Raw genomic sequence first — 110989 nt, forward strand, 5'->3', positions numbered from 1 at the left:
TGCAAAATTTGTGCTTTACAGGTGAAAAAAACAGCACAAAAGGTACTCATACTTAACCCACTCTGTTAAAGATAGATTGGCTTTCATTACAACATATCAAACAATTTTCCCATTATCTCTTTCATTTGGGAGGGAAGACTGATCATTCTACTAGGAAAGCAAAGCAACCAGATGCATGTAAATAAATTAACACCAAAAGATTACCAAGCGTAGCATGTGCATATGTTCCACACTATGCAGCTTGCTTGAGTACCAGTCCAAGGAGAACATTGTAAATTTAAAATAAAAAGCTTTGATTCTGCTAACTAATTTGTTGTTATATATAGACTGAGAGAGAATAAAATATACACAGACAAAATGGTGGACAGATAAATAATTACTGCCAGAAGTGATCTGCAGCTTTCAGGCAATCCTTTTAACATTTTTCTGTCTCATTATTTCTGTATATAAATGAGAAGTGTCTTTGTAAGGAGCAGCATGAAAGCCCTGGTATATGTCTTTCCAATGCAAACAGAAACATGACTGTAATTCCTAGTAACTCAGAATTAGCAATTTATGAAGCACTCATGGGACACTGTCACAAAGCAAGTAGGAGCATGCGAAACTGCAATAGCAGTAATTTCCACCCCTGTTCTGAGGTTCATGCTGGTAATTCTCAATGCATTTTTCACAAATGGGTGCATTATTCCCATTTTGCAGATGTGGAAAGGGATGGCCCTGGGGCAAGTGCCTTGCCTGAACAAAACAGCCGGTGAAGACCTGCAGCTGTGTGCAGAGAAGAAAAGGGCAAGAGTGGGGGTGGCATTTCCAGCAGCAGGCACCCCACAGAGCCACTCCTATACCCACTTTCTCACATGGAAAGAGAATCTTGGCCGACCAGCCCCCATCATCTATCCACTGACATTAGATTAAAGGTAGAGGACAGAAGGATACAACGTAAAATAGCATCAAGGAGCTCTTACTTATGAATGATCAACTCAAGTATTGGGATCGCCTGGATTTTTTTCAGGTACCACTCTTCTCAACAGTGTGTTAACTGTGTTAGCACTGTGTTGCATTGCAACCTGCCAGTCTCCTCTTGTTATCCCCTCTACTAGTGCTGGACTGAAGAGGAGGCTGATTGAACACCTTTCATGTTCTAATATTTCCAGGGGTTCAGCTGTGGTCTCTTGAATCAGGTCTGTAGGACACACCTTTCCAGCACAGACCAGCTCAGGCTTCTGTTCAGTCTGGAATGACTGGTGTAAAAATGGTTAAAGCTTCCTTCTCTCTTAGCCATGTGACTGTGTCCAGTGAGATGGTATTTCCAGAGAAAAACATTGTGAACCAGTTCTGTATTAAGCAATATTCTTTTTACATGGAACTCTTGAGCTGGCAATGTAGTTAGAGTGGCTTTGGGCACCATCTGCCAAGTGTTTACACAGGATGTCAAGCTGGCTTGTTCCATTCATGCCATGAGAGCTACACTGCTACTGGTCCCTCAGTCATCATGATACACAGCCTGGGTTTATTAACATGACATAAGAAGATGCTAGATTTACCTATGTTGCCAAAACATTTGACAAGGAAACCCCAAAAATTCTACAACAATCATTAGAAATCACACACTGAGAAAACGTTTTATTTCCAAAATTAGGTTTTTGTATTTTCACATGCTAAAAGGAAAAGCAGCAACAATATTTCCTATAATGTTTTAATTTAGAAAAGAAAATAATCAAGTAACTTTTTCAGTAGCCTCTATAAATTAGAAATAGCACTGGTTTGGCTAACTTGTCCTTAAAACGAGCTCATTAAATCTAATTGTACACACTGTATAGCAAAGAATCATATGAAAAAAATCCCTGAGTTTTATTCCAATTAAAAGAATACTCTGTGGTGTTCAGCACTGATTTCAGTGGTGGATGTCTGCCAAGATACATTTAGCTAAAATTAATACACTTTGAGATAGAATCAGCCCTGACAACAGGGAAGTAATCTATTAGAGGCAATAACTCAAAGATCACAGCAAAATTGCATGTTAAAAGAAATCATAAACTTGGGAAAAAGTCGATTTTTATTAAAATTTATTATCTCTGATTTAAACAGATGGCTTAGTAGAAGAGATTAAGATATTTTTAAGATTTTGTAACTTGACCGTAGTGAATCAAAATGAATAAACACACGCCTTGCAAGTAGAAAATGGGGCTAATATCCTCCCCTACAGTCAAAAGCAAAGGGAAAATGCACAACTAAATAATATGAGGATGAGATCCAGAGTGCCTATTTATGTATCATGAAGTCTGGGCTCAGCAGGGGAACCCAAATAACTAAATGATGCATGTCAGCTCCATATTCGTGGAGAAAATAATTAGACACTGTGCAGGGTAGCCCATAATGCTGCCCACAAGGGCTTAGTGGCTGGCAGTATGATATCCTTGGGATTACTGTGTCTGAGCATTCCCCTATTCCTGCACCTCAGAGCTTCTTCCTGCTCAGGACACACTGCACAGAGCCTTCTCCCCACTGCAATGGCCTAGCTGAGCATGGCTCATTCTTTCCAGGTGAATGGAATGGCTGAAGGACAAACCTAAGCTGGAGTCTCGACTCATTTGTTCACTTTGAAAGTTCATCTCATGACTGCCTAATGTAAAATGCAATGATCATTCAGAGCACAGCAGAGAATTCAATCTTCACCTGATTTCCAGGGCCTCTCACCTTTCTCTCTCTGGCCTGGATGGGCAGCAGCCCCTTTGGCACAGGATGTGCCCCTAAGAGACTTCTCTAGCCTGAGACAGGGCATATTCAGGCTAAGGATTAACCCCAAATCTCCACTACCCTGGGTAACTTCTTTGACCACTAAGCAACAGGAATGAAGAAGCAAAAGCAGCATCACTTCTGTAAAGGGTAACTTGGCTGTCATGCTTTACACTGAGAAAAATGCAGTCCTTATGTGATATATATTTAAGTTTATAGCTCACAAAGTCATTTCTGGTTGCATCATGGTGGACTTCTGTTTCCACCATCAGACACCTACTTTCACAGAAAAGTGCAATACACAGAAGTCTCATTTCAAGTGTTGAGAGAGCTTCCAAGTCAAGTAGGGGCATGGCATCTCCAAGAGTAGGTTTTCTGAGGAACATGGGATTTTAAAGATTAATTTCTTGTATTCTTCCCAACTTCTTGTCTCTAGGCATTGAAGGGATGTCCCTAGAATTGCTCCTGCTGCAAAATATGATAGCAGCTATGGGGCAGTTGCAACCAAAGGACAAACTTGAGTTTTGTACTTACCTGCACAACTCTCATCACATTTTGTTAGCTCAGTTCCCAGTCTATATAGTCTGAGATGGACAGTATGCTTCAATATACTTGTCAAATGCCTTCCCTCTGTGGATCGGGATTTCTCAGAACAAAACCTCATATTGAATCTTTAGCATTTTATAGTAGAGATTAAAATACCACATGCAGTGGTAGCTAGCAAGCAAACAAGAAACTTATGTTTTCAGTAAATCTGCATATTTGTGTGTCTCCCTTCATTGCAGCACCTGAAGGATTCATTGCCTTTATACAGCATTAGTATTAACCTAATTTTATACTGGTCACTGGAGCTCAGCTTTTTTGAGTCCCAGTCCAGTGTCTTCCAGTACCTCAGGCAACCTGGTCGTAACTTGATTATTGTTTTTTCTGCTAGTGTTGCTTTCCTAGAAATAAAATCAAGAACATAAACATTGTCTAATCCTTCATTCTTAAACCAGTGTTCATTTCCATGGAATAAGATTTAACTTTTGGCAGAGGATTGAGCAGCAGACCTAAGCACATTGACAAGCATTGATTGGCCATGTGTGCAAAGAATTCAACCTTGGTCAGTCTTTTTCATCCAAACAAACTCAGTGTCTTTCACTGATTCATGCCTGGCTGTTCCCTGCCACCTGCACTGGAATGAGATGCCTGACCAGGCAACCCAGCCTATCTGAGAGGAAGTTAACAGATAATAGGCAATAAAGCTTTATTGTTTCCCCAGTATGTGTTTACTCTGCATCACAGAGAATCCATTTGTCAAATATTAATTGAATTCTCCAACATTTGGCATATTTGCATAAGTATTATGAAATAGAACATTATCTCCCTTGGTATTATACCCATTTCCCTTAGATGGTCTCTCTTTGATCCATTAATTATGTTTCCTGTATCCTCCCACAGAAATTTAATTGCTCACATCCCGTAGAACCCACTCACAAAAAAAAAGAAATTAGCTCTATGTAAATCTAAGGTTATTACCTTGCCTCTATAAATGTAAAACAATTAAATTATCCTCTAAAAAGGACAGTGATAAAATTCCAGATGAGCACTGATCACCCAAAGAAGCAGATTGAGGTGATTTTATTGGACCAGTGGGGAAAAAAGTGGTTTTGCTCTACCAAGGACATTACTGGGGCAAATGATACTGCTGCCTATGTCTCTGCTACTGCTGCTGTCCCCTCTACTGACTTCAGTATTACTTTAATATCTGAAACAAAGGGTTAGGTTGAATTTTAGTGCAGCCTTGAATATTAGGGCTGATGTAGCCTCTTACTGGTGGGTACATCAACTGTGCTTTGCTGGAACCTTGAGGTATGGTCTAAAGATGGGAGCACACCATTAGGGAACCATGTAAAGTCAAAGGTACAGGTGTCCAGCTGCCTTATAGGAAATACTGAGAAAAGGAATATATCTTGAGTTCCACCTCTCAGATCTATAGGGATATGATTTTCAGAATACGTATCTTTAGCCTCAGATATCTACTAAATATTGGAATCCACATGAAAAAGCAAAAATGCCTTCTTGAGTACACTAGATGGTGGTGTATATCTATCTATCTATCTATCTATCTATCTATCTATCTATCTATCAAGACATAATACCTGAATCTTGTTCAAGTTTAGATTCTGAGCCTTTCTGTCCTGCCAACATCAGAAGAGTTTGGGCATATAAAGATCAGCAAATCTAGAAGCTCACGGATCTTTAGCACTGAAAATGCTAACAGCTTCTAGACTTTAGTAATTTAGCAAGGCTTTTCAGGATCAAGATTCTGGGACTTAGTTCAATTTATAAGATCTATCCCAAAATGCCTAAGCCAGCATTACAGGCACAAAAATCTCTTGTCTTGTAGAAAACAGAAGTAAAGACTCCAGTTTACCAAACTATCATCTAAATCATCGATAGCTTCCTTACACATTTGTTTTCCTCAGACTTGACTCTAGATTTAATTCCTTGCAATCACTAAAGACCCTTTGTTTTTTCACCCTTCCTTGGTTTCCATAATATTTAGCCAAATTATGACAGAAAATGTCTCCATGTCTTTAGAGAGATTAGTTTCTGTTAAAGAGTAAAATGGGAGCAGTAAGAACCACTATATCACTACTCCCTGTTCACTGCTCTCTTCTGAACTCATTTGTTCCCTTTTCAGCTTTTCCAAATTTCTTCTCTTGGTGCAAATTCATTCTCACTTCTTGTAAATTTTTCTTCACCACCCATTCCTTTTGTAAGGTTTTCTTTGAAACATATTTCAACCCCTAAGTCTTTTAATGACTTCATCTATATAATCAGTTTCTACTAAAGAAAACATCAAAGTTAATCTGCAGTAGAAGTATAATCTGCTATATCACAAGTCTGTCTGATCATATAGTCTCTTTGATTTACAGCATGAAGGTCTTGATCAAACCAGGATCGACTCTTTTACCCTGTGAACACTTTTGCTGGTATTTCATAAAGAATATTAAGATGTTATAACATCTCTCCCAGAATAATGACATGTACTTTCCCAAGAGGAGACCTGCATCCTTGTGTCATATCCTGCAAGTCACCTACTGTACAGGTTAGTTGTCAGAGAGATAGCAGCAGCCAGCATTAAGGAAATGGAGTATCTAACACATATTTTAAATTTCTTTATGTATAAATGACTACTAAGACACCAAAAAGGATTCTGGGCTTCTGTGCTTGAATTGGTCAATATATAGACAGGTCCTGACAATTTCATTTTTTATGATTTTTTATGATTCAGAACCTTAATTAAACCTCTTGTTGGAGACTTGTAGACTTAAAGCCTTAAGCTATTCTTCAGTATGTCTTTGCATTATTTTTTTTTTGTTTATGGCACATCATTTGGATGCCCATCTGAGAGAAACTGAAGCTTGTGAAAACTCCCATGTCTCCTGTAGAAAATGTAATAAATGTAATCCATCAAATGGAGGGGGCAAACAATACAGAATAAGTCAAATTAGGTTGGAGAAAACGTAATCATTTTGAAATTAGGAAAAAAACCCTAGTTTTCTCCTTTCACCTTTACTACCTGCTGAAAATACAATGCTTACTAATAATGTAGGACTAAACTAAAAAAGCATTTTTCATCACATAAGGAGGGCTTTCCCTACAATGCAAAATTTTAAGCCATTCAAGAGATCTTGCTGGAGTAGAAACTGTTATTTAAAGATAATGTCAGAAAATCCAGGTTTCTGCTTGAAACTACCTGCAATAAAGAAAGGAATGTTCAATATAGTTTCTGAAATGGAATAGAAGTAGACATTAGAAGAAGCAGCTCAGGAAGGTTAGCCAAACAAGATATGGCACAGTAGTTGAGAAAAGCTGGCAAAGACCAGCTGTAAACTCACTGGACTGAGCATAACTGGCCTATTAGTGCACATAGTTACTATGCCTATTTTAAGAATTGGAGAAAATTCTGTTTGTGGTTCTCATATATTTTAGAAAGCTGAATGCAAGTTACAAGAATTTTAGCAAATGAATATGCACACACCAAGTTTTCATTGTAGAGGTCTACCCATGCTGGCATCACTGAGTAATTAGGCAGACTAATCACAGAGTAATTAGGTTTTGAGGCTATACAACAGGTACACAAGGCTCATTTTTACCTGTAAAAACCTGAATCCAGTTCAGTTCTGTTGACTTCAAGGTTTGGGAGGCTTCATTTGTTTGAGAGCCTATTTTAAAATGACCTCAGGCAGCACAGTGGTTCATGCATGAATGATAAGTTCTTAGTCACTTTTTGCTGGTCTTACCACCCCAAAGCTGGTGGTTTTACACTGACCCAAATCATTAAGCTGGGCCAAGGATGCTGGGTGAAATCCCAGGAGCCTTTGTGACAGAGAATAAGCCTGGTTTCTTAATAAGAACTTTTAGCTCAATGTCATAGGACAGCCTGCCTTTTTTTTTGTCTGTAAGACAACACTATATATGTCCAAAGTCACATCTGAATTTACAGACATTTTCTTCCAAAACAATAATTTTACGATGTATACTATATTTAATTACATATAATTATCCTTTTGCCAGCTACATAGCCTTTTATTCTTCATGTTTTACTTATATTTTTTTTTTTTTTTTTTTTTTTTTTTTTTTTTTGAAAGAATCTGCACCTTGAGAATTTATACAGGCACAGCTCTGGATACAGTTGCTTTGGCACTGAAAATGTAGCTTTGCAGCATTCTATTACATGACATAGAGTATAATAACAAAAGCTATTCTTCCACATCTGTCAAGAAAATGTATCTCCAAATCAGTCTCAGGCAGAAACTATTATAGGCTGTGCTTGCACAAGCTGACCATGGTAGATTAGTCAGCCTCAAAAATAAAGATTAGCCCTTCTTCCTTCTGAGGAGACTCCTTGTCTTTTTGCAAAGCTTACACAGGAACGTACTTATTGCAAACTATTTAACAAAAGCACTTTGCAGTTTTGAAAATGTGTGAACTGAAGCATTACAAACATTTGTAAAACCACGTCCTGTCAGCTCCTGGCGGTCACGATAATTAGACATCAGGTGCCAGGTGCTAAAAAGAACGGCATGGGGAAGTAATCACACATCAAACCAAAATGAACCATAGGGGAACTTTTAAGATTATATGACAGTGTGGGATGTGACTTTGAGGAATACTGAATGCAGAGAAAGGCGAATTCAGACTGAGATAAATTCTCATTTCATTCTGATAATTCAGTTATCACAAGAAGGAGACTAGAAGCAGAAACTGCAGTAATGTATAATGATATGTTAGAGGACTCAGGGCAGGTGAATTTCGTGTCTGAATGTGACACAGTTTCTAAAGCTCTTCCTTCAGGGTTTTTCAAGGAGAATACTTATTTCATGCAGGGTGCCAAGTCCTTATTAAGAGAGTACTTATTTCGTGCAAGGGTGAGCTGTCAGGTTTTTGTACTGTTCCCTTACTAGCTTGCAGAAAACCTTTAAAACCAGGGCTTCCCTGCTAAAGATGCAGGGAAGCCTGCAAAGTCACCTTTCCCCTGTGCAACTGAGAGCCATGAGCGGACAGGGAAGAATTTCTGATGAAGAAAGGAGCAAGTGTAGTAAAAGATATAGGTTGCTTATGCTGGTCTGCTCGACCTGCCCGTGAGACAGGGAATATTTTCTTGTGAGACAGGGAATATTTTCTCTCAGGCCACACAAGGTCACCTCCAGCCTCATGGATCTCACACTGGGGCCAAACGGCCCCACAGAGCACACCGAGGCAAGGAGCCTGGGCCAAAATCTCTTGCAATGGTTCATCTACTGATGGAATAAACCTCCTCTGTGATAGGGAAGTACAAGCAGTCTGCTCTCAAAAGACATTTTCTGGAATAGCACAAGGCCTATACTGTGATTTGAGCTCCTGACTGTGCACTGCAGGCCAACTCATCAGTGGCTTTTAGAGTCATACAAACCCTCTTCAACCTCAAATGCATAAATTTAATATGATTTCTTTTAAATCTGTGTTTTCACGTAAATTCACTCTGAGACATTTTATACATATGAAAAGCATTATATTTCTGAAAAGAAATTCAAATTTCCAGTGGATATCTTGGGACTTTGTAGATAATTCCTGCAAGTGTAATTTCTTTTCCTCAAGAGGAATGTGACCAATAATTGAAGCTCAGTACCTCCGGTTTTATGTACCCCTGACTAAATGCACCAGTACTGCTGCATCACTATTCACCTTTTATAAAAGGAACACCATCTACTTCACAGGGGGAGGGAATTAATGCAGGTCTGTAATACTGTAATTTAAGCGTGAGTAGTCAAATGTAGAAAACATTACAGTATTAAAATTCCCGGTTTTCAGTATATGTATGTAAATTAAACAATAGCAGAAATAATTCTGCAAGACCATGACAGAAAGCACCCTTGAAACAAAATTCTTACCCAGCACATGTTGGTTTCATAATATCCCTTTTATTCAACAGTATAATTGAGGAGCATATATTTGACCTCTTTCACATTTTATAAGTAGAGGATTAAAATCCATAATCACAATGACTCTCTTAATAGACTATCTTGACTTTTTTTTCACCTGTTGACCTGCAGGATAAAGCTATTTACAAGTGATGTTATTGAGGAGATCACTACCATAATGAAAATGCTGAAGGACAAAAAAATCCGATAAGGAGACTAGAAAACACATTTGGAAGTGCACTTCTCAACTCTAATTTATTCAATATGCATACTGTGAAGCAACTGTGTGTCTAAAGTACAATCAGATATTAACTAGCTATTCCAGTCAGTAGTTTGCAGCAAGTTGCAGGCACTTGTCAGAAAGCAAAAATCTGTGAAAGAGAAGGTAGCTTAGCAGTGAAATGCAGAAGGCAGGGAAGAAAGCACATTAAACTGCTATGTTACCTCTTCTCCTTATGCTGATGTCTTTTCTCTTGCAATTTTTTTTTTTAGTCTATTTTCTTTGCAGCCATGCATCTGCATGCACCAAACCATAAATTTTACAGAGTAATCTCAGCCCTCCTGGTTTCAGTCCTGTAGGGCACAATGTGGCGGGTTACTATGACAGCTAGTTCCTAGCATAAAATGTGTTTTTTCTTTTTCTATAAGAAACTGCCAAAAAAGTAGCTATATTTTGCACTCAAGTTTCATCCCAAGACAATTGATTATCTGCTTTGTTCCTGGCCTGTTTTAAGTCACAAACATTTCTTTCGTTTTTGTAGCAGCAGGTCAGACCCTTAGGATGTGCTCCATGCAAAGAAACAGACTAACAGCCTCTCTTGCCTCATTTGTATGTGTGGCAGAATTGTTTCCTTCAATACAAATAACATTTACATTCCTCATAAATCAAGGATATATGACATTTCTACTTTCAAATCCCAGCTGCTGCAAATCTTGCACATATGATAAATGGCTCCTTTTAGAAAGAAAGGTGAAGTGTGAAGAAGAATCATAGAACGGTTTGGATTGGATGGGACCTTAAATGTTGTCCGCTTCCAACCCCTCTGCAATGGGCAGGGATACCTTCCACTAGACCAGGTTCCTCAAAACCCCACCCAACCTGTTCTTGGGGGATCCAGAGATGGGGCAGCCACAGCTTCTCTGGGCAACCTGTGCCAGTGCCTCACCATCCTCATAGCAAAGAACTTCCTCCTAATGTTCAATCTGAACCTATTCTCTTTAAATAGGATTTTCTTTTAATGTGTTTAAACCCATTACCCCCTTGTCCTGTCACTACATGCTGCCAGCAAAGAAGCAAGCATTCCATCAAATTTACAAGGGGCAGACGTTAGTTAAAAATTAGGTTTATAAAGGAAAGGTTTAGCTACAAGGTTGAAGCAGCAGCACAGATGTGCCTACTGTAGAAGCCATGTGAAGCCTAGAAGAGAGGCAGAGCAGCACGACACGTACAGGGCACTGCCATAGCCTGGACGGGATGGAACTAAATGATCCTCGAGGTCCCCCTCCAAGCCAAAACATTTTGTAATTCTATGATACTCCTTCTACTGAAACAGTGCAACCGAAACCAGCTCTGAGCAGGGAAGCTGCATAGGAGTAACACTAGTGAGGCAGAACTAACAGGATTCGCTTTTATTCCGCTCTCAGCATTTCAAGCTCGGCTAGTGAGTGCCCCTCCCACGCGAGCGCTTGGAAGCTCCGACCGCGGGCTCGGGGGGCGGTGTTGTGAGGGAGCCGGGGTGACGAACCCCTCCCCTGCATCTATTTCGTTAAGCGAGCAAGGCACCGCCCGCACTTAGATCGGCCACGGGGAAGAGACTGACAGGCACAGAAGAACCCCCGAGGACATCCTGCGGGACAAACGCCTTCAGAGCGGCCAGCGCCGCGTTTATATTGGGCGCGCGCGCCCCTCGCCGCCGTCCCAAGTCCCGATTGGCTACAGGGGGACGGGGGCGGGGCTCGGGCAGCGGGGCGGGCGGCGGCGCATGCGCTATTGGCGGCTCGTTGGGGGCGCGGGGTCACGTGGTGGGGGCGGCGGCCGTTGGCGCCTCGGTGAGCGGGAGGGCCCGGGCGGCGGCGGGTGCGTGAGAGACGGGTCTGTCCTTCCCTTCCCTTCCCTTCCCTTCCCTTCCCTTCCCTTCCCTTCCCTTCCCTTCCCTTCCCTTCCCGCCCCCCGCTCCCCCGCGCTGTCCCTGCTCAGCTCGGGCGGATGTCCCGGTGACTGCCGGGGCCCTCTCGTCGCTCTCCGCCCCGCACCACCCGCCCCGTGCTGCGGCTGAGCCCGGGCAAGCGCGGCGTTCGCAGTCTCACCTCTGCTCTTAGCCTTTGGATCCAGGCTCTGCATTGGTCATCCTGTACATTTTTCCTCTCTTTAGGAGTGTGTGTGCGTGTGAGAGAGAGACTGTAGTAATTTGCTGCTTAATTTTGTGCCGTGATAAACTTCTGTAGCTCATCGGGTGACTAAGGGAGGGCTAGCAGGATCCAGGATGCTACTGACCCTTTTTATGCTGTAAAGAGCTTGGGATTCATTGCTTTAATAACTCTTTACCGAAAGTGATCTTCGGCTTTACACCTCGCCTAATTTCTTTACAGTGTTGCTATTTTATCCGTGATACTGTGTCTCTAGATATACCAAAATCATTATGTATGATGCTGAAAATAATAGTTTTCAGGTGTGATATGTTGGTTAAACTCTCATAGATTTTTTTTTAGAATCAAACAGTGGCTTTTGAAAGTCTTTGTTTGCTAGTTTCATGCGAATATTTTCAGGGTTATAACTATTTAAAGATTCAGTAGAAATCTTGCTTTGTTTGGGGGGAGGGGAATTTTAGAATTTAGCGGTAAAATTTTGAAGGAAACATAATTTGAAATTTGTCTTCTTAGGTAAATTTGAATAAAAAATCGTTAGTGAGCACTTTCAGTTTTCCAGTGAAATGCTTGTTACGCAGGCTGTTGCTAGAGTTTCAGAGCCTGTACACCAGGAAACCTTGGAGTGCACCCAAAAACATCAACAAAATTGCTGTGGTGTCTTACCTCTTCTCTGCAACAGTTATGAGAGTATTTCAGTAGAAATCATCTGAGTGGCCAGCCTGTTTTACTGTGCCGTGTGCTTTTCAGTAGTTTGTGGGTTTGTTTTTAAATCTTCCCAGGAGCAGAATGGTGTTCACTCTTTTCTTTGCAAATGTTGGTGGCTGGCCTGCAGAGCGGACTGTGAATGTCATGCTGTTGCAGTGTTTGGTACATAGCTCAAAGAAGTTCAAAAGCATTATCTTTTGTGACTGTGACAAAGACAGAGCCAATGCTGTTGATTACAGTTAAGAGTCATTAAGGTTGGAAATGGCTTCTGAGATGTCACCTCCAGCCTCTAGTTGGAACAGACGTGAACAGTTGTAGCTCTCACATGCAGATACCATGATAAAGTTGACAACATTATGGCAGTATCTTGTTTTTATAGCTGTTTTGCCAGTGTCATTTATGCATAATTTCTTTTTTTCTTTGCATTGTTCTTGTAGAAGTTGATTATTCAGCATATCCAAAGATGAAGAGGAAACTTGCAACAGCTGGGACATTGAGGCTTAGTCCTAATGAAGAAGCCATGTTTCTGAAAGAAGAATACGAAAGAAGAAGAAAACTAAGGTTACAACAGGTATGCCTGTGGTATTTTTCCATGTGCTGTATTTAATTTGATGTTGTAACAAATAATTTAAGAGAAGTGAAAAGATTATTTCCTGTAAGTTAAATTTCAAGGTAATAGTATTGTAGAATGGTGGAATTTTTCATGTTGGAAAAGACCCTTGAGATCATTATCTCCAGCTATTAATCTGGCACTGCCAAGTCCACCACTAAACCATGTCCCTAAGTGCCACATCTACATGTCTTTTGAACTTTTCAAGGGATGGTGTCTCAACTGCTTCCCTGGGCAGTTTGTTCCAGTGCTTGACAACCCATTATGTAAAAAAAAAAAAAGCCTAAAATACAAAGTGGAAAATAAACTATGTATACTAAGTTTTCGGTATAGTTGATTTGTTAAATCTTGAATTGTAATAGGAGCCTTTCATAGATTTTTGTGTTATATTTTTGGAGAGGAGGATATCCAAGCAGTGTTTGCGGTTTGTCACCTGTATGTAATTTTTTGGACTTTAACCAAAGTGTTTAATTGAGATTAAATTTATTATTTTATATATTAATTTTGGAAAAGGGTAGGAGCAACTTGAAAGTATTTTCTGGATAGACTGTGAATGGACTAGTAGATGAGATAGAAAGATGGAAGTAGAGTAAACTGTGTTGTGGAAAGTCTTGCTGCAAAAAGTATTATGCTTGTCTTGAATTGCTGATGAACATAAATGCTATTTCTACAGGTCAGAGAGCAGCAGAAGTATATCTCCTACCAGATAAGGCAGAAGGTAAAGCAGAAGAGAGAAGAACAACTGCATCAGTTAGAGGAGGCACTGAGAGCTGAATGGCAGAAGGCACAGGATGAGAAGATGAAAGCCTTGGAAGAACTGTATCTATCAAGCTTAAGAGCAATTGGGGAGGGTCATCGACGGGCCAAGGAAAATGTAAGTGAGCTTAATATTATTGTGTCATGGTTTCACCCCAGCCAGCAGCCAAGCAGCAGGCAGCTGCTTGCTCACTCCCTTATCAGTGGGATCAGGGAGAGAATCAGAAGGGTAAAAGCCAGAAAACTCATGGATTGAGATATAGACAGTTCAGTAGGGAAAGCAAAAGCCATACACAGAGCAAAGCAAAATGAGGAATTCATTCTCATCTTCCCTTGGGCAGGCAGGTGTTCAGCCATCTCCAGAACAGCAGGGACCCATCGTGTGTAATGGTTACTTGGGGAAGACGGCCACCATCACTCCAAACATCTCCCCCTTCCTCCTTTGTTCCCCCACTTTATGTACTGAGCATGCTGTCAGATAGTGTGGAATATCTCTTTGGTCAGCTGGGATCACCTGTCCTTGCTGTGCCTCCTCCCAGCCTCCCATGTACCCCCCACTCTCTCGACAGTGTGGCAGCACAAAGAGCAGAAAAGGCCTTGGCTCTGTGTGAGCCCTGCTCAGCAATAACAAAAACCTTTCTATATTATCAACCCTGTGTTCAGCACAAATCCAAAGCATGGCCTCATACCAGCCACTATAAAGAAAATTCCATCCCAGCCAATACCAGCATATATTGTCAGAGACAATTTTAATGTTTTAGAAATCCCAAGATTGCTGTTTGTTTGGCTTTTCCTTTGACATTCTAGATTTTGAAGTCCTGATGCCTAAATAGACAACTTTTTAAGAATGGAAACTTTTTAAAAGTGGTTGTGTATTTTTTTGCAGGTAGCTTCCCGCAAGATAGTCTATGGGCCTATATGTGAAGGCTTTTGCTGGGCAGATTTTAAAGTTATTTTGTATTAGCTTGTACAATCATGTACGATTTTATCTGACTAAATTGTACATAATGACTTAGTTTCTCAATTATGCCAGTAATACAGTAATTTTTTCTCCACCATGGATCATTTCTATGGGCAAGAAGATACACTTAACATTTTTTTCCCTTCAGTGCTCCAGTGACATGGAAAACCTTGATAAGGGCTTCAGAAACCTTTGCCTGGACTGCAAATGGGTGTCACTTTAATTCTGCACCTATAAACTGATTTAGCTTTCTTTAAAATCCTATAACTTGTGTAGGCTCTGCTTGAGAGATCATTAAGATTTCTGGGTAGAGTTTTTCTGTAGGTTTGACACTGAATCAGGTTTACAGAAATCAGCCATAGATTCTTACATGGATTTTGCAAAGTAGCTTACTACCTGAATTAGTAAGAATCTTTAAACCCAAGTAAATTAGCATTATGCTTTTCCATGTATCAGTGTCTTTAAATCAACTTCTTTTTAAAGTCCCTTCTAATGCTAGGATGGGTGAGTTAGCAAAAAACTGTGGAACCAGTGTTATAGGAACACAAAACTAATAATAATGTTTCTGTTGATGACTGAAGGGTATTAACATGCTTCTTCTACACAGTTTAGTTTGCATTTGCTACAGGGTGCTTAAATAACTATGTTTAATTATCCTTTTCATCAAACTGATGTAGAAGAAGCTAGGATTTCTACATCAATATTTGGTTAAATTGGCCGAGGGATGTTGCAGGTTTGCTGCTGTTGTTGGTGGAGAAAAAGAAGAAAATAAAAGGTGGAAGAGAAGGAAAAGTTATTAAAGTATTTTTACTTTAATAGCATAGAAGGTAGTTTAGAGCTTCTGCTTCTTACCAGCAGTATGTAGTTTGAAATATCATACTGATAGTATGAGATTTAAGTGGAATTCTGTATTAAGTGATTACAATATTTCAATGTTAAGGAACCTGACTTAGAAGCTCTGGCAAAGCAAGCAGAGGAAAGGAAACAAAGAGCAGAGACAAGACATAGAAAAGCTCTGATAGAGCAGAAGCACCAAAAGGAAAAATTACTTTGTGAGCAATCCAGGTATGCAATAGTTATTTTGTTTTATTAAGAATGAATTTTAGAGTGTCACAAGGTGAAAGGCAAAAATGTTGATACTTCTTGCTTGGAGCTTTTTCAGTCTTGAAATTTTATGGGCTAGAGAATTAATGCTCTTGGACAAAGCTTGTGCCTTTTGATAAAAACTGTAGCTTTAAGACCAAGACAAGAATGTCAGGAATTCAAGCTGGCCCTATAGACTCTCCAGGAGTTCAGTGGCATATGAAATGAAATGTTGTCAGGGCAGTTCCTCATGGAGAGTTAACCACCTGAAAAAATGACCTAATGTATTTGTCATGGTCTTCCTTCTTACGTTGTTTTTTATTAAGCAGATTGGAACAAACTTGTGCTGGCATGGAAAATGCCATGTCTCCTCTTGGGTGTAGTTGTGCTTGGGTTGAGCTAAAACCCAATTAAATAGTTAACTATATCTACATTCAGGCAGTTAAAGTAGGTTGAAATGCACAATGCTTTCTGGAAACTTAGGTCAAAAGCAGAGATTTTGCCTTGCTTTTGGGATGCTTGTATATATTAATGTTTTTGCATAACTTGAAGAAGGTAATTTTTAATGCTGCCTTCCAGCCCAAGTTCTGTTATCTTTTTAATATGCTTCCCCATCCCTGTGGCCCGACCAGTCAGTGCAGGTACTTAGGAATCTCATTTTAGGTTTATCTTTTATTTTGCACTGTTCTGTCACTGTTGCTTGAATAATTTTCTGTCTCTCTTCTCTTTTGTGGTTTGTTTTGTCTTTTCCCCCAAGACGAGCAAATGCACGTAAACGTGCTCTGGAAGTGGAAAGACAAAGAGCAGCCAAGGTTGCAAGCCTGCCACCTCCTCCGCCACGTCCTTTTGAAGTATGTATCCATGATACAACAGGAATTACGATTTCAGGGGTACCATATATATTTATTGGTCTGACTCCTTGCAACAGGACATCCCGAGTCGGTATTTGCATATACAAGGAGAGTTATTCAGCAAAAGCTGAGGGAGTGAATTCATTAGATGTTAGCGGATTTCTTGCTACTAAGCTTGGGTACTTTATTGGTCTCTTGTTATATGTGAATATTATTTCTTGTAATCAGACTCTAATTTTTGTATGTGTCTTTTTAATGTGTCTTTTTAAACTTTCATCATATCTCATTTTCATTGAGTAGCCTCAGTGATATTAGGCTTTACAATGATCTCTCAGCAAGTACATTACATGCCTCCTCAGCCTGCTGTCATACTGATATAGTTCACAGCATTTTGTTTAGTTCTGAAATAAAGGCAATTCTGTGTTTTTAGCTGTGGGGCAGTTTTGTTGGGTTTTTTTTCCTCCCTGCAATTTTGTTTTCTTGTAGAAAATCCTAAATGAAGGGGAAGCTCTTTAATTTTGATAGGAAACCATCACCCAAGTCTATTGGGGAGGCTGCAGCCTTTTGAGGTGTGGCTTTGTACCCCATTCATGCTGTTTTGATTTCATAAAACTGGTGCATACATGTAGAATTTGCTGTAGGATTGCAGATCTGAACTGCAGAAAGAATATTATTACATGCATTTTTACTTTGGAGTTAACTAAGAGGATTTTATGAATGCAGAGCTTAAGTTGCCTCATGTGGTGTCAGGGATATTCAAACTACTGACAGTAAAATAAAGAGTTGAGGTATACTAGCCCCTCTCAGGGCCAGTGAAGCTTTCAAAACTTTTCCCAGCTACATCCCGGCACAGTATGTACAGGTTAGAGTGCAGGATGATAGGGGTTTGGTGTTGTATCTGGAAAAACTGAGTAAGGTTTGACCCTCCCAGTTTTAAGAATGATTAGAAGGAGTACCCATGACCTTTCATTCGTACAAGTTTCTCTCTAGATCTTTTTGTTGGCTGCCCAAGGGTTTTCATGTTGTGTAAGCTGGATATGAGTGAAGATTAAAACAAATGTAAGGGAGTGGTAAAGTTTGGGGTTATTTCTGGTGAAATATATGCTGTATTGAAATTTAATACATCTGGAATAAGGTCCTGTCTGGTACAGTTCAGGTAAATTCATACACCCTTTCACGCTACTGCTACCCCCTATGTTGTGCCACAGGGTACGTTCCCAGTGTGTCTGGTGCAGAGCAGGTGAAGTCTGTATCAGTCCAAACTTTGACTATTTCATGGATTTCAGGTGCTTCTGTTGCTCAGTTTGGCATTGTTGAGAAAACATGAGATACTGTGGCTTTGCTTTGTAGTAACTTTTGCAGTTTAGAATGGGTCTTATGTCACATTTTATTTAACCCTTCCCCATAGATAGTCTCTGCAGTTGATCTGCATAACAACTAAAATGACATAATACTTAATATGGAATACTTTTATCTAGTATATATCAATAATGCGTCTTCCTTTCCATTTTATAAATGCAAAATTTTCTCCTCATTCTTTAGCATTTTGTCACCAGGGGAAGTAAGAAGGCTTTATTTCCAGGTTTCTTCAGGTTCTGGTGAAACCAGAATTGCATATACAATTGTGTTGGGTGATATGTCTGGGTCAGTGCTCTATTTAAGTATTGTTCCTTTCCACTCATTTTAGGGGAGTTTGCAAACATCTGGATTTTCTAGAATATGTGGGTTTTGTTTCTGTTTGTTTTGTTTCATGTTTTGATAATGGCAGATTGAATCAGTAATTTTGCAGACATGTTGAATTTTTGTTGAGGAAAAAAGATTACTCTGTTTCTGTATAGCACAGCGTGTCAATTTGTTCCATTTAAAGACTAGCTGACTTTAAGCCTTTTTTCTAGTTTTCATATCTGTATAGATTTTAATCCTTTTGTTGTAGACCTGTGGCTGGGAGGGCACAGGGCTAAGAATAAAGTTATTTTCTTCAGAGAGTTATTGGGTGGCATGTACTACATGGCCATGTACTTCATGGGGAAAATGTTAAGGAATTGAAAGAGTGAGAGATTTTTATTCCTGTTTCTGCTTCAAGAGAGAGAAAACAAAAGATATTGACTGTCAGTTGGGGGAAGGTAAATCTAGGGGTTTTTCTTGCAAATGTGTTACTCAAAAGGCACTGAATTTAATTGTTTAACTTTAAATCCTATGAATTACAGCAAATTACATGGTCATCTGAGTAAGTCTGCTTGTTTTTTTGAATGTTTGCATAAGGAGTTTAATAAATGCAACTATAATCATAATCTCATGCTCTTTTGCAATAACAATTGACTATAATTTCATAAAAAGGAGCTAGGGTATTGTTGTTCATGGCATGATTACTTAGAATATAAGAAACATTCTCTAAAGATGCTCCTATTATTGTGATTTTACCCAGTTAGAAAAGAAGTATTTTTACTCTAATGTCATAACCCATTTTGGTTCTCAGAAGTATGCATTTTAGGAGGCTGTATTTAGTTAGACCAAATGAAAAGTTATTTAATTCAAGTTAAACTGTAAACACCATTTTATTGGTGTTTTTTTTGGAACAACATTTTATTGGAAAATGTGGCAGCGTTCTTGGAAACTTTTTCTTACATGAGCTATTAGATTTTTAAGGAATGGAAACAAAAACTGAAAAGTATTACTATACTCCGCTTGAGTATTCATAGCATTTGTAGAGTTGGGGTCATGAGTTTTGTGTTGGGTTTTTGACCCATTTCATGATACATTGCTGCTCCAGTTTTGCCAGATTTTAATATAGAATTATTTGCTTTTTGAAGAAAGGAAAAAAAAAGGAGAGAGGAGTTACAAAACCATGATGGAAGTATGGTATTTTTTTCAGCCTAAATTGCTTTTGACACCGATTAAAAAATTGCAGTCTCCAACATAATTCTCACATCATCACAGCTTTTGAATAAAATTCTGGCAATTTGATTGACTACATGTAATTAATAATTATTTGTTATTAGTTTTTAATAGTTTATTAGTTTGTTAATTTTAAATAATTCAGAAGAGGTGTTTAATTCTACATTCTGAAAGTAACCCAGTACAGGGCAAGCACTGGTAATCTGGCTAATGAGGTTTAGGCCTGGGACTTGTCTGTTCTCAAACCTATAATCAGTATCTGCAAGTGTTGATCTGTTACAATTACTATTATTAGTATTGATTAAGAAATTTAGCAGTTTCTTTTTTTTTTTAATCTACTAGGATAACATGCAAAAATATCGTTTAAGGACCATAAAATAAGTTACTGAAGTTGTGTTGATAACGCTAGAAGTAATTTTACTGGTTTTGGGTCCCTTAGGACAAAACAGACATTGAGGGTCTGGAGTGTGTCCAGAGAAGGGCAACAGAGCTGGGGAAGGGTCTGGAGCACAAAGCTGAAAAGGAACAGCTGAGGGACCTGGGGGTGTTTAGCCTGGAGAAAAGGAGGCTCAGGGGGAACCTTGTCACTCTCTACAACTGCCTGAAAGGAGATTGTAACTAGGCAAGGGTGGGTGTCTTCACCCAGGTAACAAGTGAGAGGAAAAGAGGAAATAGCCTCAAGTTGCACCAGGGGAAATTTAGACTGGCTATTAGGAAAAAATTCTTTGCTGTCTCATCAAGCACTGAACAGGCTGCTTGGGGAAGTGGTGGAGTCACCATTACCTGGAGATACCTAAAAGATGTGAGTTGTGGCACTCAGGAACATGATTTGGTGGTGGACTTGGCAGTGCTGAGTTCATAGTTGGACTTGATGAAGATTTTTTCCAATATAAATGATTATATGATTATTTTATTTTCATTTAAAGACTTTACTTTCTACAGTCTTCATAAAATAGTGATTGTCAATACTGAAGTTTTGTATGTCTCTTCTTATGCAGAGATAAGTTTAAGATATTCCTGAGACTTAATGCTGCTCTTTGTGTGTGCATTTCTTTATGATCATGTTAGTTTTAGAGCACTCAAGCAATGAATCTTTCCAGTTTAGTTAATGTGGATAAGAACACCTTTTTAGGAGGAGGTTGAGGGAAGAGGAAGCTGAGAGAAAATTAATGGAGGAAATGTTAAGTACAAAGACAGGTCCAACAGGATATTGAATAACCTAACCTGGCTACTTTGCTACTGAGAACATGAGGCTAAGCCAAAGAAGAGGGAGGGTCTGTTGGTTTATTGTTCAAATTTCCAGAAAAGAGTTGAAACGTGTTAGTGTACCCAAAACTTCTAAAAAACCACAGCAACTTAGCATTATATGAATAGACATACAATGCTATTTTTCAGTGAAGTTACAGAAAATGCTCTTTTCTCTAGTCAACTAATAAATTGGACATAATAGCTCTGAATTTCCTAAAGCAAGTCTGTACTTGAGAAGTTTTGCTTAGTTGTTGGGTATAATTATTTTGTGGGTCTGTGGTTACCCTGCTCTGAGGTGAATGTGACAGCTGTTGTAAGTGGGATTTGTATTAATGTATTAAACTCAAGTGCTTTTAAATTAGTGCTTTTGAAACATGACACTGATGAGCATCAATATCTGTGTAAGGGTTTGCCTATGACTGTTATATGCTCTCCATTATAAAAGCCCTCTAGATCTGTCTTGTGCTGATGTGGTTTATTAATTATCACATGTATATAAGGTTTTAAACACTATTTTCAGGACATAATTTGGTGCGGTGGGTTTCTTTTTATAATAATTTTGGTATACAGATCACTTTTGTTTAGTTGCTTTGGTGGAGCTACTGTTCTGTGATACAGCTGTAGTTGTACTTTTCTTCCTAGAGTTTTGAAGTGAAAAAGATCCTTGGGATGAAGACCTGTGGTGCTGACAACTTTTCTGTTACACGTTACCATATTGCTGAAGCTTTGGTGGACAGAGAAGTGGAAGGAGGGCAGGTGATTAACTCCAAGTGTTTGTGCTATAGTGTTACATTCATGTTTCTTTACATTGCATACATTGTCTGGATATCAGCCGATGGATTTTCTAGAACCTGTTTAAAGATAACTTGTATAAAGCAGCTTATACTACTTACTGAAGAGAATCTCAGATGGGCAGGCTTCTAAAGCCTGTTATGTGCTCAGTCACTTAGGGGATCACAGCTAGCAGTCCCTTGTGAACAGGCTTTTATTGGAAGGTGAGATCACAAGACTGGTATAATGTTCAAACACCCAAACTGGAAGACTTGTGCCTTATGCTGAATTGATAGGTGCAGTTGCCCTGGTTTTCTCTCTTCCCCTCTTTAGCAATGTACTCCCAGATTTGCCTTGTATTTTCCTTGCTTATTTGAAATGACTTTTTTTTATTCCTAAGTATATTTTTATGTTAGGAAGATTTTTCTTCTTTGAAAGTTGCAGATTGTTTCTGGTTTCCCAAATAAGATTGAAGATATTTCAGGGACATTTTCCCCCTTGTTTAAAACAAAAGCATGAGGATTGAAGTATTCAATCTGTAATGTTGAGCATATCAGTATTGTAGGAAAAGTAACCACTCTGTGATAACAAATCATATAAATGGTTGTCCCTGGTACAGCTTGAAACTGGAATACTTTGTCACCTAAATTTACAAAATACGTCACAATGAATTTTTTGCCAAAGGTAAAAAGTTATTTTGATCCTGCTTGCAAAATAAACATTCAAGGATGTTCATATGGCATTGTATGTCATTTAAATGCTGTTGCTGCAGAAGTATTCATTTATTTATTGCTACATATGCTTTAAACTATCAAATAACTTCATGGACTAAACTATTGATTGACTGCCAGCCAGATGCTCATTTAGCTGCTGAAGAAGAAGGGAGACGTTTGGAGGAACTACGCAGGGAGGCAGAGAGGGAAAGAAGAAAGCAGCTTGAAAAGGCACATATTAGAGGAAGTCACGCCTTGAAGAAGATCCAATTGGCCAAGGTAGGCAAAGCAGTTATGTCTGTTTTTAATGTCAGAACAGCCACTGTTAAATAAGTTGTAGGTAGGTGATTAATAAAGGAATTACATTTACAGGAGGGAAATTGATGGACTAAATAAAGTTTGCAGAATGTCATTGGAAAAAAAAATCAAAATCTGTTTGCTTGTTTTAGCATCTAGAAGGAGTGAGAATGATAGAACATCCTCTTAATTTTTGTTATCTGAATGTTTGACCAGCTATTAAACAATAGTCAAGCAAACTTTAATAGGTAATGAGTTCTGCTTTTCCACATTAGCTGTAGTTGGAGTTGGTACTTCAGTGGAAAAAATATTACTAAGAAGGTAACAAGTTTTTTTATTTTTTGAAAACTTTCCTAAGTTTTTACTCGAAGACTGGTATTCTGTTAGTGTGCAAGTCTGGAAATGTTGAAATAGTTTCCTTTAAGAAATAAAAATTGAACTACTAAGAAAAGTCTTTGTACTGAGATCTACATTCAAAAAAATTTTGTGATCTGATAGCTTCACATGAATTTTTATTGTTTAGAAAAAGAAAAGCTTATGTTTTATCAGCTGGGATATGATTGGCCCTGAATGAGTAACCAAACTAAAATGGGGAATTCTGGAAATATTACTGGTGCTCCTGAAATTAACAGGAAAAAAAAATGCCAACAAATGTATTTTTTCTTTTTTTTTTTTAAATAGCTCTCACATATACTCAATGTGCCAAAGAGTATTTAGTTTGCATCTTAGAAAGTACCAACTGCTGAATTATATACTAGCAAAAGTCACTTGGCAAAAGAAATACTCATTTACCTTATAAAACAGGAAATTTAATTATCTTGAGTAAAGTTGGCCTGCAGGTGTAGAGTCTGATCCTGTATTTAACATCGGATCTTTTAGGTAGTATTGATGACTCCTGTGTCTAAAGGGCTGATACTGCTTTCTCCTGAGGAAGCACTTTCTCCCGAGAATAAGATTAACTTTGAACAGTAACCAAACATCATGGTAACCAAATGGAAGCATTTTGTATCAGTCTTGATATGTGGGTGTCTGAATGTGAACACTGAAGGTTTATGTTATCCCTTCTTCATTCTTGAAGGACAGGGAAAGACTCCTGGAAGAACTGGAGCAAATGCATACTCAGGAGCGGATGCGCAGGAGACAGGTTGTCGCACAGATGCCACCTCAGCTTTCAGTGCCACCATACAAACGCATGGAAATAAAAGAAGAATGGCAGAGAGAGCTGGAGTCTGCATTTGAAGAAATGTGCAGTGAAGACAGGAGTAAGTTCTTTGTTGGAGATTGCTGGAATCTGGCGCCCAGTAAAGGAGAGGCTGCTGCAGCAGCCTCTTCCCTGTACAGCTGGTAGCGAAGCTGTGTGTGTATTCCTAGTTGGCATGCACACAAACAGCCTTCCAGGGCACATCCATATAGCTGGCCTTGCAGCCCAGCAGGAAAAGCAGCACTCACATAAGTACAAACAGCACAAATGGCTTTTTTCTGTTTACTGCTCTGGCTGATCAACATGAAGGCCTTTTGTGGGATATATGTGTGTAATATGGTATGGATTCCTTTAGCAGTTGGTCTTAGACACTGAGTCTATCCAGGAATTGTCCCCTGTATCCTGGGTCTCTCTCTGCCAACTGCAGATCCTCCTCAGGTTTCAGACACCCAGTCTAGAGTCCAGTGATTCATGCTGGGCCCTGGAGCCTTAACATTACATCTCATACTCATGTATGTACTCAAATGCTCATGTGCTCAAATATGTGCTATGGATCACTTAGACACTTGCTCTTACCTGGCAGCTGGCCCTTGATCCTTAGTCTTCCCAGTTGCTGGCTGCTGGGCCTGTGAACCCCCAAGATCTGCTGCTCTTCTCCAGTTGTTACTGCACAGATCCAGCTGGGCATGAGAGCATATGAACAGACATGTACATGCTATGGATTCCTGTGGGAACTGACCTTATATACTCAGTGTACCCAGTAGCTGACCCTGAATCCTCTTGTAGTCTTGAAGATGCACACACATGTGCTAGGAGGTTTCTTAGGATCCCTTCCTCTCCTCTTCAATGCTTGGATCTCCTGATCCCTTTCCTAGACAGTTTGTAAGCTCCCCTGGCCTCTACAATACCCAGCCAAGTCTTAGAGCTGACTGATGTATAACTCCTAAGCCTCTTACCATTCTTGCTAGCTAGTCTAGCTTGTGATTTGCTAGCCACTGCATGCTGATACTCATACCCAACTAAATGCATTCATTATGCATTTAGCCTCTGCAGTTAGCAATGCTCTAGACACAGGTGCATCTGTGACTTCTGGTCCCTGTTCCAGTTACTGGCCCTTACATATCTATGTACGCACATGCATACAAAACACAGTGTTCCTCATGCAGAAAAACAGCTACAATTGGAATTTAGTGAGAAAACAGAATAGACTGTCAGGTACAGTGCATGGGCAGACCAGTGGACTGACTGTCTCATTTTATCTCACTATTTTTGCACTTTTATCTCATAGTGCTTCTGCCCCTGACTAACTTGATCCTTTCCTTTCCCTGCCTTGGGTTTCTCCCCTAAGTATATGTAACAAGCGTAGAATTTCAAGGTGTTCTTCCCCTGTGTGCCACATCCCTTGTAGGCAGTAACCCCCTCAGTCAGTGAGGTGATCATAGGGGAATTCCTGTTGTGCAGTCTTCTGGGATTTCACACCTGGACTGTGTGATCACTCTCCTGTGGCAGCCTTGTGAACAGCCAGGTCAGCGTGTATCTTTTCCATGATGAAGTTATTGGGATCATGTGTAATTTTTCTTGTGAGCTGCTTTTGGTGTAAAGCTAAGCCTTTCACCACATCAACTTTTATTTTGAAAAACATAGCATATTCTAGTGGAAACTGCTGTGGAGGTTCTGAATGAATAGATGGCTATTGATCTAAACAGTTTTGAATCTTGTATTTTGGTGGGAAAAAAAAGATGGATTAGATTTGTTGTAAAATAATCTCTTGATATTTGAATTTCCTGGGGATTTGTGTGTGAGTGTAGTCTTGCAATGTTGTTGGATTTGTATTCCAAATGGTCATTTTATTTCATTGTGTTATTTTAATTAGACATGAAAGGAGACCTGATTCTGCAGTTTGAGCCACAACCTTTGCCAGCTCCTTCTGACAGAGCTCGAGATAATGATCTTGATATCTCCTTGGAACATGAATCTGCTTGTGACACTCAACCAGAGCTTCCTTGTGATACTCAACAGGAATCAGGACATATGATAGAAGAGGAGGTCCCTAATGAACCAGAAAGTAAAAATTCTAAACTGCATATTTAAATTAAACCTTTTCATTTTATATTAGGAAATATTAGTATATCAAATAAATTTTAGTAATAAGTAAAATGCCCTAAGTAGTAAAACTTCATAATGTACGTAAAGTAATTCAGTATAATTTGGTTTATGTTTAGTATAGAGGTTAATACCCTAATGATTATGAATTTAAAAATGACAATGTGACTTCTTTCTCTGATATGCTTCAGTTTATTAGTATGCTGAGAATAATTTTCAATTGTAAGAACTACACTGTTAGTAGTCATAATGATTATTGTATGCTTAGTATAAATTATGGACTGATGCTGATGTGTGAAATTAAGATGTTGAGATATTTCAAAGCTTTATAGTCTGCTTATTGTATGTCTTATGTTCAGGTTTATGGTTGAGCTGCTGCACATTGTGAGTAGGCCGGAATGAATGCATGAGTGTGTCCTGTTTGTGTTGTCCAGGGTCATACGATGCGAGCCAGAAATGTCTCCGTGAACTTTGCTGCTTGACCAAGCACTTCTGCATCCCTTGGGTGGCACAGTCTGGTGTTTGGTCTGTTGTGCATTGTGCTTCCAGTGCTGATAGAAAGCAGAGGGCAAATGTTGGGATAGTACTGCATATTTCTGCTACAGTTTGACTATAAAACACTGCATCCAGTTTAGTCCTTCTTTTATAGCTTGCAGAGACAAGTTACTGTTTTTCTTTTGCAAGTAAGAGAAAATTCTGCTAAGATTTTAAAAATACATCTAAGCTACTTGTCCAACTCTGTAAGCAATAAAAAGGAAATAGAGGGCTTTTTTATGATATTAAGATATTCATTATCCAAAACTCTTAACAGTATCTATTCTTTCTAGGGCATGAAGAAGGAAAAGCTTGTCAACCTCGATCAAAACTTGCCTTAAAGAAATTGTTGAACAAAATTAGAAGCCAAAAAGAGGAGTGGACGTCAAAAAGTGAGAAAGAGAGTCAAAGTGATTTTGAAACTATTGAATCAGGCACAATTGCTAGTGAAAATAGACCATTATGTGATTTAGAACTTAACAAGGAGCAGCAGAAAAATACAGTGTCTGAAGCCAAAGGTACACAGTACATACTTGCATCAAAGTTTGTTGTGTAGGAGCAAAAGACTTGTACCGGGGGAGCTATGACAATGACTGTGACAAAACTGTTAATGAACTTCCAGTATTAAGTGTTTTGTCACATTGAATAAAAGTACAGTTTCCTATCTGTGCCCACAATGTATTGTGGATTTGTTGAAACCACATATTTGAGAGGTTTTTGCTCTTATGTCCAACTTGTCCGTTGAGATCTTGAAGAGAACAGATGTCCAAAATACCTTTCTGTTTTTCAAATCTCACTCAAAATGTTGCCACACTTGGTATTGCTGTACTTAATAGGTGTTTGCCTCCAGGGATAGAATTCTCAGTGCAGGAGTCAGCATTGAATTTCTGTACCTGTGAAAAGCCACTTTCTTTGGAGATTCACAGCTATAAATGCCCAAGACAAGTATAAGCTGATGAGTGGAGTTTTTTTCTGCTTTTAGGCACCATTAAAGAAACCTTTTTGTAAAATTGGAATTTATAGCAATTAGATACTGCAGTTTGTTTGATAGCCAAATTATCTTGGGCTACTTCCCATGTCTGTCCTTGGTGCCCTTCTGGTTAGGCTAATGCCAAGTTAGTGATCTTGTATGTTGGGTAGAATTTCTGAAGTTTTCAAATAATCAAGTTGTGGCATTGGGTTTTGGGTTTTTTGCTTTTGGATTATTTGTTTTCATAGGGTGCTTGTTTTTTTAAACAAGATAAAGTGATCTAGTTCCATCATGTACATGGCTATGCCAACATAATGTCTGGGGATTGGAGAGTGCAGCATGAGTGAAACCATGCCTTGGGGAAAATGTGCTGCTATTTGAAGCTAACAGTACAGGATTGAGACTTGCTTTTTGTACAGTAGCCAAATGTTAGATAGTTTTCCCAATACTGCCAGTTTTAGACCCTCTTTGTTCCAAGAGGTTAATGTGTGGCTTTTGATTCTTCAGAATGATCTTGCTTTTGGCCTCCCAAGTAATATTAGAAGTAATTTTCAGTCCCATTGAAGCTGGGACATTACTGTGTATTCAAGAAAGACACACAATAAAGGGCTATTAAAGACTTAAATTATATAAAAACTGATTTTCCAGCTTATGGAGACAGTCAGAGTAGTAGGATATAGATCTTTTCAAGAGCAGCTTATGCATTTTGTTGAGAGATATTGGGAAACTGTAAAGCAATATATAAAGAAGATCCAAGGTTTGCTCTGACTGCAATTACAGCTAAGTAACATGTATATTTTAGACTCTGTGAAAATGTTGGAAAATGCAGTTGCAGATGAAAAGTCAGTTCCAACCCATCCTCAGGAACAGGCAGCTAAAATGAGAATGGAAGAGGAGAGACAGAAGTGGGTAAGCGTGTTTATATTTTTTCTTACCTCAGTTGTGCTGTAAAAAACAGATTTACAAAATATTTTAAAGTATTTCAGGTTATACAGCAGCTATAGGCACTCTCAACATTTGAACTTTTACTGTAACATTTTCTATACTTCTCAAAAATCAAAGCTGTAACTGGAATTTAGAATAGAGTGGAAACCCCCAGTTTCTTCAAATGTAATAAGTGCTGTAGGCAAGGGTAGTCAGGGTTAAATGAGAATCCCAGTTGTACATTAATATCTTTGTTTTATAAAGGGAGAGTATAGTCAGCAATACACAACTCTGAAAACTTTATTTACCCTGTGTAATAATGTAGGAAAATCTGTGAGATTGTGTTTAGAGTGACAGGAGAAGCTTACAAACTTTGAGTAAATTTTTTTTTTCAGTTATCTAGGAAGGTTATCTGGGAAGCAAATGTAGAAAGTTTCTTGTGTCTCTGGGAATGCTATATTTATTACATTTAGAAAAGAATACCTTCATTATTTCATTAAATCTATTGCGTATTGTGTTTCATCGTATTTTAATTTTTGTTGTATCCCTAGAGACCTACCTATGTGGTGGTTTACCAATTTAAAAAAAAAAGTTGAATTTTGGGTCTATGTACAACCTTCAGTTGTAGAGTTTAAGTTCAGAAATCAAGGAAACAAAAATTTGACAAAATAGTAATATTAAAAAAAAAAAAAAAAAAGGCAATCCTTTATGAAAGTGTGGCTACTTTCTTTAACCTTCATTTCCTCCCATTTTGCACCTGGCAGGTGTCTGTAGTTCTGTGTCCACATTAACTGTTCTCAGGTCCAGCATTTTCTCAGGTTGCTTTTCCTGACATGCCCATTTAGACTGTTATTAGAGGCTGTTTTGCACTTCATCTTTGCCAGTACTTTGAAATTTTTCCTTGTTTCCATGCTAAAAAGCACATATGCTGCCACTAAATGTAGATCTAAGTGAATTGTAGCTGAGAGGTATATGGAAAAAGAATAAACAAACAGACGACTTCAGAGGCTATGGACTGCTCTCAAAGTGGTTATACATTTGCTATTTCAGATGCTTTTGTAAAGTTTGAATTAATGTTTAGATGTGATGAATTCTGATAAAAACTGAGTAAAATGCAAAATAGATTTTTCAAGTAAGTTTAGGAAAATTACTTCTTTTGCAGTCTTCAGAAAATTATAATATATCTTGAATGGATTCTGATTTTATCCATTTTATTTATTTGAGAACAGATAATAATGCAATAATAAATGGACTCAGAGATTGTTAGAAATATTTAGCCAGTAAAACAAAGTTATTCCTGTAGACTTTGGAACTACTTTTAAAGGCCTGTTGCAATTTGGAAATACCTGTCACAGGCAATAGAATTTCTTCTTTAATTGGGAACAAAAGTTTGTGCATGGCGTGGTCATGTGTGTGAGCAGTCTGGTTTCTTTGTCATTCAGTTCTAGAGATTCTCCCTTATTTTTCTTTTGATAGAATGAGAAAATAGAGAAACAGAAACAGGAGCAGCTGGCCTTGATTAAAAAAATTGAGGAAGAGAAAGCTCTTTTGGAGGCTGATTATCTAAAGATCCAAATGCAAACCAGTTTGGAGCAGGCAAAGAAAAAAGAGGAAGAGCAAAGTCAGCTGGTACAAAGCCACAGTCTCCATTCCACAGATCATCAGAACCAAAAGGAACATGAGGTGAATAATTAGAGAAAATTTTGTGTAGGTTTTTATTTACTATTATAATAAAAATAAAAAACACCATTTACCAATTTTAACTATATCAGTTAAGACAATTTTTATTTCTTAGGCTGTGAATTAGAAATTTGTACGTATTAAAGCTTCTTTTTCTAGTGTGCAAGCTTCTATTTCACGTGGTATTACTGGACCTGAAGGAGTGGCATGCATATGTATCAGAGGAGGTTTAGGTTAGATACTGGAAAAAAGTTTTGAACCAAGAGGATGGTTGGGCACTGGAACAGCTCCCAGAGAAGTGGTCACAGCACCAAGCCTCTCTTGAGTTCAAGAGAGTTTGGACAATGGTCTCAGGTACATGCTGTGACTCCTGGGAATGGTGCTGTGCAGGGCCAGTGACTGGACTTTGATAGCCTTGTGGGGCCCTTTCAACTCAGTGATTCTGTGATTTTGGGATTGTGACTTTCTGCTATTGTATTGTCTCTCTGTAGTTCAAGGGGCAGCCTTGATAATAATACCTGTTATTAAAATCTGGTTATAGTCAGATAATGATTGTTCATGTAGACATAACCTTTTTCAAGAAGATAAACAGAAATCACAGTGGGAGAAAAAAGACAGAAATCTGCCTCTGTTTAAATCTCAAACAAATGCTTAAAGAAGAGGAATTTATGGAGGATGTTGACAGATAGTAATATTTTTTATATATAAAATCTTGATTCATGTGCACACCTGGTAGTCTTCTGAGAGTGTGATTGCCTTGGAAATGCAGCTACATTGGCTCATTGCTCCCTGAGTTTGCAGGGTATATTTACCTCTTTAGGCTGAGCTGCTGTAAGCACCATTGACTTTGACGGTGTGTGTAGAGAGAGGCTGTAGCTGTGGACCATGTTCTAGAAACTCCTTTAGCTGCATTGCCTCAGGCTGAAATCTCACAGACTTCAAACATGGTGATACTGAGCAGCTCCTGTAAACTTGGGTGCAAGAACATACAGCTTAAGGCTGCTGCCATAATAGTTTTCTGTGAATTAGTTACATATGTGCAATTAAAATTATTTTATTTTGATTAGTCTGGAAATGTATCAGAAACCAGGAGTCCAGGAGAAGACACTCATAGACAGACAATACGTGATTTTCAACAACGCCTTCTGCAGCAAAAGAGGTAGGTATCTATGGAATGGAAAGTGTCTTTATGGAATGCCTGTTCGAAGTCATTGAATTTCCTTGATTATTGAAGTTGATTTTTCTTTTTGCACTGCTTTGAAAAGATCCATGTTTTTGCTCTGTTCAGGTTGCACAAACAAACCATTGAAGAAGCTAGAAAGAATCTACAGCAGTATCAGAACACACTCAGGCAAAGGTACTTGTCTAGTTCTGAAATTCCTCTGAGCACAAGGGAAACAAAGCCCATTAATTTAGAGCCTGTCTCAGAGCAGCCCCTACAGATACAAGGAGCACAGCCAACACAGTACCAGGCATCAGAACAAGTTCATGCCCAAGAATATGTGCAGTCATTACCTGTGTTTTCAGGAACATTGGTTATGTTGGAAAAACTATCTTCACAGAAGCAGCAAGAGCAAGTGCCTAATACTTGTCCTGGAAAATCAGTGCAGTTTTCAGAAGCATCAAAATTGAAGCATGGAGAGTTTCACTTGCCCTGTGACTGTCCTTCACAGGAGCAAGTGGGAATATTCAAGGCTGCCAATAATCACATCAGAGAACCATTCCAGTCCCATTTACCATCAGGATCAGTCAGGAAAGAAGTGACTGCAGTAAGAATACAACCAGAAGCACACCAACAACACTTTAGGTTTACATTGCCTGCAGAAAGTTTCTCTGAGTCTTCAGAAACAGTACTCTCTAAAGGGTTACCTCAGAAGATATATAACTATCAAAACAAGACAGAAGATGGAGAAGAGCATGCATTTAAGACATCCATCCTGCCAGTAACGAAGAAATCAGCCTTGGCTGATCCTTCAGCCTATCATCAGGGATCTGTAGAGAGCAGCAAAACAAGCCCTGATCAACCTCTCAATCTTTCTGAACCCATGATTCCAGTGCATGAAGAATCTAAAGCCCAGAGAGTTGAGGAATTCTTGGTATCAAAAGCAGGAGATGCATCTTCATTAAATTATTCTGGTATACTGAGTTTAAGGGACAGAGTGTTGGCCTCATCAGAAAGCATCCAAGCTCAGCAAAAGTATTTGAAAGAACTGCAAGAGCAGCTAGATGCACAAAGAGAAGCTCTTCTTTCTAAACAGAGAATACAAGAAAAACTACTTTTACAGAAGCAAGATAAATTGAAGGAACAGATGCAGAGACAGCAAGAGGCTTTGAAAGAACTTCTAAACAAGCAGGTAAGCTTTAGAAACACCTTGCATAGGTAATCATCAGTAGGTGATCAAATGTACAAGTCAATACTACAGTGTACCCCATGGAGTGTTGATAGTTCTAGGTGATTTACCATAACAAAAATTTTAATTAGGATTTGTGATTTGTAATCAGTATTTTCCCCTGTAAAGCTCCAAGAGTGCAGTTTTATCAAGTCTAACAGAAATACTGTGAAGGTCTGTGCTTGGTCTCTGAATGCAATACCCATTGAAATTGTTGTCTGAAACACCTGTAGGTAGAGTTGTTTTCATATCTGTAAATGCACCTCCAGGTGTAAAACAGCCCTTGTATTAACAATACGTAAGTATTACCTGAAAGGATATCATAATCATCTTGAATAGATCATTTTTTAAAGCTTGTCTTTTGTGTGTACCCACTATGAATTTGGTTTGGCAGCTTCAGTCTTGAGTTGTAATTTGCTTGTTTCTCAGTAACAGAAGAAAAATCCAAGTTTATTTTTGAGCTTATAAAGAGCCTCCTTTTGCCTCTCCTTGTGCTTTATTTTAAATAGAAGCCATCTTAGAAGAATAACTGTTCCCTGTAGTTCCTGTCTTTTGATCTTGCAGTTTCCAAGCAGCTAAAATTATTGAATTCAGGAGCTGAAAAACTAAAAGCAGACTTTTCAGCAATTGTTCTTGTTAAAAATTATGGGCACTCTGGTCTAATCTCACAAAGGCCCGGAAATGTAACTAATTGTGCTTTAGCACATTAGGTTTGTAGAGCTCAGTAAAATACCTCCATGTCCAAATGTTTCTGTGAGCTAAGAGATCTGTCTGGTATCCTGCATAATTGAGCTACTTTCTCAATGTGCTCAATATTGTCTTGCATGGAATACACACAAGAGAAAATTCTATTTTAATAAATGTGTATAAATATAATCTTATATAAAAATGCTCCTCCCTTCTAAGGTGAGATATATGTACCCAAATGAAGAAATGACAGAGGCACAAAAGCCTTTCAGGAGTAAGAGAACTGACTTCTTCCAAGTTTTAGAAAACTACCAGCAAGAGAATTGTGGCAGGAATAAATTTCACGGAAGTGAAACAATTTCACCGTGCATTGGTCCAGTTGAGCAAACTGGTAAGGCAGTTACGTTATTTTTCATTATAATTTTTATTGCTTTATGGCTGAGATGGAGTTCTCTTCCATCTCTCCAAGTTAATTTGAAGTATTTGTGTGTTTGTACACATATTATTGCAACATACTAAACTTTGTTTTACAGATCAGTCTGAGAAAGTTCTCTGTAGAGAACAGAAACAGAGGTCGTCCAAACCACCAGTGACAAAAGTCAAGTTAGGGCTTGGTTTGGAGCAACATGAACTTAGTGTTATACCAGAGGTAGACACACCAAAGAGTTGCAGCCTCTCTTTGACAGGTAATGTATAAAACATATAATAAGTGCTGTTATGAGTAGTAGATTGGAGGAATATAATATTTTCTGAAGAATCTTTGAGATTATTAGGAAATAATAGCTGATACTGTTGCCTTTCTTAAAGTATAATTTATGTACTAGCAAAGTTGTAGTTCGGAAAAGTTTATTCTGTGAGTGTCTGTCTAGAAAAACATAAACAAAATTTCACTAGGAAAAGAAAATTCAGTTGCTCCATGACCTGAGTTCCCTGTTGTTTTTCTTTTGGGCAGGGTCTGTGTTAATAGGCAGTTGTACAGTAACTAAAAAGAAGTTGGTAAATTTTCTTTAAAGGTTTACCTTCTGAGCATCCCAAGAAAGTGACTGTAAAATCTTTCAAGTAAAGTATTAGTATCAAGCTTCTACAGAAACTTTTAGACCATCTCTTTAGGTTGTTTCTTCTAGTTAAAAAACACTCATTGCAAAAAAAAAATTAGAGAGCAATAAAAATTTTATAAATATATTACAGTTACAGTCTGCAGACAATGCTTTGCAACTTTCTGTAAGGAACATTATTTAACAGGTACAACAAAATCATGTTTTCTAAACATAAACAATTTTTTTTCAATGTGTCTTCACATCTAAAATGTAATGCATATTTTACAAAGCTTTTTCATGTTGTGTTCTTAAAAAGGCTCAGCAGAACAATGTGAGTAATTATAGGCTTGTCAGGCTGGCATTCCTTGCAAAATAATGAAACAGCTGATATGGGACATGCTTCAATTAAAGAAAAGTAGTTAATGCTAGTCAGCATCAGTTTATGCAGAGCAGTTCTTGTTGGATGAATTTGATATCTTGATTAGATAGCAAGTTCTGTTGGGGAGGGTTTTGTTGGAAAAATATATCTATGTTTTCAAAAGCACTTGGCTTAGTAACTTACACTTAAGCTGTATAATACTGATATGATCCATAGGTGATTTATTCTTATATTATCAAACCATTGCTAATGGTAGGTAGTAAAAACTTGAGATTTTTATTGGATTGGGTGGCCAGAAAGGGCTGATTTGTGGGCTGGGTTGCAGAGAAAGAAATCTTTAAACCAGAGCAGAGAAGTTGTATTACCCCGGGATCTGGAGAAGTTACTGCAAGCTTTCTTGGATTTGCTGTGTGTGAAAAATTTGGTTTTTTTGAGTAAATACTCTGGTGGAGTTAGGAATTAGTTTTTGAGGAGTCTATGATCTGCATAATCTTTCAGCCTGTATAATGATGTGATATGGCTAAATTCATTAAAATGGAGACCATATAAATTCAGCAGTTTATTTCTGTAGAGTAGAATATGCATCTTAATGTTCCTCATGAAGTGCGAAACACTTCCTTTTTATAACTAAACTGATTACAGATGTTTTAAATTTGGATAAAACAGATGATGGTACTGGAGAAACTTCTCAGAGTTCAGCCTCTGGGGAGTTTGCATGTGTGAAACATCACAGTTATGCTCTTCACGGAGGCGCCTTTCCCTTGGGCATGACAAACTATGACAGAAAAGCCTCTAATGGAAGTCCAAGGCAAACTAATCCATCAGGAAGATTATTACAAGAATTGTTGATGATGGCTGCGGAAACTTCATGTGATTCAGGTGAGGAAATCCTCTCCATTGAAGAATATCATTCAGCAATGCTGATTTTGCTGCTGTTTATTTGTAGAATACGACCTGACTATTAAAGAACATGCAATGCTATTTAATGCCATTGAATTTTGAGTGTAAAAAAGGGTGTTTCAATAAGTACTTGTTTCAGAATGAATGAGTTTTTATCTTTTGGGCTTTTGGGATCCATTACCATTTTGGTAACAAGTCCGCATTGCAGGACACTTCATTGCTGGTCAACAGTTTCTTGTCCAGAGCATGTGCTTTGCATCTGTAACCTTTAGAATTGTAAAGGTTTGCAGGTATTCCAGGTGGGAACCTATTGGTAAACCAGTGGCATTCCTGATTCAGTACCTAATGATTCTCGTATTGATACAAAGGAAATCAGTGCTTAAAAATACCTCTGGAGTGTTAATGTGTTGATGTAGACATCCACTGAAGGATCACTGTGTATAAGAAATTACTTAAAAATACAGTTGAGACAAAAAATAGAAACATAAGGTCATTGTCAGCTCAATAAGACTTGGAAAGAATCATGTCTTAGGTGTGACAGACACGAAAATTGAGAGTTGTAGAATATTTCAAATTTAAAGACTTACTAGGCTCATTGAGTCCGACTCTCTGCTTCTCCCAGGATTACCTAAAACTAAACCTACTCCTTGAACTATGATGGCCTTAGAGCTATGATCACTTCCCTGGGAAATGTGTCCCACTGACTGACCACCCTCTCAGTGAAAAACCTTTTCCTAATGTCCAATCTGAGTTTACCCTAAATGCAGCTTCATTCCATTTCCTTGTGACTTATTGCCTTACTTAGTGTCAGGTAATTATTTTGTATCTGCAATTTCTGTTTAATTAGGAAGTTGTGACTATCAGCTCACAGTGCATTAGCCTTGACTCTCAGCTTGTGGGACTAACACAATGCTAAAGCTGAGCCAGACACCTGGGATTTTCAAGTAGCTGTGACAGCTCTCCTGTCTAGGAAAAATCTGTGCATAGCCAGTCTTCAAGAGAGGTCCATTCTGCTTTCACCTTTCTGGTAGCCATCATAGGCTTTTAACATGCTCCACTGAATATGTCAGAAGGTCAACAGTGTAATAGTGTAAGGACTGCTTCAGCTCTATTTGTGTCTGTCTGTGAAGACCTTTTATCAAACAAGAACACCTTTGAGGATGGGCCATGTTTATAGGTGGGAGAGTTATTCTGATTCCATAAAATAAAACAAGATGTTTTGGTTATCAAGAAAAACATTTTTGTTAGAAAGTTTTGTGAATGTTGAAAATAATTTTGTTACAGGGACATTGAAACCTACTAAGCATGTTATGGGCAACTTGACTGGCTTTATAAAAGAACAAAAAGGACTAGTTTGTAAAACATTCACTAAAGGAATTTGAAGTTTATTACAAGATGACAGCATTGCATGGTCCAGTACAATTTTCAGGATTCATCTAAAATATTGGAGTTGCAGAGGAGTTCTCAGAAACTTGGCAGCTTGCATATGCCCATTGGCACAAGCAAAACAACTATGTAGTACACATCTCCTGGCGTTGCTAGAAATTTCATCACTGGCCCTAAGCTTTAATTTTTCATTTAGTTTGCATTGAGACATCATTTCCAATTCAATCAGATTTACTTGGAATTTGAGTTGTTTTGAATGAGTACATATAAGCTAATTTTCCTTCAGCTGTTTCTTTATGTCTCAGAATGCCCCTTTTGAAATATGTCTATCTTTGAGCTTCAATTACAATGAAAGCATTTTGTCTTTTAATAATATTTGAAGAAAAGACTGGTATTTTTCTAAGTTGTAGAACTGTTGCTAGAGCAGCTGTTACCAAATTAATATAAAATATTTTGGTGTGGTGCCTTTTTACATTATAGACTATTGTATATGAACAATGCAATAGTTTATGTAAGAGGATTAGGAAACTTCATGTGAACATCTATATTAAAAGAAAAAACCCTAAAGCTTTCTGTGATTATGTGTTTAAGAGGATTGCCCTCTTGAGCAGATCAGCAACCAAAAGTGCCAGCAATAATCTTGAAAACATGTAGGCTGTGAGGCTCTCTCTGGTACTTTCAGTAACTAGTGTGGTATTTCATCAGGAAAATCTACAATCCCTTGCACTTTATATACAGGGTTTCTGAAGGAAAAATTTAAGGTTCATTTTAGGTTGTTGCTTATGATTTTTTATTTAATTTGGTTTTTAATTTTTTTTGCAACTTGATTCTTACCAGAACATTGTTTGCATTTTTTTCATGTTTTCAAGATGTAATTGTATCTCTACAGGTAAGAGCAAATGAGTGCTTTGTGTGATCTTTGACCCTGTTCTTTGAAGTAATGTTCTTGGTGGTTTGAACCTTTGACCAAATAATGTAAGTCTTTACAACTTAGGAGTTGTACTGCTTTCATGACTACAGAACCACTAAATGTGTAAAAATACCTAGTCATTGCTCACATGCTTTTCCAAATCAGACATAAAAGATGAAAAGAGAAAGTTGGTAAGTCTGCTTTTTACATGCAGACGCTTTATCAACAAAGGTGAGTTTTCTTTGATAAGAGGGTTGCCTTGGGTAACAGGCAGTTTTTTTGAAAAATCTGTAATTAGCTGCCTATGTAATTTTCCTCTCAAATTTAAAGGCAGCCATGTCTGTAAAATGGGTCTGAAGGACTGCTTGTGATTAGAGGGGATGAATTCCTGTGCTCAGAACTGAGTGGCTGCAAGTGCTACATAAACTGATGAGCTGGTGGCAGCCAAAGGACAGGTAACTGCTGAAGTGATGTTGCATTGAGCGCCACCAGTGAGTCTGAAATCTAAGTTCCTCTTTTACATAACACTGATTCATTGATAGGATGAGTTGGGAACTTTGGACACTTGATGTTCTTTCCAATCCTGTTTGATTAGAATGGGCCAATAGAATTCAAGCTGTTACTAGGGAATTAGAGAGTAACCGTGCATGTGAGACAGGCAGTTTGATAGCATAAGCCTGATTTCCTTAGGAAGTCAGCCTGCAGCTGTGACTAGGTTTGATACATACACCTCTTCCACAGTTCTCCTTGAGGGACACATCAACAGGCTTGTCTCTGTATATCTGCAGTGATTCCCTTGAGCAGTGTTCCAGATGTGATTATCTTCATGTGTTGCTACTCTGTACAGAGGTGTTACTCCAAGCATGACTTTATTTTGTGATCCAGGCTAACCTAAGATTTCAATTTATCTTTAGTAATCACAAATAGTTGTCCATAATCTGGCATTTCAACAGACTGTCTTTTCCATTACCAGTTTGGTTTTTGTTTGTTTCTTTGTTTGTCTACATGGCTGAATTTGGACTAATCCCTGTTTTTATATTGCTTTCACTGAGTGTTGGATTTTCAGTCATTTGTCTTTCAAATTGCATCCTAAAATAATTGTTGCCATTCCCCTTGGGGGGAAAAAGAAGCATTTGGGATATTACAGACTCAGCTTTTAAACGTAAATTCTTTGTCACTTTGTGGTGGCCAGAAAGTTAAAACATGAAATTCTCATGTTCATTTCAGGATGCTGTGAAGAACAAGAACCTTGCACTATTATTTTAGAGGAGGAAGAGAGAACTGAAAAACCCTCCTTTATGAATCACCAAATACCGTATTTTTACAGATATTATTTGGTTTATAGCATGAAATTGATACAGTTAATCCCTGGAATTAATATCACAAGAACAGTACAGTTTATTAGAGTTGAGTAAGAAAATATTTGTAACATAGCTGTCCACAGAATTTATATACAAGAGACTATGAAATGCTTGAATCTCATCTCTAGTGTATCCTGAATGGTGATGTTCTAGAGAAAATGAAATAACTTCTTTCAGAAAAGTATCTCTAATGTGGATGGAAAGTTATCAAGAAATGGAGAATTATGTGGTAGCTTGTTCCAGCATTTACATTTTATCAAATTTTAAAATAAATAGTTTTTAGTTTCTGAATGTCTGACAGCCATTTTTAGACACTGCTTGTTATTACTTTAAGTTTAGCATTTTGTACTATGTATTTCTTTCTCCTATGGTGATATTTAAATAGCAATTGATTAGATGATCACAGTTTTCATGCTTCTTCAAGGAATTTTCTTGAAGGCCTTGCTCATTTCCAGGATCCTCTGTCTCCCTGTATCCTGCTCAAAGGAAGAGGAGTGGACTTGAGCTGAGTACTTGATCTCTAAACAAATGTGGTTTAGATGTGTTTCCTTTCATGTTTTGTACTTTCTCCTAGATGTATACTAGGTGATAGTGGCTATAAGAAATCTTGGATTTTTTTTTCTCTCCCTAGAATGAGTTTCAAAATGTTTAATATTTTTTGAGAACACAATCTTTATTATTGTCATATCATATCAATCCATCATGGCTGTTGCTTTTCAGAGGAAATATCTTCTTTTTTTAATAGTATGAATTAGAACAATCAGAGTTTGCCATCTGTTAGGAAGCTGAGTTTCAACATATACAAAGTACAAACTAGTGTTGGGATTCAGAAAAAAATCAGATCTGCTGAAGTAGAGAGTGTTATAAGAGCTGAAGATTTGAAATGTCTGTCATTAGCAGACTTTTTAGAATTGGGAAAAAACATGCCTACTTCACTTGTGTTTAATTTCAGTTTCATACTTAGCACTTTCTTGAAAACTATACTGGAAATAAGAATATGTATTTCTTTGTGACAGTTAAGTTATAATCATAGAATTGTTAAACTTTGAAGGTGCTTTTCAGCACAGATACTGATCTTACTTACTTTTATGTGTTAAAAGCATTATGGCAAAAGTGACTCAGTTCCATGGTATTAGTCAAGCAATTTGGTGCTTCTGGTTTCTGTGATTCACTTAGAATGTCTGCTTTTCTTTGTAATCATTGTAATGGTAGATTGTAAAGGAGTCCCCCACTCCAGTGAAATGATTGGGATAACGCTGGCAAAGCCATGTTTCATTCTGCTAAGCCAAAACATGAATTTCGAGCTCTTCCTGTCTACTCTGTGGTAGTTAGAAATTACAGGAAGGTGTGTCAAGGACCACAGGTCGCTGATGAATTGGTGGTATGGTGCAGCAAAAAGTTACGTAGGTGAGAGGAAAGTGGTTAAGGATGGGCAGAATCAGTGCCTGAAGAGTGAGGCCAGCAGCAGTGGAGTGTTACTGCCCTCTGCTGTGCATTGCTCACTATGAAGTCGAAAATGGCTTTTTGTTCCTTATTGCTTCTGTTACTTTTGTGTTCAGCCCAGTCTGAGGATTCTCAAGTGTCTCAAGATTCACCAGTTGTCGCTGCTGAAGGTGGAGAGAGACTTAGAACAAGTTCTGGACCATCATTTGGGCTTGATAATACGGTTGGTCATATAAAAATAATCATATAACTCACTATTTTGTGATGTAATCTGTCTTATATTGGGTGGCTAAGAGTGGGTGCACTATTCTAGATGCAGCAGTAAAACAAGCACCAGGTAAAGAGGTAACCACTGTGATGCATCTGCTGGTTCTGTTCCTGTTCATACAGCATGGGATGCTGTTGCTCCTCGGTCAGGGCACACCATGGGCTTACACTCAGCTTGCTGAGACTCCTTCACAGTGCTGCTCCCCAGGCAGGCCCAGCTGGGACTGGTGCTTTGGCTTCTTTCTTCACAGGTGCTGGACTTTACCCTTGCTGGGTTTCATACCATTCCTGTAGAGGCAGCCTCAGAGGTCCTTCTTGATACCAGCACTGCTGTTCAGTGCATGGGATGCTCTTCCTGCCTTAATGTATCTGCACATTTGATGAAAGTGTGGTGTAACCTCCTCTGAGTCATGGCCAAAGACAGGGACCTGTGTACTTGTTCACCACCTCCACAGAGTGTGTAATCCTTCAGTCACTGACTTCTGAGCCTGATGATCCAGCCAGGTTTTTACCCTTCTTACTGTCCATCCATCCAGGTTCCAACATCCAAACTGGGATCATGGAATATTGTGAGAGTGTTAAAAGCCTTGCCAAAACCAGCACCAATCTCCCTACTTTCTCTCCCTCAAAGATTCCATCATTTTCGTAGCAGATAAAAACAGTATTTAAAGCATGCTCTGTATGACATGGATATATAAAAATACCTTGGGTTGTAAATATTCTACATGTGTATGTTTATATATATATATATATATATAGTGAGAGAGAGGGTATGTAATGAGAAATGTAGCAGAAGGGTTTCCTAAATTTTTAATTTTCTTAGGGCACATTTTAAGTCAAAGTTTGAAAAGGACTGTTCACATCTAATTCTTCAGAATTTTGAAGTACAAGAATTCTCATTTGTGGCAAGCACATTTCTCTCCCTCTCAGGATTTTTCATGGAGGTGCACAGAGAGAAATGAAAGAGAAAACAATTTCTATTTCTGCTCCTTGTTTTCCTATGTGGAATGTGTTTGGAGAATTGTTTACCTGGAGTGAGTGCTTGATTGGATTCTGGTGAGGATTGTTTGAGCCTGATGACCAATCCAATCCACCTGTGTCGGGACTCTCGAGAGAGGGTCACTAGTTGTGTTAGAGTCAAAGAAAGTAGTATGTAGTTTTAATATCCTCCTTTTATATAGCATATTAATGTATTTTAGCATAGTTATAATAAAGAAATAATTCAGCCTTCTGAATTGAGTCAGACATTGTTATTTCTTTGCATTGGGTTCGCCTGCATTTACAACACTCATTATCTGCTTTGTGACTTTGTAGAGCTTACCTTAAAATTAAAGATGATAATGCTTTAGAAGATTTTGTATATTTTAGTTTAATTTAGTAGAATTAGATTTTAAGTCTACTGTGTGCAAAAAGCTCAATATTGGAAGTGCTTGTAAAGTTCATGAGTTTTTAATGTTACACATGTGTGTCCCTCTGAGATCCACAATTCAACTTAAGTGGGTCTGTGATGAGAAATAGCCAAATCTGACCACCAGAAGATAAAACAATCTTCCAGGTGTCATGATTTATATGCAGTTCTGAGAGGCTTTATATGAGAGTGAGTGTGTGTATGTATGTGTGTATGAGGGGGGCTGTTGGGGGTGATGTGCCTGGGACATGGGGTGTGAATGTGTTGTACTGAGCAAGGATGAATCTATATTTGCCGGATTGTGCAAAACATGAAGGCTCCTACACTTGAACTGAGCTCAGAATAAAATCTGTGTGTTTAAAGTTTTACTTCTGAACATGTGAATACATGGTAATGTATGTTACTTTATCCTAGGAAGTGCCAGGTTCAGAGGCTTTTGTGCAAAAAATACCCCGTGATGGCACCTTTTCAACCAGTGAAGTGTTGAATGCAAGCCCCGTTGACACTGGTGAGTGTTCAGGTTTTGTTGTTCTTGTAAAAGGAAAATTGTAGTTTCATTTCATGGCAGAATGGGTCTAACTCACTGAATGTAAGTTCTTCTGAAATAATCCTATGTCAAACTTCACTGAAGATTGATTAATATATCTTACAGAGTTGAGTATAACCAGAATGTTTTCGTAGGGGCTCATGATATTTTACTTTTATAATAGTTTAGTATTATTATACATCTGCTTTGGCAAAGGATATTTTGAGTTTTATTATGCAACTGTAACGCTAGCAGTGGCAATTTTTGTTTTAAAAATTATCTTCAAATGATACATTAATAAAAGTTTCCTAATCAATCTATATCGTGGATTATTGCAGAGCCATGATAGTCTTGCTGTTAAGAGACTTGTTCCAGTATCTGCTTGTCACCACAGTAATTCTTAATGACTTATTTCTGAAAATGTCATTTGAGTGCCCTATTGACTTTTAATAGTTTTCTGGGAAATATGTTCTTACTATTTTTTCTCTGTAGTCTGCCTCTTGATGTTAGTTTTTCATAAAATCAAAACTAGTTCCTTTATAATAAATATGTAAATGCTCCTGACATTATTACTTGTGAACATAGAAGTGAGTTTGAAATTGATTAGATAGTGACCCTTGGATTTACTTACATTGAGGCTTAATTTTGGATCATTCTGACACGCACCTGATTTCTTAAGAAATGTAGATATATGTGTTATTCCATGTTTATAAATCAATTTTTGAAGATTACAGTTTTTACAGCCTGAGATTTCAATGGCTTATTTTAACCCTAATGTTTCAAAGAGATGTTATTTTGAGTAGTAAACTTTATGACTCGTGACAGGTCTGTGTTTTATTGATGTAAGAAAGCTAAAGCCATTTCTAAGATAATTTTCTTGTATTTTTTCTTCTCTATTCTTTTTTAGTTAGTTTTTTAGTGAAAGAAAAATACTAGAATTTTTCTTGAAGAAAAATACCAGAAGGTATTTGACTAAATAAATTTTTCAAGTCTAGCTGTGTCTTCACCATACCCTCAGTGCTTTGTAATGACCTTTTCTGGTAGCTTTGTGCAGTTCTTCTGTAAGCTTATGGCTAAAGAAGGGTTGGTGTACTGTTTAGGAACATGATTTTGGTTGTCTTGGTCCCTCAGATTTCTAGTGTTGGTATGAAGCAATTTCTGTTTGAGCATGAATAAAACCACTGTGGAGTGTCATGAAGATACTCAAGATCACATGAAAGGATTGACAAATTTATATGCAGTAGGAGGTAAAGATGTGCTAGTTAGCATAAAATAGCAGTATTAATTCTTTTTGGATTTTATTTCAGTATTTCTTAAGTCTACATTCTGGAAAAGTGCTATGTACTGACTGCTCCCTAATTAGATATTAGCAACTTACGTTTGTGAAAATGTGTGGTAGGGTTTGTAGGAGTGTTGACAGGAGACAAAGAAACAAAACCCCAGAACTCTCTATGAATATTTCAGGATACTAAGCACTGTCTTTTCAAATGATACAGTGTAAGAGGTTTGTATGCAAAACTGTGAACATCTAACTTACTATTTCAGGATTGTCTTCTGATAGTAGAGGAGATGGAATTCTGAGAGAAACAGGAAGCCACCCTTGGAACTCCTCACTTCCTTTTACCTTGCAGCAGAGGCAAGAGAATTTTTCTGGAGCATGTGAAAGTCAGCTCTCCAAAGGAGAGATGTACTTTTATAAAGAAAACCAGATACAGCAGATCTTGGGGAGACCTACTGGGAACTTGAACTCTTACTCGGAGGACAGTACACATTTCCAAGGTATTCATTATTTCATAGCATTTTTGTGCTTCTCTCTGATCATACAGAATGAGGAGCTTGCTCAGTGTTAGGTATTGGTCTGTATTATTTATATTTATATTCAATTTACATTTTAAAGTCAATAAGGATGCAAGAATTCAATACTTTTATGCCACCAAGCAACATTTTAATAACTTTCTTATTTTGGGTTTTTTTTTTTTTTTTTTTTTGTTTTCTGGGGTTTTTTGTTGGGGTTTTTTTGTTCTTTTTGTTTTGTTTTGGGTTTTTGTGTGTGTGATTGTTTTTGTTTTGTTTGTTTGTTGTTTTGTGGTTTTTTGGGGGGGTTTTTTTTGGCATGTTCAAGGAGACTGTATTTTCTTTAAACTGACAAAGGACAGATTCAGATTAAATACTAGGAAGAAAGCAATCATAGTGAGGGTGTTAAGGCACAGGTACAGTTTGGCCAGAAAAGTTGTGGATGCTCCATCCCTGGAAGGTTGGATAGGCTTTGACTAACTGGTCAAGTAGAAGGTGTCCCATTGCAAGGGGCTGGGAACTAGATGATCTTTAAAGTCCCTTCCAATCCAGAGCATTCTAGGATTCTCTGTACTGTCTCTGTACTGTAGACAGCAGACATTTTTGTACCACTTCCCTCACACCCCCAGTTCTTCTTTTAAAATTGAACAAACTCATTTATTTAGCTGCTCTTTGAACCTCATGTGCTACATCCATCCTCTAATCATCCTTGTGGCTCTTCATTGGTCTTGTTCTGTTGCGAGTTTTGTACTGAGAAGCCCACACTACTTCTGAGCCAGTCTCACAAGAGCAAAATGGCGAACTTGCGGACTTCACCTTTTCATTTAAAGAATAATAGAATTTAATCAGGGTAGCACTTTCTTACTGCTTTATGTACCTGCATTCTTCCAAGATTCAAAGAATTGGATGCTGTAAAGATTTCATTTTTACAGCTGGTATTTGTATACCTGCAGAATACTATAGGCTTTATTTACTGTATATAGACACAACTTGTGATATGTCCATTGTTTTGGGTTTGTTTGTTTTTATTTTGGTTTTGGGGGTGTGGGTGATGTTTGTTTGTTTTTAAAATAACCTCTTTTTTTTTTTTTTAGCTCTAGCAACTGAACTCTGTTCTCCTGAAATGGAGAGACCTTTTCCAAACTTCCATCACCAGCTCTTTCAGCCTCTGGAACCAAGTGTTGACTTTGATACATCATCATCATCATCCTGTTCTCAATACAGAATTTCCCAACACAGTCGAGAATTTAGCAAGGTACTACAGAAAATACTCTGGTGGAGGAAAGCTTTGGCTGAAGTTTTTTGTAAGATTTAAATGTATACTCCCTATACTATTTAGAAAAAAAACCCATATTTTTTTTATATATGTAGATTTCTGTTTGTAGCAGAAACATGACCCAAAAATCAAAAACTACCTTATTCTTTTTGTCCTTCATATTTCTGAGAAAATTAATCTTAAGTCAAAATTTTTTTTTTATGCCACTAGACTTCGGAAGTTTCAACAGAAAGTCCCAATGTGTCTGCATTTCTAGAAGAGGAAAACTCCGGTCTGAACAGACAAAGAAGCAGTCAGCCTTCTAGTCTTGAAACAAATGGGCAAAACATTTCATCAGAAGAAGGGCTGGTTAGAGAAAATGTTACTCCAGGTATGTTCAGTGTAGTTTTCAAAATCAGCTTTGTACCAGTGTATAAATACCAGCCCTTAGTGTGGGTTTGAAATGGAGACAGATCTCGCTTCTCTCAGCCGTGCTTTGAAATGTCTTATCTCCACTCTCAAACACAGTCTCCTCCACCACCTGTAATGGTAGAACTAAATTTTTTAAAGTTAATTTCTTCAGCAGTATGACTGTGATACAAAAACAGGTCAGCATATTCAAGTCACTTTAATGGATATTATGTCACTTATTCCCTCTGCAATGATTTGGTTGGCAAAGAAATACAAACTCTGGCTGAAACTGCCCTGTATTATCTCTCTACAAAATGAAATGGATGATAAGACAGCACCTTTTGATCTATGGTGTTATAATTAATAACTGGAAGTATATTATTAAGTTAACTGCAGCTTATAGCAGGAAAAATATTTTGTAATGTTTTGCAGTTAAATTTAAATTAACTTGATATTTCATGTAATTCTAAATTCTAAAAGTTTCAAATGTAGCTAGTAGCAAACTAAATATTTCTGGAGCAAAAATTGGTGTTCCAGTGTTTCAAGATGCTCCAGCAAAAAGCTGATAAGGAGCAGGAAATGTGGGACAATAATTCAAGTAATAGATGTAGTTCTAATGCAAAGGTTATTGGTCAGTTATATTTGTGACTTGCTAAGTAATAAAAAATGCTAGAAGAGGTTGACACTTCAAGATGTGATTGTGGTCACAGCAAATAGGATTTAGGAAGCTCCACTGTAACTTCAAACAATTCTATTTCTAAATTGCTTATAGACACAGTCTTTGTGGTTTAACTGCAAAATCTTAAGTGTTTTTATAACTATGAAATAATTATTGTTATGCTTTAAAAGGAGGGGGGAAATAACATAAGTGGCAGGCTAAGCAAGTAAAAACTATTTTAGATTGTTCAAGGAAGGCTGACATGGAAATGCATCATCCACAGAATTTTCTGTTGATGGCTGATGTTGCAGTGTAATTCTTCCCTCCCTATTAACAGCTCTTTATCAGCAGACAATATTATTTATAAAATTAGATATTTTCTGTGTATCAAATAATAAAAAAAATGTCTAAAGGAAACCATTAAATATTTCTGTGGTACTTTGCATGTGTATAAAAAGCCTGGTGATAGCTGGAGTCTGTGTAACCAATTTTATCAAACTTAGGACAAAAAAGAAAGGGATCTAAACAATGCTGTTGTCTGTCTGGCAGATGCTATTTTACTGAAATGCCTCCCCAGTCATGTTGGTAATGTTGATAGCCAGTCTTACTCTTTGCCCAGCCTCTTCTGGGGAAAAATGGTATCTTGACTTCTATGCTCAGATAAAGAAAGATAATTTAGGGTGCAGTACTGCACCTTGGAGGAACAGTAGTCTCTGTTGCAGTTTTATGTTGCTTTCTACATTCAAGACTTTCTGCCCAAGTAATGGTGTTTCGGGTCGTTTTCTTTCTGGTTTAGAGACTTAGTTGCAGTCCCAAAAGCAACTCAGAGGACTTCCATTTAAAGAGTATAAGCTGTAAAGCCTTCTGACTTCCAGTGTAGTTATGTCAGCACCATCACAAAGTCCATTGCTAAACATATTCTAAGAAGCAGCAAAAAGTGTTGTTTCTTGAAGTTTTGTGCACAGTGATGGAATAGTTTTCTGTAATGTTAATGGTATTCTGTTTGAGGAAACTTAAGCAGTTTTTTAAACAAAATGTTTCTTCCTATTTACTAGACTTCTTGTTATACATTACTGAAAAGTCTTCTTATAGAGAGACTTAAAGTGGAAATTCTGTTTTGTTAGCAAGAAGTTTGACTTCTGACAATTTTTGAAACAGGATCTGAAGAATCTTTTCACCCACTGCAATTAGAATCTACTCTGAGTGATGATTGTCAGAATGCTGATCAGCCAGAGGATATGAACATTGTGTCACAGAGACCTTTTGAACAAACCCCTGGAATTAAAAACAGAGGCAATGAGAGCTGTATTTCACCTGCAAGTGGATATGAAGAGCTGTCAAGAAGTATGGAATGTATTACTCTCCAGTGTTCAGTGGAAGATCTGCGGAATGAAAGTCTGGAAGAGCAAAAATCATTTTATCAACTAGATCCCATACCAGTTACAATGGATGAAACTTCCTCTGAGCAGTTAGTAAAAGAGGCTGTGTCTTCTGAAAAATTACCTTTGAAGGCATTTGATAAGAAGAAGCTTCCTGAAAAATCAGTTCATGTAGATGAAGTAAATAAAGCTATGGAGCTGCATTCTCAGTGCAATATGGATATAAAGGAGCCGGATCAAAGCTTTCCAGAAGGACAAGAATCTCTGAGGGTTCCCAAGGAAACCAACTTGGAAGACTCAGACATCTGTTTGCACAGTGTTGTACAGCAGAACAGTTCTTTATTCCAAAGACATGGAAAACATTCCCATCCTGTGCCCAGAAGCTCATATCATATTCCCGTCTGGGTGAGTACAGTAGAACAGATTTCCAAAAGCAGGGGATTTATTAGTTATTTTAGACCTCTAATATCTGAAAGCTTGGCAAATGTTGATTTTACAATTCTATTTCCTGTTTCCTGGAGTTTTGCCCTACTCCTTCTTCCAGATCCTAACACTGACATAATAAACAGTAGTTTAACTGAACTGAGTTCTCACAATGGTTGGAGGAGCTGTAGCATCCCTACTGCATCTCCTTCTCTTAGCACCAAGTGATAGTGTTCATGCAGCTGGGTTACATGGCATGGGTGCCTCACTGAACAGCCCCTGGCTCCATTTAGAAGCCTGAAGGATGTAAATAAATTAACCAATGCATAATCAAACTTAACGAAATAGTTGATGTAGCTTTAAAAAAATAAGTTTGCCCTAGAGCTCAGTAATTTAAACTTGTGGAGAGGGGGATTTTTTGTAGTTGTTTGGTTGCTTTGGGTTATTTGTTCCAGTTTTTAAAATTCTGATATACAAATGTTCTTTCTGTATTTCATTTACTGCTTGGGACAAGTTTTCTTTTTTCTATATGTTAAATGAGCTTCCTTTTTCTGACAACAGTTGTTGCTGTTGCTGAAAATACTGGGTTTTTACTTTTTCTCCTTACTAATGTCTTGATTAATTTATTTTTTAGGAGACTGAGTTAGGGCAAGGTATTATGGAAGAACCAGAGCTCACCCTGATAAGCTCCAATGACATCAGTATTGTGGAATTAGACACTGAACATCCTAACCACGAGAAAACTAAGGAGGATGCAATGGATAACTCAGCATGTGTGGATCAATCTGGATGTAATGTTTATACTAAGGTAAGAATTATGTAATGTGATTCTGGTTTGAACTTAGTATTAATTACAATAAGGAGAGGCCCCACTGTAGCAGTTCATCCACTGTTGAAACACAAGAGGTTGTTGTATTCTCAAAGCTTTGTAATAGCTTTGGATCATCTTGGTTTGATGTTGTGTTTTCCAGACAGATTGAACAGATCCTAGATTTGGGGTATTCCTTTGAATAACTTGTCATATTGATCTAGATAGAGTTTGGGAAGACTTGCTGCAAAAAACAAAACTGTCTTGCTGGTGTTTGCAAGACTTTATTAGTTGAAAACTGAATGAAAGGAGAGTGTGGAATAAAATGAAAACTATAGACTAGATAGGATAAAAAGGAGAACCCCCTCACCTTGTGAGGATGGAGCCATACCAGAGTGCCACAGCAGTTAGAGGTTTATGGGGAAAATGAATCAGCTCTTCATAAATGCCACACTTAATTAACCCGTTCTTTTGGATGCTTGCTTATGTAAAGCAAAGGCTTTTGTAAACTGCAGAGGGGCTGGGCTGTAATGAGACCATAGTTTGGTTGCTGATGAGAACCAAGTAATCTGCATCTGTTAGATGAACAGATTAGATTAAATCATGCACTAATTTCAAGAGCCATCTAGAGAGTTCCTGAAAGTGTCTAAGGATGGATTTTTATCAAGTAGTTGATACATGGGTGAGGTGGAGGTTGGCAGCTGGAGGCTGTACTGCTGCAGTGGATGTTACCTGCCTCTGGGAAAAGGGAGGAAAAGAGCAGGAAGAGAGTGATGAGGAGAACTGGAGAGAGCAGGAGGAAAGGAAAAGAAATTGGATTTGCAGACCTGTATTAAGAGCATACAATTGAAATCTGATGGGCAAAAGGCTTTAATAGATGGGGGTGGTTTTTTTTGGTTTTTTTAGGTTTTGGGTTTTTTGGGCATGTTTTTTTGTGTTTTGTTTTTTTGTTGTTGTTGTTTGTCTTTTTAAGTTTTAAAATGTTTTTAGAAAACAGCTTTTTCATACCTATTACCAAAATTCATTTCTGATTTTTCTTTGCATCAGGCATAAAGACAAAAGCATGTATTTTATTTGTATTAGGTCTATGTTAGTGGTACAGTAGTACTGCTTCACTCAAATTTGTCACGTGCGTTAAGCATTTCCAATCCAATCACTGATCCTTTTGAAACAGGAGAGAGAATTTTTCCCACTAGCTCCAGATGCAGATTATTCAGCATTCCAAAGGCCTGACAGTTCTCCCAAAGCCCAGAGTCCCAACGAGAGTCACTGTCCGTCACATCAGACTGCAGGTAATTATGTGGTACTTCAGTACACTGAAGTTGAAAGTATTTTTTTAGTATTAAAATTATTAACAAAATATACCTCTCATTTAGAAAACCTAGAGCTGCTTTTACTTAGGCAAGTGCATCCTGCTGTTCAGGCTTGGTCTGTAGTACCTTTGACTGAGGTTTAGTGTGTGTCACATGGATTTGTCTCTTCCTGGGCCAGGGTCTTTCTCATGAAACTTCAGAATCTCTACCACTACACTTGTTTCATTTTGTAATGACTGAATTTTGAAAAAAAAATGTGCCATTTTCTGATTTGTTGTCATAATTTATATACCTTTGTTTATTTCTCATTTTCTGTTAGTCCCCCAAGTGCTGTAGCTAAAGAATTGTCCTTTTTCCTATTCTGATGGTAGTCTGGAACAGTAGTAAAATACTGTCTTTTTTTTGTCCAAGATGAACTGCAGTAATATGAAGGGGTCAGGAATTCACAGAACTTAATTGTGTTGGGGACTTGTTAGGTCTTCCATATGTTTTGATGCATCCAGATGCTTTTCATGCAGTATTTCTCACAGCATTAGTCTGGGCAGACCTGCTGACCTTTAGTGGATTCCACAGGTCTGAACTGCTGCTGGTTCTGCAAGATGCTTCATCATTCAATGCCATTCTCCTCGTGCTATGAACATGCTTAAGCTCAGCATTTTAGAAGTACCTTGAACTGCATGACTTACTGCTCATTGTTAAAAGTGAAAGATATGGAGACTTTCCCTTTTCTTTCACAGTGATGCTGCTGGAATTTGCAGCTACACCTGGAAGTTTACAAAAATCTTTTTTAAAAAGAAAGCAGAATTTCATCCAGAAATCTCTGAAAAGAGTAGAAACAATAAAAAATAAGGAGAGAGAAAATGAAAAGCTGGAAGCAAGAAAGCTTCAAGGAGGAAAGTCTGAGAATCTAAGAAGCAGACAGAAGAAGTCTGATCTCTCTGGTAGGTTTTTCTTGGGGCAAGACACAGCATTAGATATCCCTTCCAATAGCTGTTTACATGGAAGAACAGATTTTATATTTGCTACATGTTTGCTGTTGCAAATTGGGCTATTCTTTAATATGTTTTCTCAGGGAATCAGGGAGCTTTGTTTTCCCCCACTGTCTGGCTGTCTGTTCAGTGTTGTAAAAGCCCTTATGGGGCCTTTTAATCTTTCACAATCAGCCCACCTTTACCATCATAAGGTGCCTCTGCAAACAACAGCTGCTTATCACAGAACAGCCACATTTAGCAAACTGGTGCATCGGTAGCGCCTGCTCCTGGGGACTTTGAGGTTGGCTGTGGAGAGCCATGGATGGCATAAAGCACAGGCAGCAGCATCAAAAGTGAAACTGGGGGGATTTATTTAAAAATCTTTGGAAATTTCTCATGCCTTTGAGTTAGCTGAACTTGAAATTTTAATTTAGGGTATGTTTGGCTTTTTTTTCCCCTTAGGAAAAAATGGTGCGCTTGCCAATCAGTTGAAAAAAGTAGAAGTGAAAGTATGTTCTCCAGAAGATAGGAAGTCTGGAGAAATTGAAATGCACCAGCGTACATCCAGGTATTGCATGAACACAAGTACAAGAAGTTTAATTAGAAAAAAAAAAAAAGCAGTTAATCTGTGTTTTGGGAAAGCTGCTGCTCAGTCTGCTTTTCCAGCTGGACCCAATGCTGCTTAACTATGAAGAGGGGGGAGAGGAGCCAGGGGTGTTTGATGCAGGTACCTGCTGGGAAATGCTGTTGCAGAGGTGGCACTGAGGAAGGTCACTCTGCTGCTGTCACCCTGCTGAGGCAGCTGTGCCACCTGACATGGGGTGAAATTTGATGCCAAATTCACAGTTGCACTTGGGCACTTAGGAGCAGAAACAGGCAACAAGTGCAGCTCTGAACAGGGAGAGGGTTTGTTTGATGCAGCTGAAGAATTTGAAGTGGTTCTGGATTACTGGACAGTGCAGTCAAATTGTCCCAGTTGCTGGCAACTGACCCAGGGCAAAACCTTAAGCTTGTTAACCTACTCCATCTTTACCACTTCCTTCCTGCCCAGACACTGACTTTTTTTTTTTTTTTTTCCTGTTTTCACAGACTTTATAATCAGCTTGCAGAAGTAAAAATCAGAAATGAAGAAAAGAGAAGGCAAGAAACTTATGCTAAAAACAGAGAAAAGGCTAAAGAGTTTCAAAAGGTGATGATAGTTTGCTACATGTCCTCTTGCCCTTTGGTTTCTTGATTTCACTGAGCTTCCAGTCAGAGTAATCGAGATGTGGCATGGAGGGGAAATGGAGACCCTCAAACCAGTCTGGATGTTAAGTGATGCCATTGGTACAGCCTATGAGGAGTTTTCTTGTCAACAACTGAGCTCAAGTTTTCTCTAAAAAGCCTCTGCCTCAGGCTGAATTGTTTTATGACCTGAGCTTGAGCAAAAAGGCTCCAACTGCTGGAAAGCTTGTAGCAAAAGAATAGCAGCCTTTTTCTTGGTCCAGACTTGACCAAATATCCATTTTAAGGCAGCATGGTGGTTTTTTGGGCTGCTTTGTCTACTCCAGGTAGGGTAGGATTCTGGGCATGCCCAGTCTTGAAAGGTGCACGATCTTGTCAGCGTTTTGATGGCAGTTGTGGAACAGGGTTGAACAAGAGGCCTTGGGCTTGTCAATTCCCTTTCCCCTGCTGCACCCCAGACAACTGAAATGAAGGAAATGATGGATAACCCTAACGAGCTGCAACTACTGTGGGGGAATCCAGAGCCAATTCCTGCCTTTAGCCCTGGCCAGCTCACCTGCTTTATGGTGGAATGAGTGGCTGCTCGTTACATTGCTTTGCAGATCCCATCATTAACAGAAGAGGAACAAGCACACCATCCCCCCATGCCCTGTAATCTGTGGCCTCTTTGGAATAGAGGAGACACTGCCCATTCCTGATGTTTTGGTTACAGACACAGTACCCCTGGCATGCTGGCTTTAGCGCAGTCACTTCAGCTTCAGTACTGTGGTCTCATGGTTTGTTTTATTTGCAGAAAATGCTGGAGAAACTGCGAGCCAAGAAGACTTGGAAAGCACCATGACAGGCAAAGACTTTGAGCAACAAGGACACAGGGTGGTGGTGGTACAATCCAGGCCACTGAGTGGTACAGCCTCAATGGTGAACTGTGAAGCCATTTAGGAATCCTCAACTTTAAACTGTGTAAGACAGTGAGTACCCCAAACCCCTGTGGTCCCTGTTCAAGCTCAAGTAGATGGACTGTACTGCTTTTTTCATTGTCTCAGACTGAGCTACTGGCCTGAAAGGCCTGTGTTTTGTTAATATTTTAAAGAGATGCCAAGTTTTGTAATATACATGTATAAAACATCTTCAAATAAAGTTTTAATGTTATTTGAATTCTCAGGTGACAAGACTTTTCTTCTGTAAAGCTGGAGTTTTTAATCTTTTTTGCACTATGTGATTTAAGTGTATGGTTTCCTGCAATTACATCTTAAAGCACTTGAATTGGAGAACTAAAAATCTTACTTCTTCCAAAGACATGTTTTCTATTCCAGTTTTCTGAGCTAAGCACATTTTAAGGACAAATTCAAAGCTCAACTTTAGCTGTAAACTGAAGTTATTAACGGGTGCAGTACCAAGGGCTTTTCATTAATGCCCATTCTGTTTAAAATGCACCACAGCAAGTAATTGAGTAGTTGGGGGTGGGGAGGAGACCTTTAAAGGTCCTCTGGTCCAATGCCCTTGGAATGCTTAAAGCTCTATAAAGATCTCCCTGGAGCCTTCTCTGCTCCAAGATGAACCCCAGCTCTGAGCTTTTTCACAAGTGCTCCAGCTCTGTACTCATTTTTGCAGCCTCCTCAAAATCTGTTCCAAGGGAACTCTACTAAAGCAGATTTTTGATGAACTAACTCTACACTTCTTTTCACCCATTTCTTTCAGTCTGGTGCAGTTGCATGTACTGCAGCAGTGAACCAGCTGGTAAACTCCATGGAGTCAGGTTGGGGCTGTTTGTAGTTCTGGGATTATCAGTAGAGCCTGGGGAGTCTCAACTTCACCATGGCAATTCTGCAAGGACTGCTGAGGCTCACACAGATCAGTTCTTGTTTCTCAGAGTATCAAGGGAAGAGACCAAGCCCACAGGTGATTTATCAGCTGCCATAATTTCCTCAACCTGTTACTGGCATTTCAGTGCAGCACCAGGAAATAACCCCAGACAGCAGCCCAGAGCTGTGATATTCTGTACAGAATGAACACCTGTCCAGGGCTTTGGTACAGTTCAGTTCAGAGACAGGGAAGTGAGGGAGAAGACCTGATAAAGCTCTCAGTTTAGCTGAGCCTTCTCTAACACTGAAAAACCACCTTTACCACAGCTCTGAGGGAGACCAAGAGGCAAGTCGCAACATGCACTACTACAGTTTACAAAGCAGTAACAAATTTAAATGAATGTTTAATTCCAAAAGCTGCAATAAAAACTCTAGAGAAGTGTCTTTGTAACAGCTGTGCAGTTCTTTACAGCAGGCTTGAAGCAACATCACCAGGATCTAAGGGAGGAAAAATATTTATTTATTATTTTCAATCCAAATAAAAGCAACTTTTCTAATATCCAATCTCGACCTATCCTGTCACCTCCTCTCATTCTACTGCCTGTTAACTGGCAAACCAACCTCCACCTCACTACAAGCTCCTCTGAGGTAGTTGCAGAAGGCTCTCCCTGTGCCTTCTTTTCTCCAGGCTAAAGACTCCCAGCTCCCTTAGCTGCTCCTCATCAAACTTGTATTCCAGACCTTTCCCCAGCTCCATCACCCTTTTCTTGACACACAAACAGCAACTGGGCTGCAAGGCTGTGCAGACCACAACTGAAGCAACCCTGTTTCCTAATGCCCCATGCTATGAGTTATTGCTTCAGAATGGAACTGAGCAGCCTCTCCTCTACATCAGCATCAACAAGCCCCAAAGGCAGCAGGGTAAGGCCCTTTTCCAGCCCAGGAGGCCTAACACGAGGTGTTATCTCCTCACAAATAGACCATAGCACACATGGAGTGTCCACGGCATCCTGCAGAGGATTTCAATATGCGGTCACCGCGTTAAGAGCTGCTGGTTTTTCAGCCACGCAAACCCTCTTTGAAGTGACCCTCAATTTCTTTACAGTATCAGCCATTTTGGTAAATGCCCTTATCTCCATACTCACTTTGATAGCTCCCACGTGGTGTTTTTCATCCCTCTGACATGCAGCAACTTGGTGGCAGACCTAGGAGTTAAAAGTCAGGTTTAGTTACTACAGGGGAAAAGTGCACCTTGGGTGTAAATTGCATGAAAACAGCCTATGGTTTCTGCTTCTGTTCCAAAGAATCAACTTCTCAGCAGCAGCTCTGGGATCCAATCTACAAATCTCCCAATGGCAACTTCTGTTCCCCTGTAGCTGAAGTGTTGAAGGTGCCCAAGAATACATCCCTACAAGCCATATCCCTAGACCTCAGAAGGAACTTACTCTTAAGAGCAGAAGGGAGTATTGTGTCCTTGACCTATGTTAAAGCTTTATGCCCAGCAGACTTGGTGCCACACATGTGGCAACACAGGAGTCTGGTGGATTTGCTTTATGGTCATGTCCACAGCTCACCAGAAACAGTAACATCCCAGCAGCCTTGGTAATGACCAGATACTCCTCACTGCTCTTACAGGACTTCACTCCATAGCCCAGCTGCCCATCTTTTCCAGTGAAGTACCATCAATCCTGCCATTACATAGCCCGAGTTGTGAACAAGCCTGAAGTGTGGCACAAGCTCCAAGTACTGAGGAATTCCTCACAACCAACAGCAGAGTAATTCAGACACCAGTACTACAAATGGCTGCTCAAGTGTGACAGCAATTTGAGGTATGTATAGTCACACAAGAATGACTCACAGGTGAGTGATCTGCTCAGATGCTGCCAAGATCTCCAGTAATCTCTGGTACTACATAACCATTTCTACACTTAGTTCTACAACAGTTCAGTAGTTACCATATTTACAGTCATACAAAGCTAATACACAAAATGTGAAATTATATGGAACTAGTAACTGAGTGCTTACCTGCCACACAAGTTGCTTCCCTCTTTTTAACTCAGGGCAGTTCACTTTGTTCTGTATCCTCAAGCACCTGTTAGAAAGAATTGAATGCACTTGCTGAGTTCCAGGACCAGTAGCATTTTTACACAATAATCAAAATGAAGACAAATGGAAACACCTATTTTCATTTGTTATATGAAAATAGGTAAGTACACTGAAATCCCAGAAAGCTGTTGAAGACTCTTTCAGCAAAAATACCAAGTTTAACAGACAGAGCAGATTGAAAACCAAGGATACCAAACCCTGCACTGGTGTAGCACTGCTTTTTGAACATCCCACCAGAAGTCTGCTGGGTGCACAGACCTTCCACCACAACAGCTCATTTTACATTTGAGCTTCTAGCATGCACCAGTGGGTCTCGGGGAGTAAGAGGTACTCCTCACAAAACTGTCATGCAGCTGAGATCAAGAACAGGCTAACATGAACAGCAGCTTCTGAATTCTCTTGTGTTTAGATTTATACTTTTTTAGAGTACTTTGCTTCTTCTACTTTGAACTCTTTGTAATACAACAGAATTTCAACAGTATAACAATAAACTGGCTGAGCTGCTCAGCAATTAACTCTTTAAACCACATACTTGAAGACATTAACCAAATATTGCTGCTCTGTATGAAACTGTGGAGCATCTCTCAATACAAAACAAAAATGCAGTAAGTTTAAGAAGTTACTTCATAACAGACATTACAGTGCTTTTCTTCTTACCTACATCCACTGAAACAAAAAACAATAATCACTTCTGCATGATTAAAGGGGGGAATAGACTGTTTCACCCAATTCAGAAAGCAAGCAGCAAAACAACTGTTACAATTCAGCTGCCTACACAAAAACCTGGAGAAGAGACTAAGCCCATGTCATTCAGAATGTCAGCTGCACCTGAAGTCCCAGAACACACGGACTTTTTACTCCAACCAAGCTTCTCCACTCAAATCTATTTTTATTTTGTATTCCAAAAGCATGTTTCAATACACCTGAAATAGAACACTGGGCAACCTGCATTCCTCTGATTCTACTGTAAGATTTGTCTTGCAGTTTTATCCCACAGAGCTAACAGGTAGTTAAGTGGGTAAAGCCAAACCACAAGTTTATTCTGTGAGGCGTTTCCAACGACGCGAACCTACAGAAAAGATCCCATCGGGATAGACCTCAACACTTCTGGTACTATAAATTAACACAAGAGATAAATAAAAATCAAGCAGACTGTAAAGGTATCTGGTACAGATCACAGTAAGTGTCATTTTATGTTGTTTTAAGACATTTTAGGGAAGGAAGAGGGTAAATGATACATTAGCACCTCCCTCACATTAGCAAGTTTTTAATTACAAGTTACCTGAGGAGCAAACATCAATAGGAATTATCTACAGAGCTCTGCAGAATCCTCCCTGTAGATTTCCTAATACATGTAACTTACTGGTCAATGTAAAACTATCAGTTTAAGCAGTTAACCTGTTCACCTCGTTTTTGACTGTGGAATTTATATGACCATTCCTTGGGCAAACTTAAGTTGAAATAAATTCTTCCCTTAACAGTATATTATAGTAGTGTAATGTTGAAAACAGTCCCTGAAACCTTCACAAACTTGCAAGCTTAGTCTGAGAGACTTCTGGCCTATTGACAACCCCTCTACAGAGCCCCTCTGTCTTTAAGGTACAGGCAGAACTTCAGATGTCACACTAACCCTTGAAGCAGCTTCAGACTTCTGTGAAATGGCAGCCTGCACATCTTCCTTCATTTTCTTTAAGTACCTGCCACCAGAAAAGAACAAGTAAAGTTACAAACCAGCATACGAAACAGCAGAACCTACAACAGGAGGACTAAGCAGATTTGTTCAGAAAGGCTCTTCTCACTCACTCTCTTCAGAGCAGTTGAACATTTTGCCAATCATCACAACAATTTTCTCACAGCCTTTTTAAGTTTGGGGAAAATAAACTCATGTTTTCTGAAACAACACTGCATTTTTTCAGTAAGAGAGGAGCAGCAGTATAACCAGCTCAGTAAGTTAAAGACAGGTGGCAGACCTGAAACAGGCAAAGGTAAAAAAAACAGTCACTCAAACTTACCAAGATGCTAGCTCAGACTGGACTTCAGGTCCACCTCCTAAAAGAAAATAAATTGCTGTATCTTCTTAGTAATACTTCCAAGTTTCCTCAGTTATTTTAGCACTTCATCAAGATTTGGGTGCTTTTCTCCTAGTATGAAGCCAGGAAGCCAGTAGTCCAGTTACACTGCCTGAATGCTGATGACATAGCAAAGTATTTTATCTGCAATCAAACCACAGCCCAGTTTATCACACAACTACCAACAAGGTCTATCTGCAGTTGAAGAAACTGGAGCACTATTGCACAGAAGGTGAAACTAAGGGCATTACCTCACAAAGAAAGCATGGAACAGACCACTGCAAGACACCTTAAAAATATGCTTTTAATAAACCAACTACAGGAATTCAGTACTTCAAGTATTTTTCCTCTACCTGCTAATTCTACTTATTTTAGTACACAGGATTGAGGCACATCAACTCATGTTTATGCTTAGATTTCATAGTAGCTGCATTTTTAAGTATGTTTGCAGACTTGTCACACTAAGTTAACTTGTTACAGGTCTCATTGTCACCACTGCAATTAAGTGTACAGCGAGAAAAGCAGAACCTGTTACTCTTCTAGCCACGTTTTCCAATTCAGACACACTGCAGGTTGTGTCTAGTTGCTGAAGAACGGGGCATAAAAACTCCACAATGTCTTTAGAATAGTTTGTTTTTTAAACCTGGACAGTAACTTGGAAAGAAACCTTCCCTAGTCGTCATCTGGAACTTGGATTTTTTCTTTCAAAATAGAATACTTTTTATTGTCAAAAGGCAGCCAAGAAGTTAACTTGAGCTTTTATCTCTATACAACTACCTCCACCTAAGAAAAAACCCAACTGTTTCCTCAATACTTACACCTGAGTAGAGGCTTTCCAATCTGTTCCACACGTCACAGGAATGCCCTTTTAAGAAAAAATATTTTAGAACAATGTCACTAGTTTAACTGTACTTTTATCCTGTAACAGCTTAACAGTTTTTTGATGTTCCATTTTAAAAGCTTCCCACTCATAAACACTAAATCTACTTGTTTCAACAGAAATACCAAGTTTAACCAGCACATCTGCATGAAAACCAACGATGCCAGCTGTTGAAATACTGTAGCACTGCTTTTTGAACACCCCATCAGGAAGACACTGCTAGGTGCAGATACCATACAGTGCACAAATCAGTCTGATTATTTGCTGTGGGAATAGCACTAAACTGAAGAAACTCGAGTCTTATGCTAAAGCTGAGAAGAACACACAAAGCTCACCTCTTTTGCTACCATGTTGCACAGATGTCCATTGAAGTAAAGGATTTGTCAATCAGGTCAGCAACAGTCATAAGAATTCAAGAGATCCCCAAGTAGTTACAACTACTGCAGTGTGACTGTAGTCATCTGCAACAATAAAACCAAACTACACTTCTGAAAATTCACAACACCAGACTCTAGATCGATCAGTATTTGAATGGATGAATGCTATTTGAGCCCATGCAAATATTGTCCCTTCATATAAGTAACACAACTAATACGTTAATCAGCTGTGGGTTGCAAAAGAAGGGTTTTTTCTAAGCACTAGGTTCCAGGTTTTTGTCTACAGCAAAAGACAAAACCTGATCAAGTGCTGGAACAGACTGAACACATTCATTTTTTTACTATTTTTGAAATAGCATTTGAACCTACTTCCCAACTGACTATACCTACTGCTAGCAGTAGAAGCTGACAGTTACCAGTCCTAGAGACACATAGCTTGAACCCAGGTAACTGTGGTGAAGAGCTCAGACTCACACACTTCCTCAGAACAAGCTACCCTGCCAACCTGATGTGCTGCCTAGTGCAGTTCTCTATCTACAGCAACACCAAGTAAGATGCCTGCTCCTATCTTCTCACTCAACAATCTTCCTGTAAGGTTTCACTACTTGCCCACCCTCAGCTCAGTGTTTCCCACATCAAAGGGGTTTGTTCTCCTATGCTGTATCCTTTCTTCCATGCTATTTACACTGTCCCAAGCCATGCAAACTTGGCAACATCCAAGCAGCAAGAAGCTTTCACAGCCTGCACATGCAAGACTACCAGCTGCTCTCTGCTGCTCCTCCTGTTCTTGCAAGCAATATTAATTAAGATAGAATTTTACCACAGGGAAGCCACCAGAAGCTGCAGCTGTTGATATACCCTGGTACAGAAACTGTGGGTGAGCCACCATGAAGACACTGAAGGGAAAGCAGTTTTTAACATCTTCAGCAGAGAAATTCCAGACAGTGTTGTCCAAACCAAATCAGATGAAGCTGCAGCATTTGACAGCAGGTCAAACTTTTGGTTTTTTTGCACTTGGAAGTATTCAAAAAGTATTTGTTCAAAGAGAGGCTACAGGCTCTAATTTTGGTCAGACTGATGAAAGGTTATGTAGCACTGAACTTGTACCTGGGAAGCTTCACACTCACAAGCTGCTCAGCTGTGGAGCACTATAACATATTTATTTTAACTATGGAGCACTGCTTTTTCAAAACCTTTTGTGTAGTAATGCAAAAAGGGTTACCTGAAGCAAACAGAACTGGAACCAAAGTAACACCTTACCTTATGCAGCAAGAAAGCCAAGAGGTATTCCATCTTCCAAAAGCAACATAAACTAAAAGGGAAAGAAAAGCAAAGTGATAAAAACTGTCATATATAGGCAAATAACTGAAGATTACTGAAGTAAAAGCTAGATTTTAACAATGAATTTAACAGCTGTAATAACCTTGATTTTTATGTATATATTTATCCAGTTTTAATCAGAATTTAATTTAGTTAATTTCTGAGTCACCCAGCAGCTGAACAGCCAAATTCATCACATGAACTGCAGAATGAACAGGACTCCACATATCCCTCACTATGACCTACCAAGAACCCCACTCCTTGATCCAGGATGAGTCTTTCAAGCCATTAAGCATTTCTCAAAGAGACAAACTAAAATAGTTACATTTAGCTATTAATTCTGGACCAGTTTTAATTGTAAACTTTAAATGCTGAAGAGTAATTTCTGCAGTCCTAGAGCTATCAAGATGCATTTGGGAAACTTCCTTTGCGAAGGTTTGGGACCCTAACTCAAGCATGTAAATAATACTGCAAATCTCAGACTGTCAGTTTCATTCGAAGGAAATTTAATCAGCAAAGTCTTTTTCTGGTAACACACTTGGTTCAGCACAGAGTACTTTTACCTGCTGAACAGCTGTCAGTCAGCTGCTGACAGCAATTTGGTTAACACTACCCAAGTGAGGCTGTGAGGTGACTGGTTTTTAAATCTTCCTGATTCACAAGTGAACATTTTAAACATTTATTACTTCAGCTACTAGAACTGCTGCAGGGGGAGTCAGTGATATTCAGACCATTTTCTAAACACTAGCCATGTTTCCCACTGACTAAAACACCTTTGAGAAAGATATTTGCAGCTGGGGCAGTGCCTGGTAAGAACTGTTAATAAAGAACTTTTAGCTTCTGCTAAGTCATGTTCCCATCAGAAGCCATTGTGGACAGAGAAGGAAAAGAGGGAAAAAAGTAATTTTTATCCCAAGATTCACTATATTGCTGCAGTTATTTTTACATTAACTTACGATTTCAGATTTTTGTATTAGATTAAAGAGCAGAGAATTAGTTTTCTGAGAGGTTATTCCACATGGAATAGAACACATCATTCAAATGCATGAACCACATTTTTCAATAGACTTTTGTCAAAATTGACCAACCACTTCTACATTTTTATCATCAGCACTTGACTTGCATTGAGTTTTAATTCTTTCTTCAACCCTTTAACTTTTAAAGTATTTTAAACCTGCACCTCCAAGATAGAAAAACAACCTCTAAAGGACCACTCACCAAGAAATCAGCTATGAAAGAAAGGAATCTAAACTGCCCTTTTAACTTGAGCATACAGATGTATGCATGCTTTTATATATACACATACTTTTCTATCCTGTGCTCTTGACAGAAGAGCACAGAAGACAATAGCTTAGCACAAGGACAAGTTTTTCTATTTTTATAACGGTCTCAGACACAAGCCAAACATACTCACAGTAAGCCAAATGAGCCTAGGCAGCTGGGTGGAGCTCAACACTGACTCCAGATCAATGTTTTAAACCAAAAAGGCCCATGAAAGAGATATCTGAAGAACAACAACTGCCACCTCATTGGCCCATCTGCCGTTCACCGAGGGGAGCCTTGCAGAGGCACCGAGTTCTCTTCAGCACCATCTTCATCATCCACTATTTCAATCACTTCAGATGGTTTTGAATGTTTTCTTCCTGCCTTTGACTTTTTTTTACTGGGAATTGTACTGCTTAAAATGAAAGAGCTGTTCTCCTAAAAGAATACAAGACAGAACAAGTGGTAGGAACAAGCCCAGTTTTGAGATACTTATGTAAGATTTTAGAAGTGAATTCGCAGATTTTAAGAACTCTACAGAGAACTGCAGAATTTCTATACATTTCTGCATTACACTGAAGAAAACAGTGTGGAGTATCAACGTTCTGCACTGACAGAATCAGAATTCAGAGCGATCACAATTAACTCTGGATTTAAGCTCAAGCATTAAATACTATCAATTCTTTAACTTCAGAACAGAAATGTTACAGTGTTTCTGAAGATAACGAGTGCTTACTTACCACTATTCTGGCATCAAGTTGTTCCTCAGTATCAGAATTCAAACTGTCCTCATCATCACTGAAATAAAAATATGAAATCAACCTGTGTACTTTTATAGTACCTTAGAATGTATAAACTAAACTACAAGTGAACCTTAAAGTGAACAGTAGCTGAAAGACAGCATTGTAGCTTTCACTGACTTTCAGGCTTTCTAGAAGTTATGAGTATATTTACAACAGCAAGTATTCTTGCTTATTTACTTATCTTTTTATTGCACTAAGCTAGTTGCTTGACCCTGAAAACCAAAGTAACACTTCAGTTTTAATAATGTAGAAAGTTATATTAAATTATCCTTTAGTCTTAGAACACTGTACTTTTAAAGGGGTGCATTTCAGGAAATACTTTGTTTCAATTTCTACCAACAATTATCAGTCTTCGCATCAAATTAAAAATGCTCCCTTCTCTGAGAACTTCTAAGTCACCATCTTCAAATATATAATATCCCAAGTGGTAGAGTGCTTTGTTCCCAAAATAAACAATGCTTTCACAGGTTAAAAGGACAGAACAACTGAACTTGATACACACAGGTTTATATTATAGTAAAGCACAAAAGGGCAAGTAAAGATGAACTTACTCTGTCTCCTGAATAGGGGAAATGGGGCCTTCATCATCTAAGTATTTGTGTTTCCGTAACACCATACACTCTTTTTCCAAGTCATCACTGGCCTGAAGGGTTTTTAAAGCTTTTTTAAGATGTTCTTCATATTTAAGCACTTCAATGTACTTGAAATAGCCCTTTGCAGCTGCTTGCTGTAGAAAAAAAAACTCGGTTAAGATCTTAAAAATCCACTACAAAGCATTTACATGTAATGTAACTCTAACATTCTATCAACATCCACATATATTCTTGCAGTATTTGCTTTAAAAGGTATTAATTTTACAGCATCAAATATCCTGTTTAACTGAAGTAAAAACTGTTTGTCTTATTTTAGTAGAAACACCACAGAGCCCATTTCAATTCACAATTTTTAGACTAATAAAATGTTTATCCCACAAAACAGAGGGCTTACCTCATAGCCAAGAACCATCTTTAAGGGAATATGTTTCTCCCCATAATGTTTTTCAACAAAAGGAAATTGAAAACCTCTGTCTAGAAGCCTCCTCTTTTGTTCCTGAGGTGAGGCTGTCAGTGGGGGCCTCCCTGTGGGCATCTGTGTGCCCTCATACTTTTTTTTCTTCTTGTTCTTCCGTGCGTAAATTTTGTATTTTCGGTGTGCGGCTGCTTTGAACTTCCTTCCCCTGAAGTGATAGGCAAAAATGGCCTTCAAATTGAGTTTTGACTTCTGCTGCTTGGAAACGTCTAATGAATTCCCTGGACTTTGGGGAGACCATGAAGAATCTGAGGAGCTTTCATTGTCAGCTACCTCTGTAACAGACTCATCTTGTTGCCTTGAAGATTGAGATCTCCTTTTCTGCTTTGAAGCAATGGAGCACTCAGGACGAGCAGCAGAGACATCACTGAAGAAGAAGAAAGTATTTACTTTCAAAAGAAGGTACAGTTTTATGACACATCACACAGGTTCTCCATGGGAAAAATTCTGAACTAGAGATAAAAACTCACATTTCTGAATCACTGCTGATCAGTAAAACCTCAGCTGAAGCTGCTGATGCTTCACACATGCTGTTAGGATGATCTGAAGACTCCCCAGGTGCAGCCACCTTCTGCCTTGACCGCTCTGTTCCTGTATTCCTTTGCCATGAGTACATCACAGATGGCTCCTGCGGCTGATGGCTGATCAGCTCTTGCACATCAGAGTAATCAGAGCCAGATGCCTGGGGTTCATCTGTATCAGTCATGTTTCACTTTGCCCCAAAAGGAAATGAGAATTGAAGAAACTAAAAAAAACTTACATTAATCAGGCAACAGACTTTACTCCACTCACAGTCACAGGATAAACTTACAAGAACAATCTGGAGCGGGTGCTTTCCTATGAACCATAACCAGTTATATTCTGCATACTAACATTTAACTCACACCCACTTATTCAAGACACTCATATCATAACTGAGGACAGAAAAAATTTTAGAGTCCTTTTAGTTCAGCTCTTGACCACAGGAAGGCAAGCATCAGTGGTCCAACAGATTGGACACCAGAGACTCACTGAGATTAATTCTGAATATTTTAACCCTCTCCCTACTAGGGTTAAGTTTTCCTCCAAACAAGCACACATACAAATAGCCAATGGATTCTCATACTTGTAAGGATAATGCAGTTTTAAGTTATACATAAATATTTAGTTCACTGTGGTTTAAAAACTTTAATCCAAGACTGTGTCACCATAAGAAGCAATGCCATTTTCCTTCTGTTCTTTTGTGAGCTGCAGGATACCTAAAATCTCCTGCTCTCAGAAATCTATTTATCTATTTGCTCACTGGTTCTCAATCATCATAGAGACCAGCTCCAGAACTAAAATGTTAATTTTCACTTGAATATTCAAGACAACACAGTCTAGCTCTTCAGTGCCCCAAGTCTATACAAAAGGGACTATAACATACAGCAAAGTTTTCCTCTGTATGTGCTTAGTTATTTTACCAGTTATTTACTAGCCCTGTAGACCTGCATCTTTTTAATTTTACTGTGCTTTTTAAGAGCTTCACAAACTCATCATCATACCCATTAATATTTCAAATGCAATTACACAGTTCAGCATCTGAAGACACTAGAGCAGAGCTCATCCAATGTCCTCACATAACCTGCAGCAAATGATCCTGAGGGTACATCAACCAAAGGATTAGGCCCAGTCAGCTTGAATTTACAAAAGGCAGATCCCAACTGACCCACCTGATGATCTTCTATGACCAGTGTATAAGGAAACACCGTGGTTGTTGTCTGTCTGCCTGCACTTTAGTAAAACTTTGGACACCATTTCTCATAGCATTCTCCTGGAGGAACTAGCTGCTCGTGCCTTGGATGGGTGCACTGTTCATTGCATGAAAAGCTGGATGGATGGCCGGGCCCCCAGAGTAGTGCTGAAGGGGGTTACATCCAGCTGGAAGCTGGTCGTAAGTGATGTTCCCCAAGGATCAGTGCTGGGGCCAGACCAGTTTAATTTCCACCGATGACCTCAAAAAGGGGATTAAGTGCACCCTCATTCAGTTTGCAAATGACACCAAGCTCGGTGGGAATACTGATCTGCTGGAGGGCAGGAAAGCTCTGCAGAGGTGTCTGCACAGGCTGGACTGATGCCAACTGAGTTGAGGTCCAACAAGGCAAAGTGCCAGATCCTCCACTTGGGTTACAGCAGCAAAGACCCTGGGGGTGCTAGCCAACAGGAGCTCAGTATGATCCAGGCTGTGCCCAGGTGGCCAAGGCCAGTGGCATCCTGGCCTGGATCAGCACTGGTGTGGCCAGCATGCCCAAGGCAGGGATTGTCCCGCTATACTCAGCACTGATGAGGCCACACCTCCAAATCCTGTGTTTCATTTCGGGCCCCTCAAGACAGGAGAAGGCACTCGCACGCTAGGTTCACGATGCCTTTGCAGGCACACTGCTCACACTGGCTCACCCTCGGCCTGGCAAACACAAAGCCCAGAAACAAAACCAGCCAAGGCCAGAAGCAGGACAACGCCCTCTGACCGCGCAGGCCCTGCCTAGTACTCACAAGGCGCAGCTCAGTATCCTTCCAGGCCTCTACCACAGCTCCGGCCACGCAGATCCCTTAGGGAAGAAAACAACCACCTAAACTGGCTGAAGAACCTGCCAAAGGCGCCAAGCACGCCGCTCGCCAGGCTCGGCTTTTCAAACGCCGGCACGCACCGATCACACGGGCCGGGGACACCCCGCCGGCAGCGCTCCCGCGGGGCCCCTCACCCACCGCCGCCACACGCCCCAGCCCCCGGGGCACGACTCCACAGCGCCCGGGCTGTCCCTCCATTCCCGGCTCCCTCGGTGCCGGCCCCCGCGGCGCGGATGGCGGCGGATCCGCCCGGCCGCGGCACCCACCTGGCCCGCCGCCGCCCCGCCGCAAAGAGAGAACAATGGCCGCCCGCGCCTTAAGTAGCGCCGGGAGCTCGCGAGAGGCGCGCGGGAAGGAGGCGGGGCGGAGGATGGCGCCATGCCGGCAGTGGCCGCGGGGCGGCCGCGCCCGGGGGCGGAGCCGAGCCGAGCCGAGCCGAGCCGAGCCGTATCGAATCAAGTCCTGTCTTGCCTTGCTGTGCCAGTCCCGGCGGCAGGGCAGGTACGTGCGGACGGGCGATAGCGGCGGTCGGTGCGCGGCAGAGCTCGGGCAGCTGCCGGGTTCCCTAGGCTTCCCGCCCGGCGAGAGGCTCCGGTTCCTGCTGCGCTGCTCGTCCTTCCCCGCGCTGCCCAGGCTCCTCCGAGCTGGCTGCTCCAGCCTCAGCAGCCCCTTCCTCCCCCTCGCAGCTATGCCGGCTTTAGCGCTCCCTCGCTCCAGGACTCTTCGCTGTCTTTGCCTGCTGGGGTGCTCCCAGTCCCTACGGACCCCAGCCTCGCCTAGCACACCTGTAAATACCTGCCGTGATTCCCCAGATCCCAGCCATTCGAACAGCTTCTGCTGCCGCGCAGCCTTCCCCTGCCCCGTACGGGATCTCCTCGCACCGCCCCAGGAGAGAAATACCGCTTCTGCCCCTATGGATGTCTTGGTGTCATCGCTACATTTCTCTCTCACAACTGCCGTCTTCATTTTTTTCCACTGATATTTCTTCCCCCACCACCTCCCTCCCCGATTCGTGTCTACCTGCCTGTAATCTCTCCTTTTTGGCTTTAAGTCTCCAAGCTAATTTCAGTTCAGGTTTTGACAATAGACTATCCACATATATAATCAATCTAATGGTTCACATTTCATCTGTATTCTCCTGGCACCTGGCTACTCTCTGTAATGTTTTCTTCCCACTTCAAAGGTAGACTTTTAAGTCTTTGCATACTTGTTGCCTCCATTCTAGTTGCACCATCCCACATCTATAACAATTTTATCATCCCTTTAGCATTTGTGTTCTTCCTTTGAAAGTCTTCTGTAGCGATTCAGTGTCACTGCAACCCTCTGTGACGGATCTTAATTGCATGCTGTTGTTTCGGGTTCTCTCTGTCCCCACACTACACAATTCACTCCCCTGTGAATATTTGCAGTGGTGGGCTACAGATCTACCCTTTTGTGTCTTTCCTGGTAAGAACAACTGCCTGCCAATCAGATTGGGTTTATTATGCTACATCAAATTTTTCCACAGTGTTTCCCTCCTTTCTTGATTGTGGGGAGCTAACTTATACTGGTATTGTACAAGTCTTGTCCCTGCCTTTTGTACAGCAGCAATTATAGCTTGCCTTCTCAGGCTGTTTTAGGACAACCAATGTGTTGAGCATTGGCACAGCCTCCTCCTGGATGTGGCAAAAGGTTCTTGAGGTGGTGAGGATTGTCTAAAACAATGCTCCCAAAGCCATGTTCTTACATTACTCCCTTTCTTGGTGCACACTAAAAGTCTTGTGGTATGATTCACTCCGCCTGACATGAGGCTTCTACCAGAGGCACCAAATCCAGCCTGCTACTTTCCAGAGCCAGAGGAGGGATGAAGTCAACTGTGGAGATAGATAGGACCAACTAAGATGAGAATTACTATACACAGGTTGCAGTCATTCTTCCCTTCTCTACTGCTTGCTATGCAGTAACTTGGAGTGGCTGAGCATTGGGCTTAAAGATTTCAGTTAAGTGACTGCTACGATCTCCCTACTCATCTTCTTTTTTCCACTGGTTTGGTGGTTTTTTTTCCCTTTATGCTAATGGTGTAAGGACAGTTACATTTTTTGATAGTCATAAAAGTTAGGATTTTTTAAAAACAGAAGCTAAATATATATGTAAGCAGCTGTCTTATACAATAGTCATTCCTAACAAAGACTCAGGTCTAGGAATGTAGTTAGGATTTTGGCTTTTTCCTTCTTCCACCTGAGATCTGGGTAAATAGGACCCATTTTATTTTTTATTGCTGTGTATAGCAAGTATGTGGTATGTGCCTAAGGAGTTAATGATTGCTGCAGCAGATTTTTAGGTAGTGTACAATCAGTTGTTTTTGCCCTGACCTAGTGGCTTGCCCTTCTAGCTGGCTTTGCTGTTGCATGGCTGACTGCAGTGCAGTTCATTTCTGAAGGGGCTCTTAAAGTCATGTTCAAAACTTTTTGTTATAGTACACACTGGGTTTTTAAGACACTTTTTGTATGGCTACAGAGTCTGATACTGCAGAATTTGCTGCTGTTGATTTCTATTTTGCTGCTAGCCTGTTCCTCTCTGGAAGGGGAAACACATGCCCAGAATCAATTGGAGACCATGTCACAGCTGCGGTTGAAAGTCCACCATCCAGTGCTGGAAAAGTAAACATTAAATTCAGGAAGACCTTAGGAGGCAGTTGATGTGCTCAGGAAAGCTCAGGTTTCTTTCAAAACTTTCTTGTGACTCCAGCCTTACAAAAAGACTCCCAAATCTCCTGACCACTTGAACTGCATTCAGCGTAGGATATGTTTTCTTTACACCCAGTTGTCAGCTTGAGGACTAGTGTGTGTAATGCTCTGAGCCAGCTATAGGGCTGACAGACACATCTTCTTCCAAAATGCATACGAAATTTAATGGTGCTATTGAAGATGTCAGTGTCTCCTATGATGGTAGAACTACAGTTCTATTTTTTCTATGTATTCTAGAGTGAAATTGAAAAATAATTAACATGTTGAAAGGAGCATGTTTAAATTGTTAAACTATTATCTTTGCTGGCAGACCACTTACTCTGCAGTGTGCTGTACTGTAACTTCTTACCTGAAGAAATCAGCACTGATCAGGAAATGGCCAAAGTCGAAAGGTTTGCTTTTCATGTCCCAAGTCTGGAGGAGCTTGCTGGGGGTAAGTAATGCAACACGTGACTTTATACATTACTTTATACACTACTTTGTAATGTACTCTTCAAACTTATCTTAAAACTCATACCAAAGTCTTTCTACAGCTAGGACATGCAGAATTCCTGCTTTTAGCACACCGAGAGGTAAAAAACAGCACTGTTTCTCTATATAATGAGATTATTTTCTTAGAGCAAACAATGAGTCCTCCCCAAGGGCCCAAGATAAATGCACAGGCTCAATTCCTTTAAAACTGCTGCATGTGCAGATTTGTGTGCAGGTCATGAAAGTTTGACCACTACACACCAAACTTCTTTACACATACAGAATTATCTGTCCTCCTCTATCCTCTAATATTTCTTTCTTTTTCAGGACTGCCCAAAACATAGCTGACAAGATGCATTGTAGTAGTATGGCAGATGACAAGATGCAGTGTAGTATGGCAGATCCTCTTGCTTGAACATAGTTGGCTCCTCCTTTTGTGATTGCCTTAGAACAGGGCTGCAGGAAACATCTTCTGTAGTTTACTTCTTTCCAAAGCCTTTGCAAGATCTACTCAGAATAACAGAATGGTTGAGGTTGGAAGGGACTTACAGGTTTGGCCCAGATGCTCATGAGCTTCTTTTCTTGCCCTAGGAGGAAGACATTATTCCAGCAGTCTCTCCCCTGCAGCAGATATACTGAAGTTTTTTTGTCTTTCAGATTGATCCTCAAGTTCAGTTTGCCACTTTCCCAGATCTGTGTCAGTTTGACATTTCCATGTGTTGAGAACGTGTGGTCCCAGCAGTGCCCTGGGTGGTTCTCAGTGCTTTTCTCATCCAGTCAGATGGGGGCAGTAGGCCAGGGCTGCTGTAGACCTCTAAGCTCTGCAGAGAACACCATGTACTTGCAGTAGAACAGCTTGAAAGAGTATCAGAAAAATTTCATCACAAAGCAGAATTTTCCCTTTTTTCCCCATCTGTCCTGAGGATCTCCTGTAAACTGGGAATTGTGTTGCTGGGAATTGTTCAGATTTGGGGTATAATTTGAAGAATGCCCTTTTACTGTCCTTGTCCACTTGCCAGAAGGTACCAAGATGTATTTAGAAATGTACCAAGTACTGGCTACTACTTTTGGTCAACAGCTTGGTAGATCTGATCTTGAGAGGTAAGGTATGGCTGAAACCCTAACTGGAGTAAACAAAGGCAGAGAAAGACTTCTGCATAGATAAGGAACCACCTGATTTGAGATCACACACTGAATGTCCTGTTCTTTATTTTGAGACACCTGTCAAAGCAGACCCCCCAGGCATGAAAGAACTTGGACCTTTCAACATAGTATTTGAAGCAGTGTATGTGAAGACAATCACACACTAAAGGTTTGAAAGTTGTTTCCAAGCGATGCACTCATCTAATCCTCCCTATTGTTTGAGTGACTTTGCAAGTTCTGAGCCTAAAAAAACATTGCTATGAAGCAAACCAAAAATTTTAGATTTGGTTCCTTATCACTAACACCATTCATTATCTGTCTTGCTGTGACAGTGGCAGCTGTCAGAAAATCTCCACAAGAGCATAAACACGATAGGCAGTATCCCATGGTGGTAGAAATTTCCAGGTTTCCAGCAGAGGCAGTTTGAGATTATAATCAAGTTATTGCAAACTGCCTGATTAATGTATGTAAAGAACTGATTGCTGTTTCAGCTACATCTTGCTTTCTCCTTTGCTCTTGAATCATATTTGACTGTGATTGTAATTGTCTGCTCTTTGAAGCAAACCCACTGCTGAATATGATTGAAGTTTTACCCATGTTACTTCACGCTGTGATGCTCCTAGTGCTAATTGGAGCAGTCAGTCAGTGTATTTCAATAAAAATGTCTTTTCAATTCTTAAAATTAATTAATGAGGCAAACAATTATCTGAACAAACTTTTGCTCCTCTCTGAAGCTCAGATTAACATAAAAAGTGCCTGCAGACATTTAAATCAATGGAATTACTTAGGGTAAGCATAAGTAATGTATCTTGCAGAAATAAAACCCAAACAGATATGTTTATTGTTGTTAGAAACTTGTCAGACTCTTGGTAATTTTTCACTCTTGATAATTTTGCCGTTATTCTTTATTACAGTTTTGCAGAAAGGGCTTAAAGAGAACTTTGCAGATGCTCAAGTCTCTGTTGTAGATTGTCCTGATCTGACTCAGGAACCCTTCAACTTTCCTGCTAAAGGTAACCTAGCATTCCTGTCTTCCACTACAGCTTCTCCAGTTCTTTCTGCATGATCCTGCTTAATTTTGACCCTTTAAATATGTTGAGAGAGCTTAAAATGTTTTTCAGGTAGAGCATATACATGAGAGGAGAGCTACATTTCATTTCTGGGTTTGCTTCCTAGTTATGTATGAACAAGGTCAAGTCATTACTAAGTACTTGTCATATTTTTTTTCTTAACCTATCATTGTATACCTACTTATGAAATAAGCTTTATTTAAGTACTGAAAATGTTTTGAATTTACATTGTTATCTTTCAGATGGAGAATTTTTTTTAGAACCATGCCAATCACTATCTGAACCTAATGAATTGTACTTCCATTAATTTTTAAAGTCCTGGCATTCATGTATGTCAGTGAAGTGAAACTGTCTTATTCTGAATGGGATGCATCCTTGTTTGACACTAGCTGTCTGAAAAATGGAAATGTCATCTGTGCTACTCATCTGAGTTCCCTCTGTCATCAGTGTGAAAGAAACACCTCCAGGAGGTTATTCATCCCTTTTAAAATACATATCCAAATAAGTGGGATGAATTGTCCTGAGACAGCTTTCAGCTTTGCTAAAATTTTGCAAGTGGAGTCCCAGCAGAGTTCTCTACTGTGTACTGGGGAACTGGCAAATGGAAGGTGTTGCCCACTCTAGCAATTCTTTTTTTGTGCTTAGAGAATGTTATTTTACAACACCTTGTGTAGCATCAAATCCTACTATGAATCATTTTAGAACCTGGACTTCTTGATAGCTCAACACTTTATCTATGCGCGCTAGGGAAATAGTGTTCTCAAGGGTTTGAGAAGTTTGAGGAACGAGTTCTTTGGTGGGTTAGAATGTGTGCTTATTGAAGACTATTGGGAAAAAAAGATTTTACCAAGCTAACTGGCTGTATTTTTCCAGGAATCTGTGGAAAGCCTAGGATAGCAGATGTGGGAGGTGTTCCTTACCTCATACCTATTGTAAAGAAAGAAAAAGTAAGTTTTTCCCTGTAGATGTGGGGTTTAATATGTTTGTCAAAAGAAAAGCAATAAACAAAATTAAGGACTGAGATACTAGGATCTAGATACTAGAATTCTACACTTGTGAAAGACACTTTCCAGTGTTTAATGAGACTGATTCTGATGTGTATTGTATGTCACAAAATCTAATAAGAGCAATAATTCAGTCTTAGAATAAAATGAGCAGGGAACATACAGGTAGAATCTATCATTTAGCAAAAAAAATGGACATCTACCAAATTTGTTATTACTAAATGTTATGTTGTGTTCAGAAGCCATGTTCAACCTAATTATCAAGAATTTAATGAGGGTGTGTGTTGTGAATTAAATGCCTCCAGGACTACAGTGAACAGACTGATCCTTGCAGATCAGAACACCACACCAAAATCATAGAATGGTTTGGGTTGGAATAGACCTTAGAGATAGTCTAGTTTCAATCCCTCCTGCAGTGAGCAGGGATACCACCTGCTAGGTCAGGTTGCTCAGGGCCCCATCCAGCCTAGCTTTGGGCACTTCCAGGGATGGAAGTATTGGGTTTTTTTTTTGCAGGTTTATGATCTAAATACAGTTGCAAAGAACATAGAGCTGCCTGGAGCTTTCATTCTTGGAGCTGGAGCTGCTTCATCCAGAGTTCTTGGAATAAATGCTGAGGTCAGTATGTAAGTGTGATAGTTCTCAGTGAATTCATGGAAGTATCATAACAGTAGAGCAGTATCATGCTGGGTATTCCCCATTTACAACAATGTATTTAATAAACACTTTCACACCACAAACACATAAAACACATTAGAAAGAATTGAGATGAGGGGCATCCACTGAGGTGCATACTCCTGAGATGATAAAGATTAATTTTTAACTTGTAATTCTTCAGGAAGCATGTGATTACCTTGAAGTATGCAAGAAACATGGTTTTTGAAACTGATTGACAAAGACCTAACCAGAAGTTTTAATTCCAAGATTTAAAAATGCTTCTCAAACATACTAGTAAATACTTTTGAAATATCCCCTGTCTTTTGCCCTCTTGGATGACTTTGTTTCACTGTTGTGAATTTTAAAGCTACCACACAGAAAATTATAAACTGCAGGAGGGGTAGGAGACAAAAATTATTGCCGATGGAGACCTTGATTAATCACAGTTTTTTTCAGGCATAAACCTTTAGTCTTGCTGTCTCCTTTTGATGGGTTTATTGGCAGATGGAATAGTCCATATTAGCATTAAATTTGGGCCACAATAATAGTGGTTGTTACTGTACACTGAGAGAGTATTACATAGAATTGCAATACTTGCTGCAGACTATAGACCTTTTTTTCTTTCTTTTGTTTTCTTTAACACTAGCATTCATCTTTATATAACATTAATTGTCCAGAAAAAGTAGATCTGTTTTCTGACCTTTCAATTACATTACAATATTAGTACATTTTTCTTACCAGTACCTCATCCTGATAGACAGAGCTGTGTGATGAAGTGGATTTTTTCTTGGTATCATGGCCCAAATCACATTTATGTGAGTTCAGCTTATTTGGCTGATTCTTATACTTGACTGATATGTTCTTTTTCCCAGTTTATCCCTATTGTTCAAACTAAGAGTGAAAAAAAGCCTGCTGTAAATGGGAGCTACGTTGCTCAGATAAATCCTGCAGATAAAGGGTGTCTGCTTGAGAAGTACAGCAGTAAATACACTGATTGTGAGTTTGGATTGTTGGCCAACCTTTATGCCAGCGAGGGCCAACCTGGTAAGGTACGTAGTTCCACCTAAGGTGACTTTGCAGTGCGTGGTGACTGAATGGAAACTCATGGTTCTCCTATCAGTGTTCTGTGATAATAGTAAAGTAGTAATTCCACAAGGGAAACATGCAAAAATAAGGACCTGATGCCAGCGATTGAGGGAAAGAATTAGTGGAGACAGAGGCATTTGAATTTTTGAGGGATAGGTATTAGTTTACAAAAACTTTTCCAATCATTCATCCAAATCCAATCCAAACTAGCAGTGACAAGGTAATAGTGCAATGTACTTGTGTAAATGAGACGTGGGCACTTAGATAGATTTTTGCACAAGTGTTTCTCCTGACACAGCCAGCACAGTGCTGGCAGAACAGTCGAAAACCTGAGTGTAGCATGGAAACTGTACAGTCTTCTCTGTTACCCAGTGTTTCTTTATGACACAGTGGAAACCAGCTGGTGGACAGCAGGAAGTTGCTCAAGTCACTGTCCCATGTATAGGTAAATCTCTTGCTGCCCAGCTTCCTTTACAGGCAAAGCTAGCATTGAACAGAACTAAGGAAAAGCAAGTTGGTCACATACTGGAAAGATGGAAGCACAGCGGTGCTTGCATGGAAGCTTATCTTTTCAAAAAGTGATCTTGGGTTATCAGCTTGGGAGAATTTCAGAACAGCTTTCACAGACCTTTTCAGCCCCTTGCAGCAGGACACGGCAGTGACAAACTGACTTTATCTTCCAGGTCATTGAAGTGAAAGCCAACGGAAGAACTGGGGAGCTTAACTTTGTGTCCTGTCTGAGACAAACTTTAGAGAAACACTATGGAGAAAAGCCGGTTGGGATGGGTGGTACGTTTATCATTCAGAAGGGTAAAGCAAAGATTCACATTATGGTACGTTGTTCTCAGTGCTTGTAACTCTCTTTGTCCTCCTGAAAACAGAAGTATAAAGCAGGGTGTAACATCTTAGTTCCTTCACTTTGTTTTGTATTTCTAAATGTATGCATAAACTATTAGGATGAGCACCGTATTAAAGTAAGGAGTTGACATTACAAAATCAGTGTTACAAAACTAGTAATTCTGTTTTAGTTGGCATTAATGCCATCTTTTGAAATCTGTGTGCAGCTAAAGAACTGAGAACTATTGTAAAAGTAATTGAAATTAAATACATGAACTCACATGGTACTTATAAGAAGCATTAAACTTTGTAAAAAATAACTGAGCTTCTAAAATGTACCAGGAGGAGGGGCATCCTCACTTCAGTAGTTGTGCCACTACCTGTGTAATGAAAGACGCAATATTCCAGACACTTCTGTTTCTGGCAGAAACAGAGTGATGGACACTTTCAGCTTCTTTCAGTCAATAAGGAAATTGAACAAAATAATGGGGAGTGAAAAAGCAAAGTTGCTAGAGAAAAAAATATCTTGATGCAAGTGCCTTCTTTTTACTTAAAAAGTTTTTATTTTTGCTCTAGCCTCCAGAATTTTCTACCTGTCCCCTGGATACTGATGAGGATGTGAATAACTGGCTAAAATTCTTTGAAATGAAGGCTCCACTGATTTGTCAGCCAGTAATAGTTTCCAGAGATCCGGTGAGTCTTTTTTTCTCCTTTCTAAGTATAGACTGAGACCTGTAATGAATTTTTACTTGGATGTGATTTTCCTTTCAAGCATGGAAATGTGTATATATATATTGTGTTCAGCTCTTCCAGAGTTGGGGCAATGATTGAGAAGCTTCTCATTTCTGTGAATTGTTTGAATTATTTGAGTTGAGGCTAGGTGAATCTGTTCTGAAACCTAGTGGTTGTTCATAGTGGATTAAGTTCATGGTTCTGTTGCATGTGTGCGAGTGTTTGCATCCCAAACCCAACAGTACAGTTTACATTCACTGCTGATCACACTGGGAGAAATGTCAAGAGCATGGAAGGTGGTTCAGCCACCTGTTTATGTAGTTCACTTTCATAACAACTCCTTCTGCTAATGCTGTGTCAAAAGACATGAAGCCTATATCCTTTTGCTGATGTAAATTAAAGTCTGCAAAGCCTCATGCTGGAAACTTATCTAGCATCTTTCACAAGCACCAAGTTCAACAGCAAACAATTCAGGATAAATGCCAATCTGGTTTCAAAAACCATTAAAGTGTTCATAATTAGGAAGACTATTTGTTTAAAAGTAACCAGAAAACCATGGATGAAAATTATTATTTTATAAATAAAATACAGTCAATAAGTAATATAAAAACATATTTCCAGAGGTAAGTGGGACATAACTGTAGGCTTATATATGTTGAAGGGTGTGATTTTATTGTGTCATTATGTGGCAGCCTTTGGCCTAAGGCTAAACCATATCTTCCTATAATCCACTGATGCATCCTTTGAAAGCAGCCATCGGCAGCTGCTCCGTTTGGAACCAATGCAGTTTGTGCAGTGGATGCCTTTGGGTTTCTCCTGTCTACATCCACTGCAAGCTCAACAGCACTTGGGCAGGCCTGTGGTTTTGGAAATGTTTGAGTGTCACTACAAGAAGAGCAGCAGATGATGGCATTCCAATGCCATAGCACTATTCACCAGCATTCCCTTGCAGCCCAGGAAACTAATCATGTCCTGGGCATCAAACTAGATGTGGCCAGGTGGTTCTTTCCCTTATGAGACTCCACCTGGAGTGCTGCATGTGGCTTTGGGGTCCCAAGAAAGATGCAGACCTGTTAGAGCAGGGCCCAAGGAGGGCCATGAAAATGAGCCAAGGGCTGGAGTACCTCTTCCTATGAAGAGAGACTGGGAGCTGACATTGTTCAGCCTGGAGAAGAAAAGGCTCTGGAAAGACCTTATTGCAGCCTTCCAGGACTTAAAGGAGGCTTTTAGAAAAGATGGAGAGAAACTTTTTACCGGGACATGTAGTGACAAAAGAAGAGGCAAGGATTTTAAATTGAAAGTGAACAGATTTAGATTGGATATGTGGAAAAAAAAATTTTAGGCTAAGTATGGAGAGACAGTGGAACAGGTCGCCCAGCAATATGGATCCTCCATCCCTGGAAGTGTTCAAAGCCAGGTTAGATGGGGCTTTGAGCGAGCTGGTTGAATTGAAGATGTCTCAGCCCATGACAAGGTGGTTAGAATAGATGATCTGTGAAGGTCCCTTTGAACTTAATCCATTCTAAGATGCATAAAACTGGTGGTGTTGATCTGATGGTTTAGGATGTTGCTATTTCATTCCCTGTTCTTGCTGTATTCATCTAAGCTGGCTCTCAGAATTGCAGACAGTCCATTTATCACATGGGCCTGTGGCAATTCAGTGCAAAGGGGTTGGATTTCCAGTAGGGGTTCCTTGGTGTAACTGCATTATTTAATCCCAGTGGAAAGAAAGGTGGGGGCAAAAAAGGGTTTAAAAGGACATCTCAGTCAGATTAACACCAAAAGCTGGAGGCTGTCAGGGTTTCTAAATTCTTGGTTTCACAAGTGTCTTGCAAGTTTTCGCTGCATAACGTTTGGAGATGTGTGAAAATGAGCATTAGGGTAGATATCCTGTGATTTTACATGCTGTCCCCATGAACGTGTTGACGTGTGACTTTTACATGCTGTTCCCATGAACCGTGCTTCTGCCTGGTGGCAGGGCTTCGACCTTCGTGTGGAGCACACGCACTGTTTCAGCCACCACGGGGAAGGAGGGCACTACCACCAGGACACCAGCCCGGACAGCGTGCAGTACCTGGGCTACTTCCAGCCCGCCGAGCTGCTCTTCCGCATCGACCGGCCCCAGGAGACGCACCCGGTCGGGAGGGACTGAGCCCGCGGGCCGATTTCATCTCCTCAAGTACACATGCTGATTTTTGTGATGCTTTCCATTATCACTGATCAGATTTAAGAATAAATATGAGAATACATAGCTGCCGCCTTCTTAATTGTGTCAGAGTGCAGAACGTGGAGCATACGTGTCATTGGAGTTGCGACAATATTCAAACGATAATTTAATGGCAACGTTACTGTATGTTTTCCTTTTGTTCGGTTGAGCTTCCTGCGTGGCCACAGCAGACGATGGGGAGCTAGAGATTAAATTATGTTTAAAACGGGACATGAAACCAACTTCTGGTCAAAAAATAAGACCGTAGAAGAAATTGGCAGCAGGTCCGACCTTCTTCGCTCGGCACGGCGCCGGCCGCGCTCCTCGCGAGTGCCTCCGGAGGCAGCCGAGCCCGCCCGGCGCTGGCCCCGCCTCGTTCCGACCTCTCTCCGAAAAGGGCCGAGCCCGCCCGGCGCTGGCCCCGCCTCGTTCCGACCTCTCTCCGAAAAGGGCCGAGCCCGCTCGGCGCTGGTTCCGCCTCGTTCCGACCTCTCTCCGAAAACGGCCGAGCCCGCTCGGCGCTGGCCCCGTTCCCTCGCGAGCGCCTCCGGAAACGGCCGAGCCCGCTCGGCGCTGGCCCCGCCCCCTGCCGAGCGCGGGCGGGGGTCGCTCCAAGATGGCGGGCGTGCCGGTGGTGCGCATCAGCATCGAGTCGGCGTGCGAGAAGCAGGTGCAGGAGGTGGGGCTGGATGGCAGCGAGACCTACCTCCAGCCGCTCTCCATGTCCCAGAACCTGGCGCGCCTGGCGCAGCGCATCGACTTCAGCCAGGGCTCCGGCTCCGAGGAGGACGAGCCGGGCTCGGCGGGCCGGCCCTGGGCCGAGCCGGGCGAGGCGGAGGATGAGGAAGGTGAGAAGGGCCCGAGCCGAGCCCTCCCGCCGGGAGCGGGAGGTGGCGGCCGCCGCGCTGTGGCCGTGCCGGCGAGGCCCCGCGGCTGGTTGGGCCCGGCCTGCCTTCCCCAGGGCTTGGTCACAATGTTGTGACCCAGCCCCAGTAAATTGCAGCGGGAAAGTGCAACAGCAGATTTCATGTCGTGCTGTATTTCGTGCCGTTATGATCTCGCTGTGGTTCAAACATCAGCCTTACGCCTACCTTTTTAAAGTCCTTTGTTTTTCCTTCCTTTGTTTTATTTTTAGGGTTGGTAAAGTTCCAGCCATCCCTCTGGCCTTGGGATTCAGTGAGAAATAACTTAAGAAGTGCCTTGACCGAGATGTGTGTGTTGTATGACGTTCTTAGCATTGTGAAGGATAAAAAGTTCATGACTCTAGATCCAGTCGGGCAGGATCCCCTTCCTCCAAAACAAGTATGTTGTACCTAGTTGAGCACTTTTTGTGGCTTGATGCTAATGATTTTATTCCAGTGGATATTTTTTTCACATGTGATCAGTAAAAAGTTTATCAAAATGTTCCTTTTGATGTCCTAGTGCAGTGCTTTGAGGGTCAGAGTAAGGCTGGGATTGGGAGTTCAGGCCAATTTCAGAAGACTCATTGTTGAGGCTCTAAGTCAAAATGCTATTTCCAGCTGTATAGTGGTGGTATGAAAGTAATTCTAATTCTGAATAAATTACTGGACATCCAGCAATAACAACTTATCAATTACTGTCAGTTAGTTTCTGCTAATAAGAAATAAATATTAATTAAAATTATTCATAATAAATTAAAATAATAATAATCTTTTGTGAATTAAAGTGCAAGTATCTTCTTGTTGGTTTTGGTACTAGAATCCTCAGTTTCTACAGCTGATTTCAAAAAAGAAGTCATTAGCTGGAGCAGCTCAGATTCTGTTGAAAGGTGCAGAAAGATTATCCAAATCAGTTGCTGAAAATCAAGAAAATAAGCGACAAAGAGACTTCAACTCTGAACTGTTACGACTGAGACAACACTGGAAGCTGAGAAAAGTGGGAGATAAAATTCTTGGTGATCTGAGCTACAGAAGTGCAGGTAAACAGTAGGATCTTTTCACAAGAAGAGATGTTTTATGAAATTGTCTTTTTGTAACTGGAAAAAGAGATGGAATATATCTTAATAAATAATTTCAATGTGAATTTATTTATGAGACAGGTTTATAAAGGGAGAACGCTTGTTTTAGTATCAGGGGAAATATCTTGGCATCTTCAATCCAGAAAGTAATTTTAAAGGCTAACTGAAGTATTTTACTAAGAATTTGTTCACAAAAACAATACTGCATTTGCAACGTAGTTGATCAGTTGACAGGCAGGCTATGTAAATCCTTGGCTTTTATCTATGTTTGGTGTGTAAAGCATTAAGGAAAAAAGTGAAGAGTTGGTTACATTTTTATTAATCAAAGATCTGAAAATCCTACAGTATCTCAAGTTAGAAGGGACCCAGAAGGCTTCTGATGTTTAACTCCCTATTCCCCAGAATTCACACCAGGTAAAACTAAACCATGTGATTAAAGAGTGATGTTGAAGGTAGATTATTATACCTGTTATTCCTACAGTTGAGAATTGATGCTGAGAAGATGCCTTAATTCAAGGATTACATTTAAGGGGGGTGAGCAGCCCAGGGTTCTAGAGGCCGTTATGGAGTGACAAAGTGAGTACAGAATCACACAGAACAGAGGATGTAGGTACAAAGCAGACATGAGGACGGGATGTGTTGGGTTCCTGTTGTCATTGGTGGTGGGGGGAAGGACAAATTGAGATTTATTAATGAAAAAGCTGTAGATGTACTCCAGGCTATATATCATTTTTAGTTGATTTACCCTGGACTAGGTGAGCTGTGCCTGGGATGAAAAAGGTGTGTAGCTAGGAGAGATGTGGGTATCTGCTTTTATCAGTCACTGAATGACTGGCTATCTTTTCCAGTCAGAACGTGGTCATAATTTTAAGATTTCTTGGCAAACATCATCAGAATTCCTTTAAATCAATAAGGCTGTTGTACCTTTAACTACCTGCTTGCAAATCTTCACACATTCACTTTTTGCCTTTTTTTTTAACCAAATATCTTTTTTTTGCCTTCCTTGCACCTAATGACTCAATTTCAAAAAACTCTTGGCTTCCTCCCACAATTATTAAATACTCTGTGTTAACGTACTGTAAAATATTACACACTGACATGCTGTTACAGTGGCATAAGCTTTCTAATTTACCTGGTTTTTTTTTAAGATGTCATTAAGAAATGTGAGTCAAGTGCAGCTCTGAAGATTTGGAGACTCAGAAATGCATATTCTCCCAAAACAGAAATAGGAGCTTTTTAATTTGAAGAGGGTGCTTAATATTTTATGTGTATATCTTTGTCCTTCTTTACTCAGGGTCCCTTTTTCTTCATCATGGCACATTTGAGGTGATAAAGAACACTGACATTGACCTGGATAAAAAGATACCTGAAGATTACTGTCCTTTGGATGTTCAAATTCCAAGTGATTTAGAGGGATCAGCATACATCAAGGTTTGTCAGAGAAACCTTAATAACCTAGTGGAGTTTAGTTTCAGATTTGTAACAAAGAACAAACATTTAATACTCTTTTCTCTTGCCTAGGTTTCTATTCAAAAACAAGCACCAGACATTGGTGACCTCGGGACAGTCAATCTCTTTAAAAGACCTTTGCCAAAATCAAAACCAGGTACAGCTTATATGTTGTTTTATGAGTATATTCTCAAGGAATGAGTTTGGATATGATGCTTATTTTAAAATTTCAATATATAGCTGGGAAGAAGAGTAAGACTTCTCTTATTTAAACTGAAATACTCTGGGTGCTGTTTGGGCTTTGGAAGTTAAGCTCTCAAAGCATGCTCCTTCAGTTTTTCATACGTGTTTATTCAGTTCTGAAACAAAATTATTAGGGTTGTATTTTGAGTATTCTGGAGCCTCTTTTGTTAGACATGAAAAGTTTGAGCCCATAACTGAAATCAAATCAAGGTGTTGTGTTTCAGTCAGTTACATCCTATTAATTCAGCTGAACTAATGATTGTTGACTCTTAATTCTGCCCAAAATGCATCATTTGTGTCTGTTGCTCATATGTTTTATATGCATCTGAAATTCTGCTGCTGGTCTGTGTGTTAGTTACCAGCAGCTCACCTGGCAGATAGTACATTGATTCATTTAATATGTGCCGGTATGTGAAGTTGTAAACTTTTGGATTAAAAAGCCATCCTTTACTCTGTAAAGTTAGAAATAAGTGGCAGGGCTTTATTTCACAGTTGTCTGTGATCCAGGTGCTGGTGCTGTCCTGAACATAGAGTGCTGTATTATGAGGTATTTCATATGGTATTGAGAGTACATTATACAGCTTGTGTGCCTACTCACTCCAGAATCTCCCAAGAACCCTGTGAGAGCACATACATGCACTGAACATTACTGGGTAGTTCATCAGTGAGTGAATTTAATAAAGCCAGAAGTATCATTGAAAGTAAACCACAACATAAGGAGTAGAAGTTCATAAAGAGAGGCCTTCGCAAAAGGCCTGGGAGTGTAATACACTGTTCCATAAGGGTGTTGCACTTCACAATACACATATATGTAAAATTGAATCAAATTTAGTTTTAGTTTTACCTTAAAGTGCTTACTTAACTCAGATAAAATTCTGGTAATACTGAATTTGGGTATAAGGCACTGCCTGCTTTATTTTAGTGATCACACCTGGCTGCTGCATAGTATCTGGCAGCTGAACAAAATGGTGGCTTCTCTTTGCTCTTCCCTCCTGCAAACATCGCTTTATACTTTTCAGGTTCTGCACACTGGCAGACAAAGTTGGAGACTGCACAGAACGTTCTTCTATGTAAAGAAATTTTTGCCCAGCTCTCACGAGAAGCTGTTCAAATTAAATCACAGATTCCTCACATCGTAGTGAAAAATCAGATAATCTCCCAGCCTTTCCCAGGTAGGAAGCTTTTTAAGACTGTTAACCTACAATTATTTCCTTAAATACTGATTGATGTCATGTTTTTTAATGCTCGGTCCTTACAAAAGAAAAAACAAACTCCTTGAGTTTGAAAGGTTTGGAAAAACAGAACTTCAGCTAATGCACAGTAGTTTCTAATGTATTCTGTTTCCCTTTGTGGTTATGTTTTTTGTCAGCAGCACTTAAAACTGTCAGCTGTAATGCCATGTGCATGTGGCAGTGTGGAGCTGAGCATAAGTCATTGCTCCTGGATTGCATGTAAGAAGAAATTTAAGACTTGGGTTTATGGGCCCTCAGAAGAATAAAAAGCAAAAGCTCTTCAGTGAGGGTAATTAAACAGCATAAAGGTGGCTCAGAGTCAGTGGTGAATCCTCTGTTCTTACGAGGGGTACACAACTGATTGTAGCATGCAAAGAATATATTTCTGGATTGCTTAAAATGTGTGTGATGGTTAATCACTCCTTCTTTGAGAAAGGAATGGGGTCCTGGGGGCTTCTTTTGTGTGGGATTGGGTTTTGTGGGATAAAAATTGATGCGAAATGCACCTGGTGATTTCACAGTTGTCAGCACTTGAGTGAATATCAAGTTTTACTTGGCTTTGTTACTGTGCTCTCCACCATCATTCTTTGATTTTTCTCTGATACAGTGAATACCTGTTGTTAAACTACTGAGTATAAAACATGAAGAAAAGCAGTTCTCAGTTAGCAGCCTTGAAAATTGTCGGTGCTCACTTTTTTAAATCTTTTTTTTCCATCTGCTGTGTACAGGTTTGCAGTTGTCTATTTCTCTGTGTCACTCTTCCAATGATAAAAAATCACAAAAAACTGCTTCTGAAAAACAGAATCCAGAGGATCATCTCTATGTTCTGGAACATAATTTGCATCAACTTATCAGAGAGGTACTGCATCTATGGCTGAAGTACTGAAGAATTTTTGGGCTTTTGTTCAGCCTTCTGGCCCAGTGTGTGGCACTGGTATATAACAGCTGAGTGCCACTAGAGGCCAGTCCTTCTCCATCCATTTGTGGAAGGCAGCCTACTGCTTGGGTTTCCGTGGGTGTGGGTGGTTTGGGAGTTCCAGTTAATGCTTTCATGGAATGTTAGTTCTTTACTTAACCTCAGACCTGACTGCTCGTTTCAGAAAAGCCACACAAAGCTTTTCCAGTAGAGTTCATCAGTTCTGCCATTTTTTGTTGTGTCTAATAGTGCTTACCAGGCACTGTCAGCAAACATCTGGTCAGCCATATCCTCATGAAGGAACAATCAATTGTCATAATACCTTTGTTTATTTGAATGTCCACTTCTCTGCTTCAGCATTTTAGATTCTTGAATAATCTAGCAGAACCTGGGGTACGAGGTTGAGGTTGTGTCTCTTCAGGAAAGAAGCACAGTTTTGCATCTCTAAGTAGAATTGAAAACATGTTCAGGGAGTGTTCACCTCCTTAGAGGTTGGCTTTGCAAGTCATGTGGAACAGTCTAGTACTTTAAACACTGATTTAGGGTTCATGAAGCTTTGGCTCAGTGCCCATCTTTCCTGTGGATTTGCTTTCTTTACTGTTGACGTATTGCTAAAAACTTTTGTTCTTAAACCTTTTTGTCTAAAATGCTTCCTTTATTTTTAAGTGACCATTCTTTCCGTTTCCATAGATGTATATAAAGAAGACTTATTAGCAGAAGCTACTGCCATAGTACCAAATTTTTGTTAGCTAGCACTTTATTTTTAAATTACTTTCTATAAGGTTTGAAAGACATATATAAATGGAGGAAGCAAAGAATGAAGAACTGTCTTTTAAGTGTCGTCAGGTTGATAAAGTTAAAAAGGTGTTCTTTTTGAAAGTATGTACACTCAAAAAATAGGATGTGAAGCAACATATTGTAGGATACATTTATTTCTTGCAGACACCTTATTTGGTCCCTTCCTTTTATATCTGTTGGTTGTTGCAGTGTCACAAGCAAACCCTGAGCTCAACAGTGATGCCACATCCAGCTAGTGCACCTTTTGGCCATAAGAGAATGAGACTTGCAGGGCCCCAGGCTTTCGATAAAAATGAAATCAGTTCTTTACAGTCAAATGAAGGACTTCTGGAAAAGATCATTAAACAGGCAAAGCATATATTTTTGAGACGAAGGTGGGTCACAATATACTCTTGTTACAGTAACATGTACCATTACATAGTATATAATTGATCTATTTCAAGTGTTCTTAAAACTAGCTGCTATTTCCTTCATGGTTAATATAGTCTTTTTTTGTAAGTACTAAGAACCAAAAATTATGAAGAAATATGAGAAAACAACATTCAGCTAGTAATAAGAAAAAATACCAGATTTCTTTGATATCTCTGTGACAGTTGTGACATAAGCTGCTGATAATTGTCCCTATTTATCTCACAGTGCATAAATCCTTTTTAGTATTTTTTGCAGTGCAGTAGCTGATAATGAATAATACAACTTCAATACTGCTGCAGAATGTATGAGAAATGTACAGAATAGACAACTGTACTTCATTAGCACCAGAACAATGCTGAAATGGAATTTTGATCCACGTGTTTCTGTTACATCTAATAACTTCCTTGCTTTCTGTGAGCAAGATGACAGCACAAACTGCCTAGATTATTGTGTGTGGAATATGGTTTTATCTTCCAGAACTGCTCGAACCATAGACAGTCTGGCGAGTCGTATTGAGGATCCTCAGATTCAGGCTCACTGGTCCAATATCAATGATGTTTATGAATCCAGTGTTAAAGTTCTAATAACTTCTCAAGGATATGAGCAGATATGCAAGTAAGTATGATAATGCATGTCCTGTTAGTTGTACAAGCATGAAGCAAAGGCAGCATGTATTCATATTGTGCTTTAAAGGTTTAGATTCTCTTCAGACAGATAAGTAGGAGTCCATTCTTTGTCTGTATTTGTTTTTCTGAGTTGATTATGGAGTGAAAAGTCACCCTAAGAAAACTTCACCCATTTTACCTTTTACTGAAGATATTTAGTACATCTTTATTAGTACCATTTCCATTCAAAGAAGAAATTTGAGAGTGGATGCTTGCAGGAGATTTATTTTGGTTAGAGATGACTGAATACAAAGTATTATTTGATGGTGCTGGATTCTAAACTTCCAGTCTTGTCATGGAAGACTAATCAGTGCTCAGTCCTAGCTCGGTTGCATAGGTACTGAAATGTGGAGCTCATGTAGTTCATGCAAAAGTTACGCACGTTGTTATCTAAATACAAGATGTGATGTTGCAGAAATAAATGCCTGCAGACTGACCAGCAGTCATTAATGCATCAACAGTGGGGTTTTTTTTTAGCAGTGCTCTCTGGCTGTGACCACAGTGTCAACCACAGGGGCAGCCTGCAGTCATTGATGCATTTCCAGTCTTGGAGTACATAAGCTACCCAAGTCTTGTCTGTAGCACAGAACACACCATTTTCCCCTGCACAACTGGAAGGAAACTTGGGCACAGGGGCAGGCAGGGAGCTGTGAGGCTTCCTTGTCCTGAACAAATGGTAGGCCAGGTCTGGGAACATCCACAGAATATGGTCACCTGCCATATAGAGAGAGCTGTTGTGGTGGCTGATGAAACTGGAATGTTTGGAGTTGCTGTCCCATTCTGTAGGCTTTGTACCATCTGTCTTAGGGATTCTTGTCAATGATTGGGTGGGATTTTGTGTTCTTAGTTTCCTGGTTTTTTAAGTGTTTTAATGCTTTTTTAATAAATATGGATCTTGTTTTCAAAGATCCATTCAACTACAGCTGAACATTGGTGTCGAACAAATAAGAGTTGTGCATAGAGATGGAAGAGTTATTACATTGTCCCATCAAGAGCAAGAACTGCAGGATTTCCTTTTATCTCAGGTAGACTCACATATGTTGTTCTTCCCTTTCTTGTGATGTTTGAGAAACAGAAGAAGCTCGAATCTCACTTTCATCTATGTAGAAAATATTAAAAAGTTCAAATTAAGATAGTGAAGATGGGAAGCTGGATGACTGAATTTACTATATTTGTGTAGAGTCTTTACCTACCAACTGTTCTTAAAATATATAGCCATTTTTTACTAGGGTCAGTAGTCATGATAATTTTTCCCTCCAATTTAAAATGCATTTCTTTATGCTGCTCATTATGGGAGAAACAAGTTGGTGGTAATCATAGCAGACAATAAAGTATTCTATATATGAAACTTAGTGTAGCTAAGTTCTTAATGAACCATAATTACTGTCATTTCAGCATTGTCTGCTAATGCTCACTTTGCATCTGTCGTTACTAAATCAGCTGATACTTGAATGAACTCTGTTTTCTTAATTGCTTAAAACAACCTGCTGGTTTTATTCAGAAGTAACAATCTCCCCACCATGCATTATAAATAGTTAAAATACAGGTCTTTAATAACAGTAGTTGGCCTTGTTGCAGTTATATAAAACTCCACAACACAGAAAACAAGTTGAAACAGATTCTGCTGAGGTCGTGTCTTTTTGCTCAAGTGTTGTCAGACCTGTTCAAAGAGAACTGCTGAATGGTGCTGGATACTTCCTTGTTACAAGGGTTAAGTCATGATACAGGAAAACAATAGCATTTAAACTCCTAAGCTGTTAAGAGCTCAGTGCTTACACTTGAGCGTTAATGGAGATAATCATGCATGTAAACACCTCAACTTTTTTGCCTAATTTTCTCTGCTAATACTTTCTCATATTTTTATATATTTTACAGTAGAAGTCTTATTTCTATTGAAGGACAGAATTGTTTGCAACTAATTTTTTGAGACCTAAATAAAAATTTTTGTAAATAGATAGCAGCATTTAAATAGAATGGCTAAGTGCATATATCTATGAAAAATTAATTTAACTGCGCAATAGAGAGGTCTTTTCTTCTGTGGAGGAGCTAGTCTAAATTGAAATAACACAAAGCTCTACCATCATGTAAAAAAAGTTCTTCTGAAAGTAGACAACTTAAAGTCACTTCTATAAATAACTATTGTACAGAAAACAGGATTGCTAAACTGCATAAGCAATTCTTTCTACAGTCTGCAAATACTGAACAGAAAACAAACCTCTTGTTATGTTTCAGATGTCACAGCACCAAGTACATGCAGTTCAGCAGCTTGCAAAAGTTATGGGATGGCACGTTCTGAGTTTCAGTAATCACGTTGGTCTGGGGCCGGTGGAGAGCATTGGCAATGCATCAGCAATAACTGTAGCATCACCAAATGGAGACTATGCCATTTCAGGTAGTGTTCACTCTTGCAAACAAGTCTTTCTGAGAGTGTTTGTGTTATTTTGCTATAAATTGATACTATGCTTTAAAAGTCTAGAGACTATTTCTTTTGTGTATGGAATTGACATCTAAATAGAATCAGCACCTTGCCCAGGAAGCCACTTAATATAAACCTGATTTAATTTACACAGGCTTGAAAATATTTCTTACAGTTACCATGGAAAATAACATGTATTCTATAATATGTATTATATTAATACATTGTTTAAATATATTATTTTGATAAATATTATATAAATGTTTGTTTCTATAATTATATATAATTAATTATATGTATTATTATTAGCATAGAAAAAAGAGATTACAGAAACCATCAGGATCCTTAGAGAAGGGAACAAGATAAACAGATCACAACTCCAAACTTAGGGAGAACAGTTTTGGTCTCTTCAGGGATCTTTTTTGAAAGAATCCTATGGAATATGATCCTATGGGATGGAAAGAAGAGGGGTCCAGGAGTGCTGTTTGATTATTGTTTTCAAGGGTCACCTCTTTCAAGCTCAAGAATGTTCAGGAAGCTGTGCAAAGGTGACAGAAGACCTGTGTGTATGAGCAAGGAGCCCGTGGCTGATAAAGGCAGGAAGCTCCAAGAGATTATTAGTTGTCCTGGGAGGGATATAGAGAGACTATCCAAGCATGCATTGGGTAAGGATAGGAAAGCTAAGGATAGGATAAGAATCTGGTGGGGGATGTACAGGGCAGCAAGAAGAGCTTCAATAGGGATGTCAGCAGCAAAGGAAAGATTAGGGAAAATGTGGGACTGCTGTTAAACAGAGACAGTACCTGGTGGCACAGGACATGGAGGAGGCCAAGGTACTCAGTACCTTCTTTGGTCTTAAGACTGGCCTTCAGAAATGGATCTGTGAGACCCATGGGAAATTTTAAAGCAAAGATTCGGTCTCACTAGTGGAAGTTCAGGTTGGAGAACCTTTGAACAGACTTAGACATACACAAGTTCGTGGGACCACGTGGGATGTATATCTATAACTGGTGAGGGAGTTGATAGATGTCACTGCAAGGCCACTCTTGATCATCTCTAAAAGGCCAGGCTCAGGAATAGCTCCTGAGGACTGGAAGAAGGCAGATGTTACATCCTGTATTCTAGACGGAAAACGTGGGGAACTACGGTCTGATCAGCCTCATTGTGATTATTGGGAAGATGAGTTGGAAAAAAATAGTCTCAGAAGAATTCTCCAAACATACTATGGAGAATGTGGTGATGAGAAGTAGTTGACATCAATTTATGAAAGAGAAATTATGTTCAATCAGCCTGATAGTCATCTCTTTATAGAGGGTTAGCTTGGTAGATGGGGGAAAATCTAGGCAGTACTTTGCTAACTGTTGATTTAAAAAGTCAACACACACCACTCCCCAACGTGAAAACACAGAAACCCAAGCCAATGAAGCACCACCACCCCTCCACCAATCTCACAGAATTTTGTGATTAAAAGTAACTGCCTAATTACTTAGATCTGTCTATTTGAGATAAATCCCCTAGAAACAATACATTTTTCAACAGAATAGTGGGCAACACATCAAAAGAAAGAATGAGCAATGAAGCTTTTGCCCTTCCTGGTGTCACTGGGGAAAAAAGAAATGCATTTGTAAGGTGTACATTTTGGGGCTTATTAAAAGTTTCTCTGTCTTGATCTAACCAAGAACCTGCAGTGCGAAAGCAACAAAATCATAGAGAAAGTGGGAGATGAGAAAGTCCAGAGAAAAAGCTTTGAAAAAGGAAGAGAATTTCCCTTGTTTGTTTTCAGCATGTTTGGAATTGAGTAGGAGTAAAGTATAGAATATACAAGGAAGAATATTTAGTATGGGGAATTCATACAGTGTAAAAATGCTCATTGAAATCTCCTTTTCCCACAGTCCGTAACGGTCCAGAAAGCGGCAGCAAAGTCATGGTTCAGTTTCCACGGAGCCAGTGCAAAGATCTCCCCAAGGGAGATGTCCTGCAGGACAGCAAATGGAATCATCTCCGGGGGCCATTCAAGGAAGTTCAGTGGAATAAAATGGAGGGGCGTAACTTTGTGTATAAAATGGAACTTCTCATGGCTGCCCTAACTCCTTGCTAGTGAAGCATCAGCCCCTCTCTGAGGGCTTTGAAGTGTCTCTGTGCAATGATAAATGCCAGTGCAGCAAGGGGAAATGGGAGCTATGGGCCAATATAAGAAAGCGAAATCAAATTTATTTCCTGTACAGAAAAAGCCATTTTGGTATTTATAATAAAACCTTTTTCAGTGACATATAAAATACATATAATTTTTTGTAAAAGTTCCTTTCAGCTGTATCTTTGAAATTTGCTCTGTCCACGGAGTGATAGATGAGTAATTAATGTATTTTTTGTTTGTAAAATTAAATTTGGTAGTCCTTGAGTTGAAGCATTCTTGAGTTGGAATTTTTGTACATTGATGGGGATTCTGGGTGACCCCTTTGTTTTTGAAAAATATGTTTACTTGGCAGTTTAATTTCAGAGTGTTATGAAGTCACTGCCTATGGCAGAAGTCTTTCCTCTCTGATGGCCTGTGTCATGTCGGCTACTTTGCCTGTTTTTTGACCTTGTTTTTTACAAGAATATAGAAGAAAGGGTCTTATTTGGCTTGCAAAGTTCTGACAATTTGAGTTTGTGGGTGACTTGTGACTGGATAGAAGGAGGTAACTCTCATGCTGTAGACCTCCACCCTTGAGTATCTGGGTCTCTCTCCTGCATTCTCCATGATTATCATTCAGAGAAATAATAGTATCTTCCCAAATATCACCTCCTTAGAGATCTTTCAAAATAAAAAAGTCACTTTTTTTATAGTTTTGGTTGTAATTCTTGAAATTTACAGTATGGTGTTCAACAAAGCTTTCATTTTGTTTGGTACTTAAGTACTAAGTGTCATTTTGCAACCTGTTTATGTAAACTGGTTCATATTCATGTCCATGTTGTCTCATGAGATATCTGTCTATATGTATATATATGAACTTCTTGCACATAAACATGGTCAAATTGAGCATCACACTTCCATGGTGACAGTTATTTTGTTGTATTCTCAAGTATAAAGAATAATTGTAGGCAAATAAGCAGCAAGCTGCTGCTCAGCAGGTATCCAAACAGTTCTTGCACTTATATTGGTGTTGGCCAGCACGCAGCATCTCGTTTCAGTTCCTGGAAGTATTTGCTTCTGTGTGACTGAACTAAGAGAGAGAAAGGGTTTTCCTTTCAAGTGCTCATGTGTTAGCCTAGACAACTGTTGAAAATTAAAAGCCCTAGTTGAAAGTAAGTCTCTTGATCTTGAAGCAGGGCTTAGCAGGGCTGTTTTGCTGTGCCAGCAGACACTGTATGATTACAGGCAGAGGGGGGGTTGTGCCTTGGCAAACAGTTGAGCCAACAGCCTGATGCATGTATTCATGCATCCAACTAGATGAGGCTGTTCTAACTCCTGCTAACACAACAAATCTCTTATTAATAATTAGAAGATGAGTCTATGAAACTTGAACGTGTCTTTACAATTCATTGTTCTTAACCTAAATTGACAGGTCTGCATGTAGCAATAGCCTTTTAATTGAAGTTTCTTGTTACAAGTAATCAGATCACTGTGGAGCTATTACAATCTCATGGTTGCAGGACTTCTCTCCTGAAAAGAAGGACATATCCTATGTTGCAGTACACAAGCTCTGCATGTTAGCATGAAAACACTTGTCAAGACTTCTAGGGCTAGCTGAAAAAATAAGAACAATAATAATAACATGAAAAAAAAGAGTTACTAGAGACCTGGAGAGTCTGTGTTTTGGTGTTGAATACACAGGAATTCCTAATTTTAATGGAAAACAGACTAATTAGACATCTGACAAACAGTCTTGAAACTTGGTAGTGCATCTTTGAATATGAAATGGCGACATTACTAAATTATTAAGACCTTTTCAATTGATTGCCAAAACAATCTGGTGAACTTGGACATCTCTCTAATTCAAGTTTAAAAGTAAAATGTCTTAATCCCTTAGATCATCCAGTATGCTCTAAATATTAAATTTGCTGCTGTTCTGCAGGGAGTTTACAAATACAGTAAGAACAGCTGTTAGTTTCTGAATTTCTACTGTAACAACCTTCCATAAGACTTCAGATGCTCCAGGGTAGCAAGAAACTGCTACAGTTTATCCTCACATTTTGTACCTCAAATATTGACCTTAATAATGCATAGTGACAAACATAGTTTTCAGGAAAATGTGAGTATTTTTAAAGTAATGTTACCTGTGTAAAGTAAGTATGTTAAATTGAGGGCAAAATTTTTGGGTGAAGAATTGTCTATAAAGAAAGCTACATACAAGCTAACTGTACTGGATGTTCTGACTGAATACTTGGAGTCCCTGCTATTCATATAGGATATTACTGCCTAAAAGTGAGGTTGGCACCAGGTTTAATAGCCAAGAATGGGTGCCTGATGTCGCAGTGACATCAGCCAAGCTGAAAGAGGTAGAAGAACTTTGCTAGTTGTAAACTTCTTTTGTTGTAGTACATGTTAAACTGAATAATTTTAAGTGTTCATTTCCTACTTTCCTGCCAGCTTTCAAACACTGTGGTTTAAATTTGTGTGTGAGCCTGCAATCACAGCAGTGCACTGGAGTGATCATTCATTGTCTGGATATGTTTCCTGATTTCCTCTGGCAATTGCAGCATTCAGGTCAGTGTTAGCAGATGATAGTGGTTTTATGTGTAAGCTGCACTTCTTGTACTTTCTAAGTTTGGCAGAGCATCTGCTGTATATTCAGCTCAACCTAATACCTAGCTTCACATTCAGAGTATTTTAATGCAAATACTTTCTGCCTTAAAAGTCTAAGATTCATTCAAAGTCTAGGATTAAGGGCTCAAAAAGAACCCCTAACAATGTTTTCCATACTCTATAAGCATACTTTACCAAGTAATTCAAGTATGGTGATTGAAATAGGTGCACTTACAGTTTCCCTGTTGTCAAAGCTTAGTTCACTCAAAGATAGAAAAATGGGCAATATACGTTTAAAGCAGAGAATTGGAATAAACTGTTATTTGCCTGTGCTGTATCTGACACTGACCTGTTCTAGATGTAGGAATGAGCAAACAGCTAAATCTGGTACCTCAATTTATGAGTGGGAGAGAGGCCCCACACAAATGGCCAGCTCAGTATGGGATAGTTTAAAGGTATTGTGCACAGGGTGCTTTGGCTTGTTTGGCACCTACCTGCTTCATTATATACTTGGTAAGAAATTCCCTGAATGTTTTTCCAAATGGAGCCCATAGCACCTCTGTATTTGAGCATCCCAGTCCCTGACCAGAGGCAAAGCTCTGTCAGCCTGCCCTGTAAAGGTTTTTGCAAATAAGTGAGACGAAGTGTCAGAAAGGCAGTAGCAGCAGTTTGATTCAAACAGCAGCGTGGCAATCTACAGGCGCAGACTAGTCCACGATGTCTTACAAGTTCAAAGTTTATTTCACACTGCAAAATTCTCATTACAAAAGCAAAACAGAATAATTTGGAACTCGGTTTACTGCCTTCTCACCGACAAACAAATGTTATTCCACCCAACAGATATACAGGTGGAGAATTGCAATATGTGCAATATGCAGATCCAAGAAAACATTAGTTGGGTCACTGCTACAGGTCACTTCATGTTTTCTTACAACATAGGGAAAACAAAGGTGGCACTCAACAAAAGCAATTTTAAGTAAAGCTGTTGTAACATTTCTTCTCAGATTGTTAGCACTGGGCTAAGTTTGCAAAGAACTTGGCATCTTTCACAACAGAACTGTTTAGTATTTTGCCACCCCACTGGTGGTGTTGTGTCAGTATTTTATCTGACCCCTCTAATCTTTATAGACAATGTCCTCTTCAGTGCCTGCCTGCAATGTTCCTTGTACAACCACCTGCTCCAGTAACGTCATAAAATCTATGTTAACATCCATCCTGGGGCAGTGTGTAAACAACTGGAAACACAAGCAGGACAACTTTGACCAGCTCAGCATTCTTTCAAAGTCAGTTTTGTCTCATGAAAAATTGCAGCTTGTCTTCAGAGCTTCAGGAAGTTCCTTACACCCAAAAGTAGCAGCATAGGTGCAATAAACAGGATTCAATGCTTGCAATTAATTTTTTAATGTAACACTGTAATTAGATATTTATTATGTTGATGGATGCTAATGACCACTCTTGTCTGTAATAGGAGACTTGCAGTATCCAAAATGCAGGTGTCCTTCAAGACCATGATAATTTCCTTTATGGGTTGATCTTACAGACTTGCTTGGTTGGTTGGTAGGTTGGCTGTTTTTAAGAGTGGTAGAGGCTGTAGATTTTATTAGCTAGCCACAAAAATGTGTTCATGCTCAGCATGAAAGCATACTCTTTTTTACTCTGACCTTGACTAGCAGAACCAAAAACTTAACAGGTTGAAACAGCTCCATCAGACACTGCTGATTTAATTACTGTGCAAGTCAGGATGTTTCTGCAGTAGTCACAGACATTTTACCTTCTAGGTTTGTTTTTGCTTTCTTGGCCAATACTTTCCCCTGAGGTAGAACTGTTATTTTTATTATGATGCAGTCCTTGGTTAACACTCAATGGTTTCCAGTTCAATCTCTTCTGTTGTACTTGCTGTAAATGAAAGGATATTGTTATTGATTGGCAAATGGATTGGAAGGCCAACATTCCAAAATTAACTGTGCTGAGACATTTTTAACTTTTTAATAAAATTAGCTCAAGCTTTCTCATCTAAAATTAGATTTTAAATACATCTTTTCAAAATATTTAACTGTATAAAGACGTTCTCACAATCTTTAAGTACAAGGCTAAAGGCAGTAAGAAAACTAAGTCCATAGGGACTGTTCTTCTATCTCTCTTCATGACTTCTGAAAGGAGGGCTCTTCTGAGATAGAATTGGGGCAGAAATTAGGTATCTGCTTTGGATCATTTCCTGGGACATCACATAAGTTTCTAGAACTGTGCTTTCCTGAACTCTGCCACATGTTACATGAATATGTCTGTTCTGTTCACCTCTGTGGCAAAATTTGCTTTAGCTGATGGAAGAGGCTTTACCTAAACAAAATCCTGTATATTGTGCCATGATAGGACAGTTTTCAGCAGCTACAGAAGCTTGTGAATAGTGTATGCACCATGAAAACAGCAGTTGCCCTTAAGAGCTGTAGGTGAGCAACAGAAAGGAAGAGGCAGCTCAAACCAAGTTAATTTCTTCTATTGGGTTTTGCAGAGTTGACACAAAGTCTAGGCCGTGAATCTTAGGATGCTTGAGTGTCTCTGTTGGTCCTGTAAAATACTGGTAGCTGGGCTGCTTGTTGTAATGTAACACTAATTACAGGAGAAATACAGACCTTTTATCTAGAGGGCGAGAAACCACAAGTGGATCTGCACTTACAAAGAGAGGTAAACATCAGAAATATTTTGAAATGGTAACAGAAACCTCCCATTTCAAAGATGTGCCTAAGAGCTTGATCCCAGGCCTATAATGTGCACCTTGTCTTTCTGCCTAGGCCAAATATCCCTGGTGGTGATTTGGAAATTTTTTCTCTAATATGTCCCTTCAGTGTAGCTCTTGTGTTCCCTTGACCTGTTTTTCATGACTGCTGTCTTCAGTGTCAGATTTTGATATTACTCAGTGTTCATTGGAGTCTGCAACTGGATCAAAAGTGAACAGATGAAGAGGGGGTTTGAGAAGAGGAGATGCAATCCTCCACTGAGGATTGAACTGAGGTGGGGGCCACTCCCAAGGGTCATTTGAATATTTTCCCCTAGGATACACCCTGATGATGTGAACTCTCAGAGAGTTGCTGATGCTCTTGACTTTGTCTTCTGCCCTTTGATGGGGCTTATTGCAGCTCTGGCCTTTTCTCCCCAAGTTTTGCAATTAGCAGTTTTGAGAAGTATTTTATGATTTCTAATGTGAAATATATAAACTAGATGTCCTGTGGACTGTTCTTCAACTAAACACCTGCTATTCAGTTGCCTCAGCTAGTTAGAACAAGGAAATAGAACAAGAAAACTGATCCCTTCAGTCTTGGTTTTTAGTGTCCCTGTTTAGCACCTTTATGGTACAAATTTTAGGCTCAAATTTAGGCTTGAAGACTATACCCTGACTACATTTTTAGAGAAATACCTGTTAGTTTATGTGTTGTCTTCTTCTGAAACAGATGCAGAGATTTATTACACAGCCACATGAAGCAGATTAGAATGGCAGATACTGCAGCGAGAAATGCGAAGAGAACTGCTACAAAATGCAAATCTTCATAGATAATCTCTGTAAGGAAAATGGAAAAAAATTAATATTATAAAATTGTTTACAAACAGATTGATGCTTAAACACAGGGTAAAGCCGAGAAGTCCTGTCTAGTTTGTACCGTAAACATTGACTATGATGGTGCCATAGGCATTGGTTCCGTGCTCCTCCATTACAGTGACAAAATAGTAGCCAGCATCTCTCATGCCCACATTCCGAAGCTGTATAGAGCCATTTTCAAAAGTAGTCACTCTGTCCTTGTAGACCGTGGATATGTTGACATAATTCCCACTTCTCCACTCAACAATGCTGGTGGTGCCCCAGCTTGACACATGCTTCCACTCAATGGTGGCCACACCTTGGCAAGAGTATTCAACTGAGAGGAGGATGTTTTGTGCCACTGTTGCATTGATGTTGGGTTGTGGGACAACTAAGGATACTCCTCCAGGAGCTGAAAGACAAAGGAGAGTGATGAGTCTGGAGGTGATGCTGCACCAACTGTCCAGGGCAGGTTGGGACCTCTGGATCCTGGTGATTCATCCTACCTATGTCAGTGATCTGTTTTATGAGAGGATAGATTATGCTTTTTAATACCTTCTTCCTTCTGCTTTCCATAAAAGTAACATACATACTTGAAGACTAAATACACATTTATAATTTGTGATAGCAAGAACGCTTCCACCATAGAGGGCACATAATTGCACATGTTTCAATGCTTTAACACCCACACAGAAAGGGACTTCAGATGAGCATAACATTTTCTGAAAACTGGGCAAGGTTCATCAGTAATTAGCTTCCTTTAAAAACCTTGCATTTACATGGAAAGTTTAGTTGCCACATCCAAGGTAATCTATCATATTAATTAACTACCATCCCCCAAAAGCAAGAACTATAGTAGGCATAAGTATGTGGGGTCTTGGCAAGGACTTTGTTGTGTTTTCAGGATGTGTAATCAATTGGAAATATCAGCTTCTTAAAAGGCAACAGTAAATAAGCCAGTGCAGATAAATCACATGTAACCAAAGGTATGCAGTTCCATGAGAAACCAGGGACTTTATGTTCCTCATGATATCCAGGCAAAAATGCATATAAAAGAATATTTAATTCTCACCTGCCTCCTCCTGATGTGATTCCAGAGCTGCTCATGACACTGTGAAACTGAACCGATGGCTTATTTTAATGTGTAACTGCAATAATTTCTGCTTGCATCTGGTGTTTCTGCATGACGATTTGGATGAATACCAACACTGGAGTTTTAACTGGCATAAATTTTTTCTCTTGATTAATGGCTTGTTTGAAACCCCTGGCTAAAGACTGAAATCCTGTTATCTACCAACAAAAATCAAAGCAGACAAAAGGCAGATAAAGCACACAGTAAGGCTGAATGCCTTTTCCTGGTTTGGCTTGGAGCAGCTCACCTGCTCTACTCCCTTCCTGTGGGAACAGCCTGACTCCAAGAGCAAAATGAAAAAGAAAGGCTGACCTGTAAATGTCTGTAACCCAGTGTGGGAGTGAGAATGAGACCCTCAGCTACACTGCATGACTGCAGAGCAGGACATCTGGGCATGATCCTGGAGGTTCTGCGGAATCTTCAGGGATAATAATGATTAAGAAAGGCAAAGAAAAACATCTCTAAGGGGAAAAAATTAAAAAAAAATCTTAAAGTAAAAGCCCTCTATGGTCAAAATTCCACAGCCACCACAAATGCAAGAGATGGGTGAATTACAACCTGACTTCACTGTATTTTGGGATCTGAAGTCACTACCTCTGCTGGTCATGGTAAGATAGGGGAGCTCAAGAAGCCAGTTCAGTTCCCAGGCTCTCATCTACAGTACCAAACAGGATCCAGGCTTCTTCCAAGATAACATTCCTGGGCTCCCCCTTTCATGAGCATCGTCCACACTCAGGCTGCCCAGTCCCCCTGTAGGAACATCATGCTTTTTAAAAAGGGCAGCTCAGTGTGTCCTCAGCTGAGCTGTGGTCTGCTGTTCCTGTGTGCAGGAGAGACTAACCAGAGCTGTGAAAATGAGGTTTGTGCCAACTACAGAAACAGAAGAGCCGGGAACCTCTGGTAATTGCTGCAGATTGTTCCAATTGTTTTCTGGTCCATGTGTTTATTTAAAGGCCTTTTCCACTGTTTCTGACAGGATCTTCCCTCAGTCACTCTTTCATGTTTTTATAGAGGCTTTGTTTTGAATATGCAATTGCAAAATAAATGTTAAAAAAGAGAAAATTTAAATCTTTCCATTAAATTATTTGCAAACATGCCCTGTCCCTATCTGGTATGCAAAGCTAAAAAAGGCAGTGCAGTATCTATCTAATGATTCAAAAATATTTTTAGTATGCAGTGTGCCTAGATCACCTGAATCAGTGTAATCCAACAGAGCTGCACCAGGCTGGAGAGCAAACATCACACCCACATGCAGCGCCCTACGCAAGGTGACTGCGCCCTGCTGCTCGCAAAACCAGCCCCTTCACACGTAGTAAAACACGCACCGAGGAGAAGAGCGCACGGGGGCTGCTCAGAGCTCGCGGAGTTTGCCATCCTGGCACGCTGCTCTACTCCAAAGTAGTTGCCTGGCCAAGAGTCAAAGTGGGATGTGCGGCTCTGCGCACCAGACCTGGCCGCGGCGGCGCAGCTGGGCCTGCAGTGTGCTGGGCAGTGAGTGGCCAAGAAAAAGGCTGGCAGCGAGGGGCAGGAGCTCTAAACTGGGGGGACAGCTCTCGAACGGGCCTCTGAGACCCTGCGGGCTGTTTCTCCACCCTTTGGTGTCCTGCTCGCGCGTCACTTCTCTTGCTGGAGCGCCGTGACCAAACCAACCTCGCTGGCGGCGCCGGTCCCCAGGCGAGGGTGGGGCTGGAGCAGCCTCCTCCGGGAGCTCCCTGCGTGCTGCCCCATCCCCACGCACTCCCCGTGGGGTGCTAGGCTGGAGCCCACCTTCCCTCCTCACCCAGCGAGACCCGACACCCCTGGGGCTGACTAACCGGGCTGTTTCCCCCTCCACGCCTCGTCCCCTCGGTCGCTGGAAAAGCGGCGGGGCCACGGCGCTGCCGGCAGCGGGCGGGAGGTCGGGGCGTGGGGCGCTCCCCCCGCGGCCGCGCTGGTCCCGCTCGGCTCCCCCGCTCCCTCCGAGCAGCAGGGGCGGGGACGAGCCTCCCCTGACCGTGTCAGGGAGAGCAGCGATGTCTGCCCGAGCCTCGGTACGTCCCGTCCCCTCCCCGTTGCGGACGGGCTGGGCAGAGCGGGGGTCGGCGGGCGCTCTGCACCGCCCCGCGGGTGCCGGGCGCTGGGGCTCAGCCGGGACGTCGCGGCCAGGGGCTGGAGGAAAGGGGCGGGGGAGGCAGGACGGAGCCGGACACTTACTCTGCAGAGCCCACCCGGCGGCCAGGCAGAGGGTGACGGTCCCCACGACGACGCTCCGGCCCCGGGAGCCCCGCAGCGGTCTCATCAGCGGGAAGCCGGTGCCCCAGGGGCTGCATCTAAGCGGCCGGGCCGGCCGGCGCGGCCCGACCCCGGGTCTGCCAGCCCCAGGCCGCTCCCTCGCTTCTTTCCCTCCTCTTCCTCCCGCGCCCGCCGCGGCGCCGGGGCCGCCCCCAGCTCCCCCCGCAGCGGCTCCCGGGCGCTCCCCGCCTCACAGCCCGCGATCGCCCGTCCGGGCTGGAGAGGCAATTGGCTGAGGAAGGGCAGGCGCTGCCCGGCCGCCGGCCATCGCCCGGGCGGGAAATGAGTGCGATGGGCGCAGCCCTGCCCGGCCCTGCCGAGCCCGGCCGGAGCCGGGAGCCGGGAGCCCAGCCCGGGATCGGGACACCTGGCCGAGGAGGCTGGCTTTGAGTGTGGTTTGGCATCCGTAAGGGAAATTTCACTTCGGGGTGCTAAAACTGACTTTTTTGCTCCAACAAGTCTGGTGATGACGCAGGTGAGATGGGGATGGGGGGGAGGGCTGGAGAGCACCATCTCTGTGTCCCCAGAGATCATATCAAATGACCGCGCTGGGAAATGAACCTGGTTTCCATCCCACTGTGCCCGGCCGCATGCATTAGGTGCTCTCTCTCCCTTCTGTTGTTTTCCAGAGGAGGTCCCCAGCTTCTTTCAGAAGCACCGGACAGTGTGAAGTAGTGGGAAACATGATTAGAAAACATTAGAGCATCCCAGTCCTGAAAATTCATCTTTTCTCAGAGGCATCCTTGTATATGGCTACCAGAAGCTATATACACCCCTAGGAGATCTGCCCCTCTGACCAGGGAAAGAGTTACACACCAGATCAGCCTTTTTGCAGATTTTCCACTCTCTTGCTTGCATTTCCCTCTCCTCAAGTTTTCTTTAGTAGAGTTTTGGATTAAAGAGAGACATTTCAGCGTGCTGGTCAGCGCAGGCTCCTCAGGGTGAGTGGGAGGAAAGGACAATCACCCGGGCGGCGAGGGACAGCTGCAATCTGCCCTATCTGCCCGAGCCGCCTGCGCTGAGTAGCCACTTTCCCCCTGCACTGCGTGGTTTGCATGCAGGCTTCACATGCAGGTTTCCTTATGTGCTGGCTGGCTGTGACAACAGGGGAGTCCCACGGGGGTCTGGATGACTGAGGCACAGCTCTGGGTGGGGGGCTGAGCAGGAATGAGGCTTGTGCAGGGCTCAGCTGCAGGGGACTCATTCCTGCTGGGGCTTTTCAACCAAGTGTGATGCTGTCCTGTTCTGCCATGCTTTATATGGCATTACAGCTTCTCTCACACACATCTCAGGGGGGAATTCCAGGGCTTAATCAGGCCTTGACAAGACACAGTGCAATCTCCATGGACTCCAGGGCCCAGATTTTGTTCAGGTACAAAAAAAATCTCCAGCTTCATCAACTTCTGGTGCATCTTCTGAAGCTTTAGCAATGATACCCAGGTGAAGGGGAAGGGAAAGAGATGTACTGCCCAAGTATTTGATCTCACATATGTTTTGCAGCCTGCTGTGGTGCTGGGGTTGCTGGAAGTGTTTGCAGAGGCAGGCCATGGAGTGCTTCCCTTCCGCCTCGTCTGTCTGAGCTGCTCCTGTGCTTTGCCAAATCCCCTCTGTGTCAGACCAACATTGTGCCTGGGCGTCCCTGCTGAAAATGTAATTGCATGAAAGAGTGTGTAGTGCTTCCCCTGGGAGAGATTCTGTCATGCAAATTTCTTCCTGATCCCATCACTTTATGGCAGTTCTGTTCCTCAGAGCATTAAAGGTCTCATGGTGATATGACTTTGTGTAATTTTCCTATTTTATTTCTTTCACCCTTTATTTGAATTATTTTTGAGCTTGTGGCCCAGTGAGCTATTTTGGCAGCACAACTTATGAGCTATATTCTCATATAAAATTAATTGAATTCTGCATATTTTAAATGTATCAAACAGGTTGCATTGAGTAAATGCTTTCTATTGGAAAGACAGATGATAGTAACAAAATTGAAATACAGGCTTGGAGGTCCTCTCAAATTTTAGCAGTTTTGGCTACCATAGGTCAAATGATCAGTCGTGTGATAAAAAGAAGTCCTGTGTTTGTTTTGATGTTCAGCATCAATAATTAACAGCAAAGAACTTTTAAATTCCTTCTATTTAAAGGGAAAATTATAAAATATCTAGAGGTTGGAGGGTTTTTTTAATATAAACTGTACCTCAAGAAATACATATCACAAAGAGCTCAAGATTAAGAAAGCATTTAATCAAGCTATTATAAACCATATTTATTTGAAAGCTGGCTAGTTCCTCTCTCCCTGAGAGCCCCTTGCAAGCAATGCTTCCTCTGTCTGTGCTGCAAACATCCCCCCTGCAAGGGAGGTTTCTCTTAAGCAGAAATGCATTGGAGTGTGAAATGGCAGCGCTGGGTGACAGCTGGGCAGGGTGGGGGCCCACTGGCAAGGCAAGGGACAGCAGGGGCAGGGGAACTTCTCAGGGCAGTCTTCTTGCCTGCAGCCTGTGGAGAAGTGTGGCCATATCAGCTGCACTGTGGTGACTGGTGCTGGAGGCCATGGGGTGCAGCCCCATCAACAAGTGACTATGGAGAGAATCACTTGGCTTCAAGGAATCATAGAATCAGTTTGTCTGGAAGAGATCATCAAGCCAACCATTAACCCAGCACTGCCAAGTCCACCACTAAACCATGCGCATAAGAACCACATGTACATGTCTTTAAAATACCTCCAGGGTGGTGACTACACCACTTCCCTTGGCAGCCTGTTCAAGTGGTTGACAACCCTTCCAGAGAAGCAATTTTTATTAATGTCTTCTGGCATAACCTGAAGTCATTTCCTCTTGTACTGGTGCTGGCTGGATTATTGGTTAGGAACTAATCTAACTGAATTTAACCTTGATGCTTGACCCATCTGAGTCCCCCCAGCACCCGCCTGCCACCCAGCACCCCAAAGGCAATGGGGGATGAACTTCAGCAGATATCTGCAGATAACAGCCCTGCTGTTGGGCTGAAGTTTGAAGAGGATGCTGTGGACATCCTGGGCTTTGGTGCTTGGGCATTGGTGCAAGGCTTCAGTGGGGGAACTGTTTCTGCCAGGTGTGAGTGAAGGGATGCACCCTGCTGGCTCTGCTGCAGGATTTGGTAGTTAACTCAGAGTAACTTTACAGAAAAGCCGGATTGGAGTGTTATTCTTAATTTTACTTATCTTGGCATATTGATGATGTATTTTTCTAACAAAGCTTTTTATTAAAATCCTGTCCAAACACATTCAGATGAGGCTAATGATATGCCACTCCAGGTTGTAGGTTTTTGATCTATTAGTGCTGCTCTTATGGTTTTATTTTTCTCTTCTTGTCAATCAGCAGTTCTAGGAAACATAAATGTATCGACCAATATAATACACACTGCAAAAAATTAGGTTATCTTTGTTTAATTGCAAAGTGGCTTTAAACTACCAGGCTCTGGGAATGGCTTACAAGGTCTGTAAAAGATTTAGTTTGCCATTCCTACCCTTCTGTAGGCATCTGCAGATTTTACTGCTACATGCTCAGTGTTTTAAGTCATCCCTTTGCTTATTTCAATTATTTAAAATGTTTTTTTTTTCCTTTCTTCTTATTGCCAGATGTGAAACAACAGTCTCTCAAGTTTGTCTGGAGGGCCTGATTTCTCATTCTGGTGCCATTAGTAATGGAACAAAACCACATTAACGATTGCAACAACAGCCAGATAGGAGCCAGAAAGCTCCTTTTGCTCTCTAATATGCTGCATGGGTACATTGAAGTGCTTTATACAGAGGGTTTGCTCTTTTTTTCTCACCCTTTTGCATTGATGTCTTTTTTGGGCTTGATAAAATGCTTGACCTTGTCTTTTGCTGAAGAAAAGATAAAAACCGCCAGAGTTAAATATTCAAAGAGATTACAGACCCGAGATAGGTCTTTAGAGGAAATTTCATCCTGGGAGAAACCATAGGAGAAAACAAAGAGATGTTAACAGCGACTGCAGGGCATTGCATCTGCTGGGTCAGAGGCTGCTCACTTGTTTTTGGCTGATGGTGCAGTGGGCTGGCAAACAGCTGGCAGAGAGCAGGAGAGAGCTGCAGGCTTCCAAACCAGCAAAGAAACATGCACATGGCACAGGAGTAGTCAAAAAATAGGTAACATTGTGCTGCCCCCTCTTCTTTCACATGAGGTTAGTCATCCATGCTTAGCTTATTCTCATCTTCTGGAAGTGAGAAGAACATTTGTTGTGAGGTCTTGGTGTATAAAAACATTCCTTCATTTGTGTAAGATGAAAAATGAGTTTTCAGCACCTGAAGTAGAACCTGGTCAAATCAGTGTCTGCATGTCACTGGTTTCTTTTTTGCCTTTTATTTTTTCTGCAGAGGCCCAATACAAAAAGCCCCTTTCTTACCTCAAATCAATCAATAGCTGTAAGAGAAAGACAATGAGGTTCTGGTCTGTCAGCGTTCATCCACTTTTTAAGCTATCTAGACTGCTTAAATTTTCTTGTGGGTTTGGCCTGTGGGTTTGCAGGTTAGGGAAATAGAGGAAAAAAATCAAATGATGATGCAGAATATCTGAGAATGCACAGATTCTTAGTAAAAGGGAGACATTTAGAAACAGCTTTTATCAAATGGGAAGTTCTCAAAGCACACCTTTGAGGGGGGATGGTTGACATTTGCCCACGGGGTGCTGTTGTGGCAGTAAATCTTTCGAGACAATACATCCTCCCTTTATATTCACAGAGAGTGGAATATCCCCATCTTCTTTCATTGGGGAACCAAAGCAAAAAGTTGCTTTTTTTCTAGGAAGTTTATATCAAAACAGAGAAAATAAATCCTCACTATTTTGAGGCTCTGAGATGGTCTTTATCCTGCCTCTCTGAGCAACCTGTTCTAGTATTTCACCATCCTCACTTGTAAGAATTTTCTTCCTTATATCTAATCCAAATTGAATCTCCTCCAATTTAAAGCCAATACCCCTTTTCCTTTCACTACAGCTGCTCCTTGGCCTTCCTCACCATATCTTTACACACCTGAGTAGTGTCCCTATACCCAGGATACCTGCTCCTGCTCCACTGCCTGTGCATTTCCTTCTTGCCCTTTAGTTTCTCTAGCAGGTCTCAACTCAGCCATGCTGGTCTCTTGCCTTACTTTTCTGATTTCTTATACCTGGGGATTGAGAACTTTTATGCTCTATGAAAAATGCTAACTCTTTGAAAGAGTTGGAAGTTTGGAACTTTGGAGTTTGGAAGTTTTTTTTCTAAAGTTCAGGGTCCTGATTTTATTCTTTGCCTGACCTTTATCCTTGAGGATGTGAACTCCACTAATGCATTATCACTGCAGCCCAGGCTGCCTCCAATCTTGATGTCACTGATTAACTCAACTTGTGTTGTGGTGGTAAAAATAAAGTAAAATATTTATGCAATTCCAATAAAATAAAATAATTATATTCCACTTTGGACACCAGAAGGTCTGTCATACCTACAACCTTTCACCTCACATCAATGTCCCAAGTTACTGTCTATTGGTTAGTGTTATTCCATACAAAGAATATACAAGAGGAGCCTTTATCACAAGGAGGATTCATCTGACCATTTTCCAAGTTTCTAGTTCAACTTTGCAGATCTATGGTATTTTCACTGTTTCTCATTAGCAATATAAATATTTTCAATTGCAGAATTCAGCAAAGTGAATGGCACGTCTATCCGCTCTGTGCAGAATGAAAACGGTCTCAAAATGGAAAGGAACAAGTGCAAAAGTGTCTCTTCTGTCTTCCCTTTTTTGCTTTTGTCCCCTCTTTTTTCCCTTTTTTTTGTCTGCATTGCTGTCCACTACCAGAATAGTACAAAGCTTTTTTCATCTCAGATCTTGGGATGCTCCATGTGCTCAAGCCTGTCTCTCATCTCTGATTTGATCACTGTCCTAGGATGCAGGATATGTACATTATATCTTATCTGATATGTACAGATGGGCGATAAGCAAAATTAAACATGAGTTATAATTACGAAAAGCAATAATTAAGCATTATTAAGTTGGTCTAGTTGAAATGGATTGTTTAAATATTCACACTTCAGTCTTAACCGCACTTTTTATGTGGATCACCTAAACAGCTCACCAATTCATTTGGCCTAAATTTGGTGCAAAGTATTTACTTTGGCCTGCCCTAGCAACACAGCTGTGTCCTCATGGCTCTGAGCTGCCAAAACCAAAACTCTTTTTTTTTACTACTGATTAGGCTCACTATGGGCTTGCTGAAGCACCGAGCAGGGGCTGCCACAGGGTCTCTCTAGAGAGCCAGACTTGATGATCCTTGCTGCAGGCAACCTCCTTATCTGTGCTGGTTCCCGTGCCTGGACACAGCACCTGCAAGGCAGCTGGGAATGCAGAGCACTGAAGTGAATTGAATCCAGCCTGGTCTGACCTTGCATAACAGCTGCTGAAGCATGTCAGGCATGTGGTCTTTCAAATAATGGCTGTGATTGAGCAATGGTGGTGTAATTATGGCGTCTCCCATGGAAACAAGTATGGGTAACTCAGGGCAGTCACAGCTCAGACCCTTGCACAGGCACAGTGAGTGGTTGGTTTCCCCCTGGAGCACCACACATGGACGTCACAACACCACTTATAGCCTTGGCCTTATGCCCCACCTCAGCCTATGTGTGTGGAGGACTTAGGAACTGCTCCCAGCACAGCAGAGATGGAAACTTGATTTTTCAGTGCAGGATGGGTAGGTGGCTGCTGCAGGAGTCATGCAGCACCATCACTGAGAGAAGGAGACTTTCTTCCCTCATCTTTGAACAGACACCTTGGAGTCCAAGACACAGAGAGTCTGCTGATGGAGAACACAGTTTAGATTTAGAAATCCAAATCACACTGTGTTCTTGACTTCTTACTGTTGGAATTCAAGGAGGGGCAAGCAGGGTTCTGAGCAATGTCAGCATTAAGACAAAAGTGGCAGTGGTTACCTCAGTTGTACCTGATTACTCATCTCCAGCAGGGCTCGGAGAAGTAAGGAACAATGTTACTGGGATTTGTCAGTCTGAGCTCTGGGCTGGACATGGACATCAGATATCCTAGGGCTACACTGAATGGATTCCTCTTAAAAGAGAGGGATAACTGAAAAAAGCTTCCACTTTCACTGTAGCCTTTACAGTGATGGCATATCCACCTCAGCCCTTGCCAACTTGTTATGCTTGATGGACTTTACATTTAAAATGCTGAGCCTCATTTTAGTCTTAATTTGTCTAGTTTTAACTTCTAGACACTGGATGTTGTCATGATCCCTGCCTGTGAGAGAAAAAAAAAAAAAAAAAAAAAAGAGACAAAGTAGCAAGAGCATGCTCTGAGTAAGACTGATCTCACCTAAATCTCAAGATTGCAGTGCATAGCATTACTCAGACCTTTCTTTGAGGACAACACAGCCAACAGTTGGTTTTAGGCTGTGATACACTTGGTCTGTCTATAGACACCTGCATTAGATTGTCTGTGAGCCCACACTGACCTGCAGCTCATTTGACCAGCTGAGCACATGATGTGGACTGCTCCTCATTGCCCACCCAGTCACTGTCTGCAGTTCCATAGCAGATGCCAAGAATCACCCTCACTAGAGGTTCTGATACTGAATGGTATTTTCCTACTAGTAATTACATTTCAAACCTGACTGTTGTTAATCTACCTAATGCACATGACATTGATTTTATATGGTTCTTCTTTCTTAATCAAATTTCAGTCTGATACCATCTCAGATGCTCTAAAGATGAACTGTAAAAATGTCAAAGAAAGGCAAGACAATGGAAGCCTGAGGGTATCTCAGTGGATCCCGCTAGCCCAGGCAACAATGGAGTACTGCTGGATGCTGTTGTTTGCTGCTTTATGTAGCAGCTGTCTAGGCTGAGAAAAATTAATCAAAACTGGAACTATATAGAGTCACTGTCATGGACACTTCTAAGGGTCAAAGGAGGTAAATCCACATGTGGAGAGGTAAACTGGAAGAAAAATAAAGGAATATGAACTGGAGGCTGTAACCCATGAACAGACTGGCTTCATGGGAGTTGTGTCATTATCCTCCATGCTGGCAACACCTCAAGGACCTTGAGTCTGCTGGACTGGAACAACTAGGCATTTGGACATTAAGTATAGGACAGAAGTACTTTTGTATTTATTTTACTTGCAACTAATTGCTTCCAAAACTTTGTCCGACCTTGATGAATGTTTTCTTTTTCAGCTTGCTGGGGGATGTTCGGAGGAGAGAGTCATATAAGGATGGAAAATGGTAAGCATTCACGAGAGTTACAGTAATTGTGTTTTTGCCATTTTCCTCTCTTCACACAAAGCAGAGCGCTCTTTAGTGGTATGAAATTCAGGGAAGCTTTGCAAGGGCCATGTATGACTGAGTATGCCAGATACCCCTGACAGCAAAGACTCTCATGTTTGAAGTCTCTGTGAGTTTCTGTGGTGACACTAGGTGGTAACATGGTGGTGGTGGTGACACTTCTCAGCACTCTTCACTGCTCTCTCAGGAAGCTGTGGATATATTGCCTGCCATGCCAAACCTATTAGCACAGAAAGGCTTCAATATCAAGCTTTGTGTCTCTGCAGGGTAAAAGCAGGAGAAGTTGAGCACAACAGTGGAAAGGTACTTCTGGATGTAGACATTTGCCTGTCAGAGCTGCTGTGTGGAATGGATCCTGGGCTGCATCAAGAGCAGTGTGGCCTGCAGGGTGAGGGAGTGCATTCTGCCCCTCTGTTCTGGTCTGCTCTGCTCTGGTGAGACCCTACCTGCAGTGCTGCATCTGTCTCCGGGGTCCCAGCACAGGAAAGATGTGCTGAGTGGATCCTGGGGAAGCCACAAAGATGATCACAGGGATGGAGCACCTCTCCTATGGAGGCAGTCTGGGAGATTAGGGGTCGCTCAGCCTGCAGAAGAGAAAGCTCCATGGAGTCCTCATTGCAGCCTTCAAATACCTTAAGGGGGCTTATAAAAAGGAAGGAAGGGGACTTTTTGTATGAACAGATAGTGACAGGACAAGGGACAGTATTTTTAAAATGAAAGAGGGTATTTTTAGGTCAAATAATAAATCTTTACTCAAAGGTTGGTGAGGCACGGAAACAGGTTGCCCAGGGAAGTTGTGGATGCCCAATCCCTGGAAGTGTTCAATGCCAGGTTGAATGGGGCCCTGGGCAACCTCACCTAGTAAGTGGCATCCCTGTCCATGGCAGGGGGCTTGGAACTAGATTATTTTTAAGGTCTCTTCCAAGCCCTTAACATTCTATGATTGGAAGTAGGGCAATAATCTTGGCATGAGGACATTGGGGTTTCACTCCTATTGGGTCGTGCAGTGGGTCTGTGCCCTGGTTCAAATGCAGCATGTCAGCTATGATCTGCCCCACGAAGCGGGATGGACACATCCCCAAACTAGGTCACCCCTAAATCTCTCAGGGGAGTATGTTTGAATCAGCATCCAGCAACTGTGCTTTAACGAGAGCCCTGTTCTCCTGGCGCTGGGGTAATGACAGCTTTGGTGCCTCCCTTGCGTAAGCACAACCTCACACACTCCCACTCAAATCACTGCTGTGTGAAAGACTCCTGTGGGTGACAGCCTAGGGCCACGCTTAATGGCAAAGATTTCGATTTTTAAACCTTTTTTTTTTCCCTTTTCTAGACAGGCTATAATTAATATTTCATGTCAGTCTCTAGAGACACAGGAGAGAATTTCTGGCCTTGGTTTAACAAAGTATATCAATAGGACAGCTGTGCATTGGAAGGTTAGTGTGCCCAGGTGTTCACTAACACTAGCACAAAACATAAGATTATGTGATATTTTTCTGATGAGGAGCAAAATCTCCACCTTGCTGAGGATGGATATTTTAAAAGAGGTGAATGATTCCCTACAGGGAGCAGAATCCTCAAAGCCATATCTAGAGTTCAGGGCTGGCAGTCTTGCTCCAGAGCCAAGGCAGTTGCCTTGGTGCAATTCGGAGTCTTGTGGCTTCTTGCTGAACTTGCTGCAGTAATGCACAGTGGCACCAGTGGAGCTTCTCACCTTGTGGATGCATGTGCTGGAAGTAAATCACAGAGCAGCACCTTGTTTTCACCTCAGCAGCTCACTTGGCTGTGAGGGTTACTCTGCTGCAGGATATTTTGGTTATGCCAGTAAATATCTTCCTTTCAGTAGTGCCAGGTGTTTCCACTTACAGCAGCT

The 110989-nt window shown here is 40.3% G+C and overlaps 5 protein-coding genes and 9 non-coding genes across 23 annotated transcripts; 4 read left to right on the forward strand and 10 right to left on the reverse strand.

Annotated features, from left to right (window-relative positions):
* Positions 1–11159: 11159 nt before the first annotated feature.
* CEP295 (centrosomal protein 295) lies at positions 11160–53942 on the forward strand. Of its 5 annotated transcripts, none has more exons than XM_021544976.3 (29): positions 11160–11237; positions 12698–12831; positions 13544–13744; positions 15528–15652; positions 16428–16521; positions 21307–21420; positions 22287–22427; positions 23524–23707; positions 25520–25711; positions 26577–26801; positions 28056–28162; positions 29654–29860; positions 30925–31016; positions 31146–32211; positions 33154–33325; positions 33468–33620; positions 34993–35229; positions 40467–40573; positions 42440–42533; positions 44097–44330; positions 45440–45600; positions 45832–45991; positions 47828–48453; positions 49106–49279; positions 50454–50571; positions 51330–51533; positions 52026–52131; positions 52653–52752; positions 53581–53942. In XM_021544976.3, the coding sequence occupies exons 1-29, from the start codon at positions 11171–11173 to the stop codon at positions 53626–53628; spliced, it is 5643 nt and encodes a 1880-aa protein (XP_021400651.2). In that variant the 5' UTR covers positions 11160–11170; the 3' UTR covers positions 53629–53942. The 5 variants fall into 5 exon arrangements, with proteins under 5 accessions (XP_021400651.2, XP_021400655.2, XP_021400656.2 ...); XM_021544980.3 differs by having other exon boundaries at positions 35017–35229; XM_021544981.3 differs by having other exon boundaries at positions 26577–26675.
* LOC116184352 (small nucleolar RNA U2-19) lies at positions 42117–42200 on the forward strand. Its single transcript, XR_004149118.1, has one exon. It is a non-coding gene; the product is annotated as a small nucleolar RNA U2-19 (small nucleolar RNA).
* Positions 53943–54961: 1019 nt separating the features above from the next.
* TAF1D (TATA-box binding protein associated factor, RNA polymerase I subunit D) lies at positions 54962–67392 on the reverse strand. 5 transcript variants are annotated; one of them, XM_077781330.1, is made up of 15 exons: positions 67328–67359; positions 66986–67042; positions 64946–65193; positions 64395–64842; positions 63959–64134; positions 63345–63402; positions 62756–63042; positions 61282–61333; positions 59980–60105; positions 59583–59629; positions 58708–58744; positions 58326–58392; positions 56615–56681; positions 55735–55794; positions 54962–55087 (listed from the first exon to the last, which is right to left on the reverse strand). In XM_077781330.1, exons 3-7 carry the CDS (start codon positions 65179–65181, stop codon positions 62887–62889), a joined length of 1074 nt encoding a protein of 357 aa, XP_077637456.1. In that variant the 5' UTR covers positions 65182–65193; positions 66986–67042; positions 67328–67359; the 3' UTR covers positions 54962–55087; positions 55735–55794; positions 56615–56681; positions 58326–58392; positions 58708–58744; positions 59583–59629; positions 59980–60105; positions 61282–61333; positions 62756–62886. The 5 variants fall into 5 exon arrangements, with proteins under 5 accessions (XP_077637456.1, XP_077637455.1, XP_077637457.1 ...); XM_077781329.1 differs by having other exon boundaries at positions 59980–61333; XM_077781331.1 differs by lacking the exon at positions 66986–67042 and having other exon boundaries at positions 59980–61333; positions 67327–67392.
* LOC116184344 (small nucleolar RNA SNORA25) lies at positions 55550–55679 on the reverse strand. Its single transcript, XR_004149111.1, has one exon. It is a non-coding gene; the product is annotated as a small nucleolar RNA SNORA25 (small nucleolar RNA).
* LOC116184342 (small nucleolar RNA SNORA8) lies at positions 56829–56964 on the reverse strand. The gene has a single exon (XR_004149110.2). It is a non-coding gene; the product is annotated as a small nucleolar RNA SNORA8 (small nucleolar RNA).
* LOC116184350 (small nucleolar RNA SNORA18) lies at positions 57667–57798 on the reverse strand. The gene has a single exon (XR_004149116.1). It is a non-coding gene; the product is annotated as a small nucleolar RNA SNORA18 (small nucleolar RNA).
* LOC116184340 (small nucleolar RNA Z40) lies at positions 58470–58542 on the reverse strand. Its single transcript, XR_004149106.1, has one exon. It is a non-coding gene; the product is annotated as a small nucleolar RNA Z40 (small nucleolar RNA).
* Positions 59234–59365, reverse strand: LOC116184346 (small nucleolar RNA SNORA1). Its single transcript, XR_004149113.1, has one exon. It is a non-coding gene; the product is annotated as a small nucleolar RNA SNORA1 (small nucleolar RNA).
* LOC116184341 (small nucleolar RNA SNORA8) lies at positions 59750–59888 on the reverse strand. The gene has a single exon (XR_004149107.1). It is a non-coding gene; the product is annotated as a small nucleolar RNA SNORA8 (small nucleolar RNA).
* On the reverse strand, positions 60207–60333 carry LOC116184353 (small nucleolar RNA SNORA40). The gene has a single exon (XR_004149119.2). It is a non-coding gene; the product is annotated as a small nucleolar RNA SNORA40 (small nucleolar RNA).
* On the reverse strand, positions 61474–61544 carry LOC116184357 (small nucleolar RNA SNORD5). Its single transcript, XR_004149126.1, has one exon. It is a non-coding gene; the product is annotated as a small nucleolar RNA SNORD5 (small nucleolar RNA).
* Positions 67393–67481: 89 nt separating the features above from the next.
* Positions 67482–79038, forward strand: BKGD (beta-keto-L-gulonate decarboxylase). Of its 2 annotated transcripts, none has more exons than XM_021544957.2 (9): positions 67482–67562; positions 70098–70220; positions 72316–72414; positions 73345–73418; positions 73992–74093; positions 75005–75181; positions 75902–76051; positions 76632–76748; positions 78766–79038. In XM_021544957.2, exons 2-9 carry the CDS (start codon positions 70163–70165, stop codon positions 78937–78939), a joined length of 951 nt encoding a protein of 316 aa, XP_021400632.2. In that variant the 5' UTR covers positions 67482–67562; positions 70098–70162; the 3' UTR covers positions 78940–79038. The 2 variants fall into 2 exon arrangements, with proteins under 2 accessions (XP_021400632.2, XP_021400633.2); XM_021544958.3 differs by lacking the exon at positions 67482–67562 and adding an exon at positions 68446–68507.
* A 548-nt stretch (positions 79039–79586) lies between these two features.
* Positions 79587–92128, forward strand: MED17 (mediator complex subunit 17). Its single transcript, XM_021544975.2, has 12 exons — positions 79587–79841; positions 80129–80295; positions 80713–80932; positions 82266–82402; positions 82493–82577; positions 83683–83835; positions 84624–84754; positions 85799–85983; positions 86498–86635; positions 87593–87710; positions 88918–89077; positions 90994–92128. Exons 1-12 carry the CDS (start codon positions 79610–79612, stop codon positions 91197–91199), a joined length of 1932 nt encoding a protein of 643 aa, XP_021400650.2. The 5' UTR covers positions 79587–79609; the 3' UTR covers positions 91200–92128.
* A 3405-nt stretch (positions 92129–95533) lies between these two features.
* VSTM5 (V-set and transmembrane domain containing 5) lies at positions 95534–100891 on the reverse strand. The gene is made up of 4 exons (XM_021544956.2): positions 100724–100891; positions 97481–97810; positions 97240–97380; positions 95534–95723 (listed from the first exon to the last, which is right to left on the reverse strand). Exons 1-4 carry the CDS (start codon positions 100806–100808, stop codon positions 95680–95682), a joined length of 600 nt encoding a protein of 199 aa, XP_021400631.1. The 5' UTR covers positions 100809–100891; the 3' UTR covers positions 95534–95679.
* Positions 100892–110989: the final 10098 nt, after the last annotated feature.

This window comes from Lonchura striata, chromosome 2 (genome assembly GCF_046129695.1).
Source record: "Lonchura striata isolate bLonStr1 chromosome 2, bLonStr1.mat, whole genome shotgun sequence".
Taxonomy (NCBI): Eukaryota; Metazoa; Chordata; class Aves; order Passeriformes; family Estrildidae; genus Lonchura; species Lonchura striata.

What these genes read in the sequence shown, in the direction of transcription:
- CEP295 (XM_021544976.3), top strand. Translation starts at nt 11,171, where the DNA reads ATGCGCTATTGGCGGCTCGTTGGGGGCGCGGGGTCACGTGGTGGGGGC. An exon ending in ACAGTCGAGAATTTAGCAAG is followed by an intron (nt 45,601 to 45,831) that starts GTACTACAGAAA and finishes TTATGCCACTAG; the next exon opens with ACTTCGGAAGTTTCAACAGA. An exon ending in GATGTAATGTTTATACTAAG is followed by an intron (nt 49,280 to 50,453) that starts GTAAGAATTATG and finishes CTTTTGAAACAG; the next exon opens with GAGAGAGAATTTTTCCCACT.
- TAF1D (XM_077781331.1), bottom strand. Translation starts at nt 65,181, where the DNA reads ATGACTGATACAGATGAACCCCAGGCATCTGGCTCTGATTACTCTGAT. An exon ending in AGATGGTTCTTGGCTATGAG is followed by an intron (nt 64,135 to 64,394) that starts GTAAGCCCTCTG and finishes TTTTTTCTACAG; the next exon opens with CAAGCAGCTGCAAAGGGCTA. An exon ending in TCCCCTATTCAGGAGACAGA is followed by an intron (nt 63,403 to 63,958) that starts GTAAGTTCATCT and finishes TTTTTATTTCAG; the next exon opens with TGATGATGAGGACAGTTTGA.
- BKGD (XM_021544957.2), top strand. Translation starts at nt 70,163, where the DNA reads ATGGCCAAAGTCGAAAGGTTTGCTTTTCATGTCCCAAGTCTGGAGGAG. An exon ending in TCTGGAGGAGCTTGCTGGGG is followed by an intron (nt 70,221 to 72,315) that starts GTAAGTAATGCA and finishes TCTTTATTACAG; the next exon opens with TTTTGCAGAAAGGGCTTAAA. An exon ending in CTATTGTAAAGAAAGAAAAA is followed by an intron (nt 73,419 to 73,991) that starts GTAAGTTTTTCC and finishes TTTTTTTTGCAG; the next exon opens with GTTTATGATCTAAATACAGT.
- MED17 (XM_021544975.2), top strand. Translation starts at nt 79,610, where the DNA reads ATGGCGGGCGTGCCGGTGGTGCGCATCAGCATCGAGTCGGCGTGCGAG. An exon ending in ATCCCCTTCCTCCAAAACAA is followed by an intron (nt 80,296 to 80,712) that starts GTATGTTGTACC and finishes TTTTGGTACTAG; the next exon opens with AATCCTCAGTTTCTACAGCT. An exon ending in TGCATCAACTTATCAGAGAG is followed by an intron (nt 84,755 to 85,798) that starts GTACTGCATCTA and finishes TGGTTGTTGCAG; the next exon opens with TGTCACAAGCAAACCCTGAG.
- VSTM5 (XM_021544956.2), bottom strand. Translation starts at nt 100,808, where the DNA reads ATGAGACCGCTGCGGGGCTCCCGGGGCCGGAGCGTCGTCGTGGGGACC. An exon ending in CGCCGGGTGGGCTCTGCAGA is followed by an intron (nt 97,811 to 100,723) that starts GTAAGTGTCCGG and finishes TTTGTCTTTCAG; the next exon opens with CTCCTGGAGGAGTATCCTTA. An exon ending in GACAACACATAAACTAACAG is followed by an intron (nt 95,724 to 97,239) that starts GTATTTCTCTAA and finishes TTTCATTTACAG; the next exon opens with CAAGTACAACAGAAGAGATT.